At 40.7% G+C, this 116,627-nt stretch overlaps 4 protein-coding genes across 7 annotated transcripts; 1 reads left to right on the plus strand and 3 right to left on the minus strand.

The window, feature by feature from the left end:
* Window positions 1-1,761: 1,761 nt before the first annotated feature.
* On the minus strand, window positions 1,762-3,538 carry LOC115268708 (serine/arginine repetitive matrix protein 5). 2 transcript variants are annotated; one of them, XM_029876807.2, is made up of 2 exons: window positions 3,372-3,538; window positions 1,762-3,270 (listed from the first exon to the last, which is right to left on the minus strand). In XM_029876807.2, exon 2 carries the CDS (start codon window positions 3,177-3,179, stop codon window positions 2,034-2,036), a length of 1,146 nt encoding a protein of 381 aa, XP_029732667.2. In that variant the 5' UTR covers window positions 3,180-3,270; window positions 3,372-3,538; the 3' UTR covers window positions 1,762-2,033. The 2 variants fall into 2 exon arrangements, with proteins under 2 accessions (XP_029732667.2, XP_019555490.3); XM_019699945.3 differs by having other exon boundaries at window positions 1,762-3,273.
* A 375-nt stretch (window positions 3,539-3,913) lies between these two features.
* LOC134284841 (uncharacterized) lies at window positions 3,914-10,027 on the minus strand. Its single transcript, XM_062844201.1, has 2 exons — window positions 8,990-10,027; window positions 3,914-5,035 (listed from the first exon to the last, which is right to left on the minus strand). The coding sequence occupies exons 1-2, from the start codon at window positions 9,936-9,938 to the stop codon at window positions 5,001-5,003; spliced, it is 984 nt and encodes a 327-aa protein (XP_062700185.1). The 5' UTR covers window positions 9,939-10,027; the 3' UTR covers window positions 3,914-5,000.
* A 6,250-nt stretch (window positions 10,028-16,277) lies between these two features.
* Window positions 16,278-37,477, plus strand: LOC109424766 (cell surface glycoprotein 1). Its single transcript, XM_029855969.2, has 3 exons — window positions 16,278-16,488; window positions 28,495-28,733; window positions 36,352-37,477. Exons 2-3 carry the CDS (start codon window positions 28,495-28,497, stop codon window positions 37,358-37,360), a joined length of 1,248 nt encoding a protein of 415 aa, XP_029711829.1. The 5' UTR covers window positions 16,278-16,488; the 3' UTR covers window positions 37,361-37,477.
* LOC109433651 (uncharacterized) lies at window positions 16,588-110,280 on the minus strand. Of its 3 annotated transcripts, none has more exons than XM_029876809.2 (6): window positions 110,046-110,280; window positions 64,663-65,231; window positions 37,545-37,653; window positions 28,234-28,439; window positions 27,859-28,164; window positions 16,588-17,291 (listed from the first exon to the last, which is right to left on the minus strand). In XM_029876809.2, exons 2-6 carry the CDS (start codon window positions 64,915-64,917, stop codon window positions 17,208-17,210), a joined length of 960 nt encoding a protein of 319 aa, XP_029732669.2. In that variant the 5' UTR covers window positions 64,918-65,231; window positions 110,046-110,280; the 3' UTR covers window positions 16,588-17,207. The 3 variants fall into 3 exon arrangements, with proteins under 3 accessions (XP_029732669.2, XP_029732668.2, XP_062700186.1); XM_029876808.2 differs by having other exon boundaries at window positions 109,989-110,280; XM_062844202.1 differs by lacking the exon at window positions 16,588-17,291 and adding an exon at window positions 27,200-27,651 and having other exon boundaries at window positions 109,989-110,280.
* Window positions 110,281-116,627: the final 6,347 nt, after the last annotated feature.

Raw genomic sequence — 116,627 nt, forward strand, 5'->3', positions numbered from 1 at the left:
GGCTGTTTTTTCGGTTGCTTAGCAACGGTTGCTCTTGGAGCAGCTTGGTTTTCACGAAGTCTCCTGTTATGGCAACGCCGGAATTTTCCAACGCCATGATCATGGGTCGATATTCGTCCGGGAGACCAGCCAGGAGGATCATTCCGACCCACAGATCCGGTAACTTGAATCCGATGCCGTTCAGTTGATTCGCCGTCGAAATTACCTGGTTCACGTACTCGTCCATTGAGCCGCACGATTCCAGATCCGACTTGATGAGCTTGTGGAGCAAGCCGATTTGCCGGGACAGTCCTTTATCTTCAAACGCCGTTTCCAATTTGTCCCACGCGGCGCGGGCCGATTCCGCGTCTTCGATGTGGACGTAGATTGACGGATCCAGAAGCAGGATCAGCTTCAACCGGGCTTGCAGTTTTCGCTGCGAACTTCCATGACGACCAGTTTTGGCGTCCTGCCAGTCGTTCGATGGGCGGGAGACTTGAAGATCCGCCGAAGCTTGATTGACTTCGAGAACTTTCCATCTTCCAAAACTAAACTTTTTTCAGCGACAGGCCCATAACCTGTAGAGAGTAGCTAAGACGTCTGTCTTCGGTAGTGGTTAGAAAGGAACTAATTTATTAAGCAAAATGTCATCTATAACTAGAATTATCAAGGCTTGCTGTGATTGACTTCAACAGATTTCTTGGCTAATTTGATGCTGTTTGAGCAAAAGTTTGGGTAACTTTGTTGTTGTATTTGTATTATTTATTTCATGCAACTTCAACAACACAGTTACCCTAACTTTTGCTCAAACAGCATCAAAATAGTCAAGAAATCATAATACCCACGCTGTTTGAACCATTTCATTGCAGAAATGGAGAATTGAACATCTCACCATACAAAAATCCAGCTCACTACTTTCAATCTAGTACTTCACTGATTGCCCAACTTGGAGAAACTGCACATAATCTACACAATTATACAGGCGATACATGCGAGGCTGGCCATCAAAATCCGGAGCACGATAATGAACGCAGGATCACCATATCACTTAGCAAGCAATTTATTCGTCAATATAAATATTATACTAATGTAATTTTATTTGTTAAGACTTAAATAAATCCTATGTATTTTATTTTGGGAGTTTTTGTAACCGGGAAAACAACAGTTCTATGAGGCATCCCTTTCGTGTATGGTTACTCATTTATGTAAAAATGGGTAGAAAATACCCTGATGAGAAACGTCTAAATCAGGGTAACCGTTACCCAGATTTTGCAGCCGATACCGGCAACCCAGATTTGAGTAAAGATACCTTTACCCACTTTAGAGTAACTGCAGTTTTGCTCGATCTGGGTCGCTTTGACATCAATCTGGGTAGCTGAGGGTTAGCGTGTAGAAAACATCATGTTAACCCGTTGTTTCATCTTGCCCCACCCGTTGCAACTTGCCCCGGTGTACCTTATTCAACATTATAGATTATGACAAGATACCACTGTTCCCACAAATCCTTTTTTTTATAATTTTTGTTAAAAAATGAATTGCAGCTAATAACCAAGCAAATTCCTCAATTTTCTATTTTTAGGTAGATACTCCTTATCTTGCATAGGTATGTACTTCAAAGAACATTGTTGCAGTGTCTTTGGTCAAAGGTTTTAACTCAAATCATGGGAGAACGTTCCAAACCTGGCAAAGACCAACGAGCGATGAAGAGTATATGTACTAGTATACTTACCCAACATCAGCTTTTAGGAAGTTTCTTTTCTTATTGATGACATCCGAAGACGATGTTGTTTATGCAACGTTTATTATTATCGTATCGACCACTAATCACTAGGGGTATTCATACAATTACTGTGGAGCCAGAGGTACAACCCTCCGAAGCAAAGAAGCTTCTTATACATTTATACACGATTTTAAGTGCCGGCAATATGTATGCCATTGTCTTGAAAAATATTACTTACATCTCTAAAAAATACAAAAAAGAAAGATGAAAACAAAATTGGTAGGTCACGATTGATCAACTTGAACTTATGTGGTACACAAAAACACATTAAAATCTAGTCTCTAAAATCTCGGCGGTAGATGTGCTCTTCATCGTCCCGATCCCGGGGCGAGATGGCCCTCCGCGTGTCTCGCTCCATGCGTACCGGGTAGCGACTCGAATAGTCGTAATGCGGATAACGGACGTATGCATCGTAGCGTTCTGGCCGCGTCGGCGGATAATCGTACCGATCGTAAGCATAGCGCGCGTAACGCTCCCGGTCCATGTACCGATCGTATTCCGAATAGCGAGGAACAACGCGACGAATTTCCGGCGATGGAGACCGCCTTAAGCGGGGACGTTCAACCAACGGTGGTGAAGCCCTCAGAAAACGAGGGCGTTCGACCGACGGCGAACGGCGCCGCTTGCGATCACGAAGCGGGGACAGAGAGCGCGACTTCCGGGAATTTGACCGAGAACGACGCGAACGGGCGGCAATCGACGGCGAAGGCGAGCGCCGTTTGATCGAACGACGAGACCCACGGGAAGACGAGCGAGACCGCCTCCTAGGAGGACGTTGAGATTCAAGCGGAGACCGCTCCCGGAAGGCCAGCGGCGAACGAGAGCGCCTTCTCGAACGAATCGGCGGCGACCTAGAACGCGAACGCCGTCTCCGATCACCGTTGCTACTACGCGGTTCGTCAATGTCCTCCCCCTTTTCCTGCTTAATTTTAACATCCAACTCTTTGTGACGTTTCATTTCCTGTTCGTAGAAAGCCCGCTTTTCGGCCGGCGTCTTCAGAGTGGCTTTTCGGATAATCTTTGCCTGGGCGCAGTACTCCTGCGGATTGTACGCCGGAATACGCAAATCGTCCCAACACTCGTCATCGTCATCGTGCACCTTCTGCGGGGCAATCGGATCTTCCTGATTGTAAATCAGTTCCGGTTCCTGCGCTTCGGACGACGTGTGCGTTGCCGCCGCCGTCGTGATGCAGTATTTGTACATATCGAAATTGGCCCGATCCTCGCAGGTGGCCGTGTGCATTTTGAGCTCGGGCTCCGCCACCTTGTGGGCATGATTGAAAGGGCACGTCACAAACTCTATGTTCGGATGCATCTTCCGACACTTGAACAGATGCCGGGCCATGGCCGTCGCTTGCACACGGTGCGACTTATTGTATGGACATTCCAACAACGTTCCATATCCCATAGGGGTAGCCATTTTCTTTCTTTCAAAAATTTCAGTTCAACGTTTGTTTTGAACAATCTTGCAGCAGTCGCAAATGGCCTTTTAGAGCAAATTTTGTTGCAAACTGCTAGGAAAATCAAAACAAACCCCTGAATTAGAACTGATTTCAACACCAAAAATCACGAAAAACGCACTCAGTTTCGAAAAATTTAAGAAAATATTTACCTGTCTGCGGAATATGGCGTAGTTGGATCTTCCTGGCTGATGCTGCTGGGTTCACACGCTTACCTTTTTTTCACAAAGCACATAAATCTACCTACTGCAAAAAGCACACAACAGAGAGAAAAACGAATACGTTTGGAACGTTCTGGAGACGAAAGGCAACTGAAACTGACAGACGCGAGCGCACACTGATGACGACGGGAGGTAAACAAAACGAGCGATCAAAATGGAACGTCAAAAGTTTACCCCTGCAGCACATGATAGAGGTGCATTTTCAGCGTCGGGTATTATCTACCAAGCTCGGTACAAAAAGTTGAGAATTGATTGATGCACCAAGCGGTAAGAAGAAGAATTTTGACATCCAAGCGGTGTGCCGTTTACATCCATCGACCAATCAGCGACGAGGATCTAATCGACGGCACACCGCTTGGATGTCAAAACTTCTTCTTCTTTTCGCTTGGTGCATCAATCAATTGAAGCTGTTGCTCACACGAAAAAAAAAAATACCTATTGACCAATCCAAATTCCTGTGTGGTAGTGGTTTGTGTTCAGATTTCCACTGCAAGTACCTGATCTAACCTCACTTTGTCTGACAGTTCAGCGAGCTCGTTTACAAGGTGTTAGAATTTTTAACCAGCGGCGAAAATTAAATTTACGTTTTCCGTCCCGAAACCATAATGATACGGAAATATCGATTATCATCAGTTCTACTACAACAAAACCAATCGTCTAATTACCGTTTTACTGAAATTGTATCGAAAAACAGTTTTTCCGGATCTCCACCAGAGACTAAGTCCATGTAAATGAACAATCTAGTAAAGTGGGAGGACAAAGACTTCTGTTCTTACAGACTTTGAATAAAATACGTCTTGTTCGGTTGGTTGTCACAAAACTTCTGATCGTAGTATATTTCTCCTACTCGGTACAATTCTGAATATCTCCTAAATTTCCCTTTCTCTCTTTCTACTATCTCGCTTCTCTGAGCGAGTTCTCAAGCGTTCGCATAGGGTTACCACAACTCCTCCATCCTTTAGTAAAAAACTAATTCATTAAATTTCAAAATATTTACAACACAAATTCATTTATCTAAAACTTCATTACTCGAATGCACAATATTTATGCTTAACTATATACAACAGAACTATACATTTATACAATTTGAAAATTCACTAATTAGTTCGATTCTACGAATAGTAGACAAAATCACTTTTCCTTCTTTTCTTATTTCTTCTTTTAGAACGCCTAATCGGAACCACTGGGAGTGGATCTTGTTCTTCTTCATGCTGTAAATCTTCTTGAGTTTCTACGCTTGAGAAAATGAAAGAATCGGCTGGGTAGCCATAAAATTCGAAATCTTGAGTAGATTGCTCGTCGGATTCGGGATCTTCTTCTTCCCGTCTCCTCTTACTTCTTCTTTGTAATTCACTACTATTTCTTCTTAAAGTCGGTGACAAAACATTCGATGACGACGACAAAAATGGTGCTTCTATAGATGACGAAACTGGTGCTGCTTCTGGATTTCTTTCTGGTGACAAAATGGGTGCTGGATCGGGCATAAGGATTGCCTCACTCTCATGTGGGAAAATTAGGGTTCCCTTACGACGAGAGTTAAAAGATAGTTTAAGCTGACGCTTATGCGCCAACACTATCCTTCCCCCAAGAGAAATCTGGAAAGTAGCATCAGAAACCTGTCTTAAAAATGTGGCTGGCAACCATCGTCTGATGTCTGTCGGGTTAATGTTTTTGTAAAAAATCTGATCTCCATTTTTGAGTTTGGTGAATGCGTCGGGTTTGTTATCACCTTTAGCAATAGCGGAATCAGAAACGTCATGCGAGTTAGTCAAGTGTGTTTTAAAACTATGTTTAGGATTGATTAAGTCCATTAAAGTTTTTGGCTTATAGGAGAGTAATCTTTCGGAAGGAAATTGGCCTTTGTTGTCCAAGCAAATGTTGCGATAGTTGGATAAAAAGTATGCAATTTGTTCATCAACATCTAAACCTCTAATCTCCGGGTCAAGCAGGAACTTTTTCAAAACGTCTTTTACCAATCGTACTGTTCTTTCTGCTTGTCCATTGCTTTCGGGATGGTATGGCGGACTTTTCATGACCAAAATCCCCTGATTTCTCAAAAAGGTTACAAAATGGTCGGAGTTGAATGGTGGTCCTCCATCCGTAACTACCACGTCCGGTAATCCGTACCTAGCAAAAATCCCCAAAAGAACCTTCAAAACCTTTTTGCAGTCCGTTCCGTGTCGCATGTACTCTAATTCGATCCACTTGGTAAAGCTGTCAACGACAACAAGAAAAACCTTTCGATCAAAGTGAAAAAAGTCAGCATGAATCCTGCTGAAGGGTTTTGTCGTCGGGATCCACTTGGAGTAAGGAGGCTTTTTGTTGATCGCTGTCATCTGGTGGCATATTCCACAGGTCTTCACGTAGTCCTCCACGTCCTTGTTAAGTCCGAACCAGTAGACTGTCCTCCGCGCTAGTTGTTTTATTTTGCTGATTCCTGAGTGGTTCATGTGAAGCATTTTCAGTACCCTTCTCTTCATGCTCTCAGGGATTACCACGCGATCCTGGAACAAAACGCATCCTTCGACCTCTTCAAGCTCCTGGTAGTGAGAGTACACGTCCACAAAACGCCTTTCTAACCGCTGAGGCCATCCCTGCTTCAGGTATGTTAAAATTGTTTGCAGGAACTCGTCGTTCAAGGTCTCCTTGGCCACTTCTTTGTAGTCAATAGGAAACTCGTCGGAAAAATTCAAATTTTTAACGTATTCCCGAGCCAAAACCTTGGGAACGTCATCGGATAAAGGAAAACGACTACAAAAATCGGCATTACCCATCCGAGATGAAGGCCGATATACAATATCGTAATTGTAGATGGAGAGTTCCATAACGTACCTTTGCAAACGCGTCACTGAAATAGAATTCTTACCCTCCTTGCCAAAAATACCGATGAGAGGCTTGTGGTCGGTATAAATGGTAAAATGCATCCCGTAAAGAAATTTATGAAATTTCTTCACGGTGCTCACAACTGCTAAAGCCTCTAAATGCAAAATAGGGTAATTCTTCTGGGCGCTGTTCAAAGAAAATGAGGTGAAGCCACGGGGGTGATCACTTCGTCAATAATATTTGATATAAATATTAACACGCATAAATATATTTATCATTTTATGGCAGTAGTTTATGCTATAAAAATCTTTAAACTGTAATTTAGATCGCAGCAAACTTCGTTCAATTCTCTGTTTAATTGTTTATTTGACTGTCAAGGAAAACACTATCATCTTTCTGTATCGAATTGGAACCATGTTCATATCATTTTATTTTATTTCCAAAATACTAATGGGTTCTCCAACAGACGTTAAGTTTTAAATGACAAAATTGGAGCTCCTTTTGTAGTCCAAGGTGGTCCAAGACTACTCTAATTGAGTTGCCAATCTGGAGTCACCAGCAGTTGTCGTGTGGGAACTGAAGATCCCACGGACTGACCAAACCGTAGAACAAATGTAATTCTGGAAGATCATGGCATGTTTCCGGTTATTCCAAAGGACTTCTGCATTTCATTTTGTCAGTGAAGCATCCGTAGAATGTGGATTCCGCTGGATCTACTGAGGAGCGGGTTGAAGAGTAACGATTAGGAACGGATTTGCTTGTCCATTCCATGTTTTTTGCAAATCAAATTTGAAATCGCGCATTTCCCACCTCGCTGGATTGTTTCCTCTGTTCGGTACGTGATTTCATATTTATATTGCTGACTGCACCCCAAATTGGACTGACACAATAGTGTGCACACACCTTCAAAGTGTGATTACAGCGCAGGGATACGTCGGATCGAATTGAGGTCTCCGGTGCACTTATTCCTTGTAAATGGAGGAATAAGTGCACCGAAGACGTCGAGACGATCCGAGGCAAATGTGCACTTTTATCACACTTTTTAGGCGTACCAAAAAAAGTGTGATAGTCCAATTTGAGATGTAGTCTGCAATACGATAACTACGAAATACGAAAACTGTACAGTGGGGTAGGAAATGCATGAAACTTTTCTACGTTGAGATCGACAATCTTTTCTTTTATTAGATAATAAACACAATTAATAATATTTTAATTTCCAAGCACTTTATTACCAATATGAACTTTATGTAGAATTCTAAATGCAAGCTTCAGATGTTGGGAATTCAGAGATTCCCAATAAGAAATTTCGCGTAAGATTTCTTTCGAATCAGAGTTCATAAAGCATTGACCGTTAAACTCGTATATAGTCTGCAGGACTTGTCTGCAGGATAAAAAATGCAGGTAGAAATCCGCGAAAATTTCCTGTCTATTCATGCTACAATTAAAGAGAGATTAAGTAAAATTCAATCAAATTTACCTAAATTTTAAGAACCATCGCTTCCGAAAATGTCAGACACAAACAATCAACAACAGGAAGGCAATGATTGCTGCGATTGAAGATTGTCATTTCAGTTCTGTGTATGAAATTTTATAGCATGCATATTTATGGAATTTGCATAAATATATTTAAAATTCGTTAATATTATTGAAGTGATCAACCCCGTGGGTGAAGCTTATTGGTTTTTCCTCGTCTTCAACCAAATGTACAATTACACCGCCTAAACCATAGCTACAGGCATCCGTTACTACGACAACTGGCTTATACGGGTCAAAATACTCCAAAAGGTTTGGGTTTAAAAGAAATCCTTTACAATCATTAAATGCTGTTTCACAGTTATCAGTCCAACAATACGTCACGTTTTTCTTCAAAAGATTGTAAAGGCAGCTGATGCGAGTGGACAAATTAGGAATGAACTTAGAATAGTAAGTTACAAGTCCTAGAAATGCCTTTAGTTCCGAAACGTTCCGTGGAGCTTTCGCTTCGCGGATAGTTTTCACTTTATCAGGGCAGGGCAGCAAACCCTTGTCCGTTAAAACATGCCCCAAATAAGGCAACTGCGATACAAAAAATTTGCATTTCTTCAAATTTACCTTTATGTTGGCTTTGGCTAGTCTTTCCAAAACCAAAAAAAGTTTCTTTCTGCAGTCTTCAAAATCCTTTCCCGCAATCAGCACATCATCTAAATAAACCGTAACGTTCTCCAAACCACAAAGTACTTGGTCCATTACCTTTTGGAAAATCGCTGCACTAGACGAAGCCCCTTGAGGGAGTCTGTTATAGGTGTAGAGGTCCTTGATGGTATTGATTACCATGAACTTCTTTGAACGATTGGTCAAAAGCAGCTGGGTATAAGCACCCTCCAAGTCTAAAGAGCAAAAAATTGTCGAGCCCGAAAGTGTAGCAAACAGATCCTGAGCAACAGGCAAAGGATACGTATTTGGAAGCAAAACTTTATTGATAGAAACCTTGCAGTCTATCACTAAACGAATACTTTTATCCTTTTTAATAATGGCAATTACCGGCGAAGCCCATTCGCTGGCTTCAACTGGCGTGATAACTCCTTGTTTTTCCAAATCTTCCAAATAATCAACAACTTGTTTTCTTAAACGCAATGGAACTTCATAGGCCTTTTTGAAAATGGGTGTGTCCTCCTTCAAGATTAAATCTCCCTTATAGCCAACTATTGGACTGGTAAAATCTTTGGTAAAAATCGTCGGAAACTTACTCTTTACTTCATCAATAACTGTTTGCTCGTCAGCCACGTCAATGTTCCCGACTGTCAAAGGAGGGTTGGTAAAAGTGTTTCGCCATCCGGAATAGAATTCGTCCAACCATGTTCGGCCTACCAGCGGGATGAAATCGTTATTGCAGCGTAAAACAACCATGGTCAGTTGTTTCCGGTTTCCAGCGAGCTGTACATCAACGCAAATTTTTCCAACAACCTTCAGTTTGTTACCGTCAATTACAACAAGTTTCTTGTTGCAACGCTGCAGTTCACAGCTCGCAAAATTTCTCAAATACAGCTCCTCTGAAATTACGCTCTCCGCTGACCCACAATCGATCTCCATGGTTAAACGCTTTCTGTTGATTAAAACCTCCACATAGCAGGGATCACTGATTTTGTTGACTGACGAGATCATGAGGCAAGGCATGCCATCAGAATAGTCTGAATCATTGTTTAAATCTTTCTTCAGTCGCTTAAATAGTCCTGAGTTTTTGGAACTGGAAGATGGTTTTGGAGAATCTATGAATTTTACACTGGCTTTACTCTTACTCGGGCTTTTTCCATGCAAACGATAACAAAATTTCCTCGTATGTCCGGTTTTTCTACAAAAGGAACAAAGGTAAACAGGTTTACCTGAGCTTGCGCCTCTTTTGCTTTGGTATCTACTGTCTTGTCTACCGTTGCTTCTACTCCTAGACGAAAAAGATCGGTTTCTATCAAAACTGCGGCTGCGGCCCCGGAATCGGTTTCTGGACCGCGAAACGTCAGATCGGTTACCCAATCTGGCCACTACGCTAACGCGCCTGTCATCGTCGTGGTTTAATTGTTTCGTCCTACTGGCTGATATCTCTGAATTAAGAATCAACCGCTCTGCTTTAGCTGCAGACAAATCCTCTTCATCGCACAACCGTTTCTGTAACTGAGTGTCGTTCACTCCAATGACAAGCATGTCACGAATCGCCCTATCCTTAAACTCTCCAAAATCGCATCTTTCAGCCAAATTCTTGACTGTAATCACAAAATCCTCCAGCGACTCATTCCTACACTCAGATAAATTAACATATTGAATATAAGTTCCCTGCACTTAGATTGTGACCAATTGCTTTTGCACTTAAAAAGTAAGTGCAGGCTTATCGAAACTTTGCCAAATCAGTCAAGATGAATTTTAAGTGCAAACCTTTTGCTTTATAAAAGTCAAATGATGGGATTTTAATCGTGAGGCGCATAGTTCCTATTAATAAGAATAATAACATTATTTTCATTGGGAATTGGTTTTAAAATGAAAACAAATTAAAGTTTGGATTAATTTGATTGTTAAAGAATAAGTTTTATTAATTAGTTATTGTGCAAAGGAAGTTGTAGGTCGGGTGGGCCAAATAATGATGATGACCGAGCAGTGTGTGTCCAAGTCGCGACTTTTTTCGGCTCTATCGGTTGCGTCGATGTGCTCGTTGATTCAAGGGGAACTAGCGCTGTGTCTAGCTGGACATTTCACACCGCTTGCGCCGCTAGCTAACGCAAATGATGGTCCAGATGATCCGCCGATGCCACGACCGACAAAGTTGGTAGTCCAAGGAGCTCCGCTAGGATCGATTCTATTGGCGTATCTCAGCGCTCCTCCGGTACCCCCGCGTCGTCCAGTAGCTCCCTCCCGAATTGTTCATCCTTGGTGACGATGGAGAAGCGGTCGACGTCCAGTATAATTCTAGAAAATACAATAGATGTGCACGTACTTTATAAAGGCTTCTAAAGTTCGAATAATAAGTACTACTTACCTTCAAAAACAGTTAATGCCAACCAAGTTGCAAATTTAATGCTTTGAGCATCATGTTTGAAAACGAAATTCTACAATTTTCTGCGTCAACATGTGCGTCTCCTGCGCGCCATGCTCGTTTCTCGTTTGTTATGCTTGTGTTTGGATTCTATGTTGACAGAGTTGCATTTTATGTTGCTGCACTCTAAATTTATTATAGAAAAAATAAAATTTAATGAAGTAATATTTAATTTTTAATAGTTGCACTTAGAATGATTTTTTTCTCCCCTGTTCGCAATCTATATGCTTTTTGCACTTAGATTCTATCAGTAAATTAATTTGAGTGTACCTTGCCTTTTAGTCCAAAATTTATAACTATGCACAACAGCTGAATCGTTCTTATCGTAACGCTTTTTCAGTTCATCAGTCATTTGTTTGTACGTTAGATCATTAAAATTCTTTCCTGGAAACAGTCTTTTCAGTTCTGTGAAAATTTCCTTTCCACAGACTGCCAGGAATGACGTTTTATAACGCTCTTCCGGAAATTCGTTGTGCTTGAAAATCCATTCCAGCTGTTCTTGGTACTGGCTGAATGGCATAGAGTAAGGGACGAAAGGATCAGCAATCGATGTCAAAGTCATCCTTTCCAAAGAAACGCACAAAATTTTAACACAAAATCAAAATTAAAATTGGACCCAAACAAAACACAAAATCAATAAAAATCAAAAATATAAAACAAATCCTCGCAAAAAAAATCAAAAACAAAAACAAAACCACGTACCTGTTTCAACAAAGCACCAGACGATCCAAAAAATGCACACCATATGCGGTTGCACACCAAAAAATCCAAAATCGGCACCAAAGCAGCACACAGCAACAAAATCCGTTTGAAATTTTCTCCACCGATGCACTTTTCTTAAAAAATCCTCTCAGCAGCAGCCACTCGTTGTAAATAAACAGGTTTCCTTCGATGCACTCGATGCAATGCGGCAGCAGCAGCAACTCCACAACCCCGATGCACAAAATCACTCGTTCTCCACCGGCACACAACACAATCAGCTAACCGACGGCCGCACACTCGCTCGATACGGTTCGTTGACCTCCTCAGATGCACTTTTCGATGCACTTTTTCTCGACTCCACGGTAAACAATCGCCGACCGACTGGCTCCGATACTCGGGTTGTCGGTAGTGGTGAAATCGATGGTCGAGCTCGTTGATCGCCGTACGCACACTCGCGTTGTCGAACTGTCAAATCCGTCACTTTTTCCCTTTTTGCGTTCCCGGTCACTGATGTACTTTCGGCAAACGGTTCACACTGAGAAATTTTATGCTGGTATTGGTTGTGGAATCCTCGCAAAAACGCTGTGAAATGTGGAAAACCAAAAATGTGTGTATGAAAGAAAATGATCGTCGATAAAATTCCAATAATGTTTCTCAAGTTTTCTTCAAAATGGCGTTTCACACAATGGTTCTCAAAAGCTTTCTCTATATGCTTTACAAATCGTAAATATGTCACCTTCTTAGACTTTCTTCACCACAGAAGAAACAAAGCGGTTATTGTTCTGGCGCAAAAGATGTCACATAAAATAAAATCTCAGAACAATGCCTGACCGCGCGAAAAATGGGTGAGAAGAAAATTCTTTTGTCACTTCACAAGGGATAAAAATGGTTACTTACGCCGAGTCTCCTTGGAAAAAAATGTGAATTTGGTGGTCCTACCAAATCACCAAGAAAATCACAAAATTGCACGCATTCACTCGCGAAACTTAAAACTTTTAGAAAATTTTACTTTACTTTAAAAAAAATCTATCCTCGTACGCCACTGAACAATCTAGTAAAGTGGGAGGACAAAGACTTCTGTTCTTACAGACTTTGAATAAAATACGTCTTGTTCGGTTGGTTGTCACAAAACTTCTGATCGTAGTATATTTCTCCTACTCGGTACAATTCTGAATATCTCCTAAATTTCCCTTTCTCTCTTTCTACTATCTCGCTTCTCTGAGCGAGTTCTCAAGCGTTCGCATAGGGTTACCACAGTAAACAAGCTCGCTGAACTGTCAGTGCACGGCTTCGTGACGTCATCTTGCAGTATCCTATCGATTGATGCAGCACCAAGCAAAAAGAACAAGAACTTTTGACATCCAAGCGGTGTGCCGTTAACACACCGACGTTATAGCTAGAACAAATAAATTCAAATTTGTTGTCCGCGACGCCATAATGAAAAATAGCCGAACACTATCGCCACCTCTTTTCTCCGTTATAACGGCTCGCGATGATTGCATAGCTTGACATCAAACAGTGGGGTGACACCATAGACTAATTTCAAGACCTCGATGTACCTAAGAAAACGATCAAATTTTCGGTGACCAGTCCGGTACCCAATAAATATTCATAACCGTGTATTTTTTTCCGTGTAAATTGCCTTTTGTGTAAATTTTATTTAGCGTGTTACACTGATCTGACAGCTCTGACAGTAAGGGACTAAACATAAATTACGTAAAGTGAGTACCGAGGATTGTTCACAATCTGCGAACTTGACTGCGGAAAAAAATGTGACCATGACGCCGCTGGTGACACCGTGACACAGCTGTCATACTCGGTATATCGCCGTCTCACCCATCATCGTTTTTGGTACTACGCGTTTTGGTACCCACTTTCTGGATAGTATACCCTAACTTGCTCCTGATTTTCGGGTGTGTGGCTCGTGTGTTGCTAGTGCTTATTTCGGAAATTACCAAGGAAATTACACATTTCAAGCGAAATTGTTGTTTTTGAGGATTGTTTCTCTTTATCACTTTGCACGATATTATATGTGTTGAAGGGGGCAATGCTCACATCTTCGACACTTTCATTCTGTGTGCCTTTTGCTCAACCCTATCACGCACAGCTACGTGCGCACCCCACATTGCGTTGCGCGCCCATCGACGTTCAGCATTCGTTCGTCGTCCGCTACCGCGTGTACACTGTTCTTTTTACGTTTATTAAATCAAGTAGTTTAGCAAGTAAACTTTGTGTGTGATTTCTCCGCCAATCTGAAATTCCTTTTGGGTATTACACAAGAGTTTGGTCTACCAAGGCATACTTGATTGCAAAATTCTACACCTTGGTAGCAGGACCGCGATGAATTTGGTTCATCGGTGGATAACTCCATAGCTTATAAGCAATTTTATGAGACGTTTCAGAGCAGCTGATCGCAGCAGCAGCGTCAACTGACAGAAGTCCACGCTCGTTTGTGTTGCAGGAATCTCGTGTAATTTCTGAGAAGGTACTAGATCGACAAATTGGAGATATGTGCAAAAAAGGCAGTCGAAGGAGCAATAGGTGATATAGGCCGAAGCTAACGACCCCTCCGTATCTGGTGGCAGGAATGATAATCCTATGTAAAGAGTGATTCAGCAAAAAAGTGCAGCATAGGCAAAGTGCACTTTTTTCCTTGCTTTTTTCACTTTTTCATATCGAATTCCGCATCGTTAAGAAACAAACAGATGCGCTTAGCTCTGGAACTTCCAGTAACTTAGAACTTCCAGATGCGCTTAGGTCCAGTAGGTACAAATTATACGATTAATTTGAGGAGCTCTTGCTATGACTCCGGCGGGCGATCATCCGGATTTTTTGTTACCTGGCCAACCCGGTGTCTGTCGGCGTGGGCATCAAGAATGAAGATAATGGAAGCCATTACCAATGGAAAATAGCAACTACCAAGGCAAAATATGAGTTAATTTTCAAGACAATAAATTGAACTTTTGTTGTAACGATTTTCACCTTATCTCACCTAGCGCCTCTACAATGAGGGAGCGATTGAATTCACCTATACAAACCTCAATAAGGCAATCCATGACGACTTTTCGCGTTGGGGGTGACAGCTAAAAATGTAAACACAGTGTGAGTACTACTTAACAAAGTTTCGTCAAGTGTCGTCGGTGCTTAACAAATTCCTTTGTGTTCAACTATCACCCCGATCATCGGATGTCAAAAATAAATGGTAAAAAAAAATCAGCTGATCGCATCTGTCTCATGGATTGCCTTAAGCTCAGTTTCGTGTTCAAAAGGAATCGCTCAAGAAAGTTCTTGACCGATTCCTGTCAGAAACTTTCCACAGTGACTGCCATTTGAATTGTCATTCCTTAGCAACTGCGTACCGTATTACCCCGCTAATACGACACCGACTATTATCGAATAACCGGGGTAAACTTTTAATTCGACAAACTGGTCACCCTACACCACGTTGCTCATTGAAATTTGGCAACTCTATTTTTGTTTTTGTTTTGATTTCCGGATTTGTTATGAAACATGATTTCAACAGATATTGCGGTGGTGCGAATGAAAAGCTCGTTCTTTTTACGATTGTTGCCATCCTCAGTCGATTCCGGTTGATCTTCAGGCGGTTTGAGCGTCAAATAGCACCAAAACTGAACTTCCGGAATTAGCGTCTGCAAGAGGAGCTGCTGCGGGTGCGAGTATAAGCGCAATATTAAACTGTTTTGCATTTACAGTGTACATCGCTGTGACATTCCAACACTTTTTAATTCGACATGTGTCGAATAAGCGGGGTACGAATTAAAAAGTGTCGAATTAAAACGTGTCGAACGAGCGGGGTAAGACGGTACTGCGATCGAAGAAAAACGATTTCTTGGGCGATTCAGGCAAGGAATTTCCCATGCATCAAGATAGGCCAAAAAATTCCTTCTGAACTGCAAATAGCCCTTTATAATTTATCAGGTATTTTTTCGTTGCCCCATTTGAATCTGTCATCTGTCGGTATCATTCTGTCACCATGTGTTCTTCTTCTTTATGGCTCGACGTTTGCCATACCAAGGCCCCCCATTAAACAAATATCCGACGAATCGGTTGATTGTTGCATCGACGCCAGGGCAGCTTGATCTTCTGGTCGCGCACTCCTCTGCAAGTAACGCCTGTGCCAAATCTAGTTTCGAAAACTTCTGCCTATACCAAGCTGCCCACCTGCCCACTTAAGTAAATACATGTATGAACTTATGAGTTCACTCAGAAATAAAAGTATACACGGAATTACTTTTATTTATGCATTTTGTATCCGCATCTCTCTCACTCTCTGTTTTCATGCTATCTGGTGCTTCACCTGGGTTGACGAAACACTTCTCTTCAACCCAGGCTTAACGGCAGATAGCATGAAAACAGCAAGAGAGTGAGAGAGAAGCGGATACAAAATGCATAAATAATAGTAATTCCGTGCAAGGGGAATGACACTTCCTTTGCTAACCGGAAAAATCCGCATTTATCCGTTGCTAACCGTCGCTAACCGCGTCTAACTGTTGCTCAGTTAGCAGCGGTTAGCGACGGTTACGAACGGATAAATGCGGATTTTCCGGTTATAAAAGGATATGTCATTCCCCTTGATTCCGTGTATACTTTTATTTCTGAGTGTTCACTAAGGTTGGAACTGCGCAATATAAAAAAAGAATACGACGAAAGTTTGGCTGGCATCACTTTCCTTCAGCCCTTGCAGCATTACACCGGTCATCATCATGATTTTATTTTTATTTTTTCTCGCCATGACATTTTCCATCCGCAAACGGCGATGATTGTTTTTATTCTGCGCATCGGTTTTCGGAAGTGCTTTGATTTTTGCATTGAATAATGGTTATTTTGAACTGTTTTGCAACCATTATGAGTGTTCCGAGCAACTAGAAAATCAAGTGAAGGTGTTAATCAAATTGCGGAAGCGACGCGATCGTGATTTTGCGCGAAAAAAAGCTGGAAAGAAAGGTAAGTTTCTACTTTTGGTTCTGAGACCAACGATGATCCTTTTAAAAATGGCTGCCTTTGTTGGGGTAGGATTTCGAAGTGCATAAAAACAACAACCTCTAGGTAGTTCGCTCGTTGTAAAGTCGTACTTTTAATGTTGGAAATCTTCATCTAAACAGAAATAAATAGCTTTTCACGCTTACAAACGGGTAGATAAACGTTTGAAACATGCTCGTGGATAACTCCTAAAGCTAACAACATTCACACACAATCATTCTTCGCCCTACTTTTCACACGATTTGCTTGCTTGTGCGGCACAAGTTGTGCCCCTCACTTGCGCATGACCCGGTGCGGTGCATCGACGCGAGCTAGGTATGGCATTGTTCTCCCCGTCCCGATCTTTAAACACTGATTCTGCTCGAGGCAGTTTAGTTCGTCTCATCTTTCTAGGAATGTCCCTCGTTTCTTCACATTTCTTTTGAGAATAGTTTTACGTCTTCTGTTTCGTTCCTTTCCCCATGCTCTTCCTGCGGTTCTGGTTGATTTGTACTGTCGATTTCTTCTGCATCAGCAATAAATTCCGGTAGTTGTTGTGCCCAAGCTTAGCTTTTCCTGGTTCACTGGTTCACGATGCGTGCGCGTAAGGTACCCACGCTTAACTAACGCGACATCCGAATTAGAAGCACTTCCTTCTTCTCATTTCTCATTGTTTTGTGATGATCTTACGACGGTTGCTTAGCCTAGGACAACGACGGGACGGGTTTCAGGATCAACCGCCGGCGGTCCATGGTAGATTGGTTGCGGGAACGCGTGGCCGAGTAGATCTGCAATAGGGTCGGTAGATGGCAGGTTTTAGTGATGATAGTAGCGTGGAACATGTGATTGATTGCGTATTATCAGAGTAGGAGAACCGACACCGAAGCGAATTATTGAAGGAAAATGCGTGAGAGATGAATAAATATCATGTAAGCGCGCTGAATAGCGTTAATGTGCAAGTTTAAGGTGATACGGGAGACTGTTATTTCTACGGACTTTTCATTATCATTCGCATCGAAACGCGCAAGACTGATGGCTCAGATGATTAAGCAGCCTGACGACGAAAAAAGCACCATCTCGTTCAATGTGCAAGTACCACCGAACCCGGAACATATCCTTGTCTCATTGGCTTGAAACCAACGTAATCTCAGTTTTGTGCAGGCAGTTGTCAAGCTCAAGAGCCTGTTTAGAGCGAAAGAATCAGTCTTTGGGGACCATGTAGCGTTCGCGTGCAGGTTGCAACACTTACAAAGCTCGGTGAATTTCTCCAGCGTGGCCTGAAATTGGAGAATGACGTCGAGATTCACATTCGTCTCCTCACGAAAATCGAGGACAACAACGACGTCACGTTGGAGCAGTTGTTCAATCTCAAGCACGATGATTGAATTGGAAGAGAGGAAGTAAAAAGGATCAGTCTTCCGTTCTACCTAAAAATATCCAACCCTATTCATGCAATCCTTGAGCACCAAGGATTTCAGGTTGTTTAGCAGTAACACGTTGGGAATGTCCATAAATTACGTCACAAAAAAATCGACCATTTTCAACCCTCCCTCCCACCTATGTCACACTTTTTGTATGAGACCTCTGAAATATTTGTATGGGTCGTCGAACTTTTCTGAACCCCCCTCCCCCCTCAAAGCGTGACGTAATTTATGGACGTTCCCAAAGACCTGCTGTCATACGCGCCAACTTGTGACGTAGGTGTGGGAGGGGGGGGGGGGGGGGGTGGTGGTTGCAAAGCTCTTCAAAATTGAACAAAATTCAACTTTTTTCGGTTAAATGCACTAGTTTCATCGTGAATATGCCTGATTAGGATGAACAGCATCGATTATAATTATATTTCATTGGTTTTGGGAGGACTTATTCCCCAACTACGTCACAAGTTGGCGCGTATGCCTGTTGTGCAACCTGAAAGACAAGGTCCCAGCGGATAAAACATCTGGGATCTATCAAATACCGTGCCAGAACTGTTCTGCTGTGTACATTGGACATACTCGCCGGGATTTCGCCTTCGCGAACATAAACACGCGGTCGAAAATAAACGGATCAATGAATCTAGAATGCTAAGCTGAAAGAATGCATTGTCTTAACGTTATATAGATGTTCGACACAGAGTCGTGAAATGGTTGGCGTAGTTAGGATTTTCTTCTAGTGGGGGCCCAGGGGAGGGGGGGGGTCCGAATTGAGATGACTTTTAAGCAACATGGGCGCCCGATATGTGAATATACAAATAGGCAATTGCAGTTTTGAAGAATCAAAATGACTGTTTTGATTTGTTTATAGTTTTGTAAACCATATGAGTATGAGCAATTCCTCCAGGAATTTTTCCATAGCTTGCTCGCTCCAGAGATGAATTTTTAACATCTAGGGATTCCTCCAGACATTTCTTCAGGAATTTAACCTGGGATATCTTTGAAGGTTCCTCCAGGGATGGTTCAAGTGCTGTTTTCGTGATTTTCCAGAGATCCTCTGCAGGCATTCCTTCAGAGATTTCTTCAAGGATTCCACCATATATTCCATGCAGAATTCCGCGGGAGATTGCTCCAAAAATTCCATTTGGAATTATTCGAAGTATTTCTGTAGGAATATCTTCAAGAAATTTTTTCAGAAAATTTTACTCAAGATTATTAAAATTTAATTCAGGAACTTCTTAAAAAATCCATTAGGATTCGTCCAAAACTTACTGCAGACATAGATTTCTTCAAATTTTTATCCTAGGATTCCTACAGGAATTCGCTAAGAAAGCTCTCCTAAGGAATTCCTCATGGAATTGCTTCCGGGATTCATCATGAGGTTTCTTCACAAATTTCTCCAAGATTCCTCCAGGGATTCACCTGGGAATTCCTTCTTTGATTCTTTCGGGAACAACTTCCAGGATTATTTTGAAACTGCCTCCGAGAGCTTCTTCCAGAAACTTCTCCAGGCATTAATCTCCTCCAGGAACTGTTTAGAGATTCCCTTAAGAATTCCTCTTGGGATTGCTTGCACGCTTTATCTTGGGTTCTTTAGGGGTATCCGGATTATTTTACAATCGGATTCTTCACCCAAAAATTAGTCGAAATCCAAAATTTCATAATTTTTGGAGTACGGGAACTATTTTTAAAATGCATTTAAAGTTTGCATGGGATTTTTTTTCTGTTCGGGTCGAACTGTCATTTTATCGATTGAACGTCATTCTATAGTCTATTTTACGAAACAACAACAGTGTTGATATTGATATTAACACTCACGGGCTTGGGCGCAACCTCCTGTCAAATTTTCATTCATGAAATGAGCGATCAGCTGATCCGAAACGTCTCGTAAAATGGCTCATACACCAAAATTAAAACTGTTTTGTTATTTTAACCATCAAAACAAAGTTATTGGAATCCAATAAAATCATGTTATACCTACTCAGAAAAATTAGCTCTATCGATATGGCTATAGAAAATAACAATATTTTATTCACTAAACTGCTCCAAAAGTTTCTCTGCTTACTCTTTTTAGGATTCCTTCAGAATTTCCTCTGAAATTTCAGCGATTTCTTCAGTACTTCCTTTTGAGATTTCTTCAGAAACTCCTCCTAGAATTCCCTCAGAAATTGATCCTTGAATTTCTTCAGAAATTCTTCTTGGGATTCCTCCAAGAATTCCATAAGGGATTCCTCCAGAAATTCCCCCAGGATTCCTTTTAAAATTCCTGCATGGATTCCTCTGAAAATTCTTAGGATTGGTCCGGGAATTCCTCTAGCAATTTCTCTAGAGATTCCTCTGGGAATTTCTCCAGAGATTCCTACAGGTATTTCTCTTGAGATACCTCAAGGAATTCTTCTAGAGATTCCTCCAGGAATTCTTCCTGAACGTTTCACCATACTACATGGTGAATCCCTGGATGATTTACTTTAAAAATTACTGAAGCACTTTTAGGAGGAGTTTCTGGAGAAATCTTGTGTGTTCAATTTGTGCTGAAAGAATTTTTGGCAAGTTAATGCAGTTATGATTTTTTGAAGTTCGAAATTGTGTTCGAAAAACACAAAATTGATTTGATGCACCTCTTCATTCAATTGATTTGGCTGAATCAGAGAAGATTTTTGAAAAAGTGGAGAGGCCTAAACAGGGATTCCTCTTGGAATTCTTCTAGAGATTTCTCAAGGAATTTCTCTAGATATTCCTCCAGGAATTCCTCTTGGGATTGCTCTAAGCCTCCAGGAAGTCCGTAAGGAATACCTCCTCAATACTTACGGCAATTTCTCCAGAAATTTCTCCAAACAATCCTCAAGGATTCCTTCAGAAATTTCCCCAGGAATTCCTCCCAGAGTTTATCCACGAATTATTCCAAGAATTTTTCCAGCGATTCCTGCATGAATTCCTATGGAAATCCTATGGAATCCTCTATGGAAATCATCGAGCAAAACAGTTTCCACCTGGGGTTCCGATAGAAATTTCCTGTAGAGTTGTGGCAAAACGAGTTAAAAACGAAAATTTTCGCTTTAATTTTTTCTTGAAAGTTCTTTAAGAGCTGTAAAACAAAAGGGCTAAAAGGGCTGAAAGTCTCTTTAATAAAGACAAATCAATCAATCAATCAAATCCGGCTAAATCTATTGATGCAATGCAATGCCATGAGCACATTTGCCCTAGTTACACCTAGTTGTTGTAGATTTAATTTCCTCCACAACAGCATGTGCGACCGTGTGTATGGTTTGGTAAAACTGGCAGCACTGGTTTAGCTTAGAATATATAATTGTATAAAAGATTGAAGGCAGTAGATGGCAGAAATGAAAGTGTTGGAATGTTTGTGTCTTAGAGTAGCAGTTAAATACTACATATAATGTAAGTTATTGGATTAGAATAAACTTGGATTTATAATGAAAAATAAATAAAATTGCGGCATTGGAGCTGACCAAAAAAACGCTGCTATCAATAAGTAATCGCTAACTCTGGACCCGCATTTCAACAGTGTGATAATAGTGTCATTCCTCTGCACGCCAGAATCCTAATCACTTATTCAAGTGCAATGTTGAACAGGGAATTCGAAAGAAATATGCCTCAATCCATCAAAGGTCACAAGCGAGGTGGACACTTCGTCTGTGGTCCGAATAATGTATTACCACAGACAAACAGACGTAACACTCTGATAATTCATATCGTACACCGATTTAACGGTCTTTTTCAAAATTTGATAGTTGGCCAACTGCCCAACCGTGGCGCTCGCATCGTTTTTGTTCGAGTTTGACGTTTGCTTACTACCGCCATCAAGTTGGTAGACGGCCAAACATAGGCCTTTTAGCATTGGGCGAATATGTTTCCGTGACTATGATTTGAATCGAAAAATGTTCGAAGTGTTACGTCTGTTTGTCTGTGGTATTACCCTGATTGTTCGACACGTTTTAATATGACACTTTTTAATTCGTACCCCGCTTATTCAACGTTGTCGTTGTCGAATTAGCGGGGTAATGCGGTAATTGATGTTGATCCATCCAGCGTTACGCGTATCAGCCTAATTAGTTACGCTGGAAAACCATGTTCTGACATTATATGCCAAAGCTAATTTCTTTTACTGAATCGTACACTGTCTAGTTTTGTCAAGATCATCCGCAGGTTAAACATTTGATCCGTCATGATCGAGCCTCGTGAAAATCAGCCTGGTATTCGCCGACAAAGAACTCTTCAAGAGGTTTCAGTCTGTTGAACAGTTTAAAAGGGTGATACCCATGTTCATAAACACTAGTACCTTTCTTGTCGCCAAATATCTTCACAAGATTCGATTTACTTCCGAGCTTAAGAAATTCGACCGGGATCTCGTCCTTCTCAGCAGTTTTGCTGTTGTTTTATTTCTCAGTTCCTTAAGGGCCTTCTTAACATCATACCTATCTTCAAGTGTTTGTGGTTCCACTGCTTGACCGTCATCCACAATGTTAATCCTGTTCCACAGACAAACAGACGTAACACTCTGATAATTCCCATCGTACACTGATATAAAGGTTTTTTTTTTCAAAATTTGATATTTGGTCAACTGCCCAACCGTGGCGCTCGCATCGTTTTTGTTCGAGTTTGACGTTTGCTCACTACCGCCACCTAGGGTAATTTTCCAATTGTTGCACGGCTAAAAACTCGCTTATTGTTGCACACTCCATGATATTCTTATGAGGTGTGCAACAATTGGCGAATTTTTAGCCGTGCAATAATTGGAAAATTACCCTTGTTGGTGGTTGGCCAAATATAGTCCTTTTAGCATTGGGCGAATATGTTTCCGTGACTATGATTTGAATTAAAAAATGTTCGAAGTGTTACGTCTGTTTGTCTGTGCCTGTTCATTGATGCTCCTTCATTATTAACATTCAATAAATATTCGAAGTTCTCCTTCCACCTGTCTGTCACTATTGCTTTGTCTGTCCCAGGCCCCCGACACGGCCTATATCAAGGCATTGCAATCATGCACTCAGCCAAATAACCTTAAGATTTCCATAAGGCCCAACTTATGAAACGGCCTTTAAATAATTCATAATGATTCGGATGAATTTCATAAGGTCACTCTATGACGTAAAATCGTCTCACAGCTTAGCTTTTATTCATGTTTAGCAACCAGGTATTTGCAAGCGTCGGTAGCCGTGTGGATAAAACACGGGCTCGGTGATCCCGACGTTCATGGATCGAATCCAGTCTGCATCATTTTAAGATTTTTTTGTTCTTTTCATAAGTCTATCTTATGAAATTTGTCATAGCAAGTACGATCAATTTTCATAAGGTATTGTTATGTCATCCATAAGAATTAGTTATAGCAAATTTTCATAAGGTATTTCGATGAATTTCGCTAGTTTTTTTCGCTGAGTGTGGTAGACAGGATTTTTTTTGTCTTTATTAACGTGGCTTTTCGTCCTAGGCGAGTTCGCCACGATATCGTAGACAGGATGTCATTTGCGAAAACATCAACAACTTTTTGTTTACCGTTTATTTGGATTTGTTGAACAATTTTTAAAATATTTTTTTTACACCTCAGTGCATTTCGTGTGTGGCTCACAGTATTAAACAAAGCAGCGTTTGTTGATTACACGCTTGTTTCAATTTACACGAATATGAGTATAAAGCGGTTAGATGTCGGCTACGATAAAATTCATTGATGCCAGGAGCCTGGTCTGTCCGCAGGTTTCCTTCCACAAAATTGTATAAAACCTCCGCATATCGTTCCTATCCATGCTCTCCTGCGCTTCAACAATCATACTCTCATGTGCTACCGTTCACGCAGTACGCTTGACTTTTGGTGGCATTCTTGTCGTTCGTCACTTGCTGGTACCACAGACAAACAGACATATCACTCAAATCGCAATCGGCATTCTTGCAACATGCCCTGCCCACCGTGTCCGTCTAGCTTTAGCCACTTTCAGGATGTTGGGTTCACCGTAGAGTGCAGCGAGCTCGTGGTTCATCCTTCTCCGCCACACACCGTTCTCCTGCATGCCGCCGAAGATCGTCCTTAGCACGCGTCGCTCGAAAACTCCGAGTGCTTGAAGGTCCTCTTCGAGCATCGTCCATGTCTCGTGTCCGTATAGAACCACCGATCTTATTAGCGTATTTTGGTGCGGGAATGAATCTTTTTCGACCGCAGTTTCTTCTGGAGCCCCCAGCACGACTTCCACAGATAATGCGCCTTCGTATTTCACGCCTCACGTTATTGTCAGCCGTTAGCAAGGAACCGAGGTATGCGAATACTTCTACCACCTCGAAAGTATCCCCGTCTATCGTAGCATTGCTGCCAAGGCTTGTTCTGTCTCGCTCAGTCCCACCTACCAGCATGTACTTTGTCTTAGCCGCATTCACCACCAGTTCGATATTTTATGTTTCACGTTTCAGGCGGGTGTACAGTTCTGCCACCGTTCCAAATGTTCTAGCAATAATATCCTTGTCATCCGCAAAACAGACAAATTGGCCGGATTTCGTGAAGATCGTACCCCGGCTGTTGAGCCCGACTCGTCGCATAACACCTTCCAGGGCGATGTTGAATAGTAGGCAGGAAAGTCCATCACCTTGTCGTAGTCCCCGTCGAGATTCGAATGAACTGGATAGTTCACCCGAAATCCTTACGCTGTTCTGCACACCGTCCATCGTTGCTCTTATCAGTCTGGTAAGCTTCCCGGGAAAGCTGTTCTCGTCCATGATTTTCCATAGCTCTGTGCGGTCGATACTGTCGTATGCCGCCTTGAAGTCGATGAACAGGTGGTGCGTTGGAAGCTGGTATTCACGGCATTTCTGGAGGATTTGCCGTACGGTGAAGATCTGGTCCGTTGTCGACCGGCCGTCGATGAAACCGGCTTGGTAACTTCCCGCGAACTCATTTACTTTAGGTGAAAGACGTCGGAAGATGATTTGGTATAGCAATTTCAAAGGCATTCAAAATAGTGATCGCCCCGAAGCTCTCACATTCCAAATCGTCGCCTTTCTTGTCGAACTCCTTCCTTCCACTCCTCCGGTAGCAGTTCGGTTTCCCAGATCCTGACTATCAACCGGTGCAGACAGGTGGCCAACTTTTCTGGGCCCATCTTAAAGAGTTCAGCTGCGATACCATCCTTACCAGCTGCTTTGTTGGGTTTGAGCTGGTGAATGGCATCCTTAACTTCTCTCAGCGTGGAAGTTGGTTCATTTCCGTCCTCCGCTGCACTGGCATCGTCGTTTCCTCCGTTGCCGTGGTCTCCCGTGCCTACGTTCTCCACGCCGTTCAGGTGCTGATCGAAGTGCTGCTTCCACTTTTCGATCATCAGGGCCCCATACTTATCCCTGCATATTTCGGCTAGCGGCACAAAGTCGTTGCGAGATGCGTTGAGCTTCTGGTAGAACTTCCGTGTTTCATGAAAACGGCACAGCAGTTCCATTTCCTCGTACTTTTCTACTTCCAGGCGGCGCTTTTCCCCCGGAAGAGACGGATCTGCTGCTTCCGCTTCTGTTTGTAACGTTCCATGTTCTGCCGGGTTCCTTGCTGCAACATTACCGTCCGTGCTGCGTTCTTCTCCTCCAAAATCGCTCTGCACTCCTCGTCGGTTGAGCTCAAACCGCCGGAAATCTTGACGTCTTGCAGTATCTTGGCGGCAGCATCTGCTGAGATCCTTCTTCCGGACGCCTCGAGGCCCATTATTATTGATTAAATACGCCTCGGTGACCCGGTGCTGTAGTTTTCCAGGCGAAAACTGGTCAATTTACGCAGTAATCCGATCCGTCTTGTCATTCCGTCGTCTTGGAAATCGTTTTTGAGTTTGTGCCACGCATGTTTCGCCGTCTTCGCCGATTGTACCACACTGTAGTCGATCGAATCGATGCTGAGGCAAATCGTGCCTAGTGCTCTCAGAGACTGTGCGTTTTCCGGATCACCTTCCTCCGGTGCAATCCAGGCGTCTCACGTTCCCTCACGGATCAGCAGCATCTTTCTTGCGAATGCCAATGTCGAGTAGTTTTCGCAACCACGAAAATGTTCCATCATAGGCGACGATACTCCTACTCTTCTAGATATTCTTCCTCTGACTTCAACTACAGCTTATCCTCCGCGTCCATTCCCCGCTGATTCGCCGGTTTCAGTCTCCGAAACCGAATTGGTTTCTATTTGCTTGTGACATCTTGAAAAATCAGGAGCGTGAAGAAATCTTTAAGACGACCACCGAAAATTGTTTCACTTGTTTGGCCGTTACTATGGAAACTAACCTAAAAAGGTACTTGGATCGAAAGTGAAAACACATCTGATTGTGACTAACGATGCAGACAGAATGAATGCCTTTTTGAATTCGAATCCATGGCTTACTACATATGCATTTAAAATTATATTCACAGCCATCGCTAGAATCACAAATGGATTAAGGCCAAGATTAAAGAGTTTGAGTATGGCAGGTCTGGCGATCATGTGACAGACACGAAGATACTCAATGCTCAAGTCTTGCTGAAAATTCGCGCGATTATCGCGTCAGCTATATAAGCCCTATTTTTTTTCAGATGTGTCGACTTAAAAATCAGTTCAAGCTAAAAAAAACTCGTGATTTTCGATCAATACTCCTTCAATATGCTTCTAAATCAACTATTCGTTTGTTATGATTATCCAAGGTTCAAAAGGTTCAATAAAGCTATCAAAAAGCGATTAACATCTTATACAATAGTGATCTATTATCTTAAGCACCAAACCCCTCTATTATCCTATTGATTAATAAGCCAAGCACAGGAATTTATTAATTTAGCAAACAAAGCAAGAAAGGTATTCCCCGCACGTTCAAGCTACCTCACCAGACCGATTATTAATCATATTAGTACCGGGACGAGCAAGCCCCTGCTCGTTAAACGATGGAAGGATTTCCCTGCGATTTGATTAGTCACCCAGGTTGATTTTAGTAGGTAGGCACGTATTAATTAAAAGAGATGAACGACGTACGAAGGAGGACAGTCACAACAACACATAGTTACAATGTAGGTATTCAAAAAGCCACATAGAAGCATAGGGCGAGAAAAGACGTCGACATCGCAGGATGAATGGATATGTTCGAATATGTATACTCACGGAATAGGAACCCAACGCGTACCGAGGCAACCTAGCAACAACCAATTCAGTTCGCATGGCGCGCGCGATCGCAGTAAACCCCGATCGCGAATTGGGCAAACCTCTGGTGGACGAGTAGTTAACTAACACATTCACAGCAAATAACAACACGCACCCACGATTTGGTTTTCGGTTGAAGTATACACTAGTTAGCTGATTATACAGTTTTTTAGGATCTATTATTTTTCTGAATAAATTCCAGTCTCAGATAGTCGCTTCGAGCACGAGCGATTCGTTCGTTTTCTGCCACACCTAAACTGTGATCTCGATCTCGGATAACTGATTATTACGAAAACAACAGGTGACATCTCGGCATTTTTTGCCGAATTTGTGTAGACTTTTTTTAATTGCCAGGTTCGACATAAAACAATTACCGAATTTTCATCTGTTGAATTTTTGAGATCGATAAAATAAATTTAGTGTGTCGCTTATATTGATTTGGCACTTCTCATGATGTAAAATCTTAAATAATTAGAATTGTATGCTCTTTTCCTTAGGAATTAAAGGCCTAACTACTCGCTACTAACAGTGATGAAAATAGTAATGCGTTCGAATTGAATTTCTTTTGGCGTGCATATTGTGTTAATGTATGATGTAGAAACTGTTCTGTAAAGGGAAAAAACAATGGGGAAGAGAAGAAAACAAAACGAAATCGTCCAGTTAGTTTGTGATGGAGGTTCACCTTCGGTGTCCCAGCCCTGAAGGGGTCCCACTCGGTTAGGGAAGAGCAAAAACAAACTAGGAAAGAAAAACACATTCGAATGGCCACCAGTTCCACCAGAATCTCGGTTAGACCACGGCGCCGACAATTACCTGTAGGCACTTGCAGAAGTTGTGATCGTAGTACGACCCGCTGGTGCAATCCGTCGGGTCCAGACACTCGCACACGCACGTCTCCGGGTTCCACTGTTTGATGTCGCTGTGCTGGAGGCACTTGGATCGGTCGTCCAGGTTATTGCATTCACACCGACAGTTGCGGGCGTTGTACTTCTGAAATACGTTGCAGTGCTCTTCCTTGACTCGGCACTGGCAGGCGCAGCCAACGTGCTCCTCGATCACGGCCAAGTCACGGTTCTTGAAGCGGGTCTTGGTACCGGACACGTACTCGAGGACGTTAACCTAAAAAGACCGGAGATTGTGCGATCAGTGATCATAGTAGACGTTGTTCGAATGTTTCCATAGACTTACCGAAAAGGTCCTCAACCGAGTGGACGTTGGCTGGCAGGACAGTCGCTTGGATACGCAGCATCCGCTGCATCGTTCGACTCTGGTGCATGCAGGACTGTAGATCAATCGAGGATCGGTGTTGTTCTCCGGTCGAAGACTCACGATCGTTGCTTGGGTGTTACATCCGGCCGGTTTTGGGACCTCCCCGCCTGATCGTTCGCCATATCCTGTAAATGAGAAAAGATCCCTTGATTAATATGTTGTCTCATTGTCTATTTCCAGATGAGTGCTCCCTGCGAAGTTCTGCGTCAGTTTTTATGCCTCTGTTCGAGCGATGGAATCTATCGGTTGGAAGGCTACCTCGCTTCGAATGCGATCCTCGAATGGAAGGGAGTAACGGTCAAGGGGAGATCGCGGATTGTGAAGTTTATGCGACACAAACAACAGGACGGACTGGTGCAGAGGTTTTCCAATGCCGAAGCGGTGTCGGCCTTCGAGGAGCGCGATACGCATCTATCAACGTAAGTAGCAATTTCGGTTGAGCTAAGCTCTGCCCAATCAACTATTGATGGTAGTATAGAGGACTAGCATGGTTGCAACGGATACCGGGGAATCAGGGCTCGATTTCGGAGAGGAAACATATGTACTTTGTGTGGAATTCAATCTTAGCAAAGTTCTTCCTTCAAGGAATTTTCTGGCAAAACAGCTTTAACATCTGTACAAGGATATATAAAGAGCATCGAGGAAACTTTCGACTATGACCATTACTAAGAAGGAGATGACGGGTCTTCCTTATCATGAAGGTTCATCGTTTCGTGGATATCTGCTTCAGCCTCGGGGATCTGATCCGGCGACTATGAATGGCGACTGCATTGTTTGAAGAGAGTGAGTGACAAGAAGTTGGCATTTCTGCTGGACTCGGGTGCTAGAAGCATCTAGTGAACTCGAAGAACCACTTTTCATCGATTGCTGCAGCAAATCGCTGACCGCAAGACCGGCGTGATCAAGGTATTTTACCCTCTCTTTGAGAGAATATTCCATCCGCCAAAAAACTGACAAATGCAGACGTTGAAGTGATGGAAATCCAGGACACTCGCTAGTTGAAGCACCAATCATATTGGTTAACTCTACGCTTTTAACCAAACCAGTTGGGTTTCATTCCCCTCTAAGAGGTTATGGGCCGTTCTCAAGATGGAACGATTGTTAATCTAGAAGCTCAACGGAGAACTACATCGTTTGGAAGACTAAGATGGAGTTGCTCCTCACTCCAGAGGATTTGTGGCAGTATGTTACTGGTGCGGAACCCAGTAAATTGCTGATGCCGAAGCCAATCCGGCAAGCGAAGCTGCCATGACGATCAGGAAGCCTCCTGCTGGAGGATAATCAACTCAACCGGATCAAAGACTGCAAGACTGCAATAGCGATCTGGGAGAAGCTACGGAAACATTACGAGAATGTAACAACGTCCAAAATGTCCATTCTCAAGCGCTGCTCCGACGGCAAGAACATCAAGCGGCACATTTTTTAAAAGACAATTCACACCGTCTTCAGCCAGAGGCTGCACAGACTGAACACATTACTTACACTAGACAACGGACAATACACAGAACAGCCTAAATGAAAGACCTATTCGAGCGGCTCATGATGACTGGCGGGAGCTGAGCAAGAGTCTACAGGTAGCTATGTTGCTTCGGAGTATACCGGAATCATGTTCGACATTGAGTACGGCTTTGGAGAGAAGGCCAGAAGAAGAGCTGGCATTGAATTTGGTCAAGTTCAAGGTACCTCAACGAGTCAAGGAACACGTCTAGATGGTGGAGTCCGAACTCGGCAAGCCGCCGAAGGTCATACGTTCCTACCAGAGTGGTGAATATCGGAGTTCCGCTTTGGATGCGTTCCATCGAGCCGAAGGGATTCGACAACAGTTTACCACTGCATATACCCCGCAGCAAAACGGAATAGTGAAGCGGAAGAACCGCTCTTTGTTCGAAATGGCGCGCTGCATGCCGCTGGACGCAAAAATGCCGTTGAAGTACTGGGTCGAAGCGGTAAACACGGTAAAATATCTTCAAAGCCAATCGCCGACGAAGCTGATGAGGGAAACTTCGTTCGAATTTTGGCATGGAACGAAGCCAGTCCTCAGTCATCTCCGTATGTTTGGGCCGCTGACGTACGTTCGGATCCCCAAGGAGTAGAGAGGAAAATTAGAAGCAAAATCTCGCAAGATTTTCTTCGCAGGGTACCCCTTGAACCATAAGTGTTGGAAATCACAGTAACCGACATTATATTGTAGGAACGAAGTAAGCCATGACAAACTGACATCTCTAACGCTTTCTCACTTTATACACATTCAACAGTTTACTCTCAACCAAGAAGGAAGTCCAATAAACATTAAGCTTGTTAACCCCTGAAGTTACAATTCTTGAGAGGTTATGGACCACGCACGTAAGGGAGTATTCTACGGAATTCCCCAATTCACGGGCACCGGCTATGAAAACTGGAAGTTCTGGGTTGAGAAATACCTGAAGTCCGTTGATTTGTTGGAAGTCCTCAAGAAGAAAGTCCCAGTAGTAGAAGCCGAATTGACGAAGTTCAACGAACAGGACTGCAAGGCCGTGAATCTCATCATTTCGTTCATCCACGATGACATGCTGGACCTGATCCGGAAGAAGAATACCGCCAAAGAAATCTGGAGTACCCTTGAAAATGTTTATGCATGGAAGTCTGTATCGTCTCAAACGCTGGTTTGCAAGCAACTTGTGAAGTTGAAGGTGGCGGAAGGAACATCCGTCAAAGAACATTTGAAGACCTCCGTAACTGAAGTCCGCGGGAGCGAAGTTAGAAGAATGTGATCTGGTCTCTCAATTGTTCGTAATCCTTCCTGAGACGTACGACCCCCTGATAACCGCTTTGGAGAATTTCGGATAAGGTAAGCTAACGCTGGACGTAGTTCGGGAACGACTTCTGGCCGAAGAATTGAAGAAAAGCGATCGGATGATCGACACGTCCAATGAAAAACCTGCAGCGTTTGTCGGAAGCAGAATCGAAACCACGTTTAGTGAGAACCCTGTGGCATTTGACAAGCAGGAGAATCGGAAGTTGACCAGAAGATGTAGCCGTTGTCATCAAAAGGGATACATGGCCAAGAAGTGTTGGGTCAATATTCAAGCTGAAACAAACGTAACTAGTAGAGGTAAGGCCGTAGCATTCATGTCGGGTAGGAAGCAAACTTCTGGAGACCCTCGGAGAAAGCTCGTCTTCAAGCTCGATTCCAGCGCTAGTTACCATATGACCAATGAGGAGAATTGCTGGAGAAAAAAAAAAAGAAGCTGGTCAAGCTGAATCAACCGATCATCATCAATGTTGCCAAAGACAATGAATCCGTCGAAGCCTAGCATAAAGTGAATTTTGTTGGAGTAAACAGCAGCGGCCTTCAAGTTACGATGTTTTATATGTACCTGATCTGCGAGCAAATCTGATATCCATCGAGAAGTTGGCTAGTGCGGACATTAAGGTAACGTTTGGGAAATCACCTGCGACGATGGAACTGGATGGAGAAGTAATCGGAGTATGCCCAATTGCCCACTGCGGGGCGACTTCTTCAAGCTAGATGTCTTATGCATATGGATCGACGAATATTTGCGAATCTGAGGAATCAGATGAAGTTTCAATTGACCAAGGTTTTGAACAAGAGGGGGAACATCAAGATAATATTGTCGAACACCTTAAAGAAACTGATCCGATGGAAACAGTCAAGAACGAATGCTTGGAGTCAATCAATCCGCCGGTGCTACCCTCGCTACCGGAGAACGGCGAAGAAGTTAAAAGACGTAGTGACGTAGTTTTTCCCAAATGGAGGAGAACGTGCCTCTGGAGCCGACCAACTGATACCCTTCGCGCTCAGAATGTGGAAACAACCCTGCTGTGGCTTCCACAAAGCTTAGAGAATGTGAACGCCCGTTCTCTGGTGACATGAAATCGACCATAAATAGGACCATTGATGTTGCCCGTTACCTCGTTTGTTCAGATCCACCAAAAGCATTCAAAGATGTGAACGGCCGTCCTGAGGAGATAAGTGAATGAAGTCCAACCAGGTCTAGCGTTCTGTGGAATGCTTGAAAGACGTGACTGTATTAAAATCTAAATGGATATTTCTTGAGGACGCAAAGGGACTCCCTGTTCGTTATAAAGCCCGATCGGATGCAAATTGTTACCTACAACAACCTAGACAGGATTACGGAGAAAGTGCGCCTATTGCCAAAGATGTCTACAAGGTTGTTCCGGATGGTGTGTTCAGTAAACCCAATCAAGTTTGAAAATAGGATTGGATATGAGCCGGTTAAAGATCCTGAGATCCTGTTTAGGATTAGCCGATTAAGAGGGGGTGTTGGAGATCACAGTAACCGGCTTTATAATGTAAGAACGAAGTAAGCAATTACAAACTGACATCTCTAACACTTTCTCACTTTATACTCATTCAACATTTTACTCTCAATCAAGAAGGAAGTTCAATGAACATTAAGCTTGTTAACCCCTGAAGTTACAATTCTTAAGAATAAAGCGTATCGATTCATGGGCCCAAGCAACGACAATTTGACCGTCAGCCGTGACTGCAGGTTCCTGACAAAGGGATGAGGTTCGAACCGCCAACCAAGCAAACCATAGCGGAGGAGCTGCTACCACTCGCAGAAAACTCCACATGGGATATTGTTCGTTTGCCGCAAAACAAGAGCGATTAGTTACAAATGGATTTTCAAGAAGTAGGCGGACGAGAGTGGAAGCGTTATCCGCTACAATGCCAGACTCATGGCACTAGGCTTCAGTTAGCAGTAGGTACGGGACGAACTACGATGAGGTGTTCGCCCCAGTTGCCAAGCCAATCACTTTTGGTCAAGCACGTCGACGTGAAGACGGCATATTTGCATGGGGAGCTTAACTGCCCATAATCGCATAGCTGACGTAACCACCATTGACAATGTCAGCACTCGCAAGCTAATATCTATAACATGTGCATAATTGTGACCAGTTTTATTCAATAGAGCACAAGATCTAATCACTAGCTAGATATCAACGTGAAAAAAAATCATAAACTTTTCATTAATCATTGTTGAAATTTCAAAGGTTTGTTGAAAACTACAGTGGCGCTTACGTCAACTATGCGATTATGGGCAGTTAAGAAGACCATCTTCATGAAACAGTCGAAAGAGTACCAAAGTGGAACTAGAAACGAGATATGCCTGTTACGAAAAAGCCTCTATGGACTCAAGCCATAGTTTGAAATGCCAAAATTAACAAAGTTTTGAAGCAGCTTGAATACGTCCCGTCCGATGCAGATCTCTGTCTATTCGTGAAAATCCGGAAGAAGAAGTAGTCGTTCATATTGCTACATGTGGACGGTATGCTGATAGTAACCCAATAATAACCGTACAGAAGCGGAGTACGAAAGATTCCGGAAGCATGTGAAGAGATGTGAAGCACTATTTGGGCATCAAAATCCCACGATCCGGTGGACAGTTTTTCCTGTGCCTAAATGTCAAAGTCAATGAAAATTACCCGACGTATGATGATCGAGAAAAATGTGGAGTGGAGCAACTGGTAGTATCGATGGCATAAGAGCAAAAAAAGGTTTCCAACCGAGTATCGAAACTGAAATAATCGAGTTCACAGACGATTTAGGCTCAGGACTTCGAATTAGGCTGAGGACTACGTACATCCTATGAGCTCACTACCTATCCTTAGCGAACCACTACTGAGGTGCAGCCAGGCCCGGATTTAAGGGGGAGCAAAGGGGGCAAGTGCCCCGGGCCCCCCGATGAAGGGGGCCCCTAAGAATCCGAAATACAATTTATATTTTTCAACGAAACCATATGAAATTCACGTGAATGAGCGTTCATATTTTATACAAAGCCCCTATAGCCACAGCTGTTAAGGTGTGGATATTCAGCATGACCATACTAAGGGTGACGCGTTCAATTCCCGGTCGTTCCAAGAACTTTTCGTAAAGGAAAATCCTTGACTTCCTTAGGAAAAGAGTGTATTTGTGTCTGCCACACGGTATGCACATACGAAATGGTCATTGACAAAGGAAACTCTTTGTTAATAACAGTTCCACAGTTACTGTGGAAGTGCTCATAAAACACTAATGTAAGAAGCAGTGTCCCAGTGAGGACGTCACACTAAAAAAAGAACTTATAATAGGGTTCCTAAAGGTATCTCAACTATGTTTGGCCATTTATCTGGATTTTCTCTTAAGAATAATTCGAAATCAAAAGTTTCATAATTTTTGGTGCAGTATTTGAAAATATGCGATTTTCTCTAAAAACCCTTGAAAGTTATTATCGAGTGGAAACACTTTTCCTGGACTTCAAGTTGCTATAAAAAGTGTCTCTAAGCAGAGTGCAAGAAAGATTAAGCTTTTGAGAAATTGTACATCAATATAAATTTCAATAGTTTCACAAATTTATCTATTATTTCACAATGATTATACAATTATACATACGTTTGTTGATTATGATTATATTTTGGAAACAAATGTCTTATACTTATTTGCATCAGATCGCTGCTATCATGAAAAAGAGAAGATGATGAATTCTGGAGATGTTTGGGAGTTGAGGCTAGTTTTGAAAACCGAGTGTCTTGGAAACTGTAACTTTCCATATCTTTATGTTTGGTTTTACTGAAGATATTAAGATTTATTGCTACAGTTGCTCCCAAGAGACTAATCTTTATATAATCTGAATTTTGAAATACTCGTCGATCCCGTGCAATCTCAAATAAAGTTGCTGCATGTTTTAGTAGATTTTTAACTGAACGCTAAGTTCTTAAACTTGTATAAATGTTTTCAATTTGGATGAAAGTTTAAAATATATGTACTATTTGAACGAGATGTCATTAACGCTAGTATTTTGACATTTGAGTCAAATATCAAATTAAATGTTCGAATAATTTTCTATTTGTCGGAGTTTTGGAGAAGTTCAGAAATCAGAAGCTTTCAATATTAGGTCTAAAATAATACATAAGATTAAGAAAAAAAAAGTAATTGTATGGTTCATTTTTTTTTTCGAAATTTCGATTCTGGGGGCCCACTTTTTAGGGTTTGCCCCGGGCCCCCCGAGGCCTAAATCCGGCACTGGGTGCAGCGTATGAGAGAACACACTGAAAAACAAGAAAACCCAAATTTGAGTATTTTTAAACTCACTTTTGAGTTCTTTTTTGCATCCTCTTTCATTCGCTCTCTTTGTTGTTGTCAAAGAAAGAATAGCAAAACAACCCAACTTTGAGAGTTCGATGCGGGAAGCCAAAATTGAGTAAGTGACATAGAACCGAAAGTTGAGTAAATTTAACTGACGGTTGAGTAAAAAAAACTTCGACTTTAGGTACATTGACCGAATACGCCTAAATGCAAACTACCCACCTCAGCATCAACTCCATCAACTCAAAATTGGCTTCCCGCACGCAACCTCGAAGTTGGGTGGATTGAACTCACTTTTGGGTACTTTTGTTTCTCCGTGCAGACTTCCGAGTACGTTGCTTACATTCTTACCGAATTCAGTGTCAGAGCTGTCAACATGCATTTCCTCTCAGATGTTTCCGGAGTTTATAACGAAGTTGCTTCCCACAGGGATCATGACCAATACTATCGAGCAGTGCATTATCAGCAGATTCCACGGCTACGCATTTTCGGCTGCAACTTATCTAGTATCTCAGGAACTCAAGAAGACCATTTTGAACGATTGTAAAATAACGGAATGGGTATGATAAAACTAGATAGAAATGAAACTGTCCCAAAAAGCCACACCAATCAAGATTCTAGACAAGTTCTTCTTAAGATCCTGTAATATCTCATACACTTAAAATCCTAGACCAGGACACCTATGAACTTCTCTTCTATAGGTGCTTGAGAATCGTGAGAGGTTACGGTACATAAAAAATTTACCTTATAGAAACCTAGGGAATCTCAAGTTTTTCCAAATTTCTAAATATCCTCTAAATTCTTGATTTTCTGTCAAAATGCTGAAGTTTCTCAAAACTGTTTCCCCTATCGTGAACCAAGAAATCGAACGAAAACTCAGATTATCTCAAAATGCCCGCCATAATACCAGAAGTTCTGCATTTCTCCTATTCTTATTTCTATTATAGTATAAGCACACCACCAGAAAACTTCATAACACAACCTGCAGCTGATCATCCCTCCGATCGTGCAAGCAACGAATCCTACAAAGAATCCGCCTCCCCGGACCCGAATCTCAGTTTCGAGACACCTCCGCGGCTGCACTCGGCCAGCTCCGAGCCGCCTCCCTTGACCGCAGGGCACCAGTTCATTCCGTTTTCCTCCAGCGACGAGGACGATGACGATGGACCACCTCAACTCACCCCGCAAAGTCCCGGGCCATCAACCGAACCTCGTCAAAATACCTACTCCGAGCTACAGTACCTGGAAGCGATCGGTATCGTACGGTCATTCCACGAATCGAAACATCGTGGTACCCGCACCTCGCATCACATTCCCCGGGAAGACACTTCGCCAGAGGAACCAGCAACCCCTGGCACAAGCACCGACGGCGCCGATTCCCCCGACAAGCGAACCAAGCTCAAGCTGTCCTATCGGCTTCATCGGCAAACTGCCGATCCGCAGTTCGCCCTCATCATCTACGAAGACCTGACGCATCGTTCGAGCAAAGTACGCCGAAACCTGTTCTGTGATGATCCCGACCCGGAACCCATCTCTCCGATCCGCTCGCAACCCTCCACCGAAGATTCCCCGGAAGCACGTCCCCTTCCGGATACCCCTCCGCCCTCGTTCTCGCCGCCCTCTCCCGGGCAAAACACACCTCCGCAGACCCCGCTCGAACCACCGGGAACTCCCCATCGACGACGTCGAATTCCACCGGCTGGATTCCGATCCTCGCCTCGAAGATCGCGGGCGATCATGAACTTCACCATCGCGACGGATGGTGGTTCCAACAGTAGTAGCAGCAGCAGCAGCAGCAGCTCCGGTACCGGTACCAACACCAACAACAATACCAACCTACAAACGTGGCCTCGCAAGACGCACCCCGGCGGAGGTAGCCCTGCTGGTGGTTCGGCAGCCAAGAACCGGAAGCTCGCCGCTGGACCGACGACCATACGGAAACCACTGCGGTTTTAGGTCGGAACCGCTTCGAAATTGTTCAATTCTGATGAGTAGTCATTTCAGTAGCGATCCCGTTCACGTTGATATATTTTGTAAATATAAAGATTTTATGCGATAGAATTTTAAACCCAAGCACTGGTAGGTACCAACATCTGTTTACTGTGAAAGAAATCCAACCGACAAAATCTAACACACTCACCGTTGCTGAAGATACGATGATCGATGGAGTCCTCCTCGACCAGGCCCTGGTTGAATACGTCGTCGCTACTGCTGATATTGCCCAACTGCAGGGCGAGCTCCAGGGGGATCTGCAAAACAAAGCGAAGCGAAAACGGAACAAATTAGGCATTAGGCACACATGATTTATACACAGAGAGGATTAGCTCCGGTAGGTAAATGACTAACGCACGTCGCTTCGGGTTCGTGTTACTAGCGTGGGTGGATGTTATAATTTGTAAAACGATTATACGGTTGCAATTGAGGGGTTTTCCCGAGTAGACTAGGTGGAATAAGGTAAGGTGATAGAGCGATTAATCCTGTGTAATCCTATTAGCTTTTCTGACATATAAAGATAGTAGCTGATGAGTTTGATGATCTAGAGGAAATTATTCTTCTTTCGGAAGCATTGTTCTCTTTGTCATGTGATGGTTTCTAAGCCCTGTTGAACTCATTCAATCTCTATGGTATTTTCTCAGCTAAGGCCTATGCGCTACTGCAAGCATGCGAACGGGTCTCAGGATGATGTTTTCTCAGATTCCGCGAGTTGTTTTTTCTGTCCTAGAGCATGGCAAAGTTGGACACCCGTGGCTGATTGAGGTACAAGAGTACGCGATCATGAGATTTATCTGGGTGCCTAGACACGCAGGCATCCCAGGTAATGAGGCTGTAGACGTTCTAGCAATTCAGGAGCGTCAAGTTCCGCAAGAGGTAATCTCGGTTCCTCTCTGTGACGTAAGCAGCTGGATCAGACAAACCTCGAGCGAAACATGAAATATAGTCTGGCATTACAACTGGGATGCGTTCATCTGCATGATTAAGAACGACACATAGGAGTGGAGAGATGTGCCAAGTTCTCGAGATCAGAAGCTTCTGACTCGGCTGAAAATCGGACACACTCGGCTCACTCATAGGTCAAGATTCGGTGCCAAAACGATCTATTGTCAGGGATGTGGACAAATATTTGACGTAACACACAGATTAGTAGAATGTCCAGCACGTGAGGATTTGAGGACGGTAAGCATTTGGACGACAAGGCGAAGGTCAGGTTGCTTCTGCAGAAAATCGGTACGCAGTTCCACGAACGCTACGTGAACAGCGTTTAGCGAACCATCCACGGAATTTTGTATTCGAAGACAGCTGCGACGGTCAACAAGCACTGTGAAGCGTTCCAGATGAAAACCTGTCCAGTGATCAATTCAAGACTCTCAGGTTCGTAGTCGGTCTCTACTCACCGCACGATTCGGACATCCGGACCAGGCTAATCGGAAAGTTGGAAGCTGAAGAAAACGTGCCACCCGCTAACGGTGCCACTCTCAAGCTTGAAACCTAGTTGAGGAGTGCAACCGCATCATCAACCTCAAGCAAGACACCCAGATGATCGAGAAAGGCTACGGGGGGACAAGTATCATCGCGCTTCAAGTCGAAAGGAGAAGAAGTCGCAGACACCGAAATCCACTTGCTGGTTCTGTGGAGATCTACATTACGTCAAGGAGTGTCCCTATCAGTCGCATGCATGCATACCTGTACGAAGTACAAGCGGAAGGCCCACAAGGAAGGCTACTACTCCTCATCCGAAAAAAAATGATGCCTTCTCAGGTCGACAATCCGAAACCAAGGTCGTCAAAGGTATCACGGTTAAGCGAGTTGACCTTACAAAGAAGCGAAAGTACGTCAAGATCGAAATCAACGGTTCGCCCGCAACGTTGCTGCTCGATTATGCTTCCAACACCACCATTATTTCCAAGCGCACTTGAACATTAGTAGGCAAGCCTGTCATCAATCCATCGGAAGTCGACGCCGTGAATGCCGCTGGTGACAGCATCGGGATCCTATGCACTATGGGGGATTCCCATACAAGCAGGCGGACAAAAATATTTTCGTCATATTTTCGAGGATTTGTTAGTATTCTGTAGTTGGTTCGACTAAAATATATTGTTTATGGACATTTTTAAACATCACGACCAAGTTTTGAAAAGGGCGTATTTTCAATATGGTCAAATAACTGATAATATTTTATTTTGTTTTTTGTGCTTAGAATGATCAACACTATTGTGTAGTTACTTTCAAAAATTAATTCCAAGGGAATTTGCTTAGAATGTTTGAGAATCGTCGTTTAATCTCAAACGGTGCGCCCAGGCGGTCTCGTGCGTAAAAAACACTGAATCTCCCAAGACCGCAATTTACCGCAGCATTTCGCATACAAAATCATTAGAGTAGACCTAAAGCTTGACCATAAACTGATTTTGAGCCTGGGAATGTTTGGGAAAAAAAAGATGCCGATTATCAAAATTTGAATCTCATGTCTTTTTCAACTTCTTCTTCTTCTTGTACCTTTTTTTCATACAATACTTCAATTATTTCACTAAACCACGTGTTTGTTGGAAAGCTTGCTTCATTATCTTACCAATAATGTATTGAAACCAATAGATAATGATGATAATAATTAGAAAATATCGATTTGAAATTATGTGTTGTTTTTTTGCGAAAATTACATTTTTTAGCTTTACTCAACTTTGATACTCAATATCTTTGTAACTACATCAGCTAGAAACTTGAAATTCTAGATTTCTCTTAGTTTATATGTTTATTATCGATAGAAAATTTTAGAACAAGCATTAGTGGAAGTCACTTTTCTGATTTTTGTCCGCCTGATATCCTATAGTGCTATGTAAGTTCAACCCGATCTAATCTACCCGTAAGGAAGGGTATCACTACCCTTCAGGCCTTATCAGATGCACCAGAAGGTTGCTAACAGCAGGGTCTCCACCTGCCCCGGCCCTTACCTGGGACCCCTTTCTAACCGCGGGCTCGGATCCAACCCAGTAGACCGACGCCACGACAGCAACGCTACCGGGACTTCCTCTCCGCGGCCACTTAATCGCTGTAAGGGTCGATCGATGTAAGGGCACCGATGTAAGGGCACCGGTATGACCTACGAAGCCGACTCCGAACCCCTGTACCACCTCTTGTACCGCATCTGAACTAGCCATTTTCCGAGTCCACGCGCCTCCTCCTCTGTAGCTTCCAGACGATGTGGGTAATAGCCGTTGAAACAGCATTCTAGCCAAAATCCTCTGGGCAAGATTGTCCGGAGTTGTGTCCTCTCCGCATGTGGCAAGCATAAGTCACGCATTGTGCTAAAACGCAGGCACACGACTAAAACGTGTTCCGCCGTTTCCTCTAAACCAGCATGCCCAAAACGGTGTAGATACTATCGGAAGCAACCATGGCCTGAAAGGATCTGTGTCAGGTGGAATGTTACTTCCCCATGGCGCCTATATATGGGTCCACCTTCCTTTGGTGGAACTGTCCCACGCGCGCTGCCATTTGACCATAGAGGCCATACAGTCTTGTGGTGAGCCAGCTCCAGTTTCCTGGACCGCATCCACGCTTCCACAACCTTGATCGAGTAGTCGGTAGTCAACTTCACCTCCTCGATCGTTTCACCGTAGACTTCGAGCGTAATGTCGTCGGCGACTCCCACTGGGTACTCTAACCTCAACACCTCGTCGTACGTAACATTCCATAACACCGGACCCAGGATGGAATCCTGCGGGACACCTGAGCTTATGTGAAAGCACTTCCAACCCACCTCTGTGTCGTAAACTAGTACTCGATTCTGGAAGTAACTTCCGAGAATCTTGTACAAATACTCGGGTATACCCATACACAGGAACGCATCGGCAATAGCTGCCCAACTAGTGCTATTAAACGCATTCCTTACATCCAGAGTTACTACTGCACAATAGCGAATCCCCCTTCTCTTTCGCTCGAGTGCTTTCCCGGCGGTTTTTGTAACCGACAATATAGTATCTACGGTAGACCTCCCCTTCCGGAAGCCGTACTGGTTACTCGAAATACCATTTCTCCCCTCGGTGAACCTCAACATTCTATTGAGGATCTTTTTGAGGATCCTTTCGAGCACCTTCCCCGCTGTGTCTATCAAGCATATTGGTCTATATACCGACGGGTCTCCGGGTGGTTTCCCCGCCTTTGGCAATAGAACCAGGCTCTGCTTCTTCCAAGCTTCTGGGAAAACTCCCTCGTCCAGGCATTTCTGCATAGCAGATCTGAACATCTCGGGAGCCTCTGCAATAGCTACTTTTAAGGCCAGGTTCGGAACTCCGTCCCGACCTGGGGCCTTACCTACGCTAAGGGAATTTGCTATCCCCGCAAGTTCCACATCGGTGACCCTCTCCTCATCGCCAGCCCCAGTCCCCGGCTATCCTACGAAAGGAGGCCAAGGACTAGGATCATGACGCGGAAAAAGCCCCTCGATGATTCACGCTATGTCTGAACCAGCGGATTATAAAAATCGAATGTACATCGGGTTCTTTTTTCACCAGCTCCACGGCGTCGCGTCGCATGGCCTTCAAGACGTCCGAGTACTTCGACTGTTTCGTCCTGATGACGAGCACGTCGCCTTTTTCGCCCTTGGCATGTACTCTTTGGGGTGGACCGGAGCTCACATGCTGGATCTGCGTACGCAGCTTCCCGCACCTATTCCTCACTTCTTCTTAAGGAATTAGTTGGCGTTCATACTGCGGACATTTTTATCAGCTTTTTCTTTCTTTGATTCATAGGCTGTGCTTTCCAGTTATATTGGTATAGGAAACAGCGTAATCACTTAAGTTCATTATAAATTTTTCGGTCAAACGGCGTTCGGCCAAATGACCCGGAATCTTCAGGTAGCATGAGTGAAATTGAAATGTTTGGTTCGTATGCTAATTTATGATTTGCTGATGAGACTCCCCAAAAGTTCCTACAAGAACTTCATCCGCGATTTCTTGAGAATTATATTCTACAAATAACTACGGGTATTCCTTCCGCGGTTTTTTCAGAAATGTATTACAGGATTCCTCCAGGAGTTTATGCTGGGAATTCTCAGGGAGCTCATTCAGAGATTTATTTTTTCAGTGGTTTATTCAGGATTCCATCATGGTATCAGAAGTTCCTTATGAGAATTCTAAAGAGGGTTTTCTAGGATTTTTCCAGTGGTTTCTTCTGAGATTCATCCAAGAACTCTTTCCGGGATTCATTCCTGGAATTCACTAGGGATCATGGGATATCCCCTAGGATTCTTTCTAAGATTCACCCAGGAAATCCTTCCGGGATTCTTTATTGAGTTTCTTTAGTGATTTCCCCAGGAGTCTATTTAAATTGCTCCCAGAAATTCCTTCTGAAACTCCTGCTGAGATTCCTGATGTTGCTCCTTCGGGGTTACCTCCAAGAATTCTTTCTGCATCCAGAAAATCCTATATTCAAGAAATCTCCATGGTTTCCTTCAGGAACTTCCTGCGGGATTCTTCCATAAACGGCTTCCGCGATTCTTCCAGGAACTCCTCATAAGGTTCTTCCAGAAGCTCCGTCAACGGTTTCTCCCATAGCCATTTCTGGAATTCCTCATGATTTTCTTCTAAGATTTTGGCAGAAGTTTCTTCAGGAATCCCTGCAGGAATTTCCTTGGGATTTGTTCCGGGATTTCTCTAGGGTTTCTTCCGCAATTTCTCCCAGAAGTGTTTTCCTGGATTGCTTCAAGATTTCTTTGGGATGTTCCTTCAGGATTTCTCCACGAGTTGCAGCCGGAATTCCTCCAAAAACACCGTGCGGGATTCATTCCGGATTTCTTCAGGGATTTCTGCATGAACTTCGGGCTTCTTGCAGAAACTTTTTTTCGGGATTCCTCCAGGAACTGCTTTCGGGATTGGGATTGCTTAGGGGTTGTTCATAAACCACGTAGACACAGACAAACAGACGTAACACTTATGAAATTTCCATCGACCACGCTTTTAACGATCATTTTAAATTTTCATAGTTGTGGCTTTCACAACCAGAGGCGCGCGCATCGTTTTTCTATGCGTTTGACGTTTCACACTAGCGCCTTCTGTTGACGATATTGCACAACACAGTGATTCGTGCAACTTTTCCACCAGGTGATGGTAGTGTGAACTGGGCGATGGATTTCCATGAAAATCGTTCAAGGTGTTACGTCTGTTTGTCTGTGACGTAGATCTAATTTTGGCCATATCAGAAAAATATCTTGAGAAATTCTTCAGGAAGTTCCTCCTGGGTTTCCTCCAATAGTTTCTTCAGAGATAACATTCCTCCAGGAACCCGTTGAGGAAAAACTGCTAAATACAATCTAAAAGGAACTGGAAGAATTTTAGAAAGCACTGCTGCATAACTGCATAACAGTCACATTCGACAAAAGTAGGCATTGGAGAAAATTGAGCTCAAAGTTTGCAACTTGCACTAGTATGGAAAAGGATCTAAATTTCAAAAAATTGGCAAAAATTCAAAGTTAATTACTTTGCAATGAAATCTGCTACAGCTCTTCTTGTATGCTGGGCGAATGGTTCAAAAAAATATTAGAGCAAAATATGATTGGTTGTACGTTATGAGGCCAGTATGTATTCCCAGTGTGACTGTTATGCGGTTACATTCGTTAATATTTGTTAATGAGACAAAACGACTTGGTATTTTTTTCACATTTTGTGGAACAAACTTGAAAAGTTCAATTGGATAGATGAAAGTACTGATGATTTGGAGATGAGCACCGGTATTAACTCAATTTTGACAAAAACTGCAAATGTTACAAATATGCAGTTATGGGCAGTGCAATAGACATCTCTGAAGTAACTTCTCTAGATGAATCTCATAAGCAACTCCTGGATTCATCTCGGAAGAAATTTCTGGAATACTTTCGGAACGAAATTTTAAAAAGCACTGTCAGAGGCTGTACATACTGAACATAGCTCACATTAAACAACGGACAACGTATAAGACACCCAGTGGCCCAATGAAGAATTTTTCGTTTGACGAACGACTTTCCCCGACTGAAGTGGGAATCGAACCTGAAACGTATTGTAGTAAGCCATGGAAGTGCTTACAATACGCCTACACGGCCGGCGCCGTTAACCGCACTGCCACTGAATCGCAAACAAAAAGTTCACGAAACATCAAAGACTTAGAAAAATTTATCATGGCAACCGCCATGTGTAGTGCCCAATAGGGCGTCACAATCCCATGCACTGAATTGTTTTTATTTTGCATGGGATTTTGACGTTTGTTGGCCTTGTTGTTTACAAAATTTGTCGTATTCATCAAACTCGCCAAGTCTGTTCGAAAAAAGTACTACAGTTTGCGATTTACTGTACAACATAGCTCCAAATTGTCTTTTTAATCTTACTTTGGGCTTCTTGAAGTCTAAGTGATTTACATATTATTGATTTAGAGTTTGCCTGTCTGCTGGTCCGTCGCAAATTGAGTTTACTGTAAGTCAGTTTTTCAGAATAAATATAACTTTTGCGCAGCTTGATACGCATCTGCGACCTTGATCGTGAAATGATAGCCTCTTTTTGCACAAGCAAGCCGCAGCTTCAGACAGGAAAAACCTGTTCTTCCGATCACAGACATTCTGTGTACAATCGCAGCAAGCTGAGATCGATCATTGATAAACAGTAGCCAGTCACATTGTGCCGGGCAATACGGAAATAACGGAATCTAGAGTGGTCTGAAAGGTTGAAACGCTTTAGGGCCTATCAGTATGACGATGACTCATCCTGGCAACAGTCTGCGCACCATTCAGCGAAATTGTCCTTCAATTGATTCAACCGGATACATCGCTTGAATGGAGCGCGAATCATCTCATTGTCCCCATTCCGCTCTTCTGCGATTTGTCATACCCCTTTTTGATTGCACCTTCTCTTCAAAATTATATACCGCTACAACGCAGATTTGCTAGTTTGCCAATTTGCAGCTAGCAGACAACATAATCTCCCTTCTCGAAAAACACTGGGATCGTGACTAATGTGGTCCACCCACATACATGCCGGTCCACGATCCCGACGTGAGGCGCCACCCATCAACTGGATTTGCTTGTATACCTACATAAATTAGCCGTGGGATTTCACTGACATTCTGATCGACGTCGCCCGGCTTGGCGCGGAAGGGTTGATGATTAACTCGATCTCTCCGTTAGCTTGTGATGGCAACAACGGTGACGGACGACCCACGTGCTGCGCTTGAACTGTGTGCCAAGCCAACAACCTCTCGCAGTAGGCAGTAGGCCATATATTCGCGTCTGCGACGGACAACCGCGTTATTATGTAGTACATACTTAGGTAGTGTACCTTGATAGGTGTGCAATGCACTCTGCAGCAGTAGGCCATGCAGCGCACGCCGAACAGCATCATTGCGATTGGCATGCGAAGAATTTCTTCCGATGGCGTCGCGCTGTCGTCGGGTTGGTTGCCTGGATGATGGTGGAAATGTTGTTGCTGGTAGGCTGCGGTTACTACGATGATGACTCATCTCTTTGACCAAAGCAACCTCCGCGCGTAGCCGGCCGAGTTAACTCCTAAACTACCAAGGGTCCAAAAAAAGTCGGAAGTCCAACTTTGACAAGGCATTTCTCGGCCGTTTTTCAACCGATTTCAAAACTTTTTTTTGCGATGGAACCGGACAGGTTTCAAGATCATCGTCCATTTTAAAAAATATAAAATAGATGCGTCTACCCAAAGTTATTAAGCAAAAGGCACTTCCTAGTTTTTTTGAGAGCGTATTTTTTTCGCACATTGATCAATAAAACAAAATTTAAAGCGATGACATATGGTTTTTTCGACTCTAAATCATGCGTACAGCTGGAGTGAACATGTTTATGCAAAATTAGTGATTTTTCAGTACCGTCAAATGGGGTAACTTGCAACACTTTTCGACTTTGAAGCAATATCATTGAAAATCTAAACATTTGAAACATCCTGTGAAGCATCGTGTACGCTAATTACCCCGAGTAGAATACTATGCAGCACTTGGTTTACCAAAATACGTTGCCACCTAATCAGGAGGTGCGAAATACATGCTTGTTGCAAGTTTCCCCATCTGTGGGGTAACTTGCAACATAGGACATGGAGCTAAGTTAGCTTTCATTAAACAGCACTAACATTCTAGTATTTGGTCGTCTTGTAAATTTTTGATATTATGTATGAAACATACCATGAAAAGATGTACACTAACCAATTGACATATAATTTTTCATGAAAAGATTGAGAGTTATTGCAAGCGAGAGTATATCGTTAAGCAACGTTCCCTCAAACCCAAAATATATATGATTCTCGTGACTTACACACTAAGATTTTTTCGCCGAATCTCGGCAAATAATTTGCCGAGATTGGCACCGCCGAGTGCTCGGCAATCATCTCACCAAAAAATGAATTTACCGGGATCTCGGCAATCGCAAAACTGGCAGCTGTTACTTTTTTGCCGAGATTCTCAGTAAACCAAATTACTGAATCTCGGCAGTTTTTATTTGTTTTGATTGCGTTTAGAAAAGAAGAAGAAAAAGAACATGAACAATATTAGATTCAATGAAAAAGTAATAAAATCAAACATTTTCATCATATTTATTGCTTGACTAAGGCGTAAATTGTGAAATTTATTCTTTTATTGCCACTGTACCACACCGGAATTCGTCATCATTGTCCAAAAGGTTCAGGTCAAACACTACATGCACCAGGTCTCTCAACACAACTTCTTTCGTTCTGCAATAAAAAAATCAGATTAGAACATTCATCTACTTACGTATAAACAATTTCTTCCTTTCTTACAATTTCCCGTTTTCCTTTAACTGGTTGGTAAAGGCAGCCGTATATTTCCGCGAATAAATTAAGTGAAAATCTTAGCGAAGACACATTTGATTCTGCCACTTCAAGTTCTGCAGAATTTGGTTCCGATGGTGCAATCCAAATTGACAGCTCTATGTATTACTGAAATTCGGCAATGCATGGAATAAATGCCGAGAACTCGGTAAATAACATTACTGATTTCAGCATTTTCTTTGTTTGCTGATTTTCTCAGCAAATAGATCTGTCAAACTTTGCAACTTGAAGATGGTTTGCTGATATCTCAGCAAATTTGTTTGGTAAATCTCAGTAAAGCTGTTTTGATTGCCGAAATATCGGCAAAATCGTACATTGCCGTTCAAGATCAGCAAAATTTTCTGCCGAGCTCAAGAATCAAATTTAAGTGTGTAGCACTCATTACAAAATGTCAACAATGATTATTGTCATTTCTTGAAAAGGTAGAGTGAGTCATCTTCAAGTAGTTTTCAGTTTGAAGTGGTGTTTGGCAATCGCAGCTAAATTAACATGATTGAAACACACCTATTCTACTTTGTAAATGTCAAACTCGCTGATTTGGGTATTAAACTGAAATAATTTACTACATCTAGGTTCAGAATTAATATTGGTGATTGCTTCACAGCGTTCATAAACAAAAATTGAACTTTAAACATGATGAAACATGAATGAAACTTTAAAATATGGTATTTCCTAACAATGTGACCTTCAAACGTGCAAAAAAATGTAAAAAATGAATTGTCATTTGAAAATATACGCGTTACGTAATCAATAAATGATCCATTTCGGTTATTTCTGTAAAGTATATCGTGAAATGAAGATAAATAATAGAAGATTTCGTCAAATTCAACTGTTGCAAGTTACCCCATAGTGGTTGTCGAATATAATAATGATTTTTTGCATTACTTAGTCGATAAGTTTATCAAACTTTTATCGTTTAGCTAAGCTTACTATTAGGTACCCTAACTGCAAGCAAGGTCATCAGACTTATCGCACTTACCATAAGGGAGAGGTCAAGCACGATTTTCATACTTGTTTTTATGGCATAAAATGAGCAATCCGTTTTAACAGTGTAGCTAAACCATAAACAAAGAAACAAAGCTAATTTTTATACTAAATCGATCTTTGATACACATAATCTCTATAACCGAAATAGTTGGGCATACTAGTTTTTATTATTATTAGAAAATGCTTCACATTTAGTGTATGTCATCGTGTTGCAAGTTACACCGCTGTTGCAAGTAACCCCGTTTGACGGTACACTGATATTGTACCTTACTAATAAAGCGCTAAAATACCCTATTTTTCACATAAAATAAGCAATAAATCAAAATTCAAAGCGATGACATATAGTTTTTTTGGTCTTAAATTGTTCGTAAGATTGTACTTGACATTTTTGATGAACAATGAAAATGTTCTAATTACACTCTTATTTTGTATTACCCGGAAAACTACGAAAATTCCATACTTTTTACACAAAGTAGTCAACAAAACTAAATTTAAAACGATAACATGTAGTTTTTAGCCTTGAAATGTTCGTAGCAGTTTGGGGGACATACTTGAAGAATAATAGTGATGGTTTCATTACACTCAAATTTTGATTTACTCAAAAATCAACGAAAGTACCACATTTTTCACGCAAAGTGGTTAACAAAAAATGGCTTACAATGCAAAGTAGTTTTCTGCATTTAAATTATTCGTGAAAGCGTACTGCACGTTCTTAATGAGTTATAGTGAAGTTTTCACGACACACTTAATTTATTTTACTCGAAAAGCTACAAAAATACCATAATTTTTATACAAAACAGTCAATAAAACAAAATTAAAAGACATAACATGTAGTTGTATGGCCTGAAATTTTCCGTTACAATGTACTGGACCTGTTTTTAATAAAATGTTGATGTTTACAATACACTAATATTTTGTTATATAAAAAAATGTACGAAAATACCACAAAAAAGCGAATAAGCCAAAATTAAAGTAATAATTTGTAGTTTTTCAACTTTAAATTTATCGTTGTAGTTTAGTGGATTTATTTGAACAACCCAAGTGATGTTTTTATTACACTCCTATATTATATCACTCAAAATACTAGTAAAAAACCACATTTTGCACACAAAGTAGTCATCAAATAAAAATTGGAGACAATGCATTATAGCTTTTTTGCCATGAAATTATTTGTAAAAAAGTACTAGACTTGTTTGATAAACAATAGTGATCTTTCAATTACACTCGTTGTTTTCTAAATTTGTTTATAAAAAATTTCAAACTACTTAAATAAAGAGAACTTACTATGCGCAGCATATAGTCACATATTGATGTACCGTAAAAAATATATTTTACACAGATAATGATTTTTGATATCTGAGGCTCTGTATCTCAGTGCTTTTAGATTTTCACTCAGGTTGAGTAGTGACTCACTTAGTTATTTATAATTTAAAAAAAATCTTCATGTTTTGATACAATAAATTAACCTATCATATTTCATACGGCTTTTCCCATCATGCTGGTACTCTTTGCGTTGCAATCTGTTATATTTTTTGTGATTTAATATGTTTTTCAGAGCACTATCAAAGTTTCCCCAAAATGAAAATGTGATTCTCGCTCATATGAAAAAAAAAATATTGATGACACAAAACAATTAAAACTGGCCAATCCTTACATTGCAATTATAACAGAGGAATAATATTAGGGAAATTTGCTGAAAAACTATCAAAGTTACCCCTTTTTACGGTATTGCTTCAGAAACTCTTCTATATACATTTGTTTTTCAGCAATTTCCCAAAAGGTGCACTGAAAGGAAGAACTGAAATTTCTTCGCTGGTTTTCATCCGGAGTTTCTCCCGGGATTTCTCTTAGAGATTTTCAGAGTTCTTTCAAGAATTTTCTAAATATTTCCTACCAGAGCTTTTTTCCGAGATTTCCCAGTTCTTAGGATTTCTTCCGAAGTTTCTTTTGCGTTCCTCATTGCAGAATTTCTCGCAAAAATCACGTGGATTCATTCCAACATGTCTCCGGGAATTTACAACAATGAATTTTGTAGGTTATCTCAAGCAGGAGGTTTTCCGAGAAACACTCCTAGAAAAGTACAGTACTGGACGCATTGACCGATTTTCATACAAAATGCCTAAGTTTGGAGTTCTGTATTTCAGCTTCTAGAGCACAAACTCCGAGAGTAATCTCAGGTGAAACTTCAAAAAACTCTCGCGAGAACCTTAATAAAATATCCTGGATGAAATTTCTGTAGAAATCCGGGGAGAAACTCCAGAAAAAAATCATTGATATTTCCTAAAACTTCGGGAGAAATCCCAGAAGCAATTCTTTAAGAAAACTCGTGAAAAACTCCTTTAAAAACCAGGAGCCTTAGTTGAAATCCCAGCAATAGTTTCTGTAAATACCTTAGAAATCCCGGGAAAATCTCATGGAGAAGTACCAAGAGGAATACCGAAAGAAATCGCGGAAAACCTTGAAGAGAAATTCCAAGAGAAACTCTAAGAGAAATTCTACGACAACATCTGAGATATATTCCAGGAGAAAAGAGAATAAATTCCACGAAAATTTGTTTGGGCAAAACGCAGGAGGAAAAATCCAACGAGAGACTCTGAGAGCAAACTTCCAAAAGAGCAACCTCTGGAAGAAAATCTATAGGATTCCCATGAAAACCTTCAGGATACAATATTTGGATTTCAGAAATCCTGCAATATTCTCCAGGATTTTTTCCGGAATCAACTGTTTGAACCTAGGGTAAAAATGTCGATAGAAATACGAAAGAATCTCCGATAGGAATTTGAAAAGGAACCCCAAGAAACAGGAATGAAAGAAGGCTGAAAATCTCTCTAATAAAGACACATAACCTAACCTTAACTTTGGAAACCAGTTAAGTTCGTAACTTTTTTTCATTTTCACGGGATTTCCGTTTATTTTTTGGTGATTGCTACAGCATGTTCAGGAGACGCAAATGGACTCAAATAAATACAAATTAAAAAAAAAAATCCCTGGTGTATTTTCGGTTTGCTTTGTATTTTTTTCAGGTAGTAGATAACATGAAACAGGTACAAAAAAAATCAGTAATGAAATCTGCATGTGTTTGTTTTGAATTTTGTGTAATTGGCTATTTTGTGTGAAAAATATGGAACATTCGTGATTTTTGCGTTGCGTTGGGTTGCGTGGTAACGGAGTAATTCGTAGATTGCATACTGAAAGTTGTCATGTTAAAACTTTAAAACCTCTATTCTAATTGCTTATGGAATGCTATTTGGGAAGGAACAGCTATCCAATCAGAAGTTGAAGTAAAAAAGACATGAAAACTTCCATTGTATGGCACATTCGTGATTTTTTAGTAAAACAAAATGTGGATGTGATGTAAACATCAAAATTTTATCAAATACATGTCTAGTACATTCTAACGGAAAATTTAAAGTCTAACAACTACATGTCATTGCTTTAAATTTTGTTTTATTGACTATTTTGTAAGAAAATTATGGTATTTTAAAAACTTGTTTGGTAAAATAAATTAATAGTGTCATGAAGGCGGTATTATTGTTCAATGTTTATCATTTCACGAAAAAAAATCAAGGCAAAAAACCAGAATGCATTGTCTATATTTTTATTTGTTGATTACTTTGTGTGAAAAATGTGGTATTTTCCTAGTATTCCGAGTGGAATCAAATATAAGTGTAGTAAAAACATCACTTGGGTTGTTCAAATAAATCCACTAAACTACTACGATAAATTTAAAGTTGAATAACTACATATCATTACTTTAAATTTTGACTTATTCGCTTTTTTGTGGTATTTTCGTACATTTTTTTTATATAACAAAATATTAGTGTATTGTAAACATCAACATTTTATTAAAAACAGGTCCAGTACATTGTAACGGAAAATTTCAGGCCATACAACTACATGTTATGGCTTTTAATTTTGTTCTATTGACTGTTTTGTTTAAAAATTATGGTATTTTTGTAGCTTTTCGAGTAAAATAAATTAAGCGTGTCGTGAAAACGTCACTATAACTCATCAAGAACGTCCAGTACGCTTTCACGAATAATTTAAAGGCAAAAAACTACTTTGCATTGTAAGCCATTATTTTTGTTAACCACTTTGCGTGAAAAATGTGGTACTTTCGTTGATTTTTTGGTAAATCAAATTTGAGTGTAATGAAACCATCACTATTATTCTTCAAGTATGTCCCTCAAACTGCTACGAACATTTCAAAGCTAAAAAACTACATGTTATCGTTTAAAATTTTGTTTTGTTGACTACTTTGTGTAAAAAGTATGGAATTTTCGTAGTTTTGCGGGTAAAACAAAATAAGAGTGTAATTAGAACATTTTCATTGTTCATCAAAAATGTCAAGTACAATCTTACGAACAATTTAAGACCAAAAAAACTATATGTCATCGCTTTGGATTTTGATTTATTGCTTATTATATGTGAAAAATAGGGTATTTTAGCGGTTTTCTGAGTAAGGTACAATATCAGTGTACTGAAAAATCACTAATTTTGCATAAACATGTTCACTCCAGCTGTACGCATGATTTAGAATCGAAAAAACCATATGTCATCGCTTTAAATTTTGTTTTATTGATCAATGTGCGAAAAAAATACGCTCTCAAAAAAACTAGGAAGTGCCTTTTGCTTAATAACTTTGGGTAGACGCATCTATTTTATATTTTTTCAAATGGAAGATGATCTTGAAACCTGTCCGGTTCCATCGCAAAAAAAAAGTTTTGAAATCGGTTGAAAAACGGCCGAGAAATGCCTTGTCAAAGTTGGACTTCCGACTTTTTTTGGACCCTTGGTAGTTCGCGGGAGTTTTTACCCCCTCAGTAGTTTAAGTGTTAATACCTAAGCGATGCATCAACAAGGTGTGCGATTCAACACAAACCAGTCGCAGTCGCGAAAGGGAAGCACGCAATCGGATTCCTGCCAAGGTTGCGCGATGGCGCTTGCTGGCAGCGGTCGAACGCCTGTTGACTTGATAACAACTACTCTTGGCATAACTTGACGTAATTTATATTCTCTCAGACTACGAGGCTGTGAAGCTGCGAAAATTATCATAGCGACACTTTCAGTCAAGCGAGACTTATTGAATTAGCACATCTCGTGATGGCGCTGGAAACCTTGCTAAGCTTGTCTATCTTATGTGAAGCAGAGTTTTTGCTACAACTAAATATTTCTTCTGTCGCTGTTTACAGCGCACACGCGGCTCCCGGTATGTCGCCGCCGGTTCAGAAGCTACGTGGGAGCTAAACTTATTAAAATTTAAACATCGTGCTGCCTCCGGTTTGCTTTGTGATATTGCGCTCTTGTGTGTTATATACTACAACAGCATAACCAACTAGACAATGGTGATGCTTGTGGATTAACGACGTCTTTAACTAGCGAGCTTCCGCGATTGCGGGGAATCGGTAACTCAGTGCTTAGAATTATTAGCGTCAATTATCTGCATCAAATGCATATGTTTGTCTCGAAACTTGTTGTTGTGGCGCGGTTGGTACAAGCGACCATGTGCCCTCTGTATATACATGAGACACCGCATTTTTACCAGACGCTAGTTATGGCGGGTTAACAGCACAGCTTGGGTCACGTTTTACGAAGGTGTATGTCTCACTGTTGTCATTGCAAAAAAAAAAAAAACCACAGCTAATATGAATTTTCTTCAACTATTGCTATTGCCAATCAAAACTCTCTTCAACAATTGAACATTCGTTACGAACAAACTAGAAGTCTCGGAAGTATCTAACTTTATCGCAACACTGTTTCCTGGTAGCACTCTGGTCACGTGCCGAGCTTACATACACGGAGAAAACAAAGTACTCAAATGTAAGTTTCTTTCACCCAACTTCGGGATTGCGTGCGGGAACCCAAATTTGAGTTCGTGGAAGCGATGTTGAAGTGGGTTTTTTGCATTTGATCCCGTACGACAAAGTACCTACTGGCTAATTTTTTTTTTCAGTGGATGAGAGAGGAGACAAAAAAGAACTTTAAAAATACTCAAATTTAGGTACTTTTTTTTTCCTTCTAAACCATAGGGGGATAAATCTGCTCATCAGACACCCTAACAGGAAGGTTAGGGTAGTGTGGGGTTAAGGCCGTCTTCTACAACGCTAGTAGAAGCCAGGACTACTCTCTCCTCGACCCACCAAAACACATTCCTATGGTCGCCATACCCTACGTCTCTCCGGAACCACCAAGAAGGTATTGCTTCAGAGAGGGGCTAGTGCATATCGCACCCTCAAGGTTAGCTGCCTTAGCCTAGCAGCAACGAACATCGATGACTCGCTCTGGAGAGTCCATCACGGTAGCATGCTGGCGCTTAGCCAGTTTCCCGAGTGGTCCTCGCTACTCCCTTTGTCCTCGGAAGGCGGGCAGGGTCAACCCCGCCCGCGCCCTACTGCTGAGCGGACATCAAGAACTGATGCCCACATGCAACCCGATCTGACCTGCCCGTAAAGAAGGGTATCACTACCCTTCAGGCTCTATCAGATGCATCCGTAGGTTGCAGACAGCAAGGTCTCACCTACCCCGACCCTTGCTACCTAAATTTAAGTACTTGAGTTTCTCCGTGTACAGTTCTGTCGACTACATACATTACATTTATTTGTTCAGCACTACAGGCAAAGGCGTAGCCAGCTTTACGGTCAAGGGGGGCAAGCATCCTTAGCAAATATGTACCTACCAGCTTTTTATAACTAAACGCAACACGATGAAATTGAATACAATAGCGTTATATTCTAAAAGCTTTATTTAACCTTTCAGCAGTCACGTCGTTGTATTGTGTACAATACCATAAAAAAGCTCGCCCAATCTACAAATCATCGTGGTGGTGGTAGCGGTAACCAATTTCTGGAACATTACGGATTTTTATTTACTCGTGCATTATTTTGCTCTCATTTTTTTTGTTAAAGTCTACAAAACATTCATCAGAAATTATAGCTGAACTATTTTGGAAATTAAGAACTCTTTCGAGGACTAACCTAGAACATCCTGGTTCCTGTATGTGTCCTATTTTAAATTATCTTCCAATACTATTCGCTGAAAGAATTCCTCCAGAAATTTTCGAAAAAAAAAATCGAAAAAGTCGTCAGGTAATCCTGGAGAAGTTCTTGGGTACATCCTTGAAAAAATGATTGAAGGATTTCTAAAATTTCCGAAGGAACTCCTGAATGAACTTTTGAAGAGAACCTGAGAGGAATTTCTGAAGAAATCACTTGAGGTGTGGTGAGGTGCAGCAATCCCTGGAGGACTTCTTGGATAAATCCCTGAAGAAACACCTGGATGAATCCCTGGAGCAATTCCTACAGGAATGCCTAGAGGAAGCCCTGTTGAATCCCCGGAGGAAATCCTGAAGGAATCCATGGAAGAATTTCAGAAAATAAACCTGTAGGAATTCCTGGATGAATTATGGGAGAAATTCCTAGTGAATTTTTTTAAGAGATCTCAGGAGGAAATCCTATAAAAAAATCCTAGATAAATTTCTGGAGGATTTCTTGTAGGAAATTCTGGAGAAATTCCTGGAGGAATTCTGGGCGGAATCCCTAGAAAAAAAATCATTAGAAAACTCTTGAGAAATTCCTAGAGGAAATCTTAGATAAATTTCTGAAGGAATCCTTGGTGAAATCCCTAAAGAAATTCCTAAAGGAATCCCTTAAGCAATTTCTGGGAAAATCTCTAAAGAGACTCCTGGAGGAATGCCTGTAGAAATTTCTGAGCAAATGCCTGGAGGAATTCTTGGATTAAACCCAGCAGGAAGGATGCCAGGAGCAATTCCTGGAAGAATTCCGTAAGAAATTCCTGGGGTATTTCCTGGAGAAGTTCCTTGGGAAACTTCTAGATAAAATCCCGGAGAAATGAGTGGAGGAGTTCCTAGAGGTATTCCTGTGGAAATTGCCGTTGAAAGAATTACTGGATGCATATCTAGAGGAATTTCCAGTGGGATTCTGAGAGATTTCTGTTATTTTTCTATTTCTGAAAAAAAAAACCATTGAGAGGTTCCTGGAGGAATTTCCAGCGGAATCGCTGGTGGAATTCGTGGCGAAATTCTCGAAGGAATTCCTGAAGGAATCCCTGGCGTATCCTTGACATTTGTGAAGAAATCCCTGGTGGAATCTCTGAAGGAATTCCTGATGGAATATCTGGAGGAATCTCTGAAATTTCCTGGAAGATTTTTTGAAGAAATCCCTAGAGGATTTCCTGGAAGAATCTTGGAGAAACTTATGGAGGATTTCCTGGAGGAATCTTCGAACAATTTCCTGAAGAGATTTCACGGAGAAATCTCTGATAGAATCTCGGGAAAAATTCCTAGAGGAGTTTCTTGAGGAATTGCTGGCATATTTTCTGAAGGATGACCAGGAGCAACTCCTTCACAAATTCCTGGAGAAATTCATGGGGGAATTCCTGAAGAAATCCTTGAGGTAATTCCTGAAGGAATCTCTAGAGGAATTCTTGAAAGAATAACTGGATAAAATTCTAGAGGAATTCTGAGAGATTTGTATTTGTATTTTATTATTTTTCTAGTTTTGAAAAAAAAAAACCTTGAGAAAATCCTGGAGGAATTTATAGCGGAATTTCTGGAGGAATTCCTGGATAAATGCTCGAAGGAATTTCTGAAAGAATCCCTGGGGGAATCCTAGAAGAAGTTTGTAAAGAAGTCCCTGGAGGAATCCCTTAAAAATTCCTGAAGGTATTAAATCCAGGAAATCCCTGGAAGAAATTCTGAAGAAACCCCTAGAAGATTTCCAGGAAGAATCATCAAAGGGACTTCTGAAGGATTTCCTGGAGGAATCTTCGTAGGATTTTCTGGAGAAATCCCTGAAGAATTTCTGAAAAAATCACCAGAAGATTTTCAGGAAAAATTCCTGGAGAAATTGTTGACATAATTTCTGAAGGATGCCCAGTAGCAGTTTCTGGAACAAATCCTAGAGAAATTGCTGGAGGAATTCCTGAAAAAAATCTTGGGGTAATTCCTGGAGAATTTCCTGGAGAAGTTCTTGAAGAAATTTTTGGATGAAATCCTGGAGGAATTCCTGGAGGTTCTCCTTTGGGAATTCCAGGATGAATCTCTGGAGGAATTTATTCAACAATTTCTGGATGAATTTCTGGGGGAATCTCTAGAGGAGCTCTGGGAGAAATTTCTGAAAAAATCCTCTGTCAAATTCTCGGAAGGGATTTCTAGAGAAATCTCTGGAGTAAGTCCTGAAGAAATCCTCGAACGAATTTCTGAAGAAATCCCTGGAAAAATCCTGTAAAAGTTCCTGTAGGAGTTTTTAGCGGAATTTCTGGAAGAATCCCTGTATAGCCATTCCTGGAGGAAAAATAGGAAGAATTCTTGGCTGGATTCCTGGAAAATTTTCAGAACGTATTCAAAGAGAAAATCCTGGTAGAATTTCTGAAGGAATCCCACAAGGATTTCCTGGAGTAAATCCTGGATGAATTGCTGGCATAATTTATGATGGCATTCCTTGATTAATTCCTGGTGTAATTCCTGGAGGAATCCCTGAAGAAATTCCTGGAGAAATCTCTGCAAGAATCCAAGGAGGAATCCCTGGAAGTATGCCTGGAAAATTTCCTGGAAAAATGCCTAGGAGAATTCCTGGTGGAATTCTTGAACTATTCTCTGAAGTAATTCCTGGATAAATCTTTGGAGGAATTCCTGTATGAGTCTCTGGAAAAAATCCTTGGAGTAGTCTCTTGAAGAATTCCTGGACAAATTTCTGCAGGAATTCTTGGAGGAATCCCTGGAGGATATTCTAGAGGAACGCCTGTATCAGGTATCAGAAGTCCGGCTCCAGAGGCACGCTATCCTCCATTTGGGACATTTGTGCCACCGCCAAAATAATAGCCTATTTCATCATCTACCTGACGGAAAGGGAAGGAAATAAGGATAAGGATGGGGATAAGGACAGGTAGGGAAATAGGAAAAATACGTTAGGGTACTAACACATAAGCGTACCACAATGGGTTCAAACAGCGCCCTGAAAAGGGCACTGTAATAACGCATAAAGCATAAAGCGAAAGAGAGCCTATAGCTCTTTACCACAGCGGGTTAAGAACAACAGAATATCCTCAAGATTCAGGTTTCTGAAGTCAGTTTCACTTAATAAGTGTTTTCCAAGTACTCGGAAACGCAGTTGCGCAAAAACTGGACAGTTACATATCAAATGATACGAAGTTCCATAATCGGATTCACAGCTATCGCATGCAAATGAATCAGCTTGCTGAATATTCGCCATATGATAGTTGAGTCGGCAGTGGCCAGTCAATGCTTTGACCAGCATGCTGTAATTCTGCTTTGACAGATTTGTTATATACTTTGCAACCCCTAGAGATGGCTCAGTACAATACAATTTTGTTTGACGACATGACTCCAAACTTTTCCAGTATTGTTTATGCTGAGTGGCAGCCCAGGTGTCAATCTGAAGCTTTACCCAACACTTGGATACCGGAATAGCTGGCTCAGGGCCAATGAAGTCATGTGATGCTCCAGTGCGAGCTAACTCATCAGCCATTTCATTTCCAGCGATGGACGAATGGCCAGGTAACCATACGATTTTAGTTCGACAAACGATAACTATCTTTGACCTAGAGTTGGCCGAAGCAAGTGCTTCAATAGCAGCCTAGCTATCTGAACAGAAGTACATTACTTTGTCCATCACGTGCTGCTAAAGTGCTGATTGCACATATGAGCAAAGATTTCAGCCTGAAAATCGGTGCAGTGTCTACCAAGTGTGTACGACTGGTGTAGCCTTTGCTCACGAGAGTGGATACCAGCACCTGCTCAACCTTCAAGAAGGGAGCCATGAGTGTAACATACGATGCCGTCTGAAATACTTCTTTCTAGATAACCAGATGTCCACTCTTCCCGGCAAGGGAATTTCGTGGAAAATGTCCTTACAAGCAATTGTAAGATCACTTGGAGCAAGGATCACTTTATCCCAATTCACCAAAAGTGGAAACAACGAGGTGTGTGTTGATGTGCGGTTCACAGGAGTTTCCTCTAGTAGACCGAGTACCCGTAGACGGTAAGTGCAAGAAAGTGCTTCTTGTTTGAGATGAATGTGTAGTGGGGCAACGTCAAAGAGAATTTCGAGCGCTGCCGTGGGAGTTGAAGAGAACGCTCCATACATCGCCATCAAGCACATCCATTGGAGATGGCCTAATTTTGATTGAATCATTCTCAACCAGCCGAACGTCGTCTGCTCTAACTCTTTCTACATTGTTTCCCGAGATTCGCCAGATCAGAGTTCCACCAAGTAGTCCCAGCTCTGTACTACTTAAGTACTCCATCAAACTGGAGTCTCTCAAAGTTAATGTCTGCGCTGCCCCAGATGATATGGTGAGCATATGCAGCTCTGCCAACAAGTAGCGGAAGGCCTTTTGAAGTGCAGTATGCGATGACTTGTTTGTAAGCATCCGTAGGGAATGATTCATCATGCATGCGGTAAATAAACAGAATAATAGACGTATTTCCTGTTGAGGCTTCCAACGGATACATCAATTGTGACAGCACATACATCTCTAGTAGTTAGTTCAGAGATGAGTGTAGCAACGATTGTGTTGTTGTCAAGCACATGTGCTCGAGGCATGACACGTGAGTTTGCCATTTCATTTTTACTGAAAGTAGCAAATACCGGGTTCACAAAGTATCCTAGATAGAAATTCCCCTTACGAAAGTAAGGTTTTTGGACTAATGCCACTTGGGCTGTACCATTTTGCATAAATCTACAAAGATTGATCGTTGCTGTTCTTTTGTGCTGAAGATTGATCTGAGCTATCCTAACCATAGCCACTACCCATACTAGGCAAGATTAAACTCTTAACAATTACAGCACAAAAAAGAACAGCAACAATAAAGCCAGATCGGTATCGATTTGAGTGCGCCAAAGGCGAGGATGCACAGAATACAACACTGTGTAAAACGCATAACGCGAAACCATATAGGTGAAAATTTAAACTAATCAACATCTTCATAATCCCGCCCTTATTCGGCCTCAAGTATGGATTTGGAGAAGGGCAGCTGATTGTCTCGGAGAAACACAAGGTCCACTGCGCTATTGCTCCGGTTAGCACAGTAAGGGCAAATACTGTGGAGGGTGCCCTGGTACTCCACAGGCTCCGTTTGCGATTAGGTTTTTATAAGATCCCCCTAACCATTCATTCCTAGGAATGGTAAGCGTAAAGCCGCATAACACCTTAAATTAGGGGTCACCTGATTAGTGGACTCCTACCACTGGAACAGGCGGTCCGTAGTACTATTCTTAGCCAGTTGAACCAACCGCTACCGACACTACACAGATATATAGAGGCTGATCTGGAAAAGAAGTTAATATTGGTGATCAACTTCATACGGGCCCGAAAAGCCTCTACATACCTTTCTTAGGTGTCCATGTCCAACTAATCTTCCTTTCCCATCCCTCAGCTACTCACAACAGCGGTCTGGGACTGTACCACTTACGAATTTGTGCGACTTGCTTAATGCTAATTCTAAATGTTGACTAAGCCTAGCGGTGTTAGCACTGAGGAAATGAAGAACGCCATAGGAATAAAAGAGCCGACTAGTTTCCTTTCGCCGCACCTTAGGTGATCCACATCGGTCTCGAGTGTATGAGAATGGCAGAAAATCGATTGTTCCAATTTTGACGTTTCTCCTCTTTGTTTTATCCAGACTTGTTAGTTTGAAGTAGTTAAAGATTTATTTTTTCTTTGAACACATGTGACAATGCCATATTCCATGAAGTTATTATTATTATATTTTATTAAAGACACTTTACCAAATAAGTTGGCATTGGTGTCCATAGTTTTCCACGAAGTGAAAAGATGTTTTGCAGCTGTGAATTGGGCCTTTAACGGATTGCGTAACCAGCTTAGGTCCCGTAACATGCAAACGCAAACGGAATTCGCTTTGTGTAAGACGCTGATTCTTCCGGTGGCCCTCTACGGTCACGCGAGGCGCAGACGTTGGCGTTGATAGAGGAAAACCGATCAGCTTTCGAAATTTTTGAGCGCAAAGTATTGTAGCTATAGAATCGATTGAACGATCACTCTTAACAGCTTTAATGCTGGACATATTTCAAATCTCTAGAGGCGAATGGGTTCTCTGATATTTTGCTTTGCATAGGGTAACTCTCGCTGAGACCGTCTCACTATTTACACCATGTCTTTAAAAATGTTTAAGGTGGTGATTTTCTGAAAGTCCTCCTCAAAAAAGTAAGAAAAATGCATTTTGTTAATCAATTTGATGGACCCCCCGTTAGTTAGAGCCACAACCATTTTTGCGGACCCCTCGATTTTGATCAATTGTTGGCTCATTCAAACCGTTATAACTCAAAAGTTTCTCCAAAAACCACCTCATAACAAAATGTTATTGAAAAGAGGAATGATAGAGCTACTATTTACAGTTATAAAAACTTGGGTCGGCCATATTGATTTTGGCCGCCATCTTGGATTTTTATACTAAAACTGTTTTTTCATCATGTTGGCAACCACCGATTTTTAAAATTTTTGCGTCAATCGAAAGCGGGGACATTTTTACACAACATATCAAAAATTTAGAGATGTATCTTTTTCCTATCAAAAGTTATCTGCACTTTTGTAAATCATGACACGTTTTCTCCATACATTTCCATGCGCACCGGCAATGACACGCAACAGCATCAAAGTTGGCGCCTGCTTGTATACACAAAGGCACCTGCAGCCAAATAAGGGAAAATTGTATTCGTTCCCGTTTTTAACTGTTTCTCAATGATGCGGACATTGCTTTTTAAACTTTTTTGGTGTTTTGGAAAGCTGAAACTTTCAACTTTTCATTAGTGAATTCAGATTTCAAATTAATGTTCGTACACACTGTAAAATAACGCTGCATTTATGTAAACAACCGGCACCTGGCCCAGTACGCTAAAGCGTCAGGATTTACAAAAGTGCAGACAATTTTTGATAGGAAAAAGATACATCTCTAAATTTTTGATATGTTGTGTAAAAATGTCCCCGCTTTCGATTGACGCAAAATTTTTAAAAATCGGTGGTTGCCAACATGATGAAAAAACAGTTTTGGTATAAAAATCCAAGATGGCGGCCAAAATCAATATGGCCGACCCAAGTTTTTATAACTGTAAATAGTAGCTCTATCTTTCCTCTTTCAACAACATTTTGTTATGAGGTGGTTTTCGGAGAAACTTTTGAGTTATAACGGTTTGAATGAGCCAACAATTGATCAAAATCGAGGGGTCCGCAAAAATGGTTGTGGCTCTAACTAACGGGGGGTCCATCAAATTGATTAACAAAATGCATTTTTCTTACTTTTTTGAGGAGGACTTTCAGAAAATCACCACCTTAAACATTTTTAAAGACATGGTGTAAATAGTGGGACGGTCTCAGCGAGAGTTACCCATAACTACTTTTTGCCGTTTCACTATTGCGTAGACGTATGGAAAGCAAAGAGTTTTAAACCTATAAGTTTGGCTTGTATCATTTTAGAATGCTGAGATCACATTGTCAATTAGAAGAACGCATAGACATCCAGGATGTTCATGTGGCTGACATGCCTTTTCATGTGAACTAACACAAAGTTGTATATACACTCTATCAAGAAGGAACTCGTGACTCAGGTGTTTTTTTTTCTTAGAAGATGCTATCAATAACGTGCTTCTCAATGTCTTTTATAGGTTATAAGTTCAATTTACGCTTATGCGTTTCAATATTAGAAAAAAGACTAATAATTATCACGTTAAACATGCTAAAACAAGTAATGATCTTAAATTTGAAGTACAAAGCATCAACCAATCAATACCAGGGTTACGAAAATATCGTTCAATGAAGTACATGAGCCGTGGTGTAGAAGTGCGTGAAATGTATGCATAATCCATGTAGTAGTAATGAAGAAAATGATAATGAAGAAAGAAAAGATAATGAAGAAGATATGCGCGATGACTAATTAAGTTCGACCATCACCTATCCATTTTAGATCCGTATCACTACCACAGAAATAGTGATACATTGTAATATGAGGTACGTGCTTTGAAGTATTGTTCCCATCTCAACTTCTTTCGCCGTCTGGCGAAACTAGCTTCTTCATCGCATGTACATATCTTCATTGAGCGATTGCGCCCTGTTTGTATTCAACGAGCAACGTGTCTCTTCCTTTTGTATAGTTCGATCATTATTTATCATGATTGATCCGCACGCAGATCTTCCAATATTGTTAGAATGGCGTGGCGTGGTCACGAAACTGGATATTATGAATGCGCTTGTACATTTGTCAATTAAGGTATTGTTTAGATTTAGATAAAAAAAAGCGATTCCGAAGTTTACGACCTTTGCGTTACTTGAAGTACTACGCAATGGACACGCGTTTTTTTTTTGCACCCTACGGAGCGGAAGGTTATTATTGAGGTTTATCTGACGGAAGTCAATTAGTTGAGGTGTGATAAATGATTCATGCATACTATAGATAGTAGAGTAAACATAGATCCGCTAAGATGAATCCGTTGTATCCAAACGAACTGTCAAAATCTGTATCCAAACGAGCATGACGTCACGATTTGGACAACATCAATGGAACGCATGACGTCATATTCAATCGTCGCACTTTTGAAAATTACTACTTACACGCTTGAAACATTTTAGTCAGCGGTGTCCGCGGATCTATGTTTACTCTACTATCTATAATGCATACCAGTCGAAATTATTTGCGAACAAGTAATACATGTTGCTTTTATCGATAACAAGTGCCATTTCTTATCAGTACCTGGAAATGTGGGGTCATTGGAAGCTTATACAAATCATAGGCATTACGAATTGATTATTAAGATAGGGTAATCTGGAAAGTATCACATTCTACGTAATGTCGATAACAGAAGCACGTTCCCTTTGGATCGAAATTTCGATGGTAGATCTTCAAGAGCGTTGCAGTGTTCACCAACTTGAAATTACCCCTAAAAAATCGCGATTCAAAGCTCAAAAATCTCTAAACTCGTGGTGTACGATCTTTATCCTATTGTTGTTCAAGTTGGGACATGTTTGTGCTGAGTAGTTTTAGCGTGCATTTAGATGACAATATGGAAATCAAAAATGCTAAATGCCTATTGCCACCTAAGAAGAAAGTAAGTACGACAACCTCTAGAGAACAGTACCTTTCATTAGCGTTACAGCACGTACTGGAAGCAAACAAATCGTATAGTCATTTATCAACTAGAACTAGAAAAATCGTTAGAAGGGAAAACCACATTCCATGAGAATGACACCCACTCAACACATCACATTACCATCATCAGGTTTGTGTAATACGCGATGGAATGTTTTCGTCGCGCCTCAGTCAGTAACTCAAACATCAACACGTGTTGTGAAAGTACAATGGATGGCACTTTCACAACTTATTGTAGTCTGGAGCGACGAAGGTCTACAGCCAAGGGCAATCACACGTACCTATCGATAAGATATCAAACCGAGGAGGTGTATACTTACATCATCATAGAAGCAGCCATCGTCGCTCTCCACCTCCCGCTTCACATCCTTGCTGATGACGTTGTAGCGTTCCTTTTCGTTGGGGAACACCATTCGGTTGGCGTTGTTGGTACCACCACGAAAGCGACGCCCATAGTAGGCGGTGCCTTCCAGCGGTTCTAGTGATGTGCCGTCCGCCCAGTTGGCAACACTGACGATGATCAGGACCAGCAGTGCCGCCGCAAAGCTTGCTCTGTGCACTTGAAATCGCCTCATTTCTACGCTATATGATTGGCGAAATCCTTCTTTCTTCACCCGCGAAAAACACTGGCACGTTTCGATTGCACCCACTACACTCACTGTCGTGATCTCGTTTTCTTCTCGTCGTTTCTCTCTCTTCTTGACCAACGCAACGCACCACGCAAAACACGATAATTGCACTTGTCTCACTGAAGCGTGTGCGGCGATATCTTGAACCAATTTGCAGCGATTTTCTTATCTTCTTCCCCCAGTGTCAATTAGCATGCATCATCTTCTGAGGGGCAGCTTCTCGATGCTCTCTGATGTATCTCTCACGAAACTCTCGTAAACTAAAAATAACGAAAAACAAATCGAAAAACAATCAAAAACCATACTCGAAGAAAACATCATCCTTTTCCGATTTGAATGGATTCACACGCATGGGGGGTGGTTGTTGGCGGCGCACTAAGGGACGTTTGGCTGGTTTAGTCGGCCAAAAGTGTATTTTACAATATTTCACTGGACATAACACATGGAACACTCGAATAAATGGATTAAAAATTTAAAGCACCAATATTGGAATTCGTCAATGCTAACACAATATGTCGCGTGATTTTTACAGAAGCTTTTCTCTCACTTTCATTGTACGGACTAACATTAATGTCTTTGTCATCGTTACAAATATGTCACATTTTCATTTTCAAATTTCATGGAAGGTTTCAGGTGGGTTCCGGAGGGGAGCCTTGGAGCTTCTCAGGGGGTTTCAGAGAAGTTTCAGGGAATCTTCAAGGCCATTCTGGGGCGGTTCAGGATGATTTTGGGTGCTTTTAAGGAAACTTAAGGAAATTTTAGAAAGGTTTCAGGTGATATCAGGAATATATCTCCTGGAATGCTTTTGAAACCGAATAGAACACCCCGGAAACCCCCTAGAAATCCCCTGAAAATCCAGGGAATCCCCCATAAACCCTTCACAGCGCCCTGGACAACTCCTGGAACGTGCCTGAACTCTCTGAAACGCCTGAACGCGCCTGAAATCCCTGAAATACTAAAAAAAACTCCTGAAACCCCATGGACTGCCCATGAAACCCCCTGGAACACCTCTAAAACGCCCTGAGACCTCCTGGAACATCCATTGAACCTTCTGAACCCCAAGGTTCACTCTCAAACCTCTGAAACTCTCGGAGGCCCCCTGGTACACTTCTGGAAGCACCTGATGTTGCGGAATAGCAATATGCAATCGAAGCAACATAAGCAGCAACAGATGTTATAATGTAGTAATAAATTGTTCATTAGTTTTTCAACCCCCAATACGTACAGACGTGTATTATTTCAAGAGGTTATGGACCCAAAACGCTTCCACTGCACTCGATTGTCGCAGAGAAGATGAAGTTACGCTGGAGCTTGTGAAGCAAAAAGTTATTGATGAAGTTCTGCAGCGTGGACGCGAAAGCTCATTCGATCAAGCTTTGAAGGTGGAGGACGTGTATTATTCCAAGCGTGGACGCGAAAGCTCAATCGATCAAGCTTTGAAGGTGGAGGACGTGTATTATTCCAAGACTTGAAACACTATGTAACACTCCTATAACGCCCATAGGACCACTTGAAACTTCTTGGAACTCCTTATAAACTGCTGACACCTCTGAAGCCCCCTGGACAACCTCTGGAACGCGCCTGAACCCGCCGAAACCCCTTAGAATACCCATGCACACTTAAAACAGAATGCCGAAATCGGCTGTGCAAATCTTGGTGAAAGTTCATTTGTTGAATCTCGGCTAAACAATTGACGGTTGAAGTTTGATGCCAGCGGCACCCATAGGTGCTGCTATAAAAAAAATGACTTTTTGCCGATATTTCAGTTAAATTCTGGAATGCTAAACCTGGAATGCTCATGAAAACTCCTGAAACCCCATAGACCGCCCATGGCACCCCCTGGAACACCCCTCAAATGCCATGAGACCACAAGAAACTCCCATGAAACGTACTGAATCCCAGGGATTCCTCTCAAACATCTGAAACTCAATAAGGCCTAATGGTACACTCCTGGCAGCACCTGAAACCCCGTGTAACTCTCCTGGAACACCCATAAGACTCCTTGAAACTTTCTGGCTGCTATAAACCTCTGACTCCTCGGAAACCCCTTGGACAACCTCTAGAATGCACCTGAACTCTCTGAACTCGCCGGAGTACCTCTGGAACACCCCAGAAACCCCTGGAATGCTCATGAAAACTGCTGATACCCCTTGAAACCCCTTGAGATCCCCTGAAACACCCATGGAATCTTCTGAGCACCAGGGATCCCTCTGAAACCTCTGAAACTTTCTGAGACCCCTTGGTACACTCCTGGAAGCCTCTGAAACCCCATGTAGCATTCCTGGAACGACCCTGAAATCGCGTTAAAACCTCTGGAACGCCCCTCAAACACCCTGGAATACCATTGCAACTCACTGAAACACCCTGCAATTCCTTGCAACGCCCTGGAATGCCTCTGAAATATCGTGAAACCTCCAGAAACACCCATGAAACGCCCCTGAAACCGCTTAAAAAGCCCTGAAATACCCTGCAAAACATCTCGACGCCCTCTGAAATCCCTTGAATTTTACAAAAAAAATAGAAACCATGAAAATTTTCGTTGAATTTACAGCAAATTTCAAAAAGAAAATTGCCAAAAAGTATCCTAATAACTAATATAGGGTCTTGTACCATTTGGGCAGGTGTACCTATTTTGAGCACTTGCCTAAGTCAATTTCAAGGCGATTGATTTGAAATTTTGTATAGAGTTAGGCACGTACAGTATCTTACTTTGTACAAAAATTCAAATCAATCGGTTTGAAATTGACTTAGTTATAACGGCAAGTGCCCAAAATAGGTACACCTGCCCAAATGGTGCAATACCCTAATTCTATTCAGACTCAACGGCACAAAATGAGACAATACCCAAGTAACCAAAAGTTTCGTTCCGCATGAAAAATACACCTCCACGAAGCTTAGATAAAGTTCCAACCTTTTTAGGGCTGCTTAAGAGCTCATGTAACATTTTGATGACCAAATAGTCTCGTATGGGTTTTGAGAACCATCATCAATCCTTATATCTTTTATTTTGAGTTTATGATGGTTCCAGGGACCTACTAGAAAACTGTTAATTGGGAGGTCAAAAATGAGACTTGAGGAAACTTCGCACATACGTTCCAGTAAGGCTCATTGTTAGGCTCTTAAGCAGCTTGAAAGCTGCTTAACTCTTTGGAGCCTGAGGGGTCATATATATGGTCCCAACATAGAAACGGCTGTAAAAATTCACACATTTCATAATACAGACCACTGTCTCCAACAAAGTTGTTGCAAATTGAGTCCCCTATTAACCCTCCTAGGGTGTTGGGTTTATTGCATTACGATGGCGTAGTACACGTTCAGCGTGCCTGTTTAGGTCATATTGGCCCTAACATCTTACTAAGGTTAAGGAAAAATGGGAATATTTGTATTTGAGACTTAATTGAAAACCTAGAACATCCTGAATATCATGAAGTTTGAAGAAACGAATTAATCGGCATACAAGTTGTTCTAAAATCTGAATTTATGTATGGGTAACGTTCATATGTATTCATTTAACCTACGTCAAGAATATCAAAAGGTGTTTTATATTCTGGGATGTTCTAGGTGTTCCAAACTGTCCTATAGTCAAGTATCTAAAATCTACAAGAATAATTTGACGTGTCATAGCCATAAATAATAGCATTGCATAATCTACTAGAATCCGTAAAGCTCTTGAAATGTATAACGTCATTTATAGACACTATAGGGATATCCAGGTCAGCCAAGTTCACTTGAAGTTAAGAATTTTAGGTCTACACTCGTAACAGTAGCCATATCTGTTATACTAAGTAACGGTGCATAATCAACTGCGGTTTTTGAACCAATCTGAAGTCTACTAGATATTATTATAAACCTTCTAGGCAGTCAGGGACGTCCAAATTGTCCTGTAATGGAGTCCTTCGAATCTACAAGAACAATTTTATGTGTGTTCGCCATAAATAATAGCATTGCATAATCTGCTGGGATCCGTGAAGCTCTTGAAATCTCAAATGTCATTTAGAAACACTATAGGAATATACCAGGTCAGCCAAACTACCTTGGAGTTCAGAACATCAGGTCAACACCCATAACAGCATACCAACGTGAGGTATCATACCAAGACAAGGTCCCATGCAACCAAAAGTTTGGATAAAACGGCATGTTCGGGCTTATTAAGCTATTCGAAGGAATACGAATAGCATTCTATACAGCTAAATCTAATCTCAAGAACAGTTTGGATGACCGAGGATATTCCAACTGATGTGATACTGTCTATTGAACTTTCAGAAGACTTACTGTACATGATAGAATACAAATCGTAGCTTTATATAATGAAAGAAGTTACCGTTCCTCCCGTAGACTTTGGACTCTGATGGACTCTGACTTCAACTAGACCTTCTGAGATACTAAGGAATTTTGTGGGGCAATTTATTTCATTCTGATTGATGTGATATTAGTTTCTGTGGCTATCAGAAGTTTTTGGTATCGAAACTACTCTAGTTAATGTCTATCTACAGTTCTCTGGAGCCAAGGCATGGCTTCAGCTAGGTCTTTAAAAATTCTCGGGAATAGTTATGAGAGATATTCTCATTGACACATAATAAAAAAAACGAGATAATGTGATTCACAAAAGATCCACATAAGCAAAACATGAATTAACAGTGTAGAGAATAGAAAAGGTACTGAAAAATACGAGAAAAGTAGAAATTAAAAGAAATAAAAACGGGGTTGTCATGGAGACGCAGGGTAGAAGGCAGATAAACAGAACTCATAAATAAGTCTTGTGAATTTTTTCGACGGAAACAAACGTGTTTTATTTCGCGGTGAAAATTGGCCAAAAGAACCAACCCCAAACAGTTTTGAGGCCTGAAAATGGATTTGGCTCGTTTCGGACACGACAAGCAGTTCATCTTCAGTTTGTTGAACTCATGCACTGACTTCTACTAGGTCCTCCAAGATACTCAAGAATCTTGTTTAGTAACTTGTATCATCCAGTTCGATGTAATATTCGTTTCTGTTGCTAACAGGATTTTTCAGCATACAAATAACCACGAATGTTGTCCTTCTACGTTTCTCTGAAGTCAAGGCCTGACCTCAGTCAGGTTATCAAGATTTCTGCTACCCATATTTATTATACATACAAACATTGATCATTTTTTCAAGAATCGGTGCCAGAAAAAAAAAGATGAAAACAATAGAAAATAGTGTTAATTCGATCGCCCATGTTCTGTAAGGACGGATTCGGACAATCTGTCGAGATATTCAAGAATATTGCTTAGCTGGTAGTGCACTGTTGTCCTTCCGACTTTAGCTAGATTGATGAGGTACGTCCCGAGCAATGCACTAAGGAGGTGTGGCGCAAACAGCCCCTGTTCTGCCATCCATGGGCCGAGTATGAAATGAGTATGAAATGATCCTCCACCGAAAGCTATACCTAAGGTGGCAGCCCCACCACGGTGCAGAGCGGGCCTTAGGCCACCCGGATAAAAACTAATCATAGGGTGTTGGGTGAAAACCATTCCTGCACCATACAGTGTACCAGCTACAATAAAGTGTATTGTAATGAAATGGTTCGCAAAAAGCTTCGCACAGTGTAGCTACTATACATTTACATTCGATTTTTATGTAACAATATATTATACTGTTTTTCTTACGTTTGAACCATTCACTTTTCCGAAACATTATTTTTCCGTGCATTTTAAATTTCATTATTTATTCAGTTTTAGATTTTTTCCGTGCTTTGATTTGTTGATGTTTGTGACTTTTTTGATGCAAAGGAAAGGAAAGAGAAAAAAGTGAATAAGTTGAAGCTTCTAATTAAAGTCAATAAAATGTTTGAATCTGTGGTAAACCAGATGTCCTAAGAACTGCAGATCCGAGAGATATGGCGGGCAAGGTATGTAGAGTGCGATGAGAGAAATACGAATGTAGGTCAACCCGGAAAGACGCAGGTCAGATTACCGTAAATCAGTGCATGAGTTCAACACTATTCTTTCTGTATTTGCATTTAGGGGAATTTTCTCCTTTTCTCTCATGTGAACTTGCCTTCGGCCATAATCGAATCAAATGCGATTGACGAACTTTATCTTTGACGTAGAGCCATCTTTAACATATGGACTGAACTGAACACTGAAATGACTTCTAATATAGGTTCGTCTGCGGGTTCGCTGTTTAACCTAACTTATATTTGAACCGAACTTGACAGTTTTCTCATGAGTTTTATATATTTCAAACTTTAGTCAAACTGGTGCCTCAATATTGTAATAACGGTTAAGCACGCTGTAATGATACTTACGTAACTCGTCACCCACTTCATGCAACTACATTAGTGGTCTAATAACACTTGGCGCGCTCGGCTTGTTCCATCATGCCGCTCAAAGTGTTGCCACAAATAATGCTTAGTTTGCAAAACCCAATTATCTGGCTGGTGGGGCATGGGAGCCTAAGCTTCAACTGTTAATGCAATCAGAGACTACTCAGACTTAGACGTGGGCGGTCCTATATATGAAGGGTTATCCAAAACGCTCTGGAGAATTCCCAAAGCGCATTCTAATAAATCTAGTAAGCCTAAGATGCCATTAACAGGAGGAAAATGACAAGATAATATAACATTATATGGTTTATGTAATGTAAAACAATACAACATAACAAAAGAGAACCATTCCAAAACCATTTGCCTAAATGTATTGCCATTAGTGAAATTACAATTAAAAACAATTTATTTACGGTTCATTTTATTGTTTGAAACCATTCATGTACCATACAATGTACGGTATATTTAAACCCACGTATCAGTATTTAGAACAATTTATTAACAATAAGATGTATGGTTTTACAAAAATATATATGGAGAAAAATATTTTTTTATATTGTTACGATACTTAACAACCTGTCTATTGTAAAAATATGGTTCTAAATAGTACTGTTACAATACAACGTTCGATTTTTCTACTGTATTTTTTATTCGGGCAACAACCTACTGTTCTCGAAACCCATAAACCGTTACAGAAACCGAAAATGAAAGATTACGAACGAATTACGATTCAACGCCCAAGTAACAATGAATGCTGAAAAGTGAGAGTATTAGCTGAACAATAGCTGGTTGATGGTGTCAATGACTAAACACAATGACAGCTGAATATTGGTCTGAAGTACGGCTTGTTCAACCTCTTCAATCAGCCATACGTAGATGGGTGAATGTCAAGTTAAACAGAATATTATCCATCTGGGTAACCAGCTCTAAACCATACACCAACATGCGGAATTAATCATCTGTTATTCAACCTTGAATCAAATAATTTTTGACAGCTGACCCAAGCATGGTTTTCGCGAAGTTCATATCGCTTTTACAGCCTCAATACAGACTTAGTTCAACTTATGTTCTTGATTACTCAGGCACAACAAGTAATGCTCTTGTTTTCGAGGATATGCATACAATTGTGTGTAGTGAAGGTGCTAAGGTGAGTGACTATAAATCAGGAGGTCCGAGTTCAATTCTCAGTTTTCCCACAGATTAACTTATACCTTTCTAAACATCTCTCCTGAAAATAGACGCAGCTAATGGTAAAAATAGGCTTACGAAAGTGTTTTTATTTTATTTTTACACAATTAATAAATTTAATTGATTACTGATTAAGCGCATATTAAGCCTTCAATCAGCCTTCCAATTAACCTCAAATCAGCTGAAAGTTGAATAAAAACACCAAAATTAGATGTTTAGAGCTGAATAAAGGATTGTATCTCTTGTGCTCAGCTTTTGTTCAAATGAAGGCTGATTTAAAATAGTTGGAAAAACGTTTGTACAGCATCAAATTGTTACCTGGGCGGTAACGACTTTTAGTGCGAAACAACGAACAAGAATTGGAATTTGGAATGCATTAATCCTAGCTCAGCAGGGTAAACTGGCAAAACTAGAGAATGGAGCATGCCGTATGAAGCTTAAGATCCTAGGACTAAGCGAAGTCTAATTGTGTTCTGAATCGAACACGGGTTCTAAACCTTACCATGATCCAGTGATGTTACGCGCCAACCCGAAATGCAAGACAAACAGAACTTTTACAGCCAATTGAATGCGTTCGTGAACAAGATTCCGAAAGGTGATATCAAGAGATCCTAATGGACGACTTCAACGCGAAGGCTGTTTCCGACAATTCGGACTATCAGTACGTCATGGGACGCCATGGTTTCGGAGAAATGAGCCTGTTTGCAGAGTTTTGTGGCAACAATGACATGGTGATTGGGGAATCGCTTTTTCCTCATCGACCAATGCACAAGTGGCATCGACCACATCTGCATCAGCCGTAAATGGAGACGGAGCCTTCTTGATGTGCGGAACAAACGTAGCGTCGGCATTGCTTCCGATCTAAGGTCCGATCTTGATCTCCTAATTGGCGAGATCCGGCTGCTCAATTACTAGGATCCGTCGACAGGAGAAGAAAATCGGGCGCTGGTTTAACACACGCCAACTGGAAGACGCTACGTTAAAAAGGTCCTTCGTCGAGGAGCTAGAGAACCGTGCTGCGAATATTCCAGAAGGTGGAAGCGTAGAGGATCAATGGAGCGCCATCAAGAACGCCTTCATCGCCACCGGCGAGAATAATTTGGGTGAGCTACACACCCAGAGAAAGCGGAGAATCACCGCATGGAGGAAGATAGAGGAGCGAAGGAACGCCAAAGCCGCGATAGAGCGAGCGAAAACACGAGGAGCCTAAGCCGTAACCCGTCAGCGCTATTCGGCTCTCGAGAAGGAAGTGAAACGCTCATGTAGACGGGACAAAAGAGCGTGGGCAGTCCCCCTAGCCGACATCTCTTCTACGATGTCTCACGTCGCCTTAGTGGGACTAAGATGAATGCTACGATGTCCGTGAAAGACACGTCTGGACACAGCTGAAACGCTGGTTCGAACACTTTGGAAACCTTTTTCAAGTGCCGGTCACGCCACCAACATCTCAGCATGATCCGCCAAGGGTTTGACGCATTACCCGTGTCAACATCGAAGCTCCATCAGTGCAGGAGATAGAAGCAGCCATCCGTAGCATGAAATCGAACAGGGCCCCGGGGATCGATCCCATATCAGCCGAGATACTCAAAGCTGACCCTGTAGTATCGGCAGTTTGAGCAGTTGTTGTATCAATTATTCTGCAACAAATGGGAAACCTTGTGTGAATTCCAACAGTCTCACTACCTCACTGATAACGAATAAGCTTTCGACTGTCGTCTCAATCAAGCATGTGAGAAGCCCTCAGGCACGTAAGGGTGTCCCTGAGAAAATCCTCGGCCTTATTGAAGCACAGTACAGGGCATTTTCGTGCAGAGTACTGAACAACGGTGTCTTGTCCGATCCCGTCCGGGTCGTTGCTGGAATGACGCAAGGATGTATCCTATCACCGCTACTGTTCCTCATAGTAATCGACGAGATCCTGGTAGGTGCGATTGATCGTGAACCAAATCGTAGGTTGCTACGGCAACCCATTACCATGGCGCTCTGATATGCAGAGCAAGCTCGATGATCTTGCCAATCGTTCCTCAGCGGCAGGTCTTACCATCAACGTAAACTTGACTAAATCGTTGGATGTAAACACGGTCAACCTTTCCAGCTTTACGGTAACTAGGCAATCAGTGGAGAATGTTAAAAGCTTCCAATATCTTGGTAGCCAAATGGCAGCCGATGGCGGAACCTTTTGTGCTTTTGCGAGTTTGAAAAAATTCAACTCAACCCAAGTAACACACTTGTCACCGAAGAGTCACGGCAGCGCAGGTTTTTGTTGCGCAGAAGTCACTGAGACTTATTTCTAACGAATAAATGCTTACTTGCTAGAAGTAAGTCACAGGGACTTATGCGTAACAAAAACCTGCGCCGCCGTGACTTTTCGGTGACAAGTGTGTTACTTGGAAAACTTGAAATCTGTGCTGCTGTATGCCAGTGAAACCTGGTGTGTATCAGTGGAGAACACTCAACAGCTGCAGGTCTTCATCAATAGATGCCTGCGGTATATACAGGGGATACTCAAAATAACTGGGACAGGTAAAACTTTCACTTTCTAAAAAATGTTCAACTCGCTGTAACTTTTCGAAAAGGGCATCAAATATGCTCAAATTTTTACTATAAGTTGATCAACTAGTTGTGTATCAGTGGTCAAAATTTGAGAAAGATCGGGCCATTCTACACAAAGTTATAAAGATTTTAGAAAAAGGTATAATTATCCGATGGCCAACTTTGAGCTATTATATCACCGGTTTCAATGAACCGAATGCAATGAAATTTTGATCATTCATGACTCATATAATGAACTTTAAAAAACAGTTTACTTATTTTGAAATTATTAATAAGAAAAAAAGTTATGGCGGTTAGAATAAATATATGTTTTTTAGTAAATTTATCTATTTTTCATATGCATCCCATTACTTTTTCAATTTAATGCCGATTATTTTGTTACTTCCTTTCAAAACATATTCATATTGAAGGCAATTAGAGGGAATTTAAATGAACTATAATTACTATCTCGAATTTTGAAAAGATGATAAAATTTTGGATAAATTGGTGGTATATTAGAAAAATAATCCAATCGTAATAATTTTCTTTCGTGTAAAGAATTTTAAGTTTAATCAAATGTTTTTATTAGCTCATTATATAAGTCATAAATGATCAAAATTTCATTGCATTCGGCTCATTGAATCCGGAGATATAATAGCTCAAAGTTGGCCATCGAATAATTATACCTTTTTCTAGAATCTTTATAACTTTGTGTAGAATGGCCCGATCTTCTCCAAATTTTGACCACTGATACACAACTATTTTATGAACTTACAGTAAAAATTTGAGAATATTTGATGCATTTTTCGAAAAGTTACAGCGAGTTGAACATTTTTTGAAATGTAAAAATTTTACCTATCCCAGTTATTTTGAGTATCCCCTGTAATTCGTGCATGGTTGCCTCACAATAGGATCTCCAACGTGGAGCTCTATCGTCGATGTCATCAAAAGCCAATACAACAGGGGAACGAGAACTGTAAGCAAGCGTTGTCTGGAATCCGGCAGGGCATCGCAGCAGATTCGGGCCCAGGGGCTCAAGGGCGTGTAGCATCAACAAAGAAATAAAGGAAGTCGACAGAAATTTCACTTGACCACAGATCGTTAGATTTAAATGCCTTTGTTATCGTGTCTCCAAGCTAATTTCAAACCAGTAATTTTAAAATAATTTTGGCCAACTCGATCAACCAAACGACCCATAGTGCGGCGGTCGGTTCGAAAGAATCGCGCGCGCGAAATCTTTGCACTACTTTCTTCAGCACGCGAACGTAGTAAACACAGTCTCGTTGAACCAGCATCGCCGTGGCGACGCCACCGCCGCAGCACATGCAGGTCAACGACGGATGGTCGATCGTCGAGCGCGATCGATTTCAAGTGGATTACGCACTTGACGTGCCTTCCGTCGTCGTTGATGGTCGTGAAACGCACATAAACGCAGGCAGCGCAACGTAGGAAATGTGCAGATTTTTGCTAAATCATTAATTTCGAGCGTTTTTTGTTGCGAATTTTAATCGAAGCAGCCATGGGCCATCTGGAAATCGGCGGAGGTGTTCTTTGTGCTCCGCAAAGGCATGGATCAAAGTAGGCATTTCACGGTACGGTTTGCTGCGCGGTCACTCTGATGGAGACGCATGGCAGGTGAACGGATGAACACGTGACCCTGTCGCCAGCCAGCACAAGATGACTAATGATCGACGAAAAGTGCTTATCACTCTGGCGACGTTAACCAGCTAGCAACGTCGCAACCCCCACGACGCAGTCCAGCGGAGCTTGCTTTGGATATTCGTTGATGCTAAGCTCCGCGCATCGCTTATCTCGTTCAAACGGCGCGACATTCGCTGTTGATTTCAGTTTAGATTGCCACCATCCGGTGGTCATGCAAACAGTTGTAAATACCGTGCATGAGTAAATTGACATTACACTGTTCCCCCGAAGCCGAGAGTACCCATTGTGGTTCTGTTTGCGTAAGAGCTCTTATGTTTGAGTGTTCAAGCGACCGAATGGGAAGAGGAGGTCCCCCAAAAAGAACGGAAATCAAAACCTTCGAACGAAAACAAGCATGATTCATCATCCATCATAACCATCCATCGCATTATCATGACATATAGGTGTACAATGGGTGACAGTAGGCTATGCTGGGCACGTAACACCTGTAGTTCAAAAACAAGTAGGCCCTTTCTATGATGGTGGGTGCCATGGCGATAGCAAATGCAACGCAGACTGGCGCAGCGCAACTGCGGCGATCGGTGATGACTCATCGCACCTGTTTTCGGACGTCGTGCCGTGCGATATCATCATCGAACTCGCTGCTGCCCGGTCGTCGAGACTACGCGGTGGAATTTCACGACCACCTCTCGCGTCACGTTCCGATATTGGCTACAACAGTGCTAGCTGATGTTGTTGCTGCTAGACTGGTTTATTGTTGTGCTCTCTGTGAGCTTCAGGGGATCGCCCCGTTGTTGGCGCTACTATAGTTTGCCACCACAACAATCGCGTTTCTTTGAGGGGAAGCTCTCACAGAGCTAGGATAGGATGTGATAACATAAATTCGCCTGCCTTGTTTTTTTTTTTGTTCGATTTCATCGACGATGGAAATCCAGTGCTGCCATTTTTCTTTATTCCAAATCTTTCAAACGATTTAAATTTAACGATCATGATGCATCTGGAATAGCAAGTAAATTGCAAGTAAAATTGATTTCGAACAAATGGTTCTTTCATTTTTAGCGAAATATATCAAAATTCACTATGTTTTGCGCAACAACAATGGTATTCATCAATGTTCAGAAAAAGGAGCCTCTTTAGGATGATTTACATGTGAATGATAACATTTTGAAGTCGATAAGACTTAAATAGAAAAATACAATGATTTTGAATATAAGTATCACATGCTAAACCTACAAACTAGCAACACGGCCAAACCATTAACAAAGCGATCTGATCACAGCAAACGGATATGTATTATTTCCGACCAATCAGCGTCTGGCCTCCGTTTGACAGCAAAATGGTCTCAAATCGGCTGACTACGTGACGCATCCTATTCTAGTCACAGAGCCGGTGATATGGACGGGTTATGGTGGCTACCTTCGTATCAGTATAATTTGCATTCGCCTCCATTCACGGGATGTTTGAATGATGTTTTCAAATTGCGGTTCAACCATTCTTTTTTTCTGCATTATGACGGTCTTTTGCTTTGGATGACGGACGGCGACTTGCAAATTTAGACGCGTTTCGGATGAGCTAATCGAGCGCAGTTTTGAATGACTTGAACAAGTTTTACTTCGATAGAGCGCTAGTTGTTTTACGTACCTAATTTCAGTCATACGCCAGGGATGAATCAAAATAACTACCTTCATCAAAATCATAACTTAAGTATGAATCAATAAGGGGCGATTTCTTCACCTTGGCTTAAGCGTTAAGCCAGGTTTAACTGTATGGGTAAGCCTGGCTTACCGGTTAAGCCGAGGTGAAGAAATCGGCCCTAAGTGTTAATTGGTAAACGTTCCTGTTAACTTGGGAAATCCGCTTGAAAGACGCGTACCTAAGGTATGACTAATCTTAAATAGACAATTTTCTTTCGATGCGTATCGTTCGTTATCATGTACGTTCTATATTGGTTCATTCATTAGTGAGAATAAAATCTGGTATGCAATAGTAGGAAAACCATGGACCAATGCATGTGTACACCCAATCGACTTTCAAGCGGTGTCGTTCTATTCAGCTAACCATGTAAACGAGCCAAGAAACGAGCTCATTTTCTGTAAACACGTCAATTTAGTGAACTTATGCATAGGTCCAAATTCAAAAAGAGCTGTTTGCAGGTCAAAAGGATTTGTTCGGCCTTTTTTGATGCGTTGTAAATTTCTGCCGTTAATCACTCGAAAACTCGTTTTTCTTTGATCGCAGTACGCAGTTGTTAAGAAATGACAATTCAAATAGTAGTCACTATAGAAAGTTTCTGCCAGGAATCGATCCTGAATGATTCCTTTTGAATACAAATCAAGCCTAACTTTACCAAACACCGTATCTAACAAAATCCACAAACGGAGAAAATCGAAGGGGAAGTTCACTGTTCCCATAGCAACACATACATTGAGCATTTTAGAAACGTGCAAAATCCGGGTATTTTTTCACAAAAAAGTGACACAAGTAGTCCTTAACGAAATTCAGCACCACATTTGAAAATATCCTTTTTGTTTACATATGTTACATACGGTGTTTGGTAAAGTTAGGCTTGAAATAGGGTCTTGTACCATTTGGGTAGGTGTACAGTAGGTTGTCCCAAAATTGGACATGGTCAAAAAGCTTGGGGGCTCACCCTGCAAATGATAGCTAAGGGTGTTAGAAACAAACTTTTGTATGACGGAAACTTTCAGAAATGACGTTTAGAGGTCGCCCCGGCAAGATTTTTAAAAAATGGCCATTTTTCGTAATACATTTCATACAAATATTTTTTACCGTATAAAAATTGGCAATACCCACTATTTTTCTATTTTTTACAGCTTGATATGGATCCAAACTTCTTGGGAAAAATAATTAACGACATGTTTTGCAGGTAACTTTGTGATACTGAATTTTTGAATTTACTAAAATTTGTCATTTTTTGGTGTACTGTGCATTTTACCCATCATAAAAAGTATCTGAACCTAATGCTAATTTAAAACAATTTCCATAAAAAGATAGGAAATTTTATGAGGAAAAACTTTGCCGAAGACAGCATTGCGTTTTTTCTATCCGTTTTAGAGTTATTCACGATTAACTATTTGGTGAAATTTGAATTTTTAGATATTTTTCTAAAAATGTCACATAATAACTTCTTAAAAACACATACAAAGTAAAAAATCACGTATGCTCAACAAGTTTTTGTCTTGATTGTGTTTAGGAATTATGGTGGCATCATTTCTCGGATACTTTTTCAAAACGACGTATAATACACGCAAATCCTATAGAAAGGTACCTACTAGCGTACCATTTTGAGATGCCTCAGTAGGCCATGGCATTTTCAACGGTGATGTACTGAAAATGGTTTATACGAGCATAATACACAATCAAACGCACGCCACATTTTATATATCATTTAGAAGGTGATACATTCCGCAAAACATGCCGATTTTGTTTTTCAATGATGTTGTTCAAATCGTTCAAAGACATGAATAAAACGTTCTAGTAGTCCCTATCATTTTGATCAACATATAGGATGATAAAAATGACGTCACTTGTTTACGTCCAAAACTGTTGTTTACCAATAATAGCCTATCTTGTCTTATTGTATGCCGTGTATCAAATTTTTCTAACCTTGTATAACCTTACGTTAACTCGCTGGTTCATCTCATCCCACCCGTTTCAATTTGACTCGGTGTATCTTATTTTCGATGTTGATAAGATAGTTCAAGTCAGTAAATGTAAAAAAAACATGCTCTGCTTTTTAGAATGTCTTGAATTGGAACTTAGTATCTAAAAATTGGTATTCATACGTAAGATGATCGTAATCGCGATTCGTATTCGCCTTTATGCACTTTGCCACTGTTTCCTGGGCTGTTTCACTGGTCCAGAACTCATACGTCTTCGTATAGAAAAATAATTGAGAATATCGACAGGAAAGTAAGATAAACGCGAAAATATGGCTCAACATTTTGTGGAGAATATCTTTAAAAAATCAATAGGCAGTATGTACTAAGCTTGTCAAGTCAAGAGAGCTAGCTTTTTAAGAAATCTTTGCTATATAATTTCTATATGAAGGGATTGAATAACAAAAAATAAAAACCAATTAATGATGTCACCATAATTCCGTAACACAATCAAGACAAAAACTTGTTGAGCATACGTGATTTTTTACTTTGTATGTGTTTTTGAGAAGTTATTATGTGACATTTTTAGAAAAATACCTAAAAATTCAAATTTCATCAAATAGTAAATCGTGAAAAACTCTAAAACGGATAGAAAAAACGCAATGCTGTCTTCGGCAAAGTTTTTCCTCATAAAATTTCCTATCTTTTTATGGAAATTGTTTTAAATTAGCATTAGGTTCAGATACTTATTATGATGGGTAAAATGCACAGTATATCAAAAAATGACAAATTTTAGTAAATTCAAAAATTCAGTATCACAAAGTTACCTTCAAAACATGTCGTTAATTATTTTTCCCAAGAAGTTAGGATCCATATCAAGCTGTAAAAAATATAAAAGTAGTGGGTATTGCCAATTTTTATACGGTAAAAAATATTTGTATGAAATTTATTACGAAAAATGGCCATTTTTCAAAAATCTCGCCGGGGCGACCTCTAAACGTCATTTCTGAAAGTTGCCGTCATACAAAAGTTTGTTTCTAACACCCTTAGCTATCATTTGCAAGGTGAGCCCCCAAGCTTTTTGACCATGTCCAATTTTGGGACAACCTAGTGTACAGGTCGGACTCGATTATCCGGAGACTCGATTATCCAAGATTCGATTATCCGGAATTTTAGACTCGATTATCCGGAGTATTTTTTATTGAGATTTTTTTAATATTTTAATGCAGAAATTCAAAATCGTTTAATATTATAATACTGTGCTGACCCGATTTTGGGAGGCCTCGATTGCGATTTCTCCAGATATTGTCGGTTTTCTGATCCGATTGTGTTAGTTTTTTTTTACAAGAAAAATGTTTTACATTCAGCATACCATTTTACAATCAATGTTAACATAAGTTGATATATTTTGGAATCATATACAAATTACGTAACAAACAAATCTCCCATTACTTTTGAAAAGAGCCAAACAATTTAAAAATTCTTTTGAGCGAAAAAATGCTAAATTTGCGACTGTTTTCAAAATATAATTTACGGTATCCTTTGATAACAGACGCCAATCCAGGAATTTCCAATACAATGTCTGCAGAGATTCCTTCGGTTATTACTGCTGGGATTCCTCTAGAATTTCCAGAGATTTTTTAATGATGAATTCCCGGTACAGACTTCCAGCGGGTTGAAGCATCCAAATAAGATGAATTCCTCTTGGTATTCCTCCAAGAATTCCGTATGGAATCCTTCAGTCCGCCTGGGATCTCTTCAGGAATTACTGCTGCAGATTTTTCCTTACCTTCCTTTACCTAGAATACCACCAGGGTTTCCTCTATAAATTTCCTAAGAATTATTCTTGCGTTTCTTGGAAAGATTTCTCGCAGGATTTTTCTAAAGTTTCCTCCAGAATTTGCTGTTAGTGGAGCGTAGGAAGTCCTTTAGGGAGGAAGTCCCAAAAGTACTGCTGGAATTTCCCCAAGGATTATTCCAGGAGCTCATTTCCTTGAATTTCTGCAGAAACTCGTGCTTGGATTTCTACAGAGTTTCTTCCAGATATTCCTCAAGATATTTTTAGGGATTTCTCCAGGAACTCCCAGATACCCGAGCAACCAATATTCCAAAACCTCCATTTAGGTAATGAGTTGGGACTGCCGAAATAGAATTTTTACCTAAATGGATTCCGTTTATTACCTAAATGAAGTACATAGTTGCAAAGAAGTTTAATAAGGGAGAATGACTTGAATATGAGATTTAAAGAGGGTCATGCGGAGTTTCAGAGAACTTTCAAGGGATTTTCAGGAGGGGAGGGGCTGCAGGGGCGTTTTCGGGAGTTTTGGAGGGTCTCAGGTGACAATTGTCATTAAAATGACTAGTTGGGCACGGAACACAAAAACCCTGCAAAATTCCGCCAGACTGAGAAAATATTGAATGTCGGGTCAATTTTATCGTATGTTGGGCCACGGGTTAGGTGGCCAAAATACAAACAGGTGAATGATAGGTTAATGTCGGGTATGACGTCATCAATGATGGTAAAAGCTTTAAACCTAAAACACCACATATTATGCTTCCTAGCTGGGGCTCAATTGAATGATATATGCCTTTACTGAAGCTGGAGCTGATTATCAATTGAATCAGTGGTTGCCTATTAGCGTGGGACACAAAAAGACATTTTACTGCTGTACACTTTTTGAGTTCCATTTTGGCCCCATATCAACTGTGCAAAATTTCAGCTCGATCGGAGAAACTATATTTTAGCGCCAGCCGTTTTAAGTTTTCATACGATTTACTATGGGGAAAATCACTTTTTCAAAGAAAAATCGCCACAGGTTGCCCCTTAATCCCTAAAAATAAATCGATGAATGATTTCTGTTGGAAATTTTATGAGGAACAAACCCTCCGAAGACCCCAAAGCGATCTAAGGCACGTGGAAAAAGTTATTGATTGAAAACCGAATGGCATGCCAACGCTGTTTAACATGTAAGGAATAACAATAAACAATAAAATCTCGTCATTTTATCGATCGGGTAAGGCTTAATAACTTTTTCCACAAATGTCGCATCGCTTTGCGGTCTTCGAAAGTCTGATTCCTCGTGAAGTTATCTTAAGAAATCATTCAACGACTTATTTTTAGAGATCAATGGGTGACCTCAAGTGATTTTTCTTTGAAGAAGTAAATTTTCCCCATAGTAAATCGTATGGAAAACTAAGAATGGCGGGCGCTAAAATATAGTTTCAGCGATCGATCTGAAATTTTGCACAGTTGATATGGGACCAAAATGGAACTCAAAAAGTATACAGGAGTTGGAGTTTTTCGGTTTTTTTAATTTTCCCATATGAACCGTGTACCAGGCTATTGCCTATCTCATCTGGAAACGTCGTTTGATACTGACACTTCGCCACACTGAAGGGGGTGGGGGGTTAGTTGAGGTACATCTCTTAAGGGCAAACGTCTTGAAATCCCGCTTCAACAGTGTATCAGAACTTCAGACGCACAAGTCTCAAGAAGCAAGCTTCAAACAACAGTGCCTTTTGTTATTCTGTTCTTGCTCACTCGTAATAAGCTTAAAATAAGAAGATCAGGAGCGCTGGTTTTGTATACGAAGAGATTTGTGCGCTTGAAATCGTGAGTTGGTGTCAAAGTCGGCCATTGTGGCGGCCATTTTGGGATTCTAACAAGTCTGTCCTTAACACTGGAATCCACCCCCTCCCCCTCACCAATATCACCTTTACTTCAGTAAACCAACCTTATACAAAGGATAGATAAAATGATCAGGACATGCAAAATTTTCACTTTTCAAAAAATGTTCAACTAGGTAGCTATAATTTATCGAAAAAAGCATCACATATTCTCAAATTTTCACTGTAGGTTCATTACAAAAGTCATGAATGGTCAAAATTTCATTGAATTCGGTTCATCGAATCCGGAGATACATGTAAAAACTCAAAGTTGGCTATCGGATAATTATACCTTTTTCAAGAATTTTCATAATTTCGTGGAAAATGACCCGATCTTTTCCAAATTTGGACCATTGATACACAACTAGTTGATGAACTTACAGTGAAAATTTGGGAATATGTGATGCTTTTTTCAAAAAGTTACAGCTAGTTGAACATTTTTTGATAAGTGAAAATTATGCCTGTCCCGATCATTTTGTCTATCCCCTGTACCTAATCTTAAATACTCCAACTGTTCTGAACACAATCAAATTCTATTTAGGTAACGTTACCTTAACCCTTTCGTGACGAACCAACACATTTGTGCTATTGAGTAATAACAGTTTTGCGTATTTTTTTCATCTGTTTAGTCTTTGTTTTATATGATGTAAACTGTTTCAATAATTCAGCCATTACTTATACTTGTATGTGTGCAAACAAACTTTTGTTTACGTTGTCTCTGGGACTTACCACAACAAGTTAGACAAAAAGTGGGCAAAAACCGTAAAACATGAAAAAGTTTTATCTGTCGCATATTTTTCATTTCCGTTTTATCTAAATAGTCAAAGCTAGGAATCGAAAGACAAAGAGTAGTTCTTTCAAATGAGGAAAAATAATTGTAGTTTTGTGAGGAAATCTAAGAGTTCTGAAGAGCCAAAGTTGAGCCATTTGTATGGAGATTTCACTCTTTTGCGCTCCGTCACGAAAGGGTTAATGGAGGGACCTAAATAGATTTTACCTAAATGGATCCTACCTAAATGGAGGTTTGAGTGTAACTCGTTGAGGTATTTTTGTCGATGACTCTATACCTTGTCTTGGTATGATATCTAATCCGTATCTGCTCGGGTATAGACCTTCAGGATGTTGTCCATGGATTCCTCTGGGGATTTTTCAAGAAATTTTTACGGAAATCTTTTATGAATTACAGCAACCTCTCTAAGCATTTCTCCAGTGATTTTTTCAGGGGCAAATCAAGAAATTCATTTAGAAAATTCCACAAATATTGTTATCGTTTTTGTATTAAGCGTGTTTTTGCGGAATTGACATTACCGCTCTCAGTACTACGCGTGTATCATATGCCCAAAATTAACATAAACCACAACCACAAGTCTTCGTGTGGTATCCCCGTCTTGTTTCACTTGTCCACCTCGTGTCTTTATTTGATATCCCAGTCTTGTTGCTCCACTTGTCCACCTTGTGTCCCTTCGAAAATCGTCTGTATGTATCGTTACGGGTTGTTTGTCCACTCTACGTTTGACCAGCAGCAATACGCCACACCAAGCTGTCACGTGTTAACGAAAAACTCCATCACCCTACACCTTCCTCAACCTCGACCAAACCGCGAGTTTTTCGTTTCCCCAAAACTAACATAGTTTATAAGACAAAAACATGAAATTGTAAATAGTTTTAACTGAATTCGGCTCCGTTATGCCTGTTTGCGCATGAGCCTTAAATAAATGATTTAGTAAAAAAAACCTTTACAATCGCTCTTCAACTGTATTGTTTCCTTTGATAGAATCAGAACCTTTTTATGGAGTTCAAAATACACAAAAATGACCAATACAAAAAACTTCAGGGGTCTCATTAAAACAGTAGTCATACTGGAAAGGAAAAAAATGGCAGTTTTGTGTTACGTAATTTATGGACGTCCCCTAATTCAAATTTCTGGCTACGTCACTGCTTCATGCACATAAATTAACAAAAACATATACTTTTCCATACGTTTTCAAATTCCAATTTAATTTTTTTTTCGTGATTCGATAATCCGGAGAATTCGATTATCCGGAGTGAAATAAAAATCAATACTCCGGATAATCGAGTCCGACCTGTACCTATTTTGGACACTTGTCGCTATAACTCAGTCAATTTTATTCCTAATAACCTAATTTTTGGCACATGGTGAGATACGTACAGTATCTAACCCTTCACAAAAATTCAAAGCAATTGGTGTGAAATTGACTTAGTTATAGCTCCAAGTGCCCAACATACATAGGTACACCTGCCCAAATGGTACAAGACCCTATTGAACATTTCGATATCCAACAAGTCATTTTGCTCTAGTCAACGAGCATGTCAGGTGTTTTCTCAGTTCCGAGTGATTTGGAATTCGATCAGCCTCAACATAAATCGGATGATGGCGTTACACCGTTCGGCAAATTAAATTGTCATTAAACATGATGTTACGCCGAACTTCAAATCTACAGTCGTAAGCTCAATAGGCATTTATTGTTAGATTAGGTACTTAGTCCCTGCAATATATGTTAGGTAAGTGCCTGCGGAGTGGACGAAAGCCTCACTATGTTTTATTTCGTAGTTTTCAACAGGTTATGGGCCCATGGAGTTCGGTAAGCGAGGAGACCAATCCAAAAAATAACAATGCGAAAGACGATATTCTATGAGGTTCCAACAGTCAATGTGACTGGGTTTCAACAGTCGTTGAGGTATCGAGAGGCAGTGAGAGCAAACACATCAGTTGCGGCTCTAATCATCGTGAAAGGCCTGCGCTGAGAATCAATTTGCTCGAGACGGAGCGATCCTGGCTTATCAATGGAAGTAGGAGCTGAATAACAGTAGCTGTACTCGGTGTCGAAAGAAGTTCGGTCGGTACCAGGAGGATCTTAGCAGCGAAAGCAGCTCGGTAGCGAAGGACCTGAGTACTAGGGCGAACCAACTTGATAGGCAATAATTTGGGATCCAGGAGGAATACGGAGCCAGGGTTGAACTTGGGACGCGTCGGATCTGTGTGTGTGTGTGATGAGGAGGTTCTTCCTTGGGGTATAGAGCTAGCGAGCTAGTGAAGTTGATCGCAATGAGATCCACGTCCTTCAACCACTGAGAACGCTACAATTCTGTTTCAAAGAAATAACAATGAAGTAAATCAATTGTGTGAACATTTTTAAAAATTTTTGAAGTTTTTATGACAATTGGCGACAAACATATCTAAAAATCCAATCTGCAAAAGAGAGGCTCTCTTTGTTCCGATTCTGTCCAAATTATTACAATGTCACAGTAGACATTTTGACAATTTGTGATTGGAAAAGGATTGTTTTATTTACCTTCCGACGCAAAAAGTAAATCAAAAATTATAAATACAAGCACGTTATAGTCGAAAAAGAGGAGACTTAAAGAGAGCCTCTCACCTGCACTTAGGACCTATAGAAAAGTTTGGCCTGGATTGTGCCAGGTTTCACATAAAAATATCGACTTTTTCGATGTGTATTGAAACTTGGTAATAAGACTGTGTTTCAAAAAATCGCCTCCCATCGCTTTGTATATCAGATGACTCACAAAATCTAAATCTAATGGATGTTATCATATAAGTTTGATTAGAAAATAGCATGTTTTTGAGAAAATAAGACGTTTTTTTTTAAGAAAATGCCTACTTTTAGGCGTTTAATGTGGATCATTCTGTAACTTATCAAACTTTCTTCTATGTTTAATATTCAAAATACATCAGTTGTAAGAATTTTAAAAACTTATTTAGATTCAGCATCATCAAATTTAGTTTTAAGCCGGGGCCCGCGCCGAACTGGCTACACGTTTGCTTCATAAGCAGATGGTCATGAGTTCGATCCCAGCCCGGCACTTTCGTAAGTTGCTCTGACACTTGAACCCATGGCTCAAATGAACCCGGATACTTGGACATCGACGAACGGCAACCTATAATGGACCCCCCAATCGGACTGGAAGCAGGAACAACAAACAGCCACACATCAACATTCTCGTGCGCATCATTCTACCATGATAGGGTAGAAAGTGAAAGCAGCGCAACCGCAACCAGTTCGATGTATGTAGTACAATTAGAATAGAATACATTTAGGCGCTGTACAAAGTGTATGTACAGCTTCCAATTGGAATCGCTCACGCAGTGCCCTAGTGGACAAAAGAGCTGTAAATTAGGTTAAGTGATTGAAGAATAAAAAAAATAGTTTGTTAGATATATTTTGAATCTGAGAATGTTGTCATTGGTTGATTAACTCCACCCCGGATTTGAAAACTTTCAAATTTGGTTATTTGAATATTTTTTTGCAAAATGCAGCAGTTTCTTGTAAGAATTTCGTTTCCTGTACATGATACACTGAAATTCTACGACCAATTGTCCCATGTTATATGCGAATCCCGTATAACATGGGACAATTATGCGTAGAATGGTCCACTTAGTACATGTTTCAAAAAATGAGGTCTCCAGTTAGTCTAGTGGTTAAGGACAGACTTGTTAAAATCACGAAATGGCCGCCACAATGGCTGACTTTGGCACCTACTCACGATTTCGAGCCCGAATCTCTTCGTAAACAAAATCAGCGCACCTGAGCTTTTTGTTTTGAGCTTATAACATAATATAAAATCATGAAATCATCAAACATAATAATAAAATGCACTGTTGTTGGAAGCTTTCTTCTTGATATTTGTGTGTCTGAAGTTCTGATGCACTGTTGAATCAGGATCTCAAGAAGTTTGTCCTTAACATGAGTTAAACATCAACATTCTAAAAACAATACGCTCGCACTTGTTGCTCGTTGGCCGTGAAAGTACGGGAGATTGACGAGTAAGAACCGAAGGAAAGATAAACTTGTGAAACACGGATCCGGTTAGGGTGGTGCTTCGAATCCAGTTTGACTTTCTATTCCGCAAAATCCGAACTTGTTCTGTGGCTTAGCTGGTTGAAGCGCCGGGCTAGCGATACGGAGTCGTGGGTTCCAATCCAAATTAATTTCTGAATTTGTCAATTAAAAACAAATGCTTCAATTTTTTACGTCTATCGCCGGAAAAGGGTAATAAATTAATTGTTTAGGGCGTCTACTATCTGGAATAACCTGGAAAACCGAGAATTTTCAAAAGAACACAGGAAAAACCTGGATTCTTCCTTGTAAATCTTCTAGGATTTTTGAATTCCGTTCTGACCGATTTCTTCCGGATTTTTTTCACGGAGATCCTACAGAATTTATTTCTAGAACTTCTACCTGAAGTTTTCCCGGCATTGTTCGAAGAGATTCCTTCTACGGTTTGTCCAAAGACATTTTCGTGGGATTTCTACCAGATTTTATTCCGAGATCTCCACAAGAGTTTCTCTACTAAGGATACATCGCAAATGTTTTCGCGGAGTTTCTGTTCCTTTTCTGATTCCTGTTGAAGATTTAACGGAATCCGGTGTTTCTCTTGAGACTTCCCCAGCAGATCTTCCCATGATTTCTCCCAGAGTTGCTACAGGAGTTATTCCTGGGATTTCTCCTAGAGCTCCAAAAAGGATTCTTTTTTTTTCACGAATTTTCTACACGAGCTCCTCCCAGAATTTCTTCCGAAGTTTCACCTGTAATTTCTTCAAGAAATTTACATAATTAAAGAGGTTCTTCCTGTATTTCTACAGGAGCTTCAGCTGGGATAAGTGTTTCCCAAAGTTTCTCCCGAAGTTTCTCCCGGGATTTCTCTCTGAAAATTCCCTCCGTTGATGGTCATAGGATGTCTCTCAGAGTTTTTTTTAATTTACCCTGGACGTTCTCCCAAGATTTTTTGAGTGCCTACTGGAATTTCTGCAGGAACTATTGTTGATATTTCTCATGGAGTTTTTGAAGTGATTTTTTTTCAGAGCTTCTTCCAGGCTTTTCCTTGTAATTGTTTGCCAAATTTCTTGAATTGATTCAACTGGGATTATTTTTTCCAGATTTTCTCGGAATAATTCCCACAGCTCTTCCCGGAATCTCTACCAGAACTTGTCCTGAGGTTATATGGATGCTCCTTTTGGGATTTCATTAACAGTTACTCCCGAAGTTCTTGTAGGGATTTTGCAAGGTTTTTTTTCTGAATTTATATTCAGAAATTCTCGTAAAAATATCGAAAGGAATATAAGTGAAACCTGGCAAGACTGATTGGAGAAATTCAAGAGGAACTTCAGAAGAAATCCTGAGATATCCTGGGACATCTTGGAAAAAAAGGTCTGGGAGTGATCCCGGGAGAAAAAAAATCACGGACATTCAAGGAAGAACTCTAAAAACCTCTAGGAGAAATTCCGGAAAGAACTACGGATGAAATACCGCGAGGAAATCCAAGAGAAAACTCTTTGGAAGAAATCCCTGGAAGAACTTCTGCAAAAATTCCTTAAAAAAGCCTCGACAGAAACTAATGAGAAGCTATCCCGAAAAACCACAAAGAGCACTTACTGGTTGACTTTGGATGAATTTTGAAAGGATCTCCGGGAGGTGCTCTCCAGCAGTGACCCAGTGAAAAACTCCTGTACAAATCCTGGAGGAAACTATGTAGTAGTCCCAGGAACAACTCTCAGAAATCCCGAAAAAAAAACACCGAAAAAATCAAGGAAGGAACTAGATATGGGAGCAAATACCCAAAAAAAAACCTCAGGATGAAAAACTGAGAAAGACAAAAAAAAAACTCTGGCAAATCTGTAAATAAAAAACTTGAATAAATTTAAGTAAGAACTCGCGGGAAGAATTCTGTGAGAAACTACGAAAGAATTTAAAGGAGGAATTGTCGTAGAAATACAAGGAGGAATCCCGGAAGGGATTCAAGCAAGAATCATCATGGATAGAATTCCGAAATCTCAACAGCACTACTTCATCAGCACAGAGAACAGACAACGAGGTTCAGTTTCAAAACTGTGCAAGAATTTTAAAAGTCATAACGGTCTGTGGGACCACTTATTGGACTCCTGGATGTTTTTGCTGCTTTTCAAAGATTTTGTATGCCATTCCTTAAAAAAACTCAGTGGAAATGTCAAAGCAATTTCTTGCAGTTGACCAAAACAAACTCTTAATAAATTCTAGAAATAGTCAATTCTGCAAAAAAAAATCATGTAACAATTCAGCGTATTGGTGGAACCTTATGGATAAAAAATCTCGATTTTTTACTTCATTTTTAAAGATATTTCATGAATAAATTTCAAAATTTTATAAGTTCTATAAAATTTGATCTAATCTTTCGGAATCCCTCCTGGAAAAATCTGGAAATCTCAGGGAATTTTATTTTGTCTTATGAGTATCCATAGAGTTTTTTTTTAAGAAATCCCTCGAGCAATCTCCGGAAAATTCTCTGGATGAATCCACGGTACAGTTTCTGCTGAAGATAAATTCCTGAAAGATTCTCTAGGAAAGTCTCAACAATCTAGAGTCAAGATAAATTCCTGGATCAGTTATAGTAGGAATTATTTGAAAACCCCGTACAGAAAACTCTGGATACATCCCTAGAGTAATCCCAACAAAAACTTTTGAAGGTATCGCAAAACCATAGGAAAATATATGATGGGATTCTTATACAAATCTCAGGAAGAATTCTTAGACGAACACAAGTAGAAATTCCTGAAGGAATCGCAGCAAGAATTTCTGGAGGAATCCCACCACAAATTCCTAAAGGGTTTCCTCTAGGATTTATGGTGCAATCTCTGAAAAAAACAAAGCCCGGGAGAAATCCTTGGCGTATGTTTATGGATCACTTTCACTGCAAGGGCTTTCCGATCATCAGCGTCATCACTTAGTTCTCGGCGTCGCTCAAACTCTTCCAGCAGCTTCGTTTTCACAAAAATCATAGTAAAAACATCCATCCGACCCTGAACCGATGCCACGATGCTTTCATACGACTGAGGCAAGCTTGCCAAGATGAAAGCCGCCTTTATTTATAAATATCCTCATCCATCCTGCATCCTACGTTCTCGATTTTCTCGAACAGATCTTCGAATTGACGCGATGTTTCCGCATGTCACCACCTTTGATGAGTTCCAATTTGACAGCTTCTTGATTAGTGCAACTTTTCCAACCAACGAATCCTTTTCATAGTACTCTTTCAACAGCACCCATGCTTCTCTTGCAGTACCAGCATCGTTGATGATCCTCAGTTGAGCGTCCTCAATCAGAAATCCAATCATCTGCAGCGTTAGTTTACCCTTCAGATTATATTCAGTTGTTCTTTCCTCATCAGGAGGCTCAGCACACACATAGCTCCACAGACCTTCACGGGTTAACACCTGGCGAGCTCGAACCGACCATGTTTCGTAATTGTCGTACGAAAGCCGTTCGATTCCCAACTTTGTGAAATCCATTACTTCTCCTGAACATTGACGGAGCCAGCATTTTCTTTTCTCTTACTCACTCTCCTAAACATGCACGAGAAAGAGAAAGATAGAAGAGGGGGCAGCTTGCCTCCTCTTTCATCCCGCTCTTTCTCGTATATGTTTAGGGGAGTGAGTAAGAAAAAAGAAAAAGCTGGCTCCGCCAATGCTCCTGAACGATTGCTCCAACAAAAAACTGCTCAAACGGTCACAACTTTCAACAAAAACACTGCCCGCTGGGCCCACAACCTGTTGTAAACTTGGAGTAAAACAGGTTTTGTTGAAATTGGGGAACAAAAAACTGAATGTAATTTTATTGCACTAGGATGATAACAAGTTTGACAGATGACTTGGAATACACAAAACAAACTCAACGCCTACTCTGTTTTTGCACACCGCTTATGTTCTTGTTACACGTATACTTCCAACAGAATACTGTTAGGCGCTAAATATTTGATCATTTTCAAAAGTTACACAAAGTTTGTTTTGTTTAATTTATATTTGACGCCAAACATGATGAAGTCTTTTTTTTACCAATGTAGATATGCCCTTTTCAAATGTTGCTCCAAAGTTGTTAATCAATAATTGATCAATTATTGATGTTTAAGGACAAACGTCTTGAAATCTCGCTTGAACATTGCATCAGAATTTCAGAAGCATAAACCTCAAGAAGTAAGCTTCAACCAACAGTGCATTTTATTATTCTGCTCTTGCTCACTTGTAATAAACTTAAAATAAGAACAGGGTGGCCACTCAACTCGGTAAAACAAAAACCCCCTTATATCCCGGTTTTTCCCGGTACCTAAAAAATTTTTCCCGGTTTTCTAGAAATTGATTTATACGGTTAAATCGGAACACTGATATTGCTATTTTCTATTTTGTCACTTTTCTGATTTTGTAAACAGTTTAACCTTACTGGAAGCGCACCATTGTCAAAGGTCTAACAATGTCAAAAAATACCATTCATCATAAACAGCCCAAGTGAAGTAGACTTTTAGCTCAATTGATCGCGTTCTAGGAGGTTGACAATTTATGGCGGCTTTAATAAATTTTACATTTACAGGCATACCTCGATAGTACGTACACCATCGCTTCGTTTAGTGTACGTACTATCGAATCACAATTTTTTATTTCAAATTTCATTTTTAAATCAAAGAATGTTATTTCTAGAACGTCAGGATTGCCAAAAAATTACATGTGGCCTAAGGGTCCGTTTAATAATTACGTAATTTTGCTTGTTTAGGATGCTATCTTTATTGGAAAAATCTTCTTGTGCTCTGGGGATGCTTCGTAGAGGCATCTCGTCTCTGGGAACTTAGATTGATTTTATTTGAGTTATCTTTTAGAACCATCCAAACTGGTCTAGATATAATTGAATCGATCAGTTATATCTTGTTAAAAAACATTCTAGATGTATTTTCTTCTGCAGAATTTATTGCCGTGATATTTTCAAAATCTTCTGAACGTTGCTCCTTCTAGGACTCCTCCAAGAGTTTAATTTTTTTACGAGAAGGGATTTCAAGAGGTATCTCGGAACTCTTGGAGATATTCAAGGAAAAATTACTTGATGAATCTTAGAAAGAATTCCTGTAGGAATGTCGGAATGAATTTCTGGAGGAATCTTGGAATGAATTCATGGAGAAATCTTGGAACGAAATTCCTGGAAGTATTCTGGAAGAAATTCCTAAAAAATCCTGAAAGTCCCGAAAGAATTACAGAAGAAATTCTTGGTGAAGTTTCGGAAGGAATCTCTTAAGAAATCTCAAAAAGAGACCCTGGAATCTCATTAGGAATCGCAGGAGAAACTCCTGGAAGAATCCCTAAGGATTCCCAGAAAGAATTCCTGGAGAAATCTCGGAACCAACACCTAGAGGAGTTTCGAAACTGAAAGAAATTTGAAGAAATCTTTAGGGAGCGAGAAAGCGAAACAATTGAATTGGTACAGCCTATATGGCAATGCAAACCGCGGTTGCTAAAGAATTTGTTCAAAATTTTTGACATTTTGTGACATTTTTGTTCACGTTTCGGACTTCAAGAGATTTCTTCCAGAATTTCTCAAGGAGTTCCTGGAATCCTCCAGGAATTTCATTCGGGATTCCCGAATAGTTTATTTTAGGATGTCTTTGGATTTCTTTTTGGGCTTCCACATGGTATTCCTGGAAATTCTAGCAACTTCATCCAGAATTTCTCTAGGAGTTTTTTCGGAAATTGTATCAGAAATTCTTACCGAGATTTTTTCAAAAAATCCTTGCAACAATCAGTAAAGATTTATTCCCGGAATTTCATACGAGATTCTTCTCGAAGAATCTTCTGGGAATTCTTTAGGAATTCCTTCTGAAACCCTTTCAGAAATCCTACAAGATCCCTGACAAGAACTTCATTCAGTGTTCCTCTAAATGCTTCTCCAAGATCCCTCCAGGAACTTCTTCCGTTTTTTTTTTCTGGAGCTTCTTCTGATTCAAGTATTTCTTCTGAGATTCCTACAATAATTTCACCAGGTAATCTTTCTGGGATTTTTCCAGGATTCTTTCGAAAATTCCTTCCGGGATTCCTCAGGTAATTTCTTCTGGGGAATTACTTTTCAAGAACTTCTTCCGGGATTCCTCTTAGAGCTTCTTCTAGGATTTTTTTCAGAAACTGATTCAGGGATATCTTCGAGAACTCTTTCCAGAAATCATCTAGGGACTTTTTTTTGGTTTCTACCAAGAGCTCCGTCAGGAATTGTTTGTAATGGAAATCCTCCTGTAGTTTATTATGAACTTTTTGGAGTATTTTGTTTATGGAATTCCTCATGTAGGTCCTGTAGGATTTCCTTGAACAAACACAGGAAAAAGCAACTTAGTTATAGCTCCCTGAAGAATCACATAAATCCTAGAGGGATTCTAGAAAAAGTTTGTGGAGAAACCACGGAAAGAATTCCTGGAAGAGTTACAGGAAAAATTACTAAGGTAATCCTAGAAGGAGTAATGCTGATGGAATCAGAACTGATTTCTACAGAAATCCAGGAATCTTCGGAAGAATCTCGTGGAACTTCCTGAAACAATTCTGGAAAGAGCTTTTGACGGAACTCCAGACGGATCCTCTTAAGGAATCTCAGAAAAAAAAATTCTGGAAAACCCCAGAGGGAACTTCTGATGGAATCCTAAATAAACTTCTGGAAGAATCTCATTAAGAGTCTACGGAATCCCAGAAGAAAGCTCTGGAGCAAATTTGTGGACAAATCACGAGGGGAGTCCCTTATGGTATTCTTGTGGAATTCCAGAAGGAACTTCATGAGGTGAGCCACCATGCCACCATCAAGTTATAAAACAGCACACGCGCGCATACCCCCCTTTTAGAAATCAATCCAACCACTCATGATAAGCTGACGATTTTTTTAAGTCCGAATCATAAACAACAAAGCCACGAAACATCCAAAACTAAGAACATTTTCCTTAGCAACCGCGGCTTGCAGTGCCCTACGGTACTCAAAGTTGTTTAAATTTCCAAACTCATGGAAAACTGTCAAATATTTCATACGTATCGCAAAAAAAACGTTATTTGTTGGAAAACGAAAAAAAAATAGCAAGTAAGTGAACTGAAATCAATGGTTTAGATAAGTAACTTGATGGGTTTGATTTATGTTTTGGAGAGCATTCTTCGCCGTTAAATTTAATTTTTTTTTTATTACCACGCAAAATAGAACCATCATGTGCTTTTTTATTTTATTACAACATTCTATTGGTAAAGAAATCGTTTAGTTAATAACTGTGCAAGTGCTTATCAACTACTAAGCTGAGAAGCAGTCCTCCCCAGTTGGGATGTAACACCAGAATGATGATGCCAGATATTATGACTGGCAGAAAACATCTATGTAAAGCAAAGAATACTGCAATCATTACATTAAACGTATTCGTTCATGCCTTTCATTTCGCATTATTTTAAAACTGATTAATGAAAATCCGTGTTATAGGAGTCTGCATAACACAAATGCATAGTATCGGAGTCTCTGCTATACGTCTACTAATGATTCGAACTCATTTTTGTAGATTAAAAGTTAACTAAATTTTGGTGTACGTACTATCGAGGCAAAATGTACGTACTATCGAGGGTACGTACTATCGAGGTACGCCTGTATATACTTTTTGAATTCCCCAACAACATAACACCATAACTGTTCAATTTTATGCTTTAAGCTTGAACTGTTTAACGCTCAAAAAATACTTTAATGCGATTTTTTGTACCAGAAGTTCTTTTGTTATGTGCAAGTTATCAAAATTTAAAATTCAGAAAACGTTAGTAGAATCTCGAACAAAGCGAAAACTAAATCATGCCTAACAATTAGAAGCGAATGAGCCCTGCTATTAGAGCATTTTAGGTGGAAAAACAAAATCCAATATAGGCCACATTTAGTAAGAAGCCCATATTTTCTCTAGTCTTAAAAACTTAAAATATTTCTCAAGAAAGTATTTTCGGAATTTTATACATATAAGATATGCTCTATTCAAAGTTAGGGTAGAGATTTCTAATAGAAATTCCAAATGAAATTTTTGAAAAAAAAAAACTCAAATCAATTTCTCGAGAATCTACTGGAGCAATCCATGGGAGATGATTCGAAAAATCTCTTGAAGAAACTTGTAAAGGTAATCTGGAATGTAAAAACTGTTTGTGGAATCTCTGGAATAATTATTAAAGGATTTCTTGATAATGTTCACTGCTGAGATGCTTGACAGTATACTAATGAAAGAGGGACTCCTGAAGAAATCCATGGGAGGATTCAAATAGGTAAAATATAGTTGGAATCCCCAAATAAATTACTCCAAAAGTATTTGACGAAAAGCATGTAAAATCTTTAAGAACGTCTTTAGAAATTATTTATAATTTTATCAATAATTTTCTTGAAAAAAAAGAAATTATTGGTAAAACTGCTTGATATGGTTGAATTGTTTTGGAAAAGTTACTTGTAAGACGTTTCAAGAAATCTCTGGGAAAATATATTGTTAAATCTCTTAATGAATGTTTGGAGAAATCTCCTGGAGAATCTGCGAAGAAAACGTTGGTTTATCATCAAGAGAAATGTTAGGCAACCTGGAAGAATCGATTGTATACTATCTAAAGAACATGCCCAGCATGGAATACTGGAAAAATGTTATGAAATTCTTGAAGACGATCGATTTAACAGGATTTCTAAAACCATACACATTTGTAATTGTTAAGGAACACTGCGGTAAAATAAGGTATTTTTTTAATATGGCAATATTTTTTTCTGTAATGATACAATACACTGACTGTCCTACCCAAGACACATTATTTAAAGTTTTCGATTTATACCTTAGTTTTTTCAAAAACAATTGTAATTATCTACAACAGTTCTATTAAAAAAGTCCAATATTTAAAATCAAAATTTAAGAAAAATCTAAAATAAATCTTATGATTAGGTTTTGAACTCTGCATCTAGTATCTGCGATATAGTAGCTTTAGATTACAAAAATATTGATAATGTTTAAGAAAAAATAATGATTCTCATGTAGATGCAATAGAAATTATTATCCTGGACCTTCAATGTTAAGGGTGGTTTATGTTCTAAGCAAATTCCCGGTTTTTTCCCGGTTTTTCCCGGTTGTTTGCGATTCCCGGGTAATTCCCGGTTTTCCCGGAATTCCCGGTTGAGTGGCCACCCTGTAAGAAGATCAGGTGCGCTGGTTTGGATTACGAAGAGGATTGTGCGCTCGAAATCGTGAGCCAAAGTCGGCCATTGTGGCGGCCATTTTGGGATTCTAACAAGTCTGTCATTAAGGGACATTCAGTTCAGTGAAAACTTAACGGAATGACCAGTTTAAGATATTCAGTAAATATGTTTCAGCTACGGTGCATAATTTCACGGAAAATAAATGGAAATAAAAAATACAGTCTTAGCTGCTCAACAATTGGTGCATTATCCTATTGTCAAAAGCAAAGGTAAATAAGTAAATAAAACCTGGATACAAAAGCGCGCTATTAACGAGTAGTACAAACAAACAGAGGTTCTCTTTTTCAGATTTAACATATTGAATTGTATGGTCCGGTATTCTATGCCGAATTTTAAATTTTTAATGGTGATTACAAGGTTTTAAATAGTCGCAAACATCCTTTGCCGCAGTTTTAGGGGACACATCGACACCTCTGCCAAGCAAAAACTGAAAAACTAAATATTTGTTCAACTGTTGTTGCTTGGTAAAATAAAACAAAACGCTACTACACAACAGTTTAGAAACGGAGGAGACAGTAGGTACAACTCGTCGGTGTGTGACGCCGTCGTCGACCGATAGAGAAGATAAGCTGCTTTCGTAAATCCTAAATTGAATAATAACCCAATTAGGGCCACTGCTTTAAATCAAATGTATTCGAGTGTACTACGTACTAACTGCGACGGATGGAGTCAGCAAGCAGCTCGGCGCACACTTTATTCGCGTGTTTCACTGCTCTCTAATCCACTAGGTACTGCGACTGCATTATCAATTCGGACATGGAGTAGATCGAATACGAAGTAGGCCTGGGGGCATGGATGGATAAAGAACGCATCGTGAAATGTGTATCGTCCACCGACCGACGCCTACTACGTGCACGACCGGCGACAGGGTTATAGAGCTGCTGTACGGCGGTCGCCGTAGTGCGATATGATTTGTTTGTGCACTTATCAGTGTGTTTGCACTTTCCATGGCGTGCTTGGGCTGGGAGGTAGGGTGACCAACGCGAGGCGTAGAACATGATGAGCGAGAAACGCTGCTGTTTGACTTTGACTCGTGGTGTGTGCGGTAACTTCAATGCGCGTGGAAGCGACAAACAAAACAAGTACCGAAGTCGAAGTACCACGCAATGTGACTGACCTTCGACGAAATGTACGATCATGTGCCCTCGCTTGCTTGGTCGTACGTCGGTCGCGCTGTGTGTGACGGGCGAGGTTTACCTGCGCGGGTGGTTCGTCGGACGGAAGACACCACTTCAAATATTATTGTATCTACAAAGAGCGAGCGGTTTTTATCTGGTCCGCCCGGTCGGTGTGTGTGGTGCATTGCCTACCACTGACTGCTGGCTGGCTGCTGTCTTTTCTTATCGGGTGACTTCGGGTGTCGTTTTTTTTACGGCTTTGATGTGTGCCTTCTTACGACTATTTAGTGTACGGCTGCGACTACAGCTACCTCATATAAGAAGAATGAAGTTGTTACACACGTAGCACCTTTGCGAGAGGAACGGAAGGTGCTGATAGATAAAGCCGAAGAAAGGCGGCTAATGACGACGATAAAACGCAATTCGGACTCGTTCCTATGGGTGGTACCTCCAAAGGCGACGAAGAAGGTTATCTGACTCAATTTATTAGAGCCATTGTCATCCCGTTGCGTTCGTTGGGAGGTGGTTTCTTTTCTGCAGGACCGCACCCATCCATAATATTGAAAAGAAGGCGGCAAAATGTTTTCATTATGGGTGGTTTGTTTGATTTCTTTTCGTTGTGCCTTCCAAAGATTCCAACCTACATGGATTCCAGTTACTGTCAAGAGAAGATTAGTACATAATAGGTGGCGTCAGGTCCAATGAAACGACGAATGAAATAAAATTGATTGAAGGTGCGCCTTTTCTGCGTTAGATGTTGGCGACATAATAATGAGAACCTCTCGAAAAGTTCCTGGACCGACCGGGGATTGAACCGGTAACCCTCAGCATTGTCTTGCTGAATAACCGCGCGTTTACCGCACGGCAAGAACAGAAGAGAAACGATTCCACCGCTTTACGAAACGGCAGCACGAAGAGAATGTGAAGCCCAGGAAAGCATGGATCGAAATGATATGCGGAAGTTGCACGCAACTGTCAACGGTGCGCGTCACAAGACTTTCATTCGTGTAATTTCCGCGAAGAAAATTTGCTGACAGGTGGAATGGGCACTTCATAGATTTGTTCAATGATAACAATGAAGGTGTATCATACATAGCTGATGACAATCAAGCAGGGGAACCACCTTTAAGTGTTTGGATCGTACTACCTTGTTTGTGACCTTACACTGAAAAAATATTTTGTTGCCTTGTACGAAATCGCTCGTCCGGTTTACGAATGCCATTCGTTGTTTTCTGCAACGAAAAGATTCGTAGTGTGCCTGAGTTCGTTTCGTAAAAAAGATCATTCCGACACAATAACACAGATTTTTTCTGTCTCTTTTTTGTCGGACCGACATAAATCATGCTGAAAAAAAAAAATAGCAGGCGTATATCAGCTTGGTTTTTACAGACTCCGAACACGTATCTTCTGGTTGATGCCTACCAGTGCTAGACATCCATCTGTAGGCGCTTGTTGAAACCGTTCGGAAACAACCAGAACGCTTTCTACTCTGATTCAATTTATAAATAACTTTTACTTCCAACTGAGAGCATGCTTCCTTTCCTCTTCTCGCACACGCACCGTCATATGCACATGAAAACAGGTTGCTTTGTTGTCTCTGCGCTCCGCTCAAACATCAGTGATGACTGCAAAGCTTTGTTGCATTCTACGAAGCGAAATTTTCTTTTTACGCATGGTTAGTATAAAACGTTTGACATTTGTTTGTTTTGTTTCATTTTACAAAGTGGGAGCTAAAATCTACGAATGAGCAAGCTTGGCGTCTGTCGGATTCGTGATTTCGTACATGATACAACTCCATTTGTACTGTTTCAGCGTGGTGGTACGAATGGACCGTGCATTTTACGCAAATTGCTTTCAATTTACGAAAACTGGTTTTACGAAGCATATTCGTTGAGCTTTTACGAAAGTATTTTATCAGTGTAGATGGATTAAAGCAAAGTGATGTCTACTGTCTACTGACAGTTGAAGCACAGCGAAGATGTAGAGCATAAAAAAAACTAAAGCAAAAACTAACACATTTTATGTAGTTGAGTAGAATAGAAGACATTCTTAAAAACCATCATAACATAAATATAAAAATTATAAGGTTGATTCACGGTTCTCAAAACCTCTTCGCTGTTGGAAGGACTACAGATACACGTTTCGTCGTTAACTGTGATCTAGTTAGCATTCGGAGCAGTCAAGATATCCCTGACTACGCCCCTGCCTTAGTTACTAGGTACATATATATTGTTATTTTTCCTAACACTTTGCAAAATAACGCAATCTAACGATTATCACCCTTCTCTCTCAAGCAGCAGCAGAAGATAGCAATTTTTTGTTAAATATTTTCATACGGAAACGTTTCCGTATGAAAACAAATCAAAGCTCTTCGGGAGCCGAATAGAGTGGGGATGATCAAACGTCAGATACCCTTATACTGCCGTAATTCTGCAAAGTGACGTAAGCGCCATTCAAAATTTCGATATTTTTTGGTATATTATGTATAATATCTGGTGTAAAAAAACACTGTGGTATTCCTGCTGTATTAGAATACAAGATCTAGTCGTAATCTATCATCTATGGCAGGGTTTCTCAAACTTTTTCAGCTTGCGACCCACTTTTGATTTTTATATAATTTGGCGACCCGCTAGCAGGTTTTTTTTCATAAATATGTTTTTTTTTGCAAATTTGAACCGATTTTTTGAAGCAACGTAACGTAAAGCTCTCAAATAAAACAATGTATGTTTTATTTATTTTTAATTTGATATAGTGGAAATAGATATAGGGTGCCTGTACCAGTTATCGCACTACCTAAGGAAAACTACTTCTACAAAAATAAGAAGAAGACCGACAAATGTCGGCGATATGTCAAATGATAGATTTGTTTTCATACTTTACAGGAAAAATATAAAATCTGAGCCAAACCCACTTTTACTATTTATTACGGCGTGTGCCAATGATAGGAACCCTGTACCAGTTATGGACATACTTTTTAATTTCGGTTCCACTTCGCACTATTTACATGCATTCCTTATGGGATTTGCCATAACTGGTACACTATGGCGAAATAGGGTGCAAGGAAGCCGAAATTTTAAGGAAAATGATTTATTTCTATTATAATTTGAGCAAAATGTGAAATTTGAATGAGTGCAATCATCTTTTATGAACGTGATCGATTGTTCACATATTTTTTCTTGATGATTTGCATCGTTAAAGGTTGAAAATCAACTATGGCGAATTTGAGGTACTATAGCCATAACTGGTACACTGAGCCTAGCGGAAATTAGATATAGTGGAAATTTCATACTTCTGCAGAACTTTAAAATCTACTTTAAAATGAAAGCTCGAGTTCAAAATACTTACAGTGAGTGGGTGAACATCAAGTTAAGTTTTTAGAAAACTTGATGATTTTGTGGCTATATCGGTCTCTTTCTACTCATAGTATAAGGGAGTAGAGATCAAAGTGGATAATGAAATGATAGATATGATAGAACTCGCTAGGTAGCGAACATGTTCGTTCAATACATGGCCTACTTGCCTAATTTCATCTTCTATAAAATTTTCACACTAGTTCGCTACCTAGCGAATTCTATCATATCTATCATTTCATTATCCACTTTGATCTCTACTCCCTTATACTATGAGTAGAAAGAGACCGACGTAGCCACAAAATTATCAAGTTATTAATAGAATACGGTCGATAAATCAGTATATGATAAGTTTTTAGAGTTACTTTGCTGGCTGTCAGATAAATCCTCCGGAAATTTTAAGTCAAATTCATCATTTTATCACATTTTATATCTATTTATTGAAATCACTACCAATTCATATGTTTCGATTTCCGTAAAAGTTCAGATTATAGACAATCAGCTAAATTTTACCAAAGTTTAGCTTTACTAAGGTTCAACAAAGGTAAGGTTTTTTTTTTCAGACTGAGACTCATACCACAACATTTTAAATATAATTGAAGAGTAGCCGAATTTTTTGACATAATTCTGCCGATTCTCCAAGGGAGTGTTTATAATTTAGAAAATGTCTAGCACTATCCTTTGATATAAATAATTAAAGACATTCATTAAACATTCCCTACGACTTCGCGACCCACTAAAAATCAGCCCGCGACCCACCAGTGGGTCGCGACCCATAGTTTGAGAAACGCTGATCTATGGAAAGAAACTTAGAGGATGAGCAAGAATTTTATGCATAATAACCAAAACAATGGGCCAAAAGTATGAATGTCGCTTACTTCACGCTGCAGAATTACGGCAGTATAGGGCACTGCACTGTTTTGATTTTGTATGGGATTTTGACGTTTCTTGGCCTTGTTGTTTACAAAATTTCTGTAAGAGTGGAAGAGAAGGGGAGAATTTCATGCAGTGTCCTATAGTTAGGGTGCCGTTATAGTTACGCGTGCGAGTGAGAGTGCACGTGTGCGAAGCCGCACAGAAGAATATCAACAACAGCAAATCGAAGAATATCAACAACAGCAAATCCACGAAAATCCTTCGGACCCGCACTCCCAACAGCTACGGGTGGCAGGAACGGAGGTAAAGGAACCGGATATGGTGGTGATGCTGTTCGGGACTCTTCCCGAGTCATATGACCCGCTAATAAGGGACAGTACACAAATTACGTCACGCTCTTAGGGGGGAGGGGTGGTTTTGAAGAGCGTGACGACTCATACGAAAAATTATAAGGTTCAATACAAAAAGTGTGACATAGGGGGGAGGGGGGGGGGGGGGTTGAAAATGGTGGATTTTTGCGTGACATAATTTGTGTATCACCCCTAACTGGTCTGGAGAATCTCGGCGATGGCGATTTGATGCTAGACGTAGTGAAGCAACGGCTTCTGGGCGAAGAAGTCAAGCAGCTCGACAGGCATCAAGATGGTACGAATGGGAAGCCGAATACGTTCGTTGGAGAAAAGGGCAGGACTACCTTGAAGAAATTCAACGGCAAGTGTCATAGATGCGGCAAGAAAGGGAACGTTAAAAAATTACGTCCAACATTTGGGGGAGGGGGGGGGGTCTACAAAAGTGTGACACTACGTGTATTAGGTATAGGGAAAATGCGTGACAGAGGGGGGAAGGGGGTCTAGAAATCCCAAAAATTGATGGACGTAATATTTGAATCTTCCCAAAGGGCACATGAAGAAGGACTGCCGGCAGAAGAACCACAGTGAAGCAAATGCGGCTGCTGGATCAAAGAGCAAGGTGGCAAGTTTTATGGCCGGTCGTGCAAGAGACTCTCGACGCCGTGATAGACGACTGGTTTTCAAATTAGATTCCGGGTCATGTGGCCATCTTGTGAACGATGCTGATGTTTTTTCCATGTTGAACAAGTTGTCAAGCCCCGTCATTGCCAACGTGACCAAAGACGGCGAGACCTTGAAAGATCGAAAGAAGGTATCATCGAAGAAGTCAGTAACAGAGGCGTTCAAATGGAGATCAACGATGAATCCTTTGATGGAACGTGGTTGCGTGCGACTCGTGTCTTGGTGAGGATTCACTCGGATGTGTACGAGCCAATCGATCTTCAGGAGTGGGATGATTTCCGCTATTTCGTTTCGTTCATCGATGATTATAGCCATTTCTCTTCTTCTGATGAAGAAGAAGTCTCAAGTTTTTGAACGATTCCGTGAATACGAAGCGATCTCGACATCAGCATTCAAGCATCAAAGTACGGAGTATGGCACGAGCAATCAGAAAAACTGGTACAAAGCAAAAGGAATCCAGATTGAAGTGACGGTTGCGTATTCTCCGCAACAGAATGGAGTGACAGAGTTGTTTAATCGTAAGCTCATAGAAAAAGGTTCGTGCAATGCTTCTCGGCTACCGTAAAGGATATGATGTGAGGCTACGTTGACTGGCGTATACCTGTTAAACTGGAGTCCGACGGCAGCTCTCTCGGTCAATTCAACACCAGCGGAGCTGTGGCTTGACTAGGAGTGAAACCCAACCTGGAGAAACTATGGATTTTCGGATGCATTTTGCGTGGATACCAGGTCAGTTACGAAAGAAGCTAGACGCCAAAAGCTTCGAAGTGGTAACGGTAGGGGAACATCAAGATCCTGAGATGATGGAGGAAGATGGTCGGAACAGCGGAACAGTCTGACGAAACTGACGATGACGAGACGGTAGCATCGGCGCTCCCGTCGCACACACAACACCAAGAGTCCAAGGGACGTTGGAGAAGCGCATCGATCGGGAGCGCACTTTACTGGGTAAGGTACACGATTATTTTGTTGGTTACGGATAAAGTTCTGGTGTGCCATTATCCTCAGATGTACCCGAAACATTTGGCCAAATTACCCGTCGAGATGACCGAGATGAAAGTTCAACTGTAGCAAGTGAGCTGGAGTCGCTGAAGAAAAACGACGTCTCGCAGCTGACGACCTACCCTAGGGAGGTGAAACCACTCAAATCCAAATGGGTGTTTCAGATATAGGAAGATAAAAACGGCAGACCCGGTTCGCTACAAATCTCGAGTTGTGGCGAAAGGATACCTCCAAAAGCAAGGACAGGACGATGAAGAGACCTACGCCCGGTAGCTCGACTGGCTACTATCAGGACCGTTTTGGCAGTTGGTGTACATCGGCGATACTATTTCCATCAGATAGCTGTCCGCACAGCGTTTCTTAACGGCCGTTTAAAGGAAACAATCTGCATGGAGGTTCCGGATGGCGTACCTGCGAAGTCCGGTCAAGTATGTCAATTGCTGAAATCTTTGTACGGCCTAAAGCAATCACCTAGATGTTTGAATGACCGATTTAAAGACACACTCCTCAAGATGGGTTTCAAAAGATCAAGACACGATTGTTGCCTGTATACAAAGCTGGACGATGGAACTGAACTCATCCTGATTTTGTACGTAGATGACCTCTTAGTGGCCAGCCGCAATCTGAAGTTGATCATGGAGCTGGAGAAACGTTTAGCGTCGATGTTCGAGATGTGGGACTGTGGAAAATTGCGACACTTTTTGGGGATGAAGATCTTCTACAATCGCGAAAAAGGAAAACTGCAGTTATCATTTGCTATCCAGTCGGTTATCTCGGGCGATTCCAACACTGGGACTGGGAATTGGACACCGAGACCAGAAAATCGATAAGCGGATATCTGTTTCGAGTTTCTGGATGTACGGTAACCTGGTGCAGTAAGAAGCAGACCACGGTGACAACTTCGTCTAGCGAGGCGAAGTATGTGGAACTCAGCGCAGTAGTTGCCGAATGCTTATGGCTACTAGGAATTCTAGAATATCTACATGAACCTGCCAAACCCGTCACTATATATGAGGACAACAGAAGTAGTATTCACATGACGAAGAATCTGAAGACGCAGCGCACAAAACATATTGACGTCAAGCATCATTTTATGCGTGAGAACGTAACCTCCGGGACTTTGAAGATTGAACCTGTCCAAATACAGGATCAAACAGCAGACATCTTCACAAAGTCCCTGGATTACAACCGATTCAAGACGCTAAGTGCACTGCCATAGTGCCGCGTCAAAGTGAGAGTGGGAGTGCGCGTCCACAGTATTTGCTGTTGTTGATTTTCTTCTTTGCGGCTTCACACACTCGCACTCTCACGCGTAAATATAACGGCGCCCTAAGAATGATAATAGGATCATCAGATTGAGAGGGGGTGTGATCAAGTTAGCATTCAGATCAATCAAGATATCCCTGACTACACCCCTGGCTTAGTTACTAGGTATTGTTATTTTTCCTAACACTTTACTTTGCTATACTGCCCATGATCGCATATACGAAACTGTTTTCGTTAATTCTTATCCCAACGGTATCCCATTCTAAGATTAACAACATCTGTTCGTCACTCAGTCCATCAGTTAAGCAATGTTTCCTTTGGGTGGATAACTCGACAGTATTTACATGGTTGAGATCCGACAGTCGCCGCTATCATCCGTTCGTGGCTTTAGAGTTGACGAGATTCTCAGTCTAACTACCACCATTGATCACGGTATACAATTTCACAAGGTAGGCTAGTTACCTATGAACTTGTCCACGATGACGTCACACGCCAACTGACAGCATGCTGTGAAACGGTAGCTGCGGGCAGTGTTTACTAAAACTACTGCTCACATCTTTCATCCGGCGAGATCCGGTGAACATCCAGTGAACTTACAGTCGCTGGATGTTCATGAATGTCTTTTTTTGTAAACAGTGCCCACAGTTAGAAAAGAAAAGAAGAAGCAATCCAGAGGGAAAAGAAATTTGTGGATAATTCCATGTGAACATCAATTTTGGACGTAAACGACGTCGTTCTTAATCGTCCTATACGCGATCAAATTGATGAGAAGTACTAGATCATTTTGTTCACGCCACCCGAATGCGATGCCGTCATGGTTTCGACTCCCGCATATGGACTTCTCCACGAATTTATGCTGGTTTGCTTACTCTCACAGAAAAATTTACGTTTCAGCAGTGCGGCACCGCTCAAACATCAAAATTTCCTGTGAGAGCAAGCAGGGCAGCATAAATTCGTGGAGAAGTTCATTGTACCATTGTTTGGGGAACCCAATTGATGTTGGCTGTTGTAGGAAATCTACAAAAAACTTTCTAAGACAAATTTTCAGAATTTCAAAAACTCATGTATTAGTTTACACGGTAAAAATTCTGCACGCTGGATGTAAGGGAAAAATCCCTTAACTATTCAACGTCCCAATCAACATGATTAGAAATTCTTTTCCCTTTAAATCGCAATGCTCTCAGTTTTGATTTGAGAACCAAAACAAACCCACCGAAGAAATTAACTGAAAATCACTTCGATTTGCACTAATGTACAAAGCAATACAATCCAAAGTGAAAAACTGTTGATTCGGTAATGACTGTTTTGGGCATGAAAGTAAATAAAAATGACAGGTGTTAGAAAGTGTTTCGCTTTGATTCGCACCTCATTATCAGATGTGAAGTAGTGTAGTGGTAAAGCAGAGAAGACTGTGACTCTCAAGGTCCTGGTATCGAATCTTGGTGTTGCGGGGGTGAGCTTTTTTGTTTTTTATTTTGAAATCAAAAGTGCACTTCCAGTAAAACTGAAGAGGCATTGGATGTTCTTTTTCAAATGATATTTAGATGATAACAAACTGTTTGGACAGTAGTGCGAATTCAAGTGCCAAACTGTTCATATCAGAGTGCAGATTTTTTACCGTGTAGTTTTAAATCAAACTGTTCTAGACTAAAGCTTCCTAAAGCTATCTGCTAAAAAATCTGCGGATTTCCTCTACACTACTGCCGTGAATCGCAAGTTAGTCCCATCTGCATTTTGGGCAAAAATGAGTTAATGGCTGTTTTCGATCTTTCTTCGGATGATCTTTCAGCTGCGTGAATAAAAATATATAGTTTGTTCAGTAAAATTGGAAAACAACGCCAAGTCAAATTCAGTAACAAATTTTGAAAACGACGTATAATCAATGCTACACCATTGATTATACGTCGTTTTCAAAATTTATTACTGAATTGTCCCATAATGAAATGTAATCGCAAGTGAGTCCCATTACAAACTAGTGTACCCTCCAGTACAAAACCTAACACTGTTTTAGCCAGTTTTATATTTTTCACTGTTACGTTTTGACGTTCGAAACAATGTGTGAAAGTTCCATGATGATCGCAGAAGTTTTCAATTCATGGCGATTTTTTTGAAGTATCACATAGAAATCGAATTTGAAAACTTCTGAGTCCATTTTCTCAATATCTACTTTTACAGATGGGACTGACTTGCGATTCACGGCAGACTATCTCTAGGAAGTTTTTCAGAAATTCTTGTAATCGTTCTGAAATTTCTGAAGCCGTTTCTCATTGAATATTTTTGGTACGGCTTTCAACTAATTAATTAAAGATTTTTTTTCAACATTATCAATACAAAGAAATTAGAAATTAGAAGAAAAAAGTCTTAACTCCAGAATTCCCTGAGATTTATAGGATTTTCCCAAGTGAAATACAATCTTCTGATAATTAACGGTTTTTCCATTTTTTTATTTCAAATTACTAAATCTTGTTTGATGTTCTCAAACAAAGGGATTTTGTATTGAACCCTGAAATTTGATTAAGCTAACTTTTCCCAGGATTTGCGGCCCGCATTCTCTTTTAAAAACTCATGTTGTGCCTGCAAAGACTGTTGCTGAGGATCAGTGCCCTATGTTAAAGGGGATTATTTTTTTTTTGCAAGTTGCTGAAACAGGGGAATTTCCTCTCTTCAGCGTGAAGATATTTTGTCGGGCAAATTTCCTGAAACTTGGATGTGCAACTCAGTTTGGTGGGGAAAGCTATGAGGACAATTTTGAGTTCAACAGGTTTTGAAAAAAAACTTCCCATGACGCAGAAATCAAGATTCCAAAAATAGTATAATTTTCCATACGTCGTTCAAAACTAAATATTCATGGGAGCATACGATAATCTAGTCGTTTTAGACAAATGTTTCAATTTCTTGTTAATCACTTAGATAACTCTGCAGAGCATTCCCAATTGTTATCAAGGAAAGCACATTTCTTAGAACACTTACTTGCTTACCCTGAATAAGTTCTTTACTTAGAAGGCATGCTTTTTTTTCAACTGTAAAGACAATCACACCTTTACCAGAAAGATAGCAAAAGTTTCGGTAAAACACTTGAAATTTGGTCAGTTATGGTTGCACTAAGTGAGCTGCCTCGAAAACTCCACCGTTTGAATTATAACACAGTTAGTCGATCAACACTTGTTTTCTTCTTAGTAGGTATTCAACAATTTCTTCCGCTGCTTCTGTTCACCTTAGAAGCCCTTGCTTCAAACGAGACTTGTAAAATCACCTTTACTAATGTTCTTCTACACCGTCGTGCCCGCCACTGCCTGTTCCACACACCGCGCACCAACAACAACCCCCACAACTCGCGAATCTTCTTAATCCACTTCAATTGGTCACATTATTACTTACAACAACACACCACTGAATGACACTGACTGGCCCAGCTAGTTGACTGACTATGCCTACCTATGACTAAGTGCTTCTGACCAAAAACCACTCGCCACAACGGAACGTTTCACGTTGTCCGTCCGAACAGGTTGCTCGCTTGATTCGTACTAATCGCAGTCGCAGTCGCAGAGCTAGCCTCGCAGTCGAACGACCGACCGGATATTAAGTTGCGTACGCGCTTCGGTCCGAGTTGTTCGCTTCGCTCTCACCAGCACACCTCGATTCCACTATCACTGACTGACTGGTTGGTCGGCGGCGAAACTAGTGAGATTTATAAAATTTTATGTATACTTACGATACCGCTGCCGCGCCGGCGTTCTCACCTGAGAGCGGAGCCTCCTCGGTAAGGTTCATGGAGCTAATCGACGCGGATCGACGGAGCACAGCCCTTGCTGGATTTGCGAGAGCGGATTTGGCGGAAAAAAATTGCATTCGCCATTGCAAATTACTCCGGTTCATCGAAGGTTTTGGTGTTGGTGTGTGCCATAAGATAGAGTTGAATGCCGACTGTAAACCTGCAGTTGAAAAATAAATAAAAAATATGTGAACATATTTCTTAAACTTTTCAAATAATAACATAGAGTTACGTTCGAGAAAACGGGGCTCAAGGATTTGTACCAACTTTTCTCTCCATACAAATTATATGTAACTCCAACTTCTTCACGAATCATTGTAATTTTTTTAGTTGTCGTAAAAATTTTGTAAAAATACTACTAAAAAGCCTAAGTTCCAATGAATATTTTGATATACTGAAATAGCGCTACCTGGAAGAAGCAGAATTCGAGGAAATGGAACTGCCATGCCGTTCTCAAGTTACACGGAAGTTCTGCGGGAAGGGGGATAAACTCGGGAGCCTCCTACGATGATCGAAAGGTGGAAGCAGCACTTCGATGTGCACCTCAATGGCAATGAGGATATACATACATAGGCACGGGAGACCAAGGCAGCGAAGAAATTGACTACATTATGCGGTAGAGAAGGGTTCTTGGAGGAATCCCTGGAGGAGAAATTCTTGGATAAATTGCTGGAGGAATTCTTGGAGGAGTTCCTGTAGGAATACCTGGGAATATTCTGGAGGAATTCCTGGAAGAATCCCAGGAGAAAATACTGAAAAAATCGCAGAAGGAATTCTAGGGAAAGGGAAGGGGATTTCTGGAAGGGCTCCACCCCATTTCCCCGAACGCCACTACCCCGAATGCCACTTCCTCGAATGGGTCCTTACCTCGAAAGCCATTACCCCGAAAGCCATTTCCCCGAAAGCCACTACCCCGAAACATCCAGAAAAACACCCAAATAGTGTTGGCCGTGGAAGAGTTATTAGAAATTGATGAAGATGGTTACAAGTTTATTCTATTCTAAAACAGACAGATACCTAAAACATACAGATCCTTCCCGTTCATTTGTTATTCATGCAAGCTCACTCGTGAAAGCGATAGAAGTAAATGCAATTAAATTATTAGCTTATTAGGACAAATGTATTTAATTTGTGTGATACTTAGTATGTATAGTCGATGACTGACAACGACTTACGCTGCCTATGATCGCATAATTGTCCCATATGAATAGGAAACCCAGCAAAGATGGGACTGATATGCGATCATGGGCAGTACGTGTCTATTCAATTATTGATTCTGAAGAGCTCGGTAAGCTTAAGGTAAAATAATTATCTATTCGCCCCTAAATAAAGTATTTTATGCAATTCAGTATCATAATTTATATTTTATAAAACTCATTTTGGTATAATAATGGCCAATTTTTCCGAACTGGTTCATTATGCAACTGCAATGAGTTGCATTATGAAAAATAGTTGTATAATGTTCATAATGCAACTAATTTGAGTTGCATTATGAACATTATGCAACTCAAATGGGCTGCATTATGAAAAAATCATTGCATAAAATTTTGTATGAAACTCGTTGCAAAACTCGATTTTTTCAGCACTCTTCGTATTTATCCAACTCGGCAAGCCTCGTTGGATAAATGTACGACTCGTGCTGAAAAAATCAACTTTTTGCAACTCGTTACATAAATAACTATTTTTTTTTCAAAATTTGCTTTAATTGCTGTCTCAATGTTCTATGCGAGTGAGTAAGTAACGAGTAGCATTTTCAGTCTCGTTGGCTTGATAAATAATCAGATTTGTGCTCTTGAAGTTTTGAATAAATTGAAAGGCGGCCATTGTGGCGGCCATCTTTGGTTTCTAACAACCTTGTCCTTAAGAGATTTTCCCTACTTCAAGCAATAGACTGTTTTTTCGAGGCCCACTTTTGGATCGGTCTTATTTTGATCTAGCTGAATGATCATTTAACATAGTGATACTTTGGCCTAATGTCTTTACGGTTTAATGCGCCAGTATCGACAGCCAGTATTTAAAGGGCCTTCGCTGACAGCTATATCTCATACAAGACCAGATCGCATACGTATTATTCATTTATTTTGTTTTAGGGCTATTCTTTCAAATGATATCTTCTGGTATTACAGCTGCCAGTGTTTTATTGTACCATTACTTATTTTAACAAGGCTGCTCTTTCTAGCAGCAGTGATAATACTGTCGGCATCGTACCTGCTTTTTTGTTTTTTTTTTAAGATTCCTATTACAGAACTCTTGGATATCAGCATGTCTTAATTCTGAAATGAAGACCAGTCTGAACCAAAATGTGTCAATTTAGTATTGATAGACTTGAACTGGGAAATGGGACATTTCACATGTTTCCCGGGAAATGTCATATATTATGAATAATTGAGTATTTTATCGCCTGTCTCTGGGATAGTCACGCACTGTGTTAAACTACATTTTGCTAACGTTTTTTTTTTACTTCATTTATTTATTGAAAGTGCGAAAAAATTGAGGAAGTCATAAAAAGGAAACCGATCTTTACCTATAACCTTAATGAAAAAACATATATAAACCATCATCAGAATAACCTGCCAAAAATATGCTTTCGGGGTAATGGCATTCGGGGTAGTGGCCTTTTCGGGGTAATGGCTTTTGGGTAATGGGGTAGAACCCCTGGAGGAGTCCCTGGAGGCATTCCTGGATGAAATCCTAGTAGAATGGCTGGATGAATCCCTGGAGGAATAACACTACACCGTCTTCAACCAAAAGTTGCACAGACTAAACGATAACTAACATGAGACAACGGACAACACACGAAACACCCAGTGGCCCAGGGGAGAATTTTTCGTTTGACGAAAAGTTTTCACCGACTGGAGCGGGAATCGATCCCACACTCAGAGGCTTACGAAACGCCTAGACGACTGACGTCGCTAACCGCACGGCCACGAAGCCCACAATGTCTGAATGCCTGAAGAAATATCCCTGGACAAATACGTGTTGGAATATCTGTAGGAATTCCTGAATCAATCTTTGGAGGAATCCCTGGATGAAGTTTTACATAAATTCTGAGAGGAATTTTTATACGAATAACTGGAGAAAGCCCTGGAGGAATTCGTAGAGGAATCCCTGGAGGAATTCCCGGAGGAATGCCTGAAGCAATCCTTGGAGACATTTCTGAACAAATTCCTGGTGGGATCCCAGGAGAAATTCCTGGCGGAATCTCCGGAGGAACTCCAGCAGAAATCCCCAAAGCAATCCCTGGAGGCATTCTTGGAGGAATCTCTGGAGGAATTCCTGGAGAAATCCCCAGAGGAATTCCTTGAGTATTTACTAGAGGAATCTCTGAAGGAAGAATGCCTGGAAGAGTTCCTCGAGGAATACCTGGCGGAATTCCTGTAGGAGGCTCTGGACCAATTATTGAAGGAATCTCTAGAGGAATGCCTGAAGCAATATCTGGAGGAATCCGTGGAGGAATTCGAGTTGGAATATCTGTAGAAATTCCTGAATCAATTTCTGGAGGAATCCTTGGATGCATAATTACACAAATTCTGGGAGGAATTCCTATACGAACCACTGGAGAAATTCGTAGACGAATCCCTGGATAAATTCCTGGAGGAATCCTTGCAGAAATTTCTGAACAAGTTCCTAGTGGAATCCCAGGAGAAATTCCAGCCGAAATCCCTAAAGTAATCCCTGGAGGCATTCCTGGAGGAATCTCTGGAGAAATCCCTAGAGGATTCTCTTGAGTATTTACTAGAGGAATCTCTGAAGCAATGCCTGAAATAATTCCTCGAGGAATACCTGGAGGAATTCCCGGAGGAGACCTAGGAGTAATTTTTGGAGCAATCCCTGGAAAAAATCCTGGAACGATTTCTGGAGGAATTATTGAAGCAATTCCTGGAGGAATTCCCGGAGGAATCTCTAGCGGAATTTCTGGAGGAATCTCTGGAGGAATCCCTGGAGCATTTTTTGGAGGAATCCTTAAATCAATGCCTGGAGGGATTCCTGGAGAAATGCCTGTAGGAATTCACTAAGAAATCCCTAGAGGAACTTCTGAAGGAATCTCTAGAGAAATCTTCAGAGGAATTCCTAGAAGAATCTTTAGAGAAACTCCTGCAAGAATCGCTGGAGGATTTTTTTTTTAATTTTACTGAGGAATTCCTGCAGGATTCCCGGGAGGAATTCCTGAAGGAATGTCAGAAGGATTTTCTGAAGAAATTCCAGGCGAAAGTACTGAAGCAATCGCAGAAGGATTTCTTGGAAAAATCCTGAAGGAATCCCAATAAGAATTCGTTGGGGAACTCCTGGAGGAATCCCTGTAGCAAATCCTGAATTAATCCCATAAGGAATTCCTGAAGAAATCTCAGGATGAAGCAATCATAAAAGGGGTTCCTAAAGGAATCCCTTAACAATTCCTGGAAGAATCCTTGGAAGAATTTTCAAAATAATCCCTTAAGTTGTTCCTAACATAATCCCAGAAAAAAAATCCGGGGTAATGCTTGGAGGAAATTCTGAAGGAATCCCTGGAGGATTTCTTGAGGGAATCCTGGAGGATGTCGTGGAGAAATACCCGGAGGATTTCCTGAAGCAACCCCAGGACGAGTCCCGGAAACAATTTCTTAGAAAATCTCAGGAGAGCTTTTTAAACGAATTCCTGGAAGAATTTCTGTATGAATATTTTGAAGGAATTTTTGGGTTAATTTTTGAATAATCTCTGATAAAATTTTCTGAAAGAATTCCAGGAAGAAATTCCTCCAGAAATACTTCGGATAATACCAGATGGAATATTTAGAACAATCTCTAACAGAATTCTTAAAGGAATATATGGAGAAATCCTTGAAAAAATCTGAAGAAATATTTGCCGAAATACTTAAAAGGACCTATGGAAAAGTTCTTTTGGGAATCCCTGGAGAAATTCCTGAAGGAATCCTCGAAAAAAGTACTGGAACACCCACTGGAAGAACCTCTAAAGATATCCCAGGAGAAATTCGCGGAAGAACGTGTGGTGAAATACTTAGAGGAATTCCTGAAGGAATCTCTGGAGGAATCCACGATGAAGCCACTGCAGAAAGCTATGGGAACCTGGGGGAATTCTTTGATGCATCCTTGCAGCAGAGGTATCTGTAAAAAATTCTGAAAAAAAATCGTGGGAGGAATTCCTGAAGCATTTCTTGGAACAAGCCCTGAAACAATCACTTTCGGAACCCAACAAGATGTCCATGGAGGAATTCAAGAAGGAAAAATTCCTGGAGAAGTCCCTTGAGCAATTCATGAAGGAATTCCTGTAGAATGAACTGTAGGAGGAATCCCTGAAGAAACTCCCGGAAAAATCTCTGAAAGAACTCCTGGAGGAATCCATGAAGGAACACCTAGATTAACCCTCTAATACCCAAATTTTTGATTTTGATCTAAATATCATTTTTCGTCATCTAAAATCGAGTTAAACATGTTTTGGAAGATGATTCTTTTTAATTCTCGATTTCGTGAATTTCAGTTTTTGATTTTTCTAATTTTTATTTTTGAACATCCCCACACTTTAATATTTTTCCTGGAAGCCAATTTGGGGTACGGATTTTTTGAGATGAAAACATTTTGAGATTTTAAGATTATTGTTGAAATATTTTTATTTTAAATTTTTTTCATAGAAAATATTATTTTCCGTGTAATTTTAAGGAAAATAATTTTAGAGCACATTCGATTCCCTTAAACTATTAAACTAGGATAGAATAATTTGGGAAAAATCTAAAATATGTTAATTGTAGCGATTCAATGCAAAATAAACAATGACTTCTAAAAAGTAACTAAAACATCAATTTTTCAATGATTTTTGAAAAATGTAAATACGTTTTTAAACACACCAAAAACCATTTTGAGATATACAAAACTATCCTAAATATCAGCCAAAAATATAAAAAAATTGATTTTCCACGAAACAAAAATAACAAAAATGCTCAAACTATACCCCGTCTAAAGGCGGGATTGGGTATTAGAGGGTTAATCGCTGCAGAAACTGAAATACGAAACCCTGAAGGCACTTCTGCAGGAATCACTGGTGGTTCAAGAATCTCTCTCGAAGAGATTCCTGCAGAAACTGTTGAATAAATCCCTGATTGGAATTTCAGAGGAATTCCTAGAAGAATCCTCGCATAAATTCCAGAAGGATTCCTCGAAGAAAATCCAGGAGGAATTCTCAACAGAATTCCAGCATAAATACCACAGGAATTCCAGCAATAATTCCCAAAGGAATTCCAGCGAAAATTTGC

Source organism: Aedes albopictus, chromosome 1, assembly GCF_035046485.1.
Source record: "Aedes albopictus strain Foshan chromosome 1, AalbF5, whole genome shotgun sequence".
Classification (NCBI taxonomy): Eukaryota; Metazoa; Arthropoda; class Insecta; order Diptera; family Culicidae; genus Aedes; species Aedes albopictus.

Excerpts from the sequence above, each read along its gene's own strand:
- LOC134284841 (XM_062844201.1), bottom strand. The coding sequence starts at position 9,938 with ATGCTTGTCATTGGAGTGAACGACACTCAGTTACAGAAACGGTTGTGC. Across the intron at positions 5,036-8,989 it reads AGTTATTGATGAAGTAAAGA|ATTTCTCTTGGGGGAAGGAT; the intron begins GTAAGTTTCCGA and ends GCTACTTTCCAG.
- LOC109424766 (XM_029855969.2), top strand. The coding sequence starts at position 28,495 with ATGAGTGCTCCCTGCGAAGTTCTGCGTCAGTTTTTATGCCTCTGTTCG. Across the intron at positions 28,734-36,351 it reads CGCGATACGCATCTATCAAC|TATAAGCACACCACCAGAAA; the intron begins GTAAGTAGCAAT and ends TTTCTATTATAG.
- LOC109433651 (XM_029876809.2), bottom strand. The coding sequence starts at position 64,917 with ATGAGGCGATTTCAAGTGCACAGAGCAAGCTTTGCGGCGGCACTGCTG. Across the intron at positions 28,440-37,544 it reads TCATCGTATCTTCAGCAACG|GATATGGCGAACGATCAGGC; the intron begins GTGAGTGTGTTA and ends TCTCATTTACAG. Across the intron at positions 17,292-27,858 it reads ACTTCTGCAAGTGCCTACAG|ATCTACTCGGCCACGCGTTC; the intron begins GTAATTGTCGGC and ends ACCCTATTGCAG.
- LOC115268708 (XM_029876807.2), bottom strand. The coding sequence starts at position 3,179 with ATGGCTACCCCTATGGGATATGGAACGTTGTTGGAATGTCCATACAAT.